This window comes from Anguilla anguilla, chromosome 16, assembly GCF_013347855.1.
Source record: "Anguilla anguilla isolate fAngAng1 chromosome 16, fAngAng1.pri, whole genome shotgun sequence".
NCBI classification, from domain to species: domain Eukaryota; kingdom Metazoa; phylum Chordata; class Actinopteri; order Anguilliformes; family Anguillidae; genus Anguilla; species Anguilla anguilla.
Genome location: NC_049216.1, coordinates 29218162 through 29340664, shown reverse-complemented (window position 1 = coordinate 29340664; position 122503 = coordinate 29218162). Strand labels below are relative to the sequence as shown.

The window sequence follows — 122503 nt, the reverse complement described above, 5'->3', positions numbered from 1 at the left end:
AGTAATGAATTACACTGTTTTTAAAACCTTCTCACAGACTTTAAAGCACATTCACTGAATGGGAAGAACTGACATCCACCGCGGCTGTCGCTAAGCACTTAGCTGGGGCAGGCAAGGAAGCCATTTTACCACGCTGCTCACCGCACGCCAACTGTTGTGGAGTTCCGGGGACCTAATTAACCAAATGAAATAGAGAGGCACGCTTATAAAAAGCCAAGTTGGAAATTTGGCAATAAAACTAGATTAGTGGATTGTGACGGGGCTCTGACCAAGCAGTTTGCAAGAGGAATTGAGGGCAATTGGAGGACCACGCCTCCTGGTTAAATAGGCACACACACCTGGATTGTGTTATGAATCAGTCCAGGATTTAAAAGTGCGCTTCGTTCCACAGTAGGCATCTCAGACCTCTAATTGCCATTAATTGCTTTTGCAAACTGAGCCCTAACCACAATTTATTTATTTATTTTGCATTGTACCAGGTGCTCTTATTCAGAACAACTTGCACAGCTTCCATTCTTTTACACACAATCCATTTCATTCAGTTGGATATTTACTGAAGCAATCCAGGTTACTGCAAAATACAATGGCAGTGCCCCACCCATGAATTAAATATACAGTTGTAAGCCTAGTTCCCTACCCATTAATCTATACCACCACCCATCCCATCTCTTTGCAATAACAGAGTAACTTAAGGTTCCCTTTTATCAATCTGACATTATCTAACGTAATCTAAGATAGTAGTGAGAAAGATAGTGTTGATGTTAATTGTATATAACATTCCAAAATACCCTTCTTTTTGAAGTGGATATATTTCAGTCTGAAGCCAGTGCTCATAAATTTCACATTTTGCAATGAAATTGGAAACACGTCAATGGATAAATGATTTAATACTTTATTTCGCCTGCTTCCCAAAAAAACCCATTAATTCATGACCAGGCACCGTCTCAGATGCACAGCATACTGTAGATGTCTCCTTGACCAGTCAACTGTATAACAAGCGACCCAGTGGTGTTCTACACACAATCAGTCATTTCTGCCACCGATGACGTAGATGACAGGTGAATCACCAGTAGTTTGATATATGACATCAAAGCAACATGTATAATGAAAGGGCACGTTAGTGTGGGGTCCTTACGACTTGACACTCCAAAGTCAGTGCAAAATGCAACTGCCACAAAACAATGCCCGTAGATCAAGGACAATGCATTGCATTTAATCCAACTGTATGTGGCCCGAAGAGCTATGGCTCCATAATAAGGATATATCTTCATATATTTTACTGCATGATCTAGACGATAAGGAGAATGAAACACAGGATGATTCTTTGATGAAATAAATTCAGGAGTATTATTGTAGCACTCTGCCTTTTCTTCTCTTCTGCTTACGCATTCAAAATGTTCTCAGACTGTGGCATCTGGCTTCCTCTTGAGGCAAAGCAGTATTGAGCGGAGAAAGTAAATATCAGAAGAAGAGCGTACTTCAAATATAATTCTTACCTTGTTATTTATTTATTTATTTTTTTAAAGGTTTTTGCCTTCTTTTTTCACCTAGTTTTGAAAGCCCTAGTGAGTTGGAAGGACCTTCCTACAGCTGTAATGCCATCTGTTTGTTTTGGAGAACAGGATTGACCAGGAGCGCTGCTCTTCTGTGGTCAGGCGAGAGGAACTGGCTGAAAACTGAAACCCGCTCTTCCTGCGCAAACTACGGAGAGTTCGGATCTGGCATGAAACAGACTTCCATTCAGGCCTTTGGGACGTGGTCCCTGAGCTACGGATGAAAGCTGGATGCCCCACCCGGTAGGTCCTGAATGTGTCTTTATTTTTCTCCCAGCTGTAGGGGCGACATAGCTCAAGCGGTAAGAGCGCTTGTCTGGTAGTTGGAGGGTTGCCGGTTCGATCCCCCGCCCTGGGCGTGTCGAAGTGTCCCTGAGCAAGACACCTAACCCCTAATTGCTCTGGTGAATGCGAGGCATCAATTGTAAAGCGCTTTTGGATAAAAGCGCTATATAAATGCAGTCCATTTACCGTTTGTATGGTTCATATGACGCAATTAATATTTTTACCCATCTGAGGCAGTGAGATCCATTACGTTACATTACAGGCATTTGGCAGACGCTCTTGTCCAGGGCGACGCGATCCAAATTGGTTTTGAAATATATGACGGTTTGGCTCTTGATGTACTGCTCGGATGCTGGTAACATCCTCCTCTGAAAGGTATTGTTTGAGGCAAAAGATTGTGTTTCCTTTGCTCGGTCAGAAAAAGTGGAGCCTGACAATATTTCAGAGCATTTATACTTTCTGTGACCAATTTAGATTTTCTCAAATTTTTAAAATAGGATTTTGACTGAAAAGTGTTGAGCTTTGTTTTATAATCAATAGGAAAGCCGCTGTTCTCATTCCAACTAGGGAATGTGGTTTATTTTGTCATGTGAGAGACCACAGAACCAAGGGATTAAGTACCTTTTTTATATCATAAACACTGAAACTTCCAGTGTGATGGTGGACATTGGCTGTAAAATTCAGGTGCAGCTGTAGTTTCTTGAGGTGAGGGTCGTAATAAGCAGAGCTCGCTTTCAATTGTGATGTGTTTGGTTACAAAGCAATGGCGCGTCAGACTGGCAGTTGAATAGATTTATCTTCTGTGGAAGGGTGGAATCTTGGAGCCATTATCTGTCACGGCCACTAGAGGGGGAAGGGTGCTTTAGAATTAGGACAAAGCAAGCATTAAAAACAGATTGTAGGCCAGAAGCCTGGGGTTTTCTCTTTCAAATTTTAGCCTGGGCTGACAGTTGTGAACAAGCACAAAATGACCTTGGAGCTTTCCAGTTTTCCTTGCTTGAAATGGCTTGTGTGTGCACTTTTGCAACATGCCACAAATTAACATGTTCAAAAAAGAAAAATGAATGAAATGGAAGTATGAAATCTACATTGTTACTAATTGCCTCTGATGGAGCAAAATATTTTCAGCCCATGCCTGAAGCCGATGTCTTGACGATGTCTATGTTCTAAATAAATTAATATGTAACTTAAGAATATGCACGGAGTGTAGCACAGTGGGTAAGGAACTGGGCTTGTAACCGAAAGGTCACAGGTTTGATTCCCAGGTAAGGACACTGCCGTTGTACCCTTGAGCAAGGTACTTAACTGGAATTGCTTCAGTATATATCCAGCTGTATAAATGGATACAATGTAAAATGCTGTGTAAAAGTTGTGGAAGTTGCTCTGGATAAGAGCGTCTGCCAAATGCATGTAATGTAATGTAAAATGCACAATACAAAAATTAACCAGTAGACATTCTCACTATAAGCTTCCTCACAGAAGCCTACCTGTATGTTTCATGTCCTTACCAGCTCTGACATTCTGGTAGTTTCTGAGTGAGCAGTAATCCCAGCCAGATGCTCACACCCTCTGCTCTATCCCTACTGTAAAAGTGCACGTGGTAAAATATACAGTGGTCACCAGATGGCGCTCTTGGTTCTCAGCTATTTGCGGTTGCTGGCGGTCCCTCAGGCTATTTAACATGGGACAGAGCAATGCACATCACCGTCTTGACCAGACAGACACTGGCTACCAGGCACTCACAGACTCAGTGTGGCTATCCAACGTGCCTGTGCAAATGTCCATTAGTCTAAAACACAGATGAAAAATGTATCTGAAATAGGAGGCTGCAATTAATTATTATTTATTATTTATGCAATTAATATATTGTATTAAAACTCTAAATATATATGTTTGTGTATATATTCTTTCCTTTTCCAGTTTCAAGGAAGATATTAAGAAAACCAGTTTCACAAAAGATTCTCTTGAATTATTTGGTACAAATGGATACAATGAATATGCTTGTGTCACTTAGACTAAGGATGTGCATATTGTACAGACATCCTGAGAAACATTGTTCATACATATGATGTTTTTAGGCTGAGGTCATTATATCCATGTAAAATGTTCAATAATAATAGAAACAACACATCAAATTCTTTTGACAGTTACAGTATGGTCTAAATTACCCATGTGCACTAAGGGGAACAGATTTTATTTTGATCATGCAGACTTCATTAATCTATTAATATTAACGCTGTGCTCTGTAGCTACTCCATTTCCATCAGTCACTCTGAATTTTACTTCTGTGCCCCCTTGAGCAGCCCAGTGCGAAAGGGGAGAAAAGCCTCAGGTGCAGATTTAATATCCGTGACCACTGTCTCTGAGTCTGCCATCTGCCAGTTGGGATCATTATTTGAGCGTCTTCCTGTAATCCATCTCTCTTTGTTAATGCACTTTACTACATCTGCTGAGCCACACGGTCATCCATGGAGCGCCGTGCTTCATGTTGAGTTGGCTACGCTAGTCTTGTCCCTGCCAACATAGAATGGTTACTGTCTTTACCTGGCTGCTGTTAAAAAAAACAAAACAAAACAATACTAAACAGCTGTATTAGTACAGTGCTTCTCATGCTAGCTTGTGAACTGAACTTTATGTCTTAGCGTTAATTATTGTTACTCACATTTGGATATACAAAAGGGGCGTGTTCTTGTCCACTAGGGTTGAAAGGCTGAATCTTCCAAAATGGCTGCCCCTTACAAGTGGATATGTGTGCTTCCTCTGAAAATCTGAATCAGCACATGATCTGGACAATTGTGCAGGCTTTAAGATGACAGAATAAATTTATATATATATATACATTAAACCAACTTTGGCCACAAAATGGGCCAGGCTGGATCATAATACTCAAATGTAAACACTCAAATAATTCTCTTTGTTTGGGCAAAATGAAAAATAATTTGTGAGTATATCTGAGTGTCCTAAAAAACATTTTAAAGGAATTTCCTGATTCTGGCAAAAAAAAAAATATTTTTTTGCTTACAATCTCAAATAAGAATACCCATTTAAAAACAGCACTACAGCATAAGCGTCATGTAAAGCTCATTTCTGAACGCTGCCTTTTGTGCTCAGGTGTTCAGAATGTGCCTGTGGCGATAAGCTGGTAATTAACAGCTGATCAGGAGGACAGATTCAGCCATGGCCATGAAACCAGATAAACTACATAGCTAGGAGGTTACAAAGTCAGTTAAGCACGTGACATAAAGTACTCTTCATATATTTGCAGTTTAAGATGTCTGATCACAACAAATTGCCATCCTATATGAAATCAAGCACTGTCTCTTACTCCCTTGTCATGGTTCTTTAAGCCCTTTGGTATTTAACAGTTAAACTTGCACAAATAAAACCACGATAAAACAAAAAGAAAACTGAAGTGATGACATAGGCTGTGTGCAATGGTAGAATGGGTGGTCAAATCAGCCTCTTTAAACCCACTAAACCCCTGCCACAGAGACTCACCCACCCTCACTCACCCATTCCCTTCCTGTTTTTATGATCCAATGGGAGGAACCATAGTGACTCAGGACATTTTTTCCCCCTACTCTTTGTTTAGGTTTCAATCTTCTAACATGCCCTATAATGCACCATCAACACAGCAATGATTGTGCCAAACACAATGTGCAGGGCTGGTGGTGTGGGGTGGGGTGGGGGTGGGGGGGGGGGGGGGGGGCAGGGCAGGCAGGGCAGATTGTTTCAGAAGACGGTTTGTAGGGGAGGGTTGTGCTGTTTGTGAGAGAGAATCACTGCTGGTCAAACACAAAGAAATAGCTGGGTCATGATGTGAGAGTTTCCTTTGTTCTTATGGAGTCACTGTCCAGTGGAGCCTCATATTTAATTCTAATTTCACATTATTATTGATAGTAATGAAATATATATTCATATTCCACCAGTAAACATAAACCTAAGCTATGTGGTATCTTATGTCCAAACTTTGTAAAGGGTCATAACATCATACACTGCTGTATCAACCCAGTTCCTCAATACTGTACTCAGAAGTGCCTGAAAAATGTAGCATCCTTTAATGGTTGTGTGTGTGATCACAAACATCTGAGTTTGAGGGACTGCCAGGTATTTTATTTGAAGACTGTTCAGTTTTAGTTTCCCTTGGTAAGAGAAAGAAAGAGCGTGAGATCATTTACTGCTTGAGTTGTTGCATATTTTGGTTAATGTTTTTCTTTTGCGCTTGTATTATTCTCTGCTTCTCCTGGTCCGCATGGTTTAAGCAATGATTCAACAAATTTAGAAACATGTGACCGACATGGGATTTGGAGGCATGCAAGCAGACTATGAAAGTTTTGAATGATCGCTAAATTAACTGCGTGTTGCAGTGGAATTAGATTATTACACGGTACAGCCGTTGCTAACGCATATGCATGCACACAATAAATCAAGAACGTATTTTTCGTTTCATGGTCACTTTTTGTTCTGATTGCATCGGTCACTTACGATCGTCACTGCTGTGGCCTCTTCGGTAACAGCTGCAGGGATGTTGCGGCGTCTCTCGCTCAGGTGTCTCTCTCATTGGCTGCCGCGTTGCTCCTCTACTGGGAAAGCGACGTCACCAGTTGGTGAAAATTAGCATCCCTCTTTGTGAGGCAGTACAGTGCTGCAGTGGCGACTTGGTATAAAACCCTCAGTTAGAACCGGCAGAGCCTTCTGTAGACGGCTTGGGTCGGACCTACATTTCTCACTCACGCTCGCAAGACACACACCACACAAAGGGAAGAATGCGAGAAATCGTTCATATTCAAGCTGGCCAATGTGGCAATCAAATTGGAGCAAAGGTAAAATATAATATTTATTTTATGAATAGCCTACTAATTTTACTTTAAACTGTGGAATATAATAGCCTAAGTAAGCGTAAGTGACTACCACATCGCAACTTTTTACAGCGAAGGTGGTTATCACTGCAATTGTATAACTTAGAATCACTTAAAAATGTTTACTCAGCTGAATGACTTGTACGACTTTAAGACAAAATTTTGTTTTCGAATTTATATTGTAAAATCGCGGGCAAATGTAGTGTCCTGCTTCAGACCTGAAGTGATGTGCGTGCGGCTATTATTACATTTACCGGTGTGCCGCAGAATGCGACCGCTTGATTTCCGTCTCTCTGCGCTTGAATTGGCTGACTAAAACCTTAAAACCACGCCCAACAATGTACGCCTTGACGGAAATATAACTTCCTAAAGTGTTAAAGTTCCAAAGTATCATAAACACAACCATCTGTCAGCAAAGCTTATTTAACAATTAATCTTTCCCATGCGGTGAAAGTGGCCGCGTCTGTTTTATTGGAAGCAGGGTTTGTTTAAACCCTCCCAATAGATAGTTTTGCATGACTAAAACTTATTTAAAGTCTACAGCAGAGGTCAGCAATACAGAAATATTCATATCTGACAATCCCTCCTTTTTTGTCACCTGCCACGCCCTCTGACTGCAGAGGACGTAACAAAGGCAGGGGCTCGGTTCTGCAGTGCAATGACTGTCGAACATTAGAGGGTGCAAAATATTCGCCTCACATCCCACAGGCTCGTCGCAGACGCAGTGGAACTGGCTGCGACACTGCGTATAAGAGAGGCCTTGAATTTAAGGACTGTGTGCTGATGGATAATGTTTGGTTATTCAAAGACTGCACGCGTTTCATTTATATATACCCTTGTAATCCCTGGAGGAATCCTTGTTTTTGACATTGATGACTTATTTGAATATAAACAACCATAACAGATATTGAGTGCTTTTTGAATTGTACAGTAGATTAGGAATCGATTATTTTGGCAAGCATGGCTACTTTTCTTGGATGACTCTTATGCCCTAGAGCTGTGATTTATGGCAAACAGTTGTACAGTATGGATCAGTAGGAGAGAAGGTTATGTCTTTGAACCCCCAACACAGCTTCTGTGAAACTCAGAGGGAGCCATTTCCTATTGAACAGTGAGGATTTACAACAGATTTTTTTTGTCCAGTCATTTGCCTTATTTTGCCGATGTGGCCTGTTACCCTCACAGCCTCCATGTTCTCAGCATCACTGGTGAAATCTGAGAGTGCAAGGCCTCCGTCATAAAGGGTGAGGCCAGATGCTGCTCTCCTAATTACTGCCAATGGGAAACAGGCAGTACTTGCAGTTTTCGTGGTTTCATAGCCAATTAAATTTGGAAACATTTTTATATTTTTTTGTCTTCAAATAAAGTAGATGGGGTAGTATGTGTAGTCTTTATTTACCCCACCCCTTGTGAACCTTAGGCCGTGAGACAGGGCCTTTAAAGCTTTTTGTAATCCCAGGGTATAGTAGACCGGGCTATCACAAGTGTGATGGATGCAGGCCAGCCCATACCATGCATGCTATTTGTCATTGTCTGCTCATCTTAAGAGAAACTCAGCAGGAGATGTTATCTTGGCTGGGGAGCTGAAATGCTTATTCATTCTGGACTTCCGTCAGTTTGATACAGATGTCTAATGGCTGTTTTCTGACCTTCAAGTGTTACTGTAGTAATTTCTGGCTTTTTTCATGTATTACCCTCAGTGGGGATCCAGTAAATGTTTCATCCTGTTACACCCTCCCTCCCCCCACCCAAAAAAAAAACATTTCCACGCAGAAAGTGTTAGATGTGGGCGTGTCTGAACAGATCATTTCATCATATCATACTTGTGAATGCAATCATATAACTGAGCTGTATTCATATTTCATTCTTCACTGATTCATCCCAATGGTGGTGAGACATCCACACTACAAGCAGCAGTGATAACATTTTTAATTCACGTCAAAAGCACATTTTAGCACTGCTCAAAAGCAGGAGGTTTTGTACTTCACTCAATAGCACATTTTTTATTCATTATTAAAATTTTGGATTTGAATTAATCTAAAAAGCATTTACTTTAAATGACAAGAAGCATTAAAAATATGTTTGGTTTACAGAATGAAGGTTAAAAACAATGAATTTTCCCAGTCTGGTTATAGATGTCCTATATTTATTTACTTTATACTGTAGTTAATACTAGAATACTAGAGCTAAGCTAAGTGTTTGTCATGTTAGATTTTCCTGTAGTTTTTTAAAACCCAAGAACATGCTGTTTTCAGTTCAGTATCTGCAGCCTGAAACCCAATTAGCTGATGATATATCTTAACGACCTTGCTTCTTTTTCAGTGAACAGAAGGGTATACTGCATTTATAATGCACCAAAGAGCTTTGATCTTCTTTCACAAAAAAAAAAAACTTAGTTATTTAGCTCTAACATAGTTTGTGATTTTGTGAAATGAGAACCTCCCCTTCATGGAAGTCTTGCAGAAATATGTATAGAAGACTGCAGCTGAACTCATTCTCTGGTTCTGCTGGCTGTCTTGCAGTGCACAGTGAATGACTCAGCTTTCATTGATCTCAGCTCAGGGAGGGACAGAGAGTGCTGGAGCTAAGAGGAGCTACAGCAGGCATAGAGAGAGAGAGATATCAGTCTCTTGATAGTTTTTCCACACAAGTCACAAATGTAGACCATAATCCACCACTCCAAGGTCATTTTATTGGCCATCTGATTGGAAAGGATTGCCACAATGGAACACTTTTATAACACTGTGATGAAGAGATTGTTAGAATGTTAATTGGCTATAAAACAATCTGAAGTGTTTTCAATTTATCTGTCTAATAGACCTCTGGACTTGTATGTGTGGAAGGCTTCCATTATGTCATCACTTTACCATGTCTTCTAATTTAAAGCAGAGGCTAGACAGGCCATTATGTCAGCCTCCCATAGCCACTAGAGAGTTGGGACAGGGGACTGACATAATCTGATGACATAATGCAATTTCTCTGGGGGTGGTGTGGCAGGCGGTGTTGTTCCACGTATTAACCGCATAAACAATTTATCAGCTCAATCTTGACTTCATCATCAAGGCCTCAAACACAGAAACAAACACCCCATGCAGGCCAAGTTTCCAGAAACAACTGGCAACTGTAAAAGCAGGGGAGCTAACTAGCAATGGGCTAATTACCAATTCAGATGGCCAGTTGACATCTGCTCTGTACAGGGGAGGCACAGAAATGATCATTAGCATGCTGGAGCCCACACTGCCATCTTCCTGTTGTGGATGGTGGTGGGTGGGACCTGGGGTGGGAGGGGTGTTGGCTGAAGGGGGTTGAAGAGAGGCCATTGTTCAGCGGTGCAGGAGGAAGACATGAACAAGGGAGTGGCCCTGGATCCATATAACGGAATCAAGAGGAAACATCCAGGATATTAATTTTATCCCACCTCTGGTGACAAATTTAGGGTAGCTTAATTATGGCTCATTATCAGAGGCATATTTAATGTCTTTTGCTTTACTGTTGATTGCTCTCTGAGGTCTGGCTTTCTGTGCTCATCTCCTAATATGATTCTCACACAAGATTTCTGTATTCCTGTACTGCTACAAAATCATAGAAGGCCAACCAAAGAGCATTCAAGATACAATTTTTAATAAGAAATTTAAATGTGCTCTGGTCATGTGATTTTCCTCAGCAGGTCAATCTTATCTTTTGGAAGTCTGTGATATGTTTGACCCCTAATTAATGCTGTCTACAGATTAACTACAGTGAATATGAAGATGTGGCAATGTTTTAGATCATTCCAGTGGAGCAGAGCATTTACCTCAGGCTTTTCTGAAGAGCAATACAAACATGCAATACTGATACACATGTGCTGGGATACGCACGCACACACACACACACACACATACACACACACACGGAAGTAATGCAGCGGACATCATTAAGACATGTCCATATTGTCCTGGGTGTGCCTGCTGTTACTTTTCCTGTTTGTCTGAAAGGGCTCTGTGGAGCTGAGGCAGACAGAGCATGCTCTCATTGTAAGCCCCTCCCAATGTGAGCATACAATCACTCACTGAAACGGGACAGAGCATTTGCGTGATTGTGGCTCACGGCCCAGTTCCAATCACCAGGCTCGTCCACCGTGTTGTCTGGATGGAGTACAAAACAAGCAAAATGAAAAAAAATAAACGGAAAAAAAAACAAAACTCGGGAACTGGTTTATCAAGCAGCAGACTCAGATAATCTGGGCTCAGATACAGAGCACTAGAGTGGACTTGAGGGAGTGCAGCTGGTGTGGGAAAAATACTAAGAGAAAACAAATAGAAAGGGCTCCTATCAGTCTTTTCAGTACAGAAAACATGAAACCAGTTAAGGTTTCTTGTTTTTTAATTGAACATTTGGGAGTGTGGGCACATTCTTATGAATGCCTAATGAATCTGCTTTGGCACAGAGCTCATCATCCAGTGAGCCACATCTCTGTTATTTGAGTAGTTATGGTTTTAATCTCCTTCTTTTTTTATCAGCATGTTTCTGTTTGGTGTGTCATGGAATTGACATGAAAGTGGGGTTATGACCTCTAGCGCTAATGTCGCCTCCTCGTTCAGTGAAAGCTGGCTCCAGCTGAGCTCGGCTGATTCTTGGGGACACGCTGGAGCTGTGAAAGTGCTGATCTTTGCGGATGTCACCCCAGTTGCTCTGTTCGGGACGGTGTCCTGACAGCACCTGCTCCCTCTCTTCCTCTGAAAGCTCCTCTGAGAGCAGCCTGGGCCTGCGCCCGCTGTGTGCCCCCCTCTTCCTCCTGCCCCCCCCCCCCCCTGCCCCCTGCTGCCTCTGCCCTGCCCCCTGCTCCCCCCCACTTCCCCCAACCCCCCTCTTCCCGCCTCTCTGCCACCATCTCTACCATCCTCCTGACTCTGCAGCTCCATTCAGCAGCACACACCGACAGAATCCACTGTGGATTACCGCCCACATAACAAATTATAGCGTTCTATATACAGGCGCTGCTGGTGCCTTCAGAAAAATCCACCTTACAGTAAATACTGCAGTGGTTCCCAACCCTGCTCCTGGAGATCTACCATCCTGTTGGCTTTCACTCCAACTCTAACAAAGCACAACTCATTCCACAGCTAGAGATCACGTTGAGCTGCCAATTAGTGGAATCACGTACAGTATGCCAAATTATGGCTGAAATGAAAACAGGTTGGTAGACTTCCAGGAACAGGGTTAGGAACCACCAAACTACTGTATCATGTGGCCTTACGCTGGCACTTACTGAGGTTTTTTTAAATTTTATTTTAGTAGGCAAATATGTTCCTTAGCCTTTTTTCATACTGGAAACTGAGAAAAGTAGAATTGAGACCATTGAGAGCAGAACTGACAGGTTAAATATTTCTTGCCACCCTATGCACATGCATATTCATACTGTATATAGTATACTTCCTGTGTATACAATTTCTGCCCTCATAATATATTTCTCTGTGTGTTGACATACTGTATGTGTACTTGCAGCCATTGAATTCAAGGCAAAGTTCTTGTACGGCTGCACACTCAGTTGGTCTGCTTTACTGTTGCAGTTCTGGGAAGTGATCAGTGATGAACACGGCATCGACCCCACCGGAAACTACGTAGGAGACTCTGACCTGCAGCTGGAGAGGATCAGCGTCTATTACAACGAGGCGTCCTGTGAGTGGCTCGTTACTAATGAAGTCCTGTACTGCTCAGAGCATAATAAGCAATAGTCAGACAGACAGAAATATGTTCCTCTTGCCATTTCATGTATTTAAAATTTTCTTCTTATAACAAATTGGGATGAAAGCAACAAAAAAAGTCTCTCTAATATGAAAGATCACTTGAAAATGTGAGTACATTCTCTCCAATATAGGAAATAGGGGTAAATGATGGAAATTGGTTTTGGTTCTGGGATGTGTGAGGTTAGCTGGTTGAAAGAATAATGGATTTTTAAAATGTATCCGTTGTCTTTTTTTTCTCACTTAGCCTCCAAGTATGTGCCCAGAGCCATCTTGGTGGACCTGGAGCCTGGGACCATGGACAGTGTTCGCTCTGGAGCCTTTGGCCATCTGTTCAGACCAGACAACTTCATCTTTGGTCAGTGCAGTCCCTGGGGGGAGGGGAGTGGGGGGGGGGGGGGGGGCGGTTTGGTCAGCGAAGACAAGGGCCTTGCTCCTTGACAAAGAAACTGATGATGCCCTGGAAAAAACAACCATCATATAATTCTGATGCATCTTTGAGTTTTAAACGGTGCACACTGTTCATTAGCAGTTAAACATTATTTCTACTAGTGACTGAAATAGCATGTGGATCTTTAATAGAGAAGAAATACTGCATGCAGGGCCGGTACCATGTTGTAAATTTAACAGTCTTCAGAAGCAGCTGTCCCCATTTCAGTCCGAGGTCATTCACCCTGAGGTGTAGGATGAGCGGCCTTATTGACAGCATATGTCCTTGGCTCTACCGACAAGGGTGTGGAGCTGCTCTAGTGTTGCATCCGTCAAGCCTGGAGAAATCAATGGCTTTTATTAGACCAGTCGGGGGGGGGGGGGGGTCTGCTGCCGTGGGTCTCTGAGAGATTCATCACTCAACTGACTGGAGTTAACTCTTTCACTCCCAAACAGTGCGGTTGATGAAAGGAGCCTTCATGGTAAAGGAGATTGCAAGAATTACGACAAATATAATAATATCACAAACACAGAGGACTGTGTAATTTCATATTGGATTCCTTTAGTGCTGTTTGAAAACACAAAATAATGCCGTTCCATGATATGTAAGGTCATAAGTTTTATTGCTGAATTTGAATATTTGGTGAGAATGAGGGACATGTAAAGAAAAGAAATGAATAGTTCTGTTGCTGTAACCCCACAGGCCAGAGTGGAGCAGGGAACAACTGGGCCAAGGGCCACTACACAGAAGGGGCGGAGCTGGTGGACTCTGTACTGGACGTGGTGAGGAAGGAGTGTGAGAACTGTGACTGCCTGCAGGGCTTCCAGCTCACCCACTCCCTGGGCGGGGGCACCGGCTCTGGCATGGGCACCCTGCTCATCAGCAAAGTGCGAGAGGAGTACCCCGACCGCATCATGAACACCTTCAGCGTGGTGCCTTCCCCGAAGGTGTCCGACACGGTGGTGGAGCCTTACAATGCCACCCTTTCCATCCACCAGCTGGTGGAAAACACAGATGAGACCTACTGCATCGACAACGAGGCGCTCTACGACATCTGCTTCCGCACCCTCAAGCTGGCCACGCCCACCTACGGGGACTTGAACCACCTGGTGTCGGCCACCATGAGCGGTGTGACCACCTCCCTCAGGTTCCCCGGGCAACTCAACGCCGACCTGCGCAAGCTGGCCGTCAACATGGTGCCCTTCCCCCGCCTGCACTTCTTCATGCCAGGCTTCGCCCCCCTTACAGCCCGCGGGAGCCAGCAGTACCGCGCCCTCACTGTGCCCGAGCTCACCCAGCAGATGTTCGACGCCAAGAACATGATGGCCGCCTGCGACCCCCGCCACGGCCGGTACCTCACCGTGGCAACAGTCTTCAGGGGACGCATGTCCATGAAGGAGGTGGACGAGCAGATGCTGGCCATCCAGAGCAAGAACAGCAGCTACTTTGTGGAATGGATCCCCAACAACGTGAAGGTGGCCGTGTGCGACATCCCTCCCCGCGGGCTCAAGATGTCCGCCACCTTCATCGGCAACAGCACCGCCATCCAGGAGCTCTTCAAGCGCATCTCGGAGCAGTTCACCGCCATGTTCAGGCGCAAGGCCTTCCTGCACTGGTACACGGGCGAGGGCATGGACGAGATGGAGTTCACCGAGGCCGAGAGCAACATGAACGACCTGGTGTCCGAGTATCAGCAGTACCAGGACGCCACCGCCGAGGAGGAAGGGGAGATGTACGAAGACGACGATGAGGAGTCGGAGATCCAGGGCCAAAAGTGAACATTCCAGAAGTAAATTACTCTCGAACCGTCCAAGTGTTCAGAAACCTCTCTGTGTTCTCCATGCAGACCAAAATGGGTCTCTTTGCCTCTCCTAGCTGCCCTAGGATTCTACCTCCCTTTCAGTGTTAGTTTTTCTCTGCTAACTGTTTAGCGCCAGTTCCTAGTTCACTGACTGTATCATTGCTTTTACTGGTAATACCTGACCTGCAAAAAAGTTTGCCAGTTCTATACAACTGACTATTCAGTTTAATTGTGCAAAAATAAAGTAGTTTCAAAACTGACCGATGAGTTCAAACAGCTCTCAGTTGTTATTTTGACCATTTCAACCCCCCCCCCCCCCCCCCCTTCAGATTGTTTTATTTTCTACTCAATTTGAATATGCCAGTTTTTACTTTTTGGGGAATTCTCAATAAATGTACTGCTGTCAAAGGAAGTGCTCTTGTTTTCACAACATGCTTTAAAAGTGCCTTTTTCGCCTTCACATTCAATTGGGAACACCCAGTTTTTCACAGAGGAAATTCATGAGAAGGGGTAAAGTAGCCCTGCTAATGTTAGACTAATAGTGTGACTGTCCCCTGTGTAAGTGACCTAGATGGTGGATAAAAATATCTGTGCTCCCAAGGTTTAAAGTATACCTTCAGCAATGTGCTGATAATAGGGGACTGCGTTGGCTGGATTGGAAGGAGATTTTTATGCTGTTGGATTTCTCCGCAGCCTTCAGAAAACAAGGCAAATCACATGGTAGCTGCACAGCCATTTGCAGAGCCAAAAGAAAATATCCCTGAACAAAGCAGGCTTTGTACCAGTGAAGACATTGACCCGGCTGTAGCTCTGAGTGCTGACTAATTTCAGATGATTTCCCACAAATGCCTTGGGGATGATGCCTCCAGCTCACCGTACAGTACCTCTCTTTGTGGTGCACAGAAGCATCTTTTCACTAGCTTCTAAAGATGGCTCAACAGTAGGTATTTATTCTTGCTATGAATATAAAAGTTGATCTGTTAGAATTTTCTGTAGCTGCAATATCATTTAGGATTCTTTTCTTCTTCTTTTTTTTGACTTGTTTTTTTGTTAGCTAATCCACATTGGGCATACTTACATACTGATGTCAGAAGACCGTTAATATGAAAAGCCAGTTTAAAGGATCATGCTGGCGGTATTATTATACATTATTCATTATTGCTCAGTGATATAAGCAGGCCAGACACTCAAAGTTAATTGTGCCTGGGATAGTGCAACACTCTGGACATAATTAATGGGGCAATATCTTATTGTAGAACATTCCGGTTTAATAATTTATTGCTCCGTAAGTGCAGGGAACTTTATGACTGCAGTATGAGATCAGCCCTGTAAGGGGCCAAGCTTCTGGTGATTATCCGGTAGCAGCAAACAAAAAAGGCCCAAACAGAGAAAACTGCTGAGGCAGACTGGGTGAGTAGTCTCCTTCTGGATCAAATGAATCTAGATGGACATAATGGTAGGACTGGTGTCTCGTGCGCTGATTCATGTCCAGGGCATTTGGAATCAACTGATTCAGTTGTCACAGTGCTGAGTCAGCACACAACGTCCAGAAGGGCCCAGATACCAGCTCAGGATTATTATTTCTCTGAATAAAACACACCAGCTGCACTTTTACTCAATTTTAGAATTTTCTCTAGCCATTCTGTTCACCAGAACTGAATAGGTTAATGTCCTGTGGGCCAAATGCAATCAGCTATCTTGTTCCCCAGAAACACAGGAAGAAGGAGAACAGGAAATGTTGCAATACCACTGTCCAACATAAAAAGGAAATGAATCAATGCGTGTGATGGATTTTTTTTTAACAAAAAATTTCCATGTTTAAGTGGAGGTGCATTTGAGAAAGAAATAGCTTCTCAACAATCCCACAAAGACAACCCAAATACTTGTTCAGTGGAGATTTTGGAGTATCTATGGCCAAAAGATAAAGTAAAAGACGAGGTTGATGCACAGCTGAGTTTGTATACACATTGCTCTGTAGTCAATCCTCAGGCTCCTATGTATTCAATGAGAGTTCCATGCTGCTAAACTATATATGCAGAGACAGAGCAAAAAAACATGTATTTTGCATTTGAACTTGTGACTCAAGCAAATATAAGTCAATCTGCCCCATATACTGTGTTCTAACAGATATACAACACACACACAAAAAAAAAAAAACATGTTCTGAGCAAACTCGTATGGATGCTTCAAGGCCTGATGTCCTAGTCTGAGACTGATAAGACTCTTTAATTACAACAAAGGGATGTCTGTGTTTTGTCACAAGATTAGATTTGGTCAACTGTAGCCAAAAGCTGTGTTCCTACTCCTTCAAAGACACTATAGTTAATTCATTCAAAGGTTAGGCATGCAAATTTTCCTTGCATTGCATATTCCCAGTATTGAGATTCACTTCCTTTCCACTCCCTCTACAAACTTTAATTAGAACTCTACACGAACACTGGAAGTATTAATAGTATTAAACCTAATGAACAGCTCAGTGCCTGCCCAGGGACTACAGTTGACACATGTCAGACACATGTACAGAAATGTTTATTAGAGTGCACTGTCCCTGTAAAAATAAACCGAATAAAGTAAAGTAAAGTTATACACGTGTTTACCAAGACACTGGGAAAATACTACATTCATTATTGCATGCTTTCCGTTCAGAATATTGGTTCAGAAAAGAAAACGAATGTCTATCCACTAAATAGACACTAGAGGCCAGCACTTACCACCAGTACAAGAAGGCTGATGTCCACCATAGACATGCACTTGCATAAATATGTAGGCTTTTATAGAATTTAGAATAGAAAACGACGAACGCGAGAATTGTATATTAATTCAGATCCATTGCAAAAGGATTGCACCTGAGGTGATCTGCAAATGTTTCACAGGGACATGGTGTTACTTGGCTGATTGTGACTGAAATGGGGGTAAGTAGCAAATTGTCACGGTTAACTATAGAGAGCTATATTGGATTGCTAACGCTAGGCAACCTCCTAACGTTTGTGGTGTTTCATCACCAGATGTTTGCGTAACGTCATGGTTTAATATTTTGCACAAACAAGAGTCGGCGAACGGTATGAAACTTACAGCTAGACATAGTTACACGATAACTGGTGAAATAAGTTTCAAAACGAGTGTCCAGCTAATGTTACATTGCCAAATGAATGTGGTGAATTTGACCAAACAACCCGTGACACAGCCAATAGCCATTTAGCTAGCCAGTGAGCTTGTTTGGCTAGTAGTAGTAGTAGTATTTGTTTGCCTTGTCTTAATATACGACCAGAAACGAACAAAATGCTTTGTCATGGAGCTAGGCGACGATAGCTTGTCTGAATTATCTGGCTGTTGGGCCCATTTATTTACAATACTTAGCGGACAAACGAGTTTATTTGATCTAGTTAGCTAGATAAATAGCATTGATAGGTTGGCTTCTGGGACGGTGGTTGCTTAAACGGTTCCCTCTTACAAATATCACTTTTCAATTCCCTGGTTTAGCTGGCTATAATGTCTGAACAGAAGTACTGAAAATGCCATTTTGATAACATTACAGTTTATTTTGGAAGAGTTGCAATGAAGCATGTCCCACTTGGGGGCAGTAACTGTTTCGTTTTGACTGAGTACGGCTGTGTTGTTTTTTGGATAAGTGCTGCACACATTAGGACAGGGCTGCCCAACCCTGTTCCTGGATATCTACCGTCCTGTAGGTTTTCACTCCAACGATAACAAAGCCCACCTCATTCAACAGTCAGATATATCGTTGTGCTGCTATTAGAAGAATCAGGGGTGCCAAATTAGTGTTGACATCAAAACCTGCAGGACCGTAGATCTCCAGGAACAGGGTTTGTCTAGGCAGTTCTACTTAAGACCATTCTCGCAACCGATCCGCTTAATAATATGCAGAGTTATCTGTAAATACACGCTTTTTTAGTTTATATTAAAGAAAAAACTTATAACTTTGCATCTTTAGTGTTCACCATCTTCAGTGTTTATTAGAATCCACAGGCAACCCTGAATTACGAATTCATATAGCCTAACCTTAGGAGCGAGCACATCTTATGTATTTTTAACGTAGTTCTGTGTTAAAAACAACTCAATTTACTCGGTGAAAGAAGTCGTCCATGCTCCATGATCAGTATCAAATTCCTTAACCTATGAATAGCTTTATCGATTGAATCAGAAATAAAATCCCAGCATCAGTTCTGCCCCTGTTAGACTGTGGGGGTCTTGAGTTGGAGCTCACTCTTTGCGTGGATGCTGTTACAGAGCCCGTGTTCGTAGCTAATGAGATGGAATACGATGAGAAACTTGCCCGTTTTCGCCAAGCCCACGTCAACCCCTTCAACAGAGGAGAGGAGGAAAGTGCCAGGGAGGACAAAAATGTCCCTGAACATGGTGAGTGGCGGTGTCAGACAAAATCAGCATTGTGAATAGTATATTATAGGGTACAAATCCGTTTACCCCAGGGCAGTGATAACTTTACTGCATAAGCCATTGCCGTGCCTTGTTAGCCAGAGATATGAGCAGACTGATGTCTAGAGCTTTCAAGTTGGGCTTTATAAAGCCAAATACAGTATGTGATTTGCTGTGCTGAAGAACTGCATTCGGTTTAATCCGAGCTTGTTTTTATCCAACCCTGGGCTGTGGCTGCTGCACGATCAAGTTTCAGTTGTTTGCTGGATGACTGTAGAAGTGGAATGGGCCGGCTTTAGGACTGCTACATTAAAGAATGACTCGAAGCTCATATAGAATTAGGTCGCATGCATTCTGCGACGATTCTGAAGTGAAAGAGGAAGGCTAGCTTGCGGTTTAACCACTTCCTTGATCATAAGACGTGTTATTTGGTTCAACCTCTCCTGTGGGTTTGTATATTGTGCTGAAACCTGAACAGAAAGGCACAGAGTGTGTAATTCTCTGGGGCACTGTATGCCAGTAGCAACAACAGGAGTACCTGCTTCTCTTCTCTTCTTATTATTTCTGCTGAGAGTTGCAACTTTCAACCATGCTGTGCTGCGAGGTGTATGCAGGTACCTAATTGACTTGTGTGTGTTTGCGGTCTCTGAGAAGTTTCTGCTGTTTTGAGCTTTGAGGGGAAATCGAGTGAGCACAGCAGTATCGTTTTGTGTTTTTAATGCCCGAGTGTACACGCTAGCCTAGCCTTTAATGCATCACATGTAAGCCTGTCAACCCAGAGCTGAAAACAAAGACTCTGCCGCTTTTAGTATTTCTACTTCCTGTACACACAGATTTTGTTTCATGTGATCCTTGAGAATGCAGTTCTTGTGCTTCTTTTCTACCAAGTGTTCCTAGTTCCTATTTATATTTTTTCCCCCAAGCAGTCCTTTTCTTCTGGCTTTTAGCATTCCATAATGTAATGTGCATTCAAGAATGTGTATTAAAAGAACTGAATGAAGGAACATGATTATGTCCTAGATGCACGGTACAGTGGTTGTTGAAACCGTAGCCATCATGTGTGGGTTTTCACGCACACACCTCCCGTCGTGTTGCTTTTAGTGTGGCTTGTCATTCATTATCAATGGCTCTGAAGTTACAGCCATTGTCCTGTATACTGCACTCCTCGACACTGAAAAAAAGCTGTAAAGTTGCAGCACACGGCATGGGGAAACGGCCAGTTAGTTCTGCGGGAAAGACTGAGCTGATTTGTCCATGTTACGAAGCACTGCTGACCTGTGCTAGCAGTGTGTGATCAGTGCCGACTGTACTTCTGCAGAGGTGAGGCCTGAGCTGTTCTCCGAAACCAAAGCACAGACTGTGGACCGGACCATGGACCTGGGGCTGGCTGAGGACCACTTCTCCAGGCCTGTGGTAGGAGCATTTGGCTGAAGAGCCATGTCCGTGTCATTTCATATGGTAGGCTAGACCACTGAATAATGACCACAATTCATGGGTAACGTTATCAGTATATTAGGGTACGTTTCAGTTTTAAACACTGTATGTCTGTCAGTATTTTTTGTTGTGTGGGCATTACAGAAATTGCACTCCGCTTTCTTTGGTCCACCAACTAAAACATTTATAAGGTACAGGACTGTATTTTGTACTATATTTCACTTTTTGTCATATATTTGAATCGGGGAATAAAATGCAAATGTTGTGGCATAGCTCTTTCTCTGTTCACACAGAGTTCCTCAGGTGCTCTGATATTTACCAACTTGCTGTCAAGGTTAACTGACATATGTTAATGATCTTCTGTATGTGTGTGTACCAGTGAACTCCGTGTCCTGTACTGGGGATTGCTGACTGCACCCTGTGATTTTTGGGTGTTCGACTAGCTTCCTGCTGGGAAGTGCATTTAATAAAGGCAGATAAATGCAAGTAATGCTTCCTATGTGAGCTGTGTTTAAAAGATTAAAGAATAGAGCTGAACAGGCGAACAAACCAACTATTTTAAATCAAAAGGTGCCCTTATGTGGTGTTACAGTTATTTCTGATTTAGGTCTTACAGTTGTATATTGTAACATGCAAAGGTGGTGGTATTTGAAGGTAAACACTGAATGCTTGACCCTGTTCAAGCATTCAGTGTTTCAGTAAATATCCACTGCACAATTGATGGTCGGTTCACAAGGCCCCTGTTTGCACAATAACTAGCAGAGTGAGTGATTAACTAGTCAGCAGAGTAAATCATATGACCCTGGATGTGCTTGTCAAACAAGTTTTCAGAAAAACAATGCAGAAAATGCCAACATTTGCAGTTTGTACAGAAATGGATTTGGATTGGAAAAATCAACCGGCGGTACCGTTATTAACTGAAGTCAGAGGTGAAAACGCCATCTTGTTTCTCATTCAGATAAATGTAGCCATAGCACTGGCGCCCTGATGAGAGATGTGTGCGTGCAGCGAGGCGGTTGGTTTCCCTTGCGCGGGTCCCGGCGCGTGAAATAACGCCGTGCGCGGGTGTGTGGTCGCAGGGCTCCTTCGTGGCCTCGGACATCGAGCAGCTGAAGCAGGCCATCGAGGAGTGCAAGCGGCTGATCCTGGAGCTGCCCGAGCACTCTGAGCGACAGAAGGACACCGTGGTCAAGCTCATCCACCTTCGGCTCAAGCTGCAGGAGCTGCAGGTGAGCTCGGGTGGAGGAGTAATCGGGGGGGAAGTCTCACAAGGGTACACCCAGCCGGGGCCAGAACAGACACTTTAAATCCTACTTTTCCAAACGGCTGCCTGAAGCTCTTTTTTGTGTGTGGAGAACTTTCGTGAAATAAATTATGGCCAGGGGGGAATTATTATTTATTTATTTTTGTCCACTTCCTCTGTCACATTGTTGTGGCTGTATCGCCTCGAGATGTTTCGACATATTGAAACTGACATCTGAAACTTGATGGGATGCACTACTGCTTCCCTAAACTAAACGCTGAAGGCCAGTTTTTATTGGTTACTGTGATTGTACCCATATGATTAAAAATACCTTGTGCTTTCAAAATGAGACATTTTTAAATGGTTAACACAACTCTCAAAGAACCAAGGGAAACAAAGATGATAGAAAGTCTGTTGTATTTAGTTGAGTTTAAATTAGTGTTTTCATGCTGAAAATAAGAGTTCTTATACAGCCTACAAGAAGATTTGGCATTGGTCATTTCTAGACCTTGTATTATACATTTTAACCAATCAATGGTGCAGCGGTCTGGTGGGCTGCCAATAAAAGGTGAACTTGAATTGAATATCCTTGTGCTGTGGCAGTTCTCGTATTTGTTAGCTACATGCTTCACGTCATTTTCCTGTTTATTAAGTTGAAAAGAGGAAATGTACATCTTTATCTTGTGACTTAAGAAGTGTGAACCTGGGGTGTCAAATTGCTTCTGTATTCGTCATATTGGAAGATGCACATATCACTGCTGGCCAATAAAGCCGGGTGCCAAAGTGTCTTTTCAAATAACCAAAGCGTTGTCCACAAATTGGAGCAAGTGGCTCTGTGACCAACACCACTGTGGTTTCCCTGTCTAGGACCCAGAGGAGGATGAGCCCAATCTGAGAGTCCTTCTGGAGCACCGCTTCTCCAAGGAGAAGAGCAAGAGCGTGAAGCAGACCTGTGACAAGTGCAGCACCATCATCTGGGGCCTCATTCAGACCTGGTACACCTGCACAGGTGATGTCCCACCACGGTTCATGTCTATGCAGCCCTGGCCTTCTCAGTCCTCAATCTGAGAATGCACAAAGAGGAAGAGTCATGCCTTGGCAAGCTTAGGAAAACCCCCAGTCTTTGCCCGATCGTTGTGTGAACCTGCCCCCGATGGTCCTTTAATGTGAGACCGTCAAAGACTCGATCGCAGCGCTCCCAATCCAGTTTTAAGCTGGTCTGTGACTCTTGCGAGAATATCAAACTGATTTGATTTCATCACAAGTCTTTAGGCTCGTGTAGTGTGTGACCCTCTGAGTGTAGCCTGTGACTATGCCAATAAGTGTGTGCATTCCTCTGATGGAAATGCCAGCGATTTTATTAAGACACAGTCATTAAATGTGAGATGCTGTCTGTTGTTAGGATTTTCAAAAAGTCAAATATATATGTACATATTTTGTGAGGCCCTGTGTCCTTCATGTAGTTCCCACATCCCACAGACTGAGGAATTTTCTGTCCTTTGTGGCTGAATCAGTGCGGCAATGAAAATGAATGAGGAAGAAAGTGTCACCAAGCAACAAGAACTGTATTTAACACAATCACCCAATTGGCTGATGTCTAATTCTCAGCCAAATCAGCTGTTGCTGGGCAATTCTAGCCTCCAGTGTCATTGCATTTGCACTCTGTTCTTGTATGGCTCAAAGGTTTAATCTTTGTTGGCCGTTTAATGAAAGAAAACCATCCCAAATTAGTAACTAATATGAATTATAAACTGTAGTGCTCTCAAAGACTGCATATGTATTTTGTATCTTGTATGGTTTCAGAACTTAAAAATATCAACTTTTTTTCCCTTCAAGGTTGTTACTACCGTTGTCATAGCAAATGCATGAACCTCATCACCAAGCCCTGTGTGAGGTCAAAGGTCAGCCATCAGTCTGAGTATGAACTGAGTATCTGCCCTGAGATCGGGCTGGACAGACAGGATTACAGGTGTGCAGAATGTCGGACACCTGTGTCACTGAGTGAGTGCTTATTTACCGCTGTCCTTCAACTGATCTGTTCCCTCTGCTAGTACTGGAATGCTGCTCTTCCTTTCCCCACAGTATCCCACAATGCACTGCGTTCCCTTCTCCTGTACTCCCCCCCCGAATTCTTCTTGTAGCTGACGTCCTTCTCTCTCAGGATTTGGGAGACTCATATGGAAAATGTGCTCCACTGCCAGAATATTGTTCCCTAAAAACAGGCCTGGTGCACAGAATAATAAATGAGGAATATTCAATAATTTATAGTTCCAGTTTTGTGATTTGAGTAAATGATGTAAAGGAGATGAGGATTCCTCATGTATCGCACTTGTATTCAATAAATTCAGCAGCAGGTACATTTACCAGTAGGCAGGGTTAGCTGTTTTGCCGGTGTGGCAAAAATGGCTGGTTCTGATGGATGTTTTTGTGGCAGAACTGGCTGGTTCTGATGGATGTTTTTGTGTGATTCTGGCTGGTTCTGATGGATGTTTTTGTGGCAGAACTGGCTGGATCTGACGGATGTTTCTGTGCTGTTCTGACTGATGTTTCTGTGCTGTTCTGACTGATGTTTCTGTGCTGTTCTGACCGATGTTTCTGTGCTGTTCTGACTGATGTTTCTGTGCTGTTCTGGGCCCAGGAGGCGTGCCCAGCGAGGCCCGGCAGTGTGACTACACTGGACAGTACTACTGCACCAGCTGCCACTGGAACGACACGGCCGTCGTCCCGGCGCGTGTCATACACAACTGGGAGTTTGAGCCGCGGAAGGTGAGGGAGCCCTCCTGCTCACTCGGAACGGCTCTCGGTTTGCGATGGTAAACGCGCGTGCGGCGTCAGCTGATTGGCTGTGGAAATCAGTCTGGGTGCTGTAACATGCTAACATCATGTGAGGAGGATGCACAGCGGTAGAAGAACTGTCCAGCAGTGGTGATGTACGGGCAGTGCCACTTTACTGTCTGTGATGGTTACGTTCATATGGAGAGATGTGTGTGTGTGTGTGTGTGTGTGTGTGTATATATGGAACACCAGGATGAGAATGTGTATGGACAGTGTCAGGTTTTTATAGGTGCACTTACTGAGGCAGGCAGTTATATTATGCGAGTGCACTGTACTTTATGATGCTGGGTGTACTGTATGTGCAGGGGCAGGCTGTGATGTATGTATGTATGCACAGTGGCAGGTGACTGACAGGTGACAGTGGCAGGTGACTGACTACCGTTCTTCCCCCAGGTGTGCCGCTCCTCCATGCGTTACCTGGCTCTTATGATGCCCAGACCTGTGCTGAAGCTCCGCGAGATCAACCCGCTGCTCTTCAACTTTGTGGAAGAGCTGGTGGAGATCCGGGTGAGTGCTGCTACTCCCCTGATACCTGCTAATGCACTATTCTCAGAGTGTCTGTATGGCTGTCTGTACATGGGCAGAAACAGGTATATTCTGAGGGTGATCTGTGTGACACAAAAGCAGTTCAACATTTTCAGTCTTCTGGGAGATTCCCGTTTCAGCTGTCCGGTTGATGATGGCCTGCTGCCTAATCATGTAGGATTAGGTGTACGTGAAATGCAGTGGGCTTCTACAGAGAGCAGAACGCTCAGGGGGAGGTAAGGGTGAATGTGATCTTTTTAAATGTGTTTAATAAGACTGCTTATCCTCTTTCAGAAACTGCGTCAGGACATCCTTCTGATGAAACCCTATTTCATCACCTGTAAGGAGGCCATGGAGGCCAGGCTACTGTTACAGGTCAGTGTTTGGACTCTAGGGACACTGGCTACAGCTACAGGTCAGTGTGTGGGCTCTAGGGAGGTAGGCTGCTGCTACAGGTCAGTGTGTGGGCTCTACGGACACTGGCTACTGCTACAGGTCAGTGTGTGGGCTCTACGGACACTGGCTACTGCTACAGGTCAGTGTGTGGGCTCTACGGACACTGGCTACTGCTACAGGTCAGTGTGTGGGCTCTACAGAGACAGGCTGCTGCTACAGGTCAGTGTGTGGGCTCTACGGACACTGGCTACAGTTACAGGTCAGTGTGTGGGCTCTAGGGAGACAGGCTACAGCTACAGGTCAGTGTGTGGGCTCTAGAGAGACAGCCTGCAGCTACAGGTCAGTGTGTGGGCTCTAGGGAGGTAGGCTGCTGCTACAGGTCAGTGTGTGGGCTCTACGGACACTGGCTACTGCTACAGGTCAGTGTGTGGGCTCTTGGGAGACATTTCCCTCCTTTTAGAATAAATCAGATTCAGCGCCAGTGCACTGTTTCTGTACTTATACTGGCCTGATCTCTGGCTTCATATAAGCCACAATGCCACTTACTCTGTTTACAGTGCTTTGTTTGTGATGAAGGGCTGTTTAAGATTCCAGTGACTCACTTTAATTGGCAAGAGAAATAAATCGCTCTACCATTTTAGATAACCCAAGGACTTCTGAGGGTCATGCTTGCTTTGTTCAGATTGTGTTAAATGAGTGCCACCTTCTGGTGATTTTCCATAGGGAAACTGATGAAAATGTGCAGCATATACTGCAGGGCATTATACAGGGGTTTGTTTACCCTATACAGTATGATGCTGTATGTGCATCAAAAATAACACAATGTTTTATAAGCAGCTGCGGTATACCAGTGATTCATGTAGTAACATGACCATGTAACTAGTTAAAAAAAAGAAAGAAGAGATTTCCTCTTATGAGTGGGTGATGGTGGTTTGCTCCAGTCATGCCATAACTCTCATTCTTCGATAGTGCTCAGTTTAACATTAATATTTAGGATGCTGGTCTCTAGTGCACAAGGACAGGTTAAGAGTGCTGTTCTTGCCGCTGGCCTGTGAGGTGGGCGGTGGGGGGGACAGACAACGGTTTCTTCCACCAACCTCTACCTTTCTGTATTCTCCCCCTGAACAGCTGCATGACCGGCAGCACTTTGTGGAGAACGACGACATGTACTCTCTCCAGGACCTGATTGACATCTCCAGCGGCCGCCTCAGCTGCTCCCTGACCGAGATCCACACCACCTTCGCCAAGCACATCAAACTGGACTGTGAGGTGAGCGCTCGGTGGTGTCGGCTGCGCCTGTCAGCTGGAGAGACCGTACGCGCAGCAGGAGGATACAGTGATGTGTAGCTCATCTGTAGTCCGTGATCTGTGTCCTCTCCCCTCAGAGGTGCCAAGCGAAAGGCTTTGTGTGTGAGCTGTGTAAGGAAGGAGACGTGCTCTTCCCCTTTGACAGCCACACCTCTGTGTGCCATGACTGCTCGGCTGTCTTCCACAGGTTAGTGCACGTGTCATCTCTAATTAGTGCATGTGTCCGCTCTCGTTAGTGCACGTGTCCTCTCTAGTTAGTGCACATCATCTATAATTAGTGCATGTGTCCTCTCTAGTTAGTGCACGTGTCATCTCTAATTAGTGCATGTGTCCTCTCTAGTTAGTGCACGTGTCCGCTCTAGTTAGTGCACATCATCTATAATTAGTGCACATGTCCTCTCTAGTTAGTGCATGTCATCTCTCGTTAGCGCACATCACCTCTAATTCGTGCTTGTGTCCTCTCTAGTCAGTGTACATCATCTCTAATTCGTGCTTGTGTCCTCTCTAGTTAATGCACGTCTTCTCTAGTTAGTGCATGTGTCATCTCTTGTCTCTATGGTGTTTCTCACCTGGGTCATCCTGTGACTGGAAAATAAAACCAAAACAACAGTGGACTACTAACCTTTTACTCATTTTGAATGATGTGGTGGGTCATTTTGAAGTTCTTAAAAAAAAAAAAAAAAATTAAAAAAAATTTGTTCACAAATAGTATTTCATACTTATCTTATTTCTTTAGGGACTGTTACTATGACAACTCCACTACGTGTCCACGGTGCACAAGGATGACTGAACGCAAACACGATCCAGGAAACCCCCAAGTGGCTTGACCTCCTTCCTCCCCACCCCCAATCACTGTGACAACAGGCAGAAGACAACAGTGCATTTTTGCTTTTAGTCTATGCTACATTACGATGAGTGTTTTCAGATGAACGTGGACAACTTTTCATCCACTGTAGTTTTGTTCACGAGCATATCGGCAGTTGATGACGTGCGCACTGCATATAAAGGAAGAAGCTTGTACCGGTGATCACAGGAAAGAGAAAACGGGTAATTATCACGTTAGGTAGTCTTCTGAGCTCTTCTATCGACAGAAACTAGTCCAACACTATTATGTTTCACTTGGTAGGTATGAATTGGAAAGTCACATGTGCAAACCAGGGCTTATAACCTGTTATACAACCTCACCTGCGAGCATTTACTGATATTTCGGTTGCTATGACTGAACTCAAGTCTGAAGATGAATGTGGCGAAAAAAAAACTCTTCCTTAACTGACTGACAGCAAAAACTTTTTACTGTGTAACTTGTGTATTGCATAAAGACTATTTCAAAGGAAGGCTGTATTGAATATTGCCATATTGTTAACATTTAGTGAGTGTTTTTTAAAAATGAAAACATTTAACAAATCAAGCATTGGCAGGCAATTTTGTTTAAAAATAATGTTTTTCTCACTCAAAATATTGGATGTATGGTCAAAACCAGTGCTCATAAGTAAGTGTATTTACAATATGCATGCCATTCCTTGGTTTATTGACTTTGGTTCCATTTGTCAGCTTAAATTTTGTGCAATATGCATTCTCCTGCTGTGGAAGCATTGCTAAATTAGTCGAGGACACAGATGACAAGGCAATCTTGTCATACAAGATGGGGATATTTTGATGTTATATTATTTGTTTTAAAATAATATTTGTGTTCGCTGTATTGTTTCAGCATGGACCTCTTTATTGAACCCCCCCCCCCCCCCCCGCCTTCCCCTCCCCCCAATTTTAATTGTAATTTACTATTTTTGTGATGTTTTATTTAGTGTATCAAAATGTAACTGCACTGTCGGAAATAAATGTAATCATGTGTAAGTAATGCATGAATAAAGTCCTGAAGAACCAACAAACCGAGTCGCTATGATTTGGGAAGGATTGGAAGGAAGTGTTTCGGGTTTCCATTTTACAACATTGCAAGCATTATCCTCACACCACTCAAGATACCCATCTACTGGCCAAGTAAAGTCATAACTAGCTAACTCCAGCACAAAGATAAAGTATATTGTTCGTATGTGCTAGATGCGACTTGAATTTAATTTTTGTGACCACAAATCGAGTATTGGGTCCTTTTCCTTGCTTAAAGATATCTTTCAGTTAAATTACTTTTTTTTTTTCAAAAATCTCCTTTACAGCAAGGTACCTAGACGAACGCTTTAGTTTGTGGTCCGTTCACTGGATAGCAGCTTGCTAAAAACAGTCACATATTTAATGTGGAAGTGCGCAACGGTAACATTTGTGATTAAATTCCCTCACAAATCGAAACGAAATCGTAAGTATCCGTGTACATTTCGGAGAAGATTATTTAAAAGCATGGTCAAAAGGTTTCATAAGAACCAATGCCTGATGTAAGAATGATACAGAACTCTATGGTGATTGGTGACCGCTGTGGTCCTAAATTAATGTAAGGACCCATAGTCATCTTGTGTGTGCTTGATCACAAAAATGCGTTCATAATAGATTATTTGAATAAATTCTTAATGTATCACAATATATACGTGGTACTCAAATGCCATGCACTTTCAAATTGATTGGCACGGTGGATAACGAATATATATTTAGATTTGTTTTGGTTTTTGTGTCAGGCATTACGCAGGTCTTCGTCATTACTTCTTTCTGAACTACAGTGACATTGTATTTGCAGCTGTTGGACGTGCAGATGGTTTCCACACTGCTAGCTAGTCATCTAGCTAGCCACTAACGACAGACTCGGGGGTGGTAGGGGCAAGTGGTGTTGGGACGATGGCTTACATAATGGGGTTGCTCTCCGCTTCTACTGGACCCTTCAGGGTTGGGTTGAGGGCATGGGGTACCAGATATTCCGTGATGGCAGCCCGGACATTTTTAATGACGGGCTATCGTGGCGCGGCTACAGGAGTAAGTTTGTTTAGCATGTAGCGTTTTTATACATGATGCTAGCTAATGATAGTTCGTTATTCATCTAGTTAGAACTTGATGGACAACAATTTCGCTGGATGGCTACCGAGTCGATATGGCGCTGAACTACTATAGCGTGTGTAAAAAGTACTTGGTCTAACTTAATGTTACTGCACTGTGCCAAAGTGTAGTAACATAACCTAAGATGGCTAGCTACAGCTAGCTGATGTAGGTATAGCTAGGTAGTCTAATCCAGTTAATTCAGCGAGTAGCCGAGTTAACGTTAGCTACTTGCTGTTGCACAACTGACAGGTTTGTAAATGGCACGATAGTAACTTCATTTGGTAACGTCAGTATGATGTTGGCTAAACTTTAGATACAGTAGTTAAGCTAAATTGGCATTGTGTTTGAGAGTTGGTGTTTGTGGTGTCCGATAATGAATCCGATTAGCATTAACGTTAATGATGGTTAGCTAAAGAATATAATTCACTTTGGTTGCTTCTAATATTGTTCTGTAGAATTACTGTACATGTGACTTGGTCTCAACTAAGAATCAAGTGATGCAATGCAATGACAGATCTTGTTCAGGAACAACCATGCTACCTAACTTGCCTTGAGTTTGTACTGCAAGATAGTGCCTAGCATCCGTTAAGGTAGCTTCAGCCCATGGAATTTAATAAAAGTAAGATTGGAGCTGGTATAATTAGCGACAAGTTTACACATTTCAGAACATATTTGCTATCAAGAATAAACTTTGGTTATAGCGCTAGTCAAAAGGTCCAGGATTTTAAACTTCATGGCTAGTCTACATAGTGGTACAATATGGCTGTCTAGCCAACTATCTATGTAGAGCATGTATGATAATTAAGTTAGAACTTGATAGCTAGAAAACCTGTGGGTAGCTGGCTAACTATAACATACCTGATTATGCGTCACAAGTTGCAGGGTCTTGATACCAACAACCTAAATGCATTTCTCCCACCAGGACTTTGCACTACATCGAATCAAGTATTTGGGATCACATGAAAACGTGCGCTTGACTCATCGTCTACTTTCCTCAAACAAGCCGCCTAAAGGTAATTGCTATTAACCGATAATATCACCGTCTTGTTGACTGGGGTCGTAACCGCTTCTTTGACGTGTGCATGTTTCATAGCATAGGATGAATGCAGCTGATTAGTGAAAGACTTTAACATTTATATGGCGGTTGTTTTTTGTATAATTTTATTTTGTATATTTATTTTATACCTGTAATTTGTGCCTGAATTGGTGTAGGGTTTGAAAAGTTTTTTCCAAAGAGTGAAAATGCGCCTGGGGTCAACAAATCAACTGGAGAGCCAAAAGGTAAGGGTTACCATGGCACTTTGGCACCACATACTATGATGAGGGCTTAGCCTATGTGTTTGATAGTTATCATTTCTCATTACTAACTTGTTTATGTTTGGCAGAGGTGAAGGCTGAGTCGCGTGGCAATGGAGGGGGGCCAGGTGGAGGAGGTGGAGGTGGAGGAGGAGGAGGAGGAGGAGGAGGGAAGAAAGGTGGGAAGAAGGAGGATGCAAACTGGTGGACACGACTGCAAAAGGTCTGTGCGATTGCACTGTGGCTTTGCCTGAACTCTAATATGCATTCTATAGAATTGAAGGCACATTATATGTTTTCTGTTGCTGAATGAGGTACTTTCCCCTTGTGTAATAATATTGCTTTCCCTTTCTCTTTTTGGAAATTAAAAAAAACTGGAAAGGTTAAAATAAATTGTTAGGAACAGGCTTAAGTCAGTGGAATGCACTTCTCATCGTAGTGCTGCAGGTAGTATTTATAACTTGGTTAACCTGAGAGGAATGACTGGGGCTTATCCAGTGAAACAGCTGCTTTGTTGTTGACAGGTAGAAGGAAAACCAAACAGATTCCATACCCACAGAACGTGAACGTTTGACTTATGGCTTATTTAAACTTTAAAATGTCAATGAAAGTGCATAGAAACTGATTTCCTACCTTGTGCGTCTCCTAGGGCGACCTTCCCTGGGATGAGAAGGATTTCCGGTACCTGGCAGTTGCAGCTGGGGGTCTGTTCTCTACGTTCATGTACTTCTACTTCAGAGACACTGGAAGAGAGATCACCTGGAAGGACTTTGTACATCACTACCTTGGTAGAGGACTGGTAAGAGCGGAGATGCATATATTGTTTAGTAGAAGTCTTTACTAGCAGCAGCAATATAAAAAATAAAAATAAAAAACTGTTGCATTTAAGGTCTTGTACTTGCTTTCTTTATTGAGATTACAAGAAACATGGCACCAAATAGTAGTCCAAGTAAAAGCTCTTGTTGCTTCAACTTCCGTTGCTGCCTGCTTTTAAAAAAATTATATAAACATGAGTAGTTCTGCTCCATAATCACCATTTTTGTTTAGATTTTAAAGTAATCACAAGAGATGGGTTTTTAAGTCTCATGTTTGATTAAAATGTCTGTCATTTCCTTTGTGTGGTCCCTGTCCAGGTCGACCGCCTTGAAGTTGTCAACAAACAGTTTGTGCGAGTCATTCCAGTGCGTGCAGCGAACACATCAGATGTGGTAAGAGATTATGTACCATTTAGACCTGACTTAGATAGACTTGGTGAAGTGCATTGTCTACATTTTTTACATGGTATGGTTGATCATGGTGTATTTCATATGGGTTTACCAGTGTCTCATTCCCATTAAGGAGTTGTACTCTTTCTGCTAGGAGCTAGGTGTAAGTCAGTGGTGGACTATACATGTGTGTAGGGAACTGCAAAGTTTACATGAAGTTTTTCTCCTTTTTATATAGGATGTACTGCTTGATCGTTAAAATGTATTTTTTTTGATGATCTTAGAGATTACATGAACTCTCGTTGGTACTGCCCATTTTATTTTGAGGGGTAGTGTAGAAATAGCACCCTAAACTGAAAAATAGTTGAATAGACTGAAAAATAGTAAAAGGCTGATATCTTGCCGACGTTGTGCTTGAGATACTCAGTGTCTGCTGTGTCTGTTTCAGAGCTGTGTGTGGTGCGCATACTCAGTGTCTGCTGTGTCTGTTTCAGAGCTGTGTATGGTTCTGAATTGTGCTAGAGATATACTCAGTGTCTGCTGTGTCTGTTTCAGAGCTGTGTATGGTTCTACATTGTGCTAGAGATATACTCAGTGTCTGCTGTGTCTGTTTCAGAGCTGTGTGTGGTGCGCATACTCAGTGTCTGCTGTGTCTGTTTCAGAGCTATGTCTGGTTCAACATCGGCAGCGTGGACACATTTGAGCGGAATCTGGAGGCTGCGCAGCAGGAGATGGGCATGGAGCCGTCTCACAGGGTGGCTGTGGTGTACAGCACTGAGAGCGATGGGTGAGCGCATAAGACAGGCATCTCCTCTGATTTAATTACCTCTGTCACTCAGTATGAGCTGCGTTTTTCAGGAGCTGTGGGCTGCTAGTTTATAAGAACTAAAAAACCATAAAGCAGCCATGTAAGACAAGTTTATGGCCCTACATCTTACACTCTGAACAAACCATCTGGAGAAAGAGCAGTGAAATGGTCCAGAGGCCAAAACTTGAGACCAGCTATTTCCCCCAATTTTCTTTCCGCAGGTCATTCATGATGAGCATGATTCCTACCCTGCTACTGATTGGCTTCTTGCTCTTCACACTGCGACGGGGACCAATGGCAGGAGGAGGTGGTGGAAGAGGGGGCGGGCTCTTCAGCATGAGTGAATCCACAGCCAAAATGATGAAGGACAACATTAGCGTCAAGTTCAAGGATGTGGCTGGATGTGAGGAGGCTAAGCTGGAGATCCTGGAGTTTGTCAATTTCCTGAAGAACCCCAAACAGTACCAGGACCTGGGTGCCAAAATTCCCAAGGTAATATCACCTGTATGAAATCAAGCTGTTCCGCGCAACATACACTGCTGGTTCTGTCATTGGGATTTTCCATGACTAGAAAATCATTCAGTGATTAGTGGTGTGAGTATTTGATGTCCTCCATCTGTGTATAAACCTGTATAAATGTCTGTGTGTGCACTCTAATGGCCACTTAGCATTGAATTTAGCGTCACATGTATGCGCAGAGTATGAGAGGGAAGTCGTAATTTGTATACGCGTTTGTAATCCTCTATGAACCTCCAGGGAGCCGTGCTGTCGGGGCCCCCCGGGACAGGAAAAACTCTGCTGGCGAAGGCCACCGCTGGGGAGGCCAACGTGCCCTTCATCACCGTCAACGGCTCCGAGTTCCTGGAAATGTTTGTGGGCGTGGGACCTGCCCGGGTGAGTGAGTCCTCTACCCCTCCGTGAGAATAATGGACGTGTTTATTACTGTTTTCTTCAGGGTACTGTATTACTTCAAGATCTTTCCTGGGTGTACAGATATAACTAGTCGTTTGTAAAACAGAATGGCAGTTTAACACACTTACGACCGTTAGAGAGCTGTGCTTGTAGCTCTGAAGTCGTAGGTTCTGTTCCCAGGTGAGCGAGGCACTTAACCTGAACTGCTTCAGTAAATATGCAGCTGTGTACATGTACTGTGTGTATGGAATGTATGCTCTGTGTCTGCTAAATGCCTGAGATCTGACTGTAAAATATAAAATGGGAGGTAATAATGACATTTCGTTTGGACAGAACCTGTACACATTCCTGAAGCTCAGTATGCAATTTTTACATCAGGGAATCTTTACAAATTGTGGTATTTATAACTTGGAAAAAATAGGAAATTACTTGCGTACACACCGTGTTCACTGCATCAGACATAAGGAAGGCATAATGGAAAAGATTATGCTTAAACAATGTTGTGTCCTTTTGAGCCTGTCCTTTGTATAGATATTAATACTTTTCTCAAGTACATAAATATATGTTGTACTTCCAGACATGTGAAGGGCTGTGGGGCAGCCATGTAAATAAATGCTCGGGAATAATGCTTAGTCAGGGTTGAATTGCAGTTCTTTTAAATGGAAAATTACATGCTTTTGACCACTAGATGGTGCTGCAGTAGAGAAAAAAAGACCACAAATCAAGTTAGTGGTTCTATTAGAAACAGAATTCTGTCTCATCTGTACCGCACAAATTAAATGCACTAATCGATTTAGAGCAGTTACCAGGCCAAGAGGCCTTTATATAATCTGCCTGAGCTGATCAGCATTATGCTGATGATAGGATTGTCGAGACGCTATAACCAGGTCCGGGAGATGATTCTTTGACAAATCTAGCAATTTTTATTCCAACGGCCGTCAAGGAACTGAACTTTTAACAAGGCAAGCTCACCAAACTCAGGTGACCACATCAGTTATATACCACTCCTAAGGGTGAAAGTTCTTGGCACTGAAAAATGACACAATACTGACCTTCAGAAGAGGAGAACCAGGATGAATTTTCTTTATTACATTACAGGCATTTAGCAGACGCTCTTATCCAGAGCGACTTACACAACTTTTTTTTTTTACATAGCACTTTACATTGTATCCATTTATACAGCTGGATATATACTGAAGCAATGCAGGTTAAGTACCTTGCTCAAGGGTACAACGGCAGTGTCCTAACCCGGGAATCGAACCTGCGACCTTTCGGTTACACAGGAACACAGGTTCCTTACCCACTGTGCCACACTCCGTCCTCATTAGTTTATCTCATTAGTTACAAGTTCCTCTTGCAAAAACACACCCAGAGTGGATGGAAACTCATGTATTTTAGCCTGTTACCATTTCTGACATATAAAAATTTGGAATAGCAGAAATTTAGCCCTTATGACTAGCCCTTTTAAAGAAGGCAGTCTTTAAAAGCAATTTCATCTTCCACACACATAATGGAATGGTGTGAATCTGCACACTGCATGCTGTGAACTAGCGGTCAGCCACTGGGGAATGTGATGGGGTTGAGGCCAGCCTGTGTCCTTTTGTGCTAACTGGCAGCAGGGAGCCCTTGTTTGAGCATGGTCTGTGAGTGCAGTTACTGCTCCCTCATTGCAGCTGTGCTGCCTGGTGGCTTCTGAGGCGGTGTGGATGCTGTACGGGCGTGGCTTCTGGGCAGGACCCAGCTAGGGTGTCAGTTGGTCTGTTCCCTGACTTGTGTTCCCTTGCAGGTGAGGGACATGTTTGCCATGGCTCGGAAGAACGCTCCCTGCATCCTCTTCATCGACGAGATCGACGCGGTGGGCAGAAAGCGGGGCAGGGGCAACTTCGGGGGTCAGAGCGAGCAGGAGAACACCCTCAACCAGCTGCTGGTGGAGATGGACGGTGCGTCCTGCTCAGGCCGAAAAAAGCAGTTCGGCTGTCAATCAATCAAAAATCAGTCTAAATTTATTTATATAGCGCATTCCACAAACAATTGTCGCAGTACGCTTCACAGACAAGCCTGACCTGAACCCCTACAGGAGCAAGCCTATGGCAACAATGGCAAGGAAAAACTCCCTGCTGCTGCTGCCATTTTTGACACTCAATATTTATTAGGAACCCCATATAAATGCTCAAAGTTGTGCACGTAGTGTGGCGATATACTCTGTATTTTAAAATACATTTCTAGAAAGCAAAATTGTACACGTAAGTAACAGTTCCACTGAATGCGCGGAAGGTGCTGACAGTGCGCATTGTCCTGTAATTGTTTCCCTTGACCCTGGAGCTGATTCCGGTTTTCTTCCAGGGTTCAACACCAGCACTAATGTGGTCGTCCTGGCTGGAACCAACAGGCCTGACATCCTGGACCCAGCCCTGATGAGGCCCGGCCGGTTTGACAGACAGATCTACATAGGTAAAAGCCACCTTGCAGTACTCAGGATTGGTGCTGTGATGGTCTTAGTGTGTTTTTGATATCCTCTCTGTGGCTCTGTAATCTCTCCTGTTCCTGAAAACGAGTGGAAGTGAGGGAATAAAATTAGATTCCCTGCTTAAGCACAGAGTGCCACTGTCTTCAGATAGAAATATTAAGGGATTACTGGGCTAGGTCATAACGTAGATGGTGTGTGAATGTTGCTGTTTCTGGTCTTCAGACGGGTATCAGGGTCATGTTTGTAATTTGCTTTTCTTAAAAGAGGGTTTAATATTGACCCACCTGGAAATTTATTGAAAGAAGATTAATTTCAGATGAAGTGAAAGTAGCAACCCCACTAGGCTATGACAGTCCCTCATTAAATTAATTTCTTCTCTATAAAGATTTCACTGGCATGAAATGTCTGAGTTTGCAGGTTGTATCTTGGCCACATGAATGTTGTTCAACCTTAGGAATTTTCTTTAACTAAATCTCTTTGTTGCTGACTGTGTTCCTCTGTCAGTCATGGAAGATGGATCATGAAGTGCTTCAATAAATACAAGGTTCATATTGTCAGAGTTAGTGGTGAGAGTGGGCGGTCTCTGCACATGCAGGAATTGTGTCCAAATTACCTCACACAGGCCCTCCGGACATCAAGGGCAGAGCCTCCATCTTCAAGGTCCACCTGCGTCCCCTGAAGCTGCATGCCAGTGTCGACGGAGACGCGCTCGCCCGAAAACTGGCAGCCCTCACCCCCGGCTTCACCGGTGAGTGGGGTTCCCTCGGGAGGGGAAAGCGGTGAGCCGCAGGCATCGGATTTAGTCATGTGATCGCATGTCCAGGAGACACCCCGGGGAGAATAAAAGACAGTTCGGTTAATATTTAAAGATATCCCCCTGTGCACACTGCGCAGGCCCCACCCATTCTCTCATGCGGAATTGATTGGCTGCTGCACCTCTGACCCTCACCGAGGCGTGGGATGATTGCTCATCGTTTCCCCCCCTTCGTTCCCCCCGCAGGAGCGGATATCGCTAACGTCTGCAACGAGGCCGCGCTCATCGCCGCCCGGCATCTCAACGCGAGCATTAACGCCAAGCACTTCGAGCAGGCCATCGAGCGAGTCATCGGAGGTAAGAGCCCGCCGTTCCCTGCGTCCCTGCTGCTGCAGATGCCGCCTTCATCTCGGCCGAACAGGGCGCTTCCTGTTCGCGTGGGGGTTGGGGGGGAGGAGGCGGGGCTCGGACCCAGGACCCTGCAGTATTCCGCTGCAATTGACCACGCCCTCAAAATGAAGAAGAAAAAAGCATCCCGAAAGAAATGTTTCGCTTTTTGGATTTATCTGTTTTTAAAAATTGATTTCGGTCTGCGGTGTATCTTAAAAACTCCAGCGCGAGGCAGGTCACTCAGAATGAAAAATCACGATCAAACTGTTCTACTGAATCTGCTAGGAGACTGGGACCCATCATGCCTCTGATCAGGGAAAAGAGACTTCACTCACTGCAATTAGTTACATTAGTTTAAAGGTCTGTGGACGTTTCTGTGATTAAGGAATAGTATTGAGCTAAATCCCATCTAATAATACTCAGTTCACGCTCTGCAGTTTAGGCCAATAGGGTTTGGCAGCTAAGGCGCACGCTTGTATGCTAATGTGTGCATTAACGTGTGTGGCGTCTGAATGAGACGTGCTAGTAGCGTGTTTTAATGAGCGTCGCTCTGCTGCATGTATCACCCTGTGTGGCCTTGGACTGACCTTTCTCCTTTGTCGTTGATGCTTCATTTATTCTCTGGAAAGCGCTGGTTAACTTTAATGTTGCTTCGTCAACACGTTAAATTATTGAAACGCCGCTGAAATATTAATGGCGGTAAAAGGTGGGTTTTTGTAAAAGAAGAGCGGAGAAAGTGAGCGGGGTGTAGTCTGGTCAGGTGAGCTCCCGCCGTTGGCATGGTGAGCACGCAGCGGCGCGGCGCGGCCTCGTGGCCTTGAGCCGAGCGGACGCGGCGGTTTCGCTCACGGCGCTCTCTGTCGCCGCCCCCAGGCTTGGAGAAGAAGACGCAGGTCCTCCAGCCCGCGGAGAAGAAGACGGTGGCGTACCACGAGGCCGGCCACGCCGTCACGGGCTGGTTCCTGGAGCACGCCGATCCCCTGCTCAAGGTGCAGCGCCCCCACCCACCCTCACCCATACCACCCACTGTGCCCCCACCCACACCACCCGCCATACGCCCACACCCCCACCCACACCTCCCACTGTACCCCTCACCCACACACCCACCCACACCTCCCACTGTACCCCCACCCCCCACACCTCCCACGGTCCCCCCAACCCCCCACCCACACCTCCCACTGTACGACCTGTACCCCCACCCCCCCACACCTCCCACTGTCCCCCCACCCACACACCCACCCACACCTCCCACTGTACCACCCACCCACACCTCCCACACCTCCCACTGTCCCCCCACCCGCACACCCACACCTCCTACTGTCCTAGCTTATCCTACTGCCTGGGATCCATGAGAGGAGCTAGCATTGGTCCGTCACGACGTCCGGTGAGGTCACGCCTGGCGCTGTCTGCAGTCCCCGTGGACATGTCATCGCTAGCCTCCCTTAAGGCATGAGTCAGAATACATGGCGGGGGGGGGGGGGGGGGGATGGATGATGGATGAGGTCTAGACTGAGGGAGCCTTCAGGGAGAGAGGGAAGTGTCCAGAAGCAGTGGCGTTATGATGGGAGCTCTGCTTCTCTTATGTGAGGGGCCGAGATGAAGATTCAGCGGTGTTGGCGGTAAGGACTGTCGTAACGCATGCTGGTTTACCCTCCTCGTGTTGCTGTCGTTGGGCTGCAGGTGTCCATCATTCCTCGGGGGAAGGGCCTGGGGTACGCGCAGTACCTGCCCAAGGAGCAGTACCTGTACAGCCGCGAGCAGCTCTTCGACCGCATGTGCATGATGCTCGGGGGCCGGGTGGCCGAGCAGGTCTTCTTCGGCCGCATCACCACGGGGGCCCAGGACGACCTGAAGAAGGTCACGCAGTCGGCCTACGCACAGGTACCGCCGAGCCCCCCGCTGACCCGCCCCCCTCCCTCGCCGTGTCTGTGCTGCTCCTCACACACCCTGTCTGAGGTCCCCCCCCCCCCCCCCCCCCCCGCGCAGTCCTTTAGCCAAGTCAGAAAGCGGGCGGTGAAAAATGAGCACTCCGATCTCAGTGCAAATTTCCTCCGATAATTCTCCAGAGGATGCTCCTTCAATCACGTCGGTTGGCGGTGTTGTACCTTTCCTGGAAAGGGCTTTTCAGTCCGGGCCTTTTAAATTTAGCACCTGTCAGCTGAAAAGGCAGGAGGGTGAGATACGGCCGTGTGCAGGATTGGCTGCTCAGGTAATGTTCTATATTTGGATGGTGGTTGTGCTTCCTCACGGCAGTTATAGATTTACTCTGCGGGGATCTCAGTCTGTGTCTGTAATGAATATTTAATGGCAGAAGCTTAAAAAAAGCAGGTAATTGAGGATGTTGCGTTTAAGCTGGTCTGGAGCGACCCTTTCGCCTGTGGTCATTAGGAGGGACTGGAGTACTGAAGGGTGCTGTTTGATCTTCTCTGACAGCCCTCCTCCCACATACTCCCCTCCACACAGGCAGAAATAGCACAGACAAAGTGAACCACAGACAGGTCCCTGTGTTTAAAATTCGATCTTAAGTCAGCCCTCCTCCTCCTCTGAGGTGCTTCATGGATGTGGCCCCCCCCCGGCCTCTGAACCCCTGTTGAGTAGCCCCGTCTCCTCCCCCTCCCAGATCGTGCAGTTCGGGATGAGCGACAAGGTGGGCCAGGTGTCCTTCGACCTGCCGAGGCAGGGCGAGATGGTGATGGAGAAGCCCTACAGCGAGGCCACGGCCCAGCTGATCGACGAGGAGGTGCGCTCGCTCATCAACCGCGCCTTCGAGAGGACGCTGGCGCTCGTCCTGGAGAAGAAGGACGTGGTGGAGCAGGTGAGCGGAGGAGTCTGAGCGTGCCCCCGCGCTTTACCGCGGGACGTTATTTAATTACTGTGTGGATTGTGTCACGCTGGACGCTTCTTATGCAGCACGTTAGCTTGCGTGGATGGATTAATCAAGCGCGACGGTGCGTTCGGCAAACACAATTGCCTTTTGACGCGTTCTCATCAAAACCCTTACCCTTGAAATCACGCACTGAAAAATTCATCAGATGAGCTTTATTGTGTTTTGCAGGATTGTGAGTAGGGCCAGCAGATTGTGTCTGGAACCACAGATCCACTGTGTGTTTAGTTTGTTGATTCTGTCCTCTACATAGATGGGCTAAGTATAGGGGAATGAAATATCTCTTACTGCCTCCTCTGTATACATAGTGTTATGAACACATGAGACTGTGCCTCCTCTGTGCTGATAGTGTGATGAACACATGAGACTGTGCCTCCTCTGTGCTGATAGTGTGATGAACACATGAGACTGTGCCTCCTCTGTGCTGATAGTGTGATGAACACATGAGACTGTGCCTCCTGTCTGCTGATAGTGTGATGAACACATGAGACTGTGCCTCCTGTCTGCTGATAGTGTGATGAACACATGAGACTGTGCCTCCTCTGTGCAGATAGTGTGATGAACACATGAGACTGTGCCTCCTCTGTGCTGATAGTGTGATGAACACGTGAGACTGTGCCTCCTCTGTGCTCAGGTGGGTAAAAGGCTCCTGGAGAAGGAGGTCCTGGACAAGGCGGACATGCTGGAGCTGCTGGGTCCGCGGCCCTTCGAGGAGAAGTCCACGTACGAGGACTTTGTGGAGGGCACCGGGAGCTTCGAGGAGGACACCAGCCTGCCGGAGGGCCTGAAAAACTGGAATGAGGAGGCGGGAGTCAGCCAGGAGGATGCTCCCCGCACGCAGGAGAAGCAAGCACTGTAGAGGGGGGGGCGGGGTGTGTCAGAACGAGAGAGAGACAGTGGAATGTTGTCTTCCTGAACCAGGCCTGCAGAGGCGAGAGTTTGCCCTGCAAATGGGACTGCAGCAGAGGTTTGGGTTTGAGAGCTCCCCACAACGCGGGAACAAGTGCAAGAGGGGACTTCTCTTTGTTTTCTCGTCCTTTATGGTTATGTAGCCGGAAATAGTCCCTCCTCATGACTGAAGTGAGCATCATTAAAACGGACGAATGTTCTGCATTGCCTTAACTTGGGAGCTGCCTTGTTCTGGCAGTTCTCTGAGGTGTCGTGAGCATCTGACTGTCCTGTACAAGAGCTTCGGCCCAGCAGTGCATCGAGCATATTGGGATGTTCCAGTTGTGTTTTGTTCCCCTTGTTGACCGCCCAATGAACATCTTCAGGAACAAATTTACTGGCTTTTTGTGTCATAGAGATGGATTTCTAGTGCCGTGTGGTGATTTTATTCCTAAATCACACTTTCTTTTTTTGCTGCTTTTAGCAATGGAGTTTTTGTATAAAAAGTGTATATATTTAAAATGGCCTGAAAGGATGAAATATGACTGATCCTTGTGACTGTTCTGAAAGACCAATTAAATTGTGGTACATTTCAACCAGAGCTTGGTGATCTCATTGTATTCTGGTTGAAGGGTACGCTCCAGACTTAGAACATGAATGTGACCACCTACGGCTGATAAAATAGATTGATTTTACAGAGCATCTAGGGCTTCACATTTTTTCTCTGAAGAATTATATTTATGTAAATTAATCCCAGGGAAAAAGCTTGGCTGGACATACCAAGCCCACACAAAATAACCTGTAAAATAAAACCAGCTGTTCTGTTATTAAAAAACATTGTCTTTACTTTACATAGTGCCTTGCAATGGTATTAAGACGCTTCATCAGTTTTCATATTTTGCTGGATTACAGATGGTAATTCTTATTTTTTATCTAATATTTTATTCAAAACTCAAATAGTCAAATAGGTATTTTTAGGGAAAATGAAACTGACATATTGCTTACATCAGTATTTTCTAGATGGGGTCTGGGTGGTGTGATGCAGCTTCCACTTCATTAGTAGCAAAGCGGTGCTTCCTGGGATCCTGAGTCCTTCACCAATGACCCTCCCGAAATGGGTGTTTTTGTCCTGAAACCATGCTTTTATGGTCGGACAGAAAGAGGCCAGTCAACTCGCTCTGCGATGTTTGGAGCTCCCGGAGCTCGGGGGTTGAATGCATTATGCAATCAACATGGCTCCATTTTTCATTTATTTTATGAAAGTACTGTTTTCACTTGTTTCTGTTTGCAGATGTGTGGAGTAGGTTGCATTAGTCTGTGAAGCAAAGGGTGATAAACGAAAGGTTGAAAAGCAATGGACTATGAAGATTGTGCAAGGATCTGAATACTTTTGCAAGGCGCTGTAGCTCCTAAAAATAACCAGCTCTCTGTCATCTGATCTGTCCCGATTGCTTTATTGTAATGTAAGAAAATAATGAAAATCACTTTATAGCACTGTGTTTTGTAGACCTGTCACTTAACTTTTGATTCCTTTTTTTTTTTTTTTTGTTACCTGAACTGCAGTAAATTCAGTGGTTACATTTAGATATTCTCCTGGATTCAAACGTTTGCAAAAAAAAAATCAGAACGGGATCACATAATCTCTCTGTTACTGAAGGGATTCTTACCGGCTTTTATATTCTGTTTTTATCTCTCTGTCTTTGGGTTTTCTGCTTGACTGTTTCCAATAATCCCAGCACTTTCGCAAAGGCGAACAGCCACCTCTGGGACATTTCGCGTTCACCCAGGTCTCTCGCTAACGGCGGCGGTGGCGTTTTGCTACAGCTTTGCGAGCGCTCAGCAGTGTTATATTGGATGATGTGAATACCGTCTCAAAAGCAGGTTTTGCGCAGAGTAGTCATGGTTCCCCGGTAGTTTCTTAAGGCAGCGTGGCAAGTGGGTCATCAGGTCCCCTCCCAGTCTTGTGCAGTCTGCGGTGTTTGCATCTCGTCAGAACTAGGGCACTGAGGGGTGTTGCAACCCGGGGAGATTCATCACCGTAGCTAACAGCCATCGCTAAGTAACTGCCGCACTTTTCCTTTTCCTGTTCCTGCGCTCCACTGGGATTCCGTGGAAGTTCTTATTTTAGCAGGTTTCTGTGGAAGTTCAGCTTCTTGAGTACAGAGCTGAGTGATCATGTGCTGCAGAGTAAAATTCCATATAAATGCAGGAAACGCAGGAACACCTGGAAGACGCTTTCAGTGCTGCGTAGAAGTTATTCCTTTTGGGTCAGTTTGGGTAGTAAGATGTCCTATTGTTTCTGCAATGTTTAAACCCCTTCAGGTGTTCAAAACCCCCCCACAGTCTCCATTTTCCATTCAGAAAGTAGCTGACTGAACAGGTGCTGTGAAGAACATCTAGAAGGATGGAGATGTTCTGGCTGTAATTCTACTCCATGCCTACCTGAAATTATTAGGTGTTCACTGGACTGTCCTGGGCCACGTTTGGTTTTGACCTCTCTTTGGGATCGAGCTTGAATGGATGTGGGTGTGGATGTGAATGTTAGCCTAGTTGCTGTTGGAAATGTGGCACCAGTGTTTAATGTTTTTTTGTTTGAAAAGCGATAGCAGACTGGTGCTATCGTGTGTTATGGTTATGCAGTGCAGGTATTGGAAAAAAATAAGGGAGAACAGTTCTGTAATGCAGTAATACAGATCTAAATTGGAGTATGTTTTTAAATCACTTTGCCAGAAAGAAGGATGTGACTACCTCACAAAATATTGCCTGACTCCAAATTTTTAAGGAATATAAAAAACAAAACAAAAAAAAAAAAACAATCATGCTTTGCACAGTTATTGGTTGTTTTCATTTAAAGCTTAGCGCTGTTGTCTGTTTTTTGCCATACTGCATTTCAACTTTCTTCCATCCCATATTAGTCACGTGGAGTAAAGTAAAAAATGTGGCTGCCCTGTTTGGATAAATGGCAATAAATGGGTAGAACATTCCAGATGAAGAGTATTTGTAACTACCTTTTTGACTTTTTTTTGCTTGCTTTTTTTGCTGAAGATAGGTCACCACTGTTGACACAGAACTACGGTTGACATGAGATTTTGTGAATATGTTGGCAGCCATATGTTAATGTGCACTGTACTGTATGCAATATTTTACTGACATATTCTCAAGCACAGCTTTATTAAGGTGACTGGAGAAAAATTAAGTTAAGGTGCACTGACATCCTCTGTGACTTTTTTTTAAAGCTGAGAACTGTCTGATTAGGATTCGAATACAATGATGATTTCAGCGTACATGTTAAAACTGTTAAAATTAATAAATGCACTTGAGAAAAATGTCCAGAATTCTGCTTCTTGTATGAATGGATGAAAATAGCTTTTTTTAGTGGACTCCCCCTGTTAATAAGATGCCTGGAAAAACACTGGTCAAAATGCCCCCCCCCCCCACCTTTACTGTAAACACATTCACGATGCTGCCTGGCTTTTTTATGCGATTCAGGAGTGTACCCTTTCTGAGGCAGAATCACTGCCTTCAGTATTTCGGCTGGAATGTCAGGTTTCAGACCCTGACTGAAAGCACCGCTTCGTCAGATGAATTTGGACAGGGGATTGTTCAGAGAGCGGAGTACTGTGCTGTCTGTCTGTCTGTCTGATGAAAACATCACTCTGGCAGATGGACACTTGGTTATCGGAGCCAGTGTAGTGCCATGGCTGTTTACTTTTAGTGTCAAATGCACGGCTGGCCCAGTGGCAATAATGCTTGTTCCTCCCGCTGTCTGCGTTGTGTCTCAGATGCTTTTGTTGTAGAAATTCTGTCGCCTTGCACAGAGCTTCATTTGCGGCCTTTGTTTTCTCCACGGACGACAGAGATTGACTTCAGATCCTGGATCTACACACTCGCTTACACTCCAATCAGAACAGACAGAATAAAGTGTTTGAACAGGTGGTACCGGACCACTGCTCCTTGGAGTTCCTCTCCTGCTCGTGAAGCGCTTGGCGGGGCGATTCTGTCGTTGATTGTACAAAGGTGAGGAATCCTCTTTCTCTGTTCTTTTGGTGAGTGGCTGCAGTTTACACACACACGCCTCTCCTAAGTGACCAATTATGGTCCCACACTTAGTGGAAGGTGACTTCAGGGGTGCCACATGACAAGTCGATGGGCTCAGTTGAATGTGCTGTAACTGTCATCATAACGGGATCATAGTGTGACCTCTCATTTGCACTTTCAGGCCTGTTGGAGACTGATGAAATGATCAAACATTTTTTTTTTTTTGGAAACTAAAACTGTTCTTATTCCCAGTCAGGGATACGCTGTAATTTCTCTGCACGGCCCTATCTCTTGTCCCTGTTTGAAATGCCCTGCAGTGTGAACCATTTTCCAGAAGTGGACGCCGCAGGGGTGAGTAAAGCTGTCTCACCCAGAGGTTGAAGCTGGTGTTTGCTCTCCGGTGGCTCTGTGGTACCCATCTGGACTCATGCTAATGCAGAAAATGTTTGCTTTGCTGCAGGGGTCAATGGGAGTGTGCAGAGGGTGGATATCGATCTCTGCAGGGCTGCCCTGAGCTGAGGCGGCCTGTGTGTGATGCTGGCTGCCAGGGCAATGAGGTAAGCCAGAGAGACCAGTGGACCAACACCTGCCTGTCTTTTACCCATATTGCACTGCTGCAGTAGTGGTCTGCACAACAACCGTTATTATCCTGCCCATATGTCACGGGGTCAGTGTTCACTGGACTGCTAAGGCAGTTACAGGTTCTGTTGCTACTTGCTACCTGAGTCGTACTGGGGACTTTTTCAGGCTGTACTCCTGACACAATGGGGACAGTGTTTGCAGAGCTGAGTGGAATACGTATGAGGCCAGAGTCCAGGAACATCACTCTTAAAACATGGACCCAGAGGTGCTCTGTGTTTAATTCTATTCTGTACTGATGTTTTCCCATTTTCCTCTTGATTTTGATCTAATGTTGGAAGTCTCCAAAGATAAATGCAAAACATTAAAGATGCTAAAATGAAATGTACTTAGTGGTGGGGATAATTGTCTGTGTGTAATTCCTGTGTACAGTAAGTACTGTTTACAACAATGAATGCAGAGCAGAAGGGTGTGTAATGTATTTTTAGAAACCTCTTTGTCTGTTCTACTAGCTATGTCATGTTACCTTGGCCATAGCACTAAACCAATTTTCATTTCTGCAAAGAACACTGAGTGCTCTACTCTATGTATATGTTGTGAATCACTTACCGCTTGTTTAAGACATCATGTTGTTCTGAAAGAAATCAAGCTGAAGGCAAAGTCTCCTCTGATTTCTTTATTTTTTTTATTGACTGTCAAATGCACAGTGTTTGATGAAATATCAGTGACAGATTTGACGTTTTTTTTTTCCGGAGTTGTCTCCTTGGGTTCTCTGGCCACTAGGTGTCCTGCACATCGGTCCATCGGTCGTATCAGATGAGGGCACAAACTGCTGGCTCACTGTACCACGGTCCACTGCTTTACATGTTACAGCGTTCAGCACATTACAGGGGCTGACGACTACCGCAGGTACTTCAAAAAAAGGCAGAAAATGATATATAGGCTTTGGGCTTTTTGTTGTTGTTGTTGTTTTTAAGTTTTAAGTTTTTAGAGAAGTTACAGTAAAATAAGTGCAGGTTATGGCCTGTCATGAGTGAGCGTTATGACCTGTGCTGTACCGTGAGTATTTGGCTGTAGTTCTGCTTTGACTGAGGGTGTTCTGTCGTAACCCCGCCTGATGGGCGGGGACTTCAGTTCAGTCTCTTTGCGCCAGTCCCGCCCCTCCTCCCCCACACAGCCGCTCATAGCGTTTTGTGGCTGGTGATGTTCCGAAGTCCCAGCATGCATCGTGGCTGGCTGTTTTTTTTTTTTGTTGCCAAATGGGGCCCCCCTCCCCAGCTGGCCTCCCTCCAGGATAAAATTCATGGTCCCCAGCAGCTTTTTTTTTGTGCTAACAGAATCCCTCGCGTGTAAAACAAGAGAAATGTATGTATTGAGAGTAATCAGTGCGTTTTTTTTATGGTACAGTGCGCAGCATTGGTGTGACAGGTCCTTTAGCACCATTGTGTCTCAGGGTGGAGGCGTCCGGTCCGGGCCGCCTCAGGTCCAGGCCCAGGCCCCGGCCCCGTCAGGTCCAGGCCCAGTCAGGTCCAGGGTGCTTCAGGTCCGGGACCCCGTCAGGTTCGGGACGCCTCAGGGCTGCTTGGGGCGCTCCATCTTCAGGTAGGGCTCCGTGGTGTCGGAGTCGCTGTGGTGCTTCCTGTCGCGCACGGGCTCTCCTTTGCTGCAGCGGGTCCAGGAGGGCGAGCGCATGTACCCGCCGCGCGGCAGGGGGGGCTGGTGATGGCCTGCGGAGAGGACACACAGCACCGCGGAGATCCTCTTGCATCAATTCAATTCAATTCAATTTTTATTTGTATAGCGCTTTTAACGAAGGAGCTTTGTCACAAAGCAGCTTCACAGAGAACCGTCCCCCAGAGAGTAAGCCTAGGGCAACAGTGGCAAGGAAAAACTCCCTGACTGATAGCAGGAAGAAACCTTGAGCAGAACCGGACTCAGAGGGGGAACCCATCTGCCGCGGGCAGGCACCGGTTTCATCCTGCCAGGGCTCTACAGTGCTCCCATTTTAGGAGCATTTGTTTCTGAGAGTAGATGTGTGCTAATTGGGCGGGGGGGGGGGATTATTTAGGAGCACAACTATGAAGTGGGATGTGTTAGCATGCTCCTAGATTGTTCAGCTTAGGAGCATGTGTTCCTTGGGGAAAAAAAATGCTAGAGTGTTGAGCCCTGAAGCCTTACACATCCGCCTAATCCCTCACTACGCCCTCACTTGTGTTAGAACATGCTTGCGATGCAGCGCCAGGCCTTTTGATGTAATTACACTTCCAGCCCACATGCCAGTCACAGCCTTGCAGTTCAAGCACTTTGGGCCCGTTCCGTATTGATCATCACAGGGAAGTGTCTGGTAGACAAAAAAATAATAGTATTATTTATGTAACTGTCAGTAGGAAGGGTATTTGTGTGAAAGAAGAAGGTGCGCCCTGCTGCTGCAGTCTGGCTTTTTGCAGCAAATTGCTTTCCCAAATCGTTAGCATCTCAGGGTTTGGTGTGTGTTGTGCAGACCTGGGCAGTGACATCACAGTGTATTAGGAGGCAGACGAGTATCGGGGGACTGGCTTTGTGCTGAAAGGAGGGAAACGCAGTTTAATAGCTACGCGTATTAGCCGGGAACTTTTCCTGAACATCTCATTTCTTCCCTTGCCATTACTGTCAGGGAAATGGGGATTTCTGTCTCATCTTTTTGCGGAAAAAAATCAGCATTTATGATTTTTTTGTTGTTAATTTTAGAGAATTATGTGGCTCACTGGTGGACAGAAAATGTTTTTCCTTTCACTAGGTAAGATATTTCTGCCTCGTTCAATAGATTCTGATAATGATCATTATTGCAGGGGAAGAAATGGCAGAGGACGAATGATTCTTGGTTCATTATCAATACAAAGCCAAGAAAATGCGTAAGTAAGCCATCCTCAAAGATATCTCCGTCACATCTTTTTGTCACTTTTCACATAGCTGGGAGGCAACAGTGTAATGGACTGTTGTCTTCAGAAAGTGGTTTTCACAGTCGGAACATCTCGCATAAGGGGCGACATAGCTCAGGAGGTAAGACCGATTGTCTGGCAGTCGGAGGGTTGCCGGTTCAAACCCCGCCCTGGGCATGTCGAAGTGTCCTTGAGCAAGACACCTAACCCCTAACCCCTAACCCCTAACTACTCTGGCGAATGAGAGGCATCAATTGTAAAGCGCTTTGGATAAAAGCGCTATATAAATGCAGTCCATTTATCATTTACCACTCCCAAAGGTCTTTGGTCTTCCAGTTAGCATGGTGACAGCGCTATGGAGGCGTGGCCCGATTGGCTCCCCTCGAGTCAGACTGACTGACTGCTCTCTCTCTGTTCCCGGAGGGATATTGATGGTGTCTAGCAGCAGGTCATCCATCACTGTGCAAACGCTGGCTGCTGGATGCTGCAGAAACTCATCTTTTGCATGTTAATGATTTCATAAGGCTTCCTTAACGCCAGACATCGGACGCAACGTCCTAATGTGGTGTCTTGTTTGGCAGTTGTCTCACAGCTTGTGTCATACCAACTGAGAATAAGACATGATGTGGTAATTCACCACATGCTGCTGCAGTGAAATAGCTGTGCTACAGATGTGTACTTCTACCGCATTGCCCTGTTGTGCTTCATAAGAATGCATTTTCAGCTTTAGAGGCTAAATATTCCTTAAACTGGAAATAATTGGTTCCATAGCGCGAAGAAGGTTGCTTGTGGAAAAAGAATAACCTCTCCTATTAGTAATCTGTTCTAAATTTAGAGCAGCACTGCCCATGTTCAGTATGCAAATCTTATGGATCTATTCAAATAAATGAGACAGAGGAATGTACTGAATAATTCATTAAAGAGTTCACCCATACAGGACTCCTACTCAAAGACTGTGTATATTCAGGCATGTGCTTTACGCCCCAAATATATCACCAACTATATGGAAAATTAAGTAAGTACTAAATTTTCGAAAGGCAGACGTATGTATAAAATTGTTCCCAGTCAGTAAACTATGTATGCTTTCCATTAGCCAGTGCAGCTGTATTAGTTGCTCTAGTCAAGACCATGTGGGGAATTTTTTTGATGAGTCATGATAGGGGTTGGTTGTACAGGGGCATTGTTCCATCACAACACAGCGCAACGCTGTTTACAGTAGACTCTGGTTCTCTCTTTATTGGGCTCCGAAAATGACATTCGAAAATTAGTCCTATGCGAAAACCCGCAGTCCAGTTGTGTACCCAGCCAATGACACACTGCATGTTTTATCAAGCTGACCTATGCTTTTATTGAAGTCAGTGGTGTTTATTTTCTTGTAGGGGAAAATTTGCTCTCAGATGGCGATTTGATTGTTATTACCTGACCATGGATAATATCACAGCAGGTGAACAATGCTCAATAGGTTGAGTATTGAGAGCTGAACTGTTTGTTTATTCAGTAATTTTTTCCCACTACAATTGTCTGCAGCTAAAGTAAAAAATAATCCCAAATTGAGATATTAATGAATACTATTAGAATTTTAGGCTGTTAAGCATCTCCCCTAATTGATCCAAAGTGGTGTGATTGATCTTTGGAAAATTTCACATGCAGATGCTGAATTTTCATTAACTGGTGCTATAATTTGTTTGACACCCTGAACTGTGCGTGTGTGTGCTTGTGTGTGTGTGTGTGTGTGTGTGTGTGTGAGTGCGGGTGTGTCTATGTGTGTGTGCTTGTGTGTGCTTGTGTGTGTGTGTGTGTGTTTGTGTGTGCGCTTGTGCGCGTGTGTTAATAGATGCACACTGACTGTGAACATGATATTTTGCTGTCCCTTGAGCTGTACTGTGACGGCTGATCAGAGGCTGTCTGAGGTAAATAATGGCTGAGCCGTCCCTGTCAGCAGCGCTGTCATAGCCCAGCGCTGTGATGCCTGATGGACCGCTCTATGAATATGGATGACCGAGGAGTGGCGCGGCTGCAGGACTCGGACAGGGAGATATCGGAGGCCTGTCCATCACGCGCATCAGCGTCCGACCATCCCAAATGGCCGCTGCTGACAGCTTCCTCTCACATAACTGAAGCTCACTGGCATCCTTCAGGGATGTTCGTTTGGGCTGGGATGGCTCCTGCAGGGCTCCCACGCACTGTGGCTGACCGTGAAACCAGACACCCCCCCCCCCCCCCCCCCGGCACGCGCTCTAAAAGGCTGAGCGATATCAAACCAGCGGCGAACGTAATTGACCGCTGACCACAGGCGACCGTTTGTGAAACCGTTACAGTCTTCAGAAGTCCTCTGGCCATTCCCCTCCACCTTTCAATCAGTGGTTAATAAGGTGATCCATTAAGTTAGGTGTAATTGATTCAAGTTGCCTGTCATATAAATCTACTTTTTCCGGACTCTGTCTCTCTTCTCTTCTCCTGGCTCTCGGAACTCTCTGACTCGAGTGTCCAGCACAACTTGTGTTTTTATTTTAGGCATTTAGCAGAGGCTTTTATCCACAGCAGCTTATATTCTCTGCACATAATATTGTCCATTTATAGGCTAGTATTTAGTTGAAGTAATTCATGTTTCTTGCTCAGGGGTGCAACAGCAGAGACCCACCTGGCAATGGAGTCTACACCCTTGGAGTTGCAGGCCCGATTCTCTAAACCATAATGCTACACTACTGTGCGGTGATGTCCTGGCACATTAATGATGGGGAAGACAGCAAACGGACCTGTACAGTGCACACACCTCTCCCAACGTGCCAGTATCGCTGACACCTCACAGCGAATGTGCATTTTCTTTCAAATCGAACAGTTTTTTTTTTTTTTTGTGGTGAGTGTGGGTCTCTTGCTTAGCGTCTGAGTGAATCCCCTTTGGGACATGGTTTTTGGTATACGAAATGTCATCATGCTGCAGATACTGTAACTGCTATGAGCATGACCAGGCGTGGCAGTTGGCTTGCTTATTTGGCATGCCATGCGTACATTATTCCTCCTGATCGCACACCGATCGTTTGATCACCACGGTGTTCCAAGGTCTGTTTGGCAAACTGCAGTGCATTTGCATTTTGTGTAAATAGAACGGGTGTCAGCAGTTCTTCATGCCAACAGACTATTCTTATCGGTTGTCTACCTTAACTTAGTAATCATCTATTTTTATTTTACAGGAGTGCGACCATATCCCTAATATCATGTGTTCATTGGCCCAAATTCGTTGAATTTGTTCATTAATCCCCAAAAAAGTGTGGGGGGAGTGGGGCTGGTGTACAGTACTACAGTATATTGCAACCTCGCCTTTCAATGGGTCAAGTCCCCCTATTTCAAGTCAGCATAACTATTAGAACAAAGTAAGTTTTGACTAATTTAATGACTCACTAGGTCAATTCCATTTGATGACTGCACCGAGTCTGCGACTGAAGAACTTTGTTAAGTTCATTATGTCTTATCCGTTGAGATGCTCTGCCATGCAGAATACAGTGGGTTAGAAAGAGAGCAAATAAGGAAATTTGGCTGCTGCTGCATGTCCAGTGGCTTGCACCCAATTCACCTCTCTTGTCAGTCAACCGTCGGTGGAAAATAATACGCTGCCCTGTCAGCATTTAATTAGAAGACGTTGTCTCTGTGTTTATCGGCATAATGGCCGTGTGTATTAATGGCCAGCATTCCAGCTGAGGGAATGTGTCTTTGTGCTTTATGTCCTTCCAGGTGGCCGTCCATCATTTTGTGTGGGCGTTTCTTTGAGAAGACAGCCACTGTAAATGGCTAACAACAGGCTGGGGAATGCACATTAAAATGAACAGAGGCAGTTCCAAAATATTATGGTCGAGTTCACGACTGATTGAATTTAATAGTCTTTGTCTGGGCTTAGCACACCGGGCCAGACTGCTTTTGGCCAGACACTGTCACCTGCACCTGGAATGGAGATGCAATTAGTGATCCCCCCCCCCCCCCCCCCCCCCCCAGTAATGACTGAAGGACTATTACAGGTCAAGAGAGCAGGAACTGTAATACCATTGTTTAAGCGGGGCTTGAAATATATTTCTTTTTAATCAAACTGTTTAGGGCTGCAATATTATAGTCAGCAAGGATTTTTTAAAAAATACATATGGCTTAAGGTTGTAATAACTCATTATCATAGGCAGGCCGGTCCTGCAGGCACGGGTAGATCTGTGTGATGCTATTGTCTGGGGAAGGGGTGGGGTGGAGTGGACTGCCGTGCTAACGAAAGCAGCTAGCAGAGACCGTGCTGCATTAGAGAGAAGTCTGAGGCTATTTAAGCTGCAGGAAGCACAAAGAAACTGGGGGACGCCTGAGGACAGGAGTGGAGATGCATATTGAGAAAGGAGATGAGTGGAGTGCTGAATCCCAGAGCATTATGGGGTATCTGGCAGGTGTGTGTGTGTGTGAGAGTCTGTGTGTGTGTCTGTGTGTAGATGTGTGTATGTGTCTATGTGTAGGTGTGTGTGTGTGTGTCTCTGTGTGTAGATGTGTGTGTGTGTGTGTGTGTGTGTGTCTGTGTGTAGGTGTGTGTGTGTATATGTGTCTGTGTGTGTGAGTCTGTGTGTGTCTCTGTGTGTAGATGTGTGTGTGTGTGTGTGTCTGTGTGTGTATGTGTGTGTGTGTGTGTAGGTGAGAGAATCTGTAAAGGGTAAGCAACAACAGCTGGTGCAAATTTCTTGCTTCACAGCCGATGAGCATCAGCTTGTTAGAGAACTCAGCAGACAGTGGCTTTGGCTGCTTGGCCACTGAGGAGATTACAGGTCCCACTCTCTCATTGTACCATGTCTGTCTCTAAAGAAATTGGCTTCATGAGAAGGAGTTCCAACCTCAGGCCGTTTGGAGATTTAAAGTTACAATGATACTTTTACTAATAATGTTAAATGACAGTGAGGACATTTTTTTTTACACCTGCTGAGATGATAATAAAATAGTCATCTCAGCATCTGTGACTGAGCAGGTAAATCCCAACCCTTCCTGCATTTATAGAAGATTTCCAAGGTGTTTAATTTAATCCTCCTTCATCCGAGATGCGCATTTTTGCTAAATATGTATTTCTTTGCACCACACTGCATGTCTGAGCAAATAATACCGCTGGTGTTTGGCTCTGAATGTGAAAACCCCTGTGGTTTACACTCAGATGTTCAGCTGAAAAAGATATTTTTTCATTGGAAGCGTTCACATTGCTTTTAAAATTCAGCCTACCTCCGTATTACAGTTTGCTACGGATCCTTCTACTGGAAACAAGCCAAATGCCTTTACCATTGTGACCGTTTTAATAAATGTGACTAATATTCTTTATCAAAATATAAACTGGAGTAGCTCAGAATGTCTGCGCAATCAATGCTACAAAAAAAAGATCAGATTGCTGAAGAACTGCTGTATTGAATCTTTTTGTGAACTTGTGTTGCAATCGGTGAAGCGGGTGTTCACACATTCATGTTTCAAGGTCATGTGCGGGTGAGAGAAATCATTCAGTCCTACTGCGTAACTACTGAATCACGGAGACAACTGAGCAGTTTCCCCATTTCCAGTGTTGTGACTGGGTTTGAGTTCTCCGTAAATCACTACAAGAGACTCTGCGTCTCTGCTTTCCTTCTCTCTCGTGTTCCTCGCCTGCGTTCCCGGACTCGGCCCTGTTTAAACTTCCCTTTCGTGAGTGTTTCCGTCGGTGCGGCTCTTGGAACTCCTGGATCCTCTTTCCCTGGAGAAAGTTGCGCTAAATCTCCTGGGAGCGTGCCACGTCCCGCGGGCGCCTTTCTTACCGCGATGCTTATCGTCGGGGCCCGTTCTGCGCCAGCTGTGGCGGTTCTTTAGTTGTGTTGTGGACCTGGCGTACGGCGAGTGTGTCCCGAGATTCATGGGCTTGTAGGGACACATTTGTCAGTGCCTTAGTGGAACGGTGCTTGGACCTCAATCAATCTCGTTTTCCAGCCTAATGTCGCTGCTGCGCACAGTTGCGACATCCCCTAGGTGTTCTATTTTGGGAGGAAATGAGAAGGGGGGGCGGGGGGGGGGGGGTGGATTTTGGTGGTTGTAACCTTCCTCAGACCTGTGTAAACCAGTTAATCAGTAGCTGAAGCCAGATTAGAGAGGCAGAGAGAGGCAGGTGGAGCCAACAGTGCTGTCGAATGAAATATTAAGGAGAGACACACTTATGCACTTTCTGGCTGCACCCAATCAAATAATCATGGGCTTTCCAGACCCAGAGGAACAGCTGAGAGAGAGGAAATGGGGGGGGGGGGCTTTTGAAACAGTGACCCTGCTCTCCACTGCCATATGTTCCCCCAAGATAGACAGTTGTACAATTCCTGCAGACACATGATTATTTAAAAAGATGAATTTGGGGTCTGGCTTTTCTGGTTAATGAATTGTTCTTGTGCATGTGTGAGCCCCATTGGCTGGGACCAAATCCAGACCATGCTAGTGCCTACTGCCGGGATCTGCAGCTCATCCCTCTCTAGCGACCCCTGCTGGTGGCTGCAAGTGTCTCTGTTAACCTGCCAATGACTTGCTGCTTCTGATCTCTGTGACAGATCTCTGTGCTAGCCCATCTTGTTACTGATCTCTGTGCTATCTCGTCGTGTGACTGATCTCTGCTAGCTCATCCTGCAGCTGATCTCTGCATTAGAAATCCTGTGACTGATCTTTGCTAGCACATCCTGTGACTGATCCTTGTTTCTAGTCCAGCTTGTGAGCTAGCCCAGAGAGGTTTTTACCATGAGCGCTAATGTATACAACTGGATCTTCCTAACTAGGGAGAAAGGGGAAGGGGCATGAAACAGAATTTTAAACGGAGTCAAAGTAAAATTATTCTTAAGATTAATTCTACTTTTTTATACATAACACGATTCGTTGAAAATTCTCTGAGATCTGCAGTTGGTGTTCAAGTTTTTGTGCTTACCTAGTGCCAGCTATTTCAAGTCTGTATTTCACCTAATGGGTTCACCAGCTATTCTGTGCACCTTTTCTGTTCTTTCAGTGAAACAGGTGCAAAGGTGGTTCTTGCTTTCTTTCGCAACTTTCTTTTTCCAAACATAATTACTTATGTGGAGAATATTCTTGTGTGAATTGACCGGTTTTTAAAAAAGGCGTTGAATTTAACTGTCCTTAAATGTGGATAAAGCACTTTAGGCTTCTTCCGCAGTCGCTCCTACTCTACAAGTCAAATCTTCAAGGCCCCTCCCCAAAGAAAGCTAAAATATTTTCTCCTCTTGCTTCTAGGCACCTTTCAATGAACCTTTTAAAGGATCTTTTTTAAAGTATTTTTTTTTTTTTATCTCCACACAACCGCCAGAATGGTTACTGTAAGAAGTCTGTCTCTGATGCCAATATGTCTGCTGGCCACACATTCCCTTGATCTTATCATTATCACAATAAAGTTGGTACAATGGTAGAATAGCGACCAGGAGTGAGAGATTGGGAACCATTCAAGTCAACAGACGTGCTAATTCAATCACAACAGGACGGCCAATACACTATGGCCTAATTGATAGGTGTTACAAGGACCGACTACATCCGTCTTGGTATGTGTATTCAACACTACTGATCAAAGCTTCGAAAACAAATAAGAAGCAGCCTCTGGAAAGGTTCGTGGTTCAGTCTGACTCTGCTGAATCCAAGGTGTCATTCGTGCGCTTTGTCACTGCCAGTATTGGAAATAAACTTTGTACTTTTTCATCACGTTCGAGAGACGTCCTTTTTTCCTTACATTACGTTCCTCACCCCTGGCACACACAAATGAACAGTGAGACCCATTAGCACCTGATAGCAAAGCCAAGACCATAGAAATGGGAAAGGAGCCGCAGCTTTCTCACTGAATCTCTGCAGTCTCTCTGGTCTTTCTAAATTTACATTTCAGCTAAAAACTGAGCGCACAAATCACAGCCACTCCGTACCCACGGAACACACAGTTGGTGCAAACTTCAATTACTTTCTGTAATGAGAAACCTGTCTCAGTGTGGAGCATGCTAACCTGTCTTAATGTGGAACAGCCCCCTGTGCTTTGGAGGTCAGGGAGAAGGATTAGGAATAATTTTGGTCTGCGGTACGCTGATGGTGAGGAGTACAGCAGATCCCAGGGTACTTACTTGCTGGGGACTCGTTTTGGTTTTCTTCGTCCGAATCGGCAAAGACTTCTGCAAGCTCCTGGTCAGACATGTCCGTGAGCTCGGTCAGGTCCAGGAGGTCAAAGTGCACCTCCAAAGAGGATACACTACTGAGGGGCTCTGAAGGAGAAAGGGGGGGGGGGGGGTGGAGTTGGTGGGGTTAATACCGAAGGCAAAGAGTCTCTCCCTCACAACATTTCACACTGACCCAACAATGTATTGTTTGTCTGAACATTTTTGTTGCAGCTCAATTTTCAGCAGCTTCTAAACTCTTCCTGCGTCTTCTTCCAACCTCTGTTAATGAACTCACCGTGGCCCCAATGCCGTTTCTCATGGTGTCCTGTAAGAAAGCGTGGACTGAGGCGTGATGGCAGCGTACTGCTGCGCTGTGAAAATAAGCGCTTGGCTTGGGTGGCTACTTGGGCTTCAGGGGGGTGTGTGTGCTGGTGAGGAGTCTGACAGATGGAGAAGATTCACAGATGGTGTTGAAGGATTGGGACAGGTCCAGAGCTGTGATTGGACGTTCCTGATTTGTAATGAGCAATGGAAGTGGGGGGCTGCTATTTTAATCTGCTGGTTTATGGCACTCAGGCTGAAGGTTTAAAATACTGTTTAAACCTGTTGATTTTGCTTTCATAGTGATATTAATGACTGACAATTGCGATTGATTACACATTTCATGGAGATTCTTGGGAAGAGATTTTACTAAATTATTACTTCCACTATGAGCGATTCCCCCCAGAAGTGAAGTGCATTATTGGCCTGTGTCTGCCCGCACTGAGGTAGGATTACATCCATCCTACATCCAAAACAGCTTTTCTTCGTCTTCTTTTTCAAGTCTGGTTGAAACCTGACTGTTAGCTGTGGACAACATAAAGCACTCATTTTTCTGCCGAACGCAGTATGAATGGAGCCTTGTGATCCCCACATCACCGGAGCTTAAATAAGATCTCCCTGCAGGCGGCGGGACGCTCGCTCGAGTGTGTAAGGAGGAGACGGTTCGGAGGTTGGCTCCGGGCAGCCGGTGCTAGCTTAGCCCCGGGGTCCTGGGAGGCTCGGCTGGATGCAGTGCTGTGGGTGCCTGTGGCTTTAAGGGCTAGCGTGCGTTTGCTACCCCACTGATCAGGAGGAATTCTGCTGTGCTTTTTAGGGGCAGGGCCTGCCCTGCACACACTCTGTATTCACGGGGCGACGGACGGCAGCCTCTCCGCACCTCCCCAAACTGACAGAACAAACGCGATGCTTCAGCTGCACACAAAACAGCCTGCGCTGGCAGGACATAATAGCTTGTGTGCGAGTGTGTGTGTGTGTGTGTGTGTGCATGTGTGCGTGCTTGCGTGCGCATGCATGCGTGTGTGTGTGTGGGCATGTGTAAGGGGGGTGTTTGTGTCCCTGATTTAGCTCCACTTAGTTTTGTAAATGTCACAGAGACTTCACATAACCTAATTGTCCCTATGCATATTTGATTAGAAAAAGCTAAGTCATGAGATGTGTGGGTGTACACACAGCACACACACACACACACACACACACATATATATATATATATACTGTAAATACACACGCACACACGGACGCACATACACACACACACTCACACACACACACACACACACACACCACAGTGTTTAATGTACTGCATTTTGGGTCCCCTCCCACCCTTTCCCTATTGCGCTCCTACCATTCATACTAATTCAGGTTACGGTATTTGTGTGGTTTTAGCTTATGTTTTAATGCACGTGTTTCTCCTCTTTGGGCTTATTGTGAACGTGGCCTGTATGTGTTTAGCATTGTACTCTGAATTAATTCAGGGTATTCAGCTGGGCGTGCTTGTTGTGTATGCTAAGCTGAGTAACTGACCTGTTATAGGAACCCAGGGAGTGCCTACAAAGGGAGTTTCAGAATGGACACAATACAGCCATTTGTTTGGCTCGATAGCGATAGTTTAATATTGTACTGATTGCTGAAAAGGCTTATTTATGAATTGTTTTGTATTTGTGTGCCCTTCAGCGAGGGCAATGTAAGGGAGGGGGGGGGGGGAGGATTATTCAAACAGTCAGCAGACTGATGCGAGTGAAATTTTCATCTCTGTAATGAGGAGCTCTCCCATTGCTGAGCTGCTGAGGGAGCCTTCGGGGAGAACAGAAGCATTATTTTAGCAGTAATTTGTTTTCGAGGATGCACGGAGCTTTGTTCTGCATACATATCGTTAAATGGAACATCTAACGTCTCATATTGTTGGGAAAAAAGGCAGACCGAAACAAAGCGAAATTATGCAAAGTCGAATAACCAAGGCTTTTAACAAGTCTAATCCTGACAGAGTGTCACGTGTGGCAGGAAAGGCGGTAGGTACGTGGTGCTTTTCCCACAGGGTTGGAAATGGGATCCGCCCTGCTTGACCGTGCCTCACGGTTCAGTGTGAAAAGCGGTGTAACGGCACTGAAGAGGCAGGGAAGTGCTCCTCTGTTGAGCGACAGCCCGCGTCCTTAGTGCGTCAGTGTGGGTGCGCTTGTTTACGGGACCGACAGCAGCGCGGCAGAAGGGCTGACTCATTAACTAGTTCTCTGTGATCTAAATTCTAACCGGGCCTTCTGTTCCCCCCTCCGCTCGTAACGTCCCCAGGTGTAATTTCCTGGAATGCCTGTTCGGCTGGGGGAAGTAAATCTCACCGCCCCAGGGCTGGATCTCGTTCAGAGCCAAAGCGGACACGAATGCGAGGGGCTCCACGTTTTCCAAACTTGATCCTGAAATTGTCATGCTGGCGCAATGGAATGTGCTTCACCTTGGGGTGAGGGCGAGGATGCGACCCTTTAAATTATCTTGACACGTTCAAGATCACGTTTCTGTCTGGCACGAGGGGGGTTTTTGATTGCTGTTTTCCCTCAGGGTGACTCTGGTAAGAGTCCATCCACTTGTAAAGCATCACACAGAATGATCTTGCACAGCATTTATTGTGAAACCACAATTTAATATGCCACAACAGCCTATAAAAATGGCACAGGCAATGTTACACCACTTGTAGTTTACGCATCCAGTGTGAATGCAGTATATAATTATAAAATCTATAATTAATAATAGGATATATAATTATAAGATTGCCTGTACCACCTCATTTTACACAAAGCTTTAACACATGCTGAATCTTTCCTATGTAATCTTATGAATTACAACCCTTCCGCCTCCACGCTTCTAGGCCTAACAGCGGAATCCATGGCCATTAAACAAAGCCATCCTCCTCTACGCAGTCAGGGGTATGTGTCTGGCACCTCTCTTTCATCTCTAGCTGCTCTTTTTCTTTGAGAAGAGTGAGAGAGGGGGTGTAAAATTAGCATGTGAGAATATCTTTTTCTTGGGAAAACGTGCGCCCGCTCTCTGCTCGTAAGCCCCCCCCCCAGTGAGAGGAGAGCGGGCGATAACTGCAGAACGCCCCCCCCCCACTCGCTCTCCGTTCCCGCCTGCTGTTCTCGTTCCTCTCCTACCTCTGTTTCCTTTTTAACTTACGCCCCCGCGCTCTGAATAATTGATTGGAAATGCACAGTGGCAATAGACAGACTGCAATAGTGATTTTTTTTTAAAACTTCCAGCTTTGAGATGACTGAGAAATGTTGGAAATGTAAGATATAAAGCGTTCCTCTAGCCGCTTCTGTTTGTGTTTTTTTTGAAACTGGTGTTTTGCTGACCATTATAAATGATGCTCAAGTAAGAAAAGACCTTCAAAAGACTTTTTCTGTGGCTTTTGGCCCAATATAAACTGTGGCTTGAGTCCCGCTCATTCATATCAGACTCCATCGGACCAGGCAGGATTTAAGTTCCTCAGTTCTGTTCCCCCATCTCTGCAGTCAGGACTCAGGACACTCCTCTTTTCCCTGTCCTTTGTTTGGTTTCCTTTGAGGGTGGATGAATCGAGGAAACGTGTATTAGTCGTTGTTCAGTCAAGCGTCAATTTGAGGCCACGTCATTTACATACGTGGCAGGTGGGGAGAGGTAGATCCGTGGGTCGATCATTTATACGTCACACGCTCCAAAAAAATACTTCCACAAGTATTTCCTGCACTCTTGTTTGCTTGCTCATGCGAGCCTCCAAGCTCCTCCCACCTAGCTCCTTCAAGGAGCCTTTAACGGATTGGAATGACCTTGAAGCTGGCGGACCTCAATCAACTTCCGGGTCAGACGAGGGCCGAGGAGACAAGGACGGATAAAATAAGCGATTGGAATGAGCCCTAGGTCTCCCTGTTTCTTGAGTGAGCTCCTCTTAAAAATCCTGTCTTCCCTGAGCCCAGATCAGCTCTGTGTGATTCCCCCTACTGCAGCCCTGTGAGCACCATGCCAGTCTCTGTCCTGTGGGGTCCAACCTTGCAAACCCTTCACAGGCAGCTTAGAGTGGGGGGTGGGTGGGTGGAGCGTGACTATCAAGTATGCAGACGTTGGAGCAGACTTTGGTTTGGGAGGGGGGATGGGGGCTGGAGCGTGACCATCATGTACGGTGACGTTGAAGCAGACTTTTGGGGGGGGGCGGGGGGGCATAGGAGGGAATCCTCGGCTCTTGTGATCACCGTGGCCCCTTTCGTGTTTTCCGCTGAGAAATAATGACCTTTTGCTTCAGCCTGTTGGTGGGCTGCCCTGCTCGTCTGTGCAAAGGGCCAGACTGGAGAAATTGGCTCCATCATTACAGAATGGCATCGGCAGCACAGGGAATGGATGCAGTCATTACCAGCGAGCTGCTGCTATTAGCAGTGAGTGTGCTTCAGGAATAAACAAGTGGCCCTGAAAGTGCCGGGGAAAACGGTATCCTGTCGGTAAGTGGCAGGCGTGCGGTGGGGCAGTCGCTCTGAGGTCAGTGTAGAGGGGCGGAGCTGTGGCCACAACAGAAACCCGGTTTAAAAAAAAAAAAAAGATTAATTAAAAATATCACACAGAAAACAGTGTGTGAGGAAATTTCCATTGTTTCTGCATGTCTGGTGTAAGCCAAAGCTTACATCAGCTGACCAGGCTACCTGTGCTGCGACTGCATACAGAGGTTGTTACGCGATTCACGTCCCAGAACTCATCCTTATAATGATCAGAGGTTACATCGCTGCTATCCTGGATCGCGTTCCTGTAGCACTTACTGTCACTGACTGTTTATATCCATATATTTTCCAGTGAATAATATTTATTGCAAAACCTTGTTTTGCAAAATATCTGCGATATGACAAGTACATGATGCCAAATCACTACAGATTCCTGTCACTGGAAAAATGCAGTACTAAAACACTGAAAACGTTATATTATTGACTCATTAAGCTGGTTGTCACAATTATTCTACAGTGGTGTAAGGTTCAATTGATACGTGTTTTGCATATTAGTACATACAGTACTCCCTATTGAGATGCTAACACAAATGTGGTATGTTCAAGTAACATACTGGTAACATTCAAGTACATAGGGGCGACATAGCTCAGGAGGATATACAAGATACCTAACCCCTAATTGCTCCCAATGAGCTGATTGGAACCTTGCATGGCAGCCTTTCACCGTTGGTGTGTGAGTGTGTGTGAATGGGTGAATGAGAGGGATCAATTGTAAAACGCTTTGGATAAAAGCGCTATGTAAATGCAGTCCATTTACCGTGTAACATTTGAGAGCAAGCCACGCACTGTAATAATGTACCTTTGACAGGTCTGAGAAAAGCCACCGTGGCCTTGTCTTTTTAATACTTTTCCCACATGTACTGTGATTGACGTAACTAATTCACACTGATGCGCTCTGGGATTGGTGCCCCGTGCTCTGCCTGTGTGGGGCCTCTGTCTCCCAGGTGTCAGTGCCTGGCGCTTCAAGGCTTCAGAGAGACCCGCTGGCCCTCGCGGGCTTCCTGTTCGATTGTGCATTGAGACGCGCGCGGACAGACGCTGTCTTGTGTGGCCGTGGCAGTGGCCCTCTTGTTCGATCTTGGAGCTCGTTCAACGCGAGAGAAGAAGGGAGAGGAAGCGCTTCTTCTGCCTGGGCCACATAATGGGGCATTTCAGTTAGTGCGCATACCAGAGACAATGCCAGCACACAGCAGCCTGTCAGCTTGAGATTCATCACTTTGGTCCCCTGATCTTCCTAAATATATCCGTGCATTCCTGCTTCTGGACTCCCAAGGGGCAATTTCTGGCTAAGGCGCATTGCTTGCCAAGTTTGTTCAAGACACAACAAGGCACCCTGGATGTAAGGTCATGCTTACAGGAACCGCGCCAAGTGCGAACTCCTTGAAAGGAGATGCCTGCTGTTTAACACTGAACATGTACATATGGAACAGTGATACCCTATCCAAATTAGGAAGCAGTCTGCAGCCCGGAGACCGTGCTGTGTGGTACTGCGGGAACACGCAGCAATGTTGGGAGATGCGACAGATCAGACTCACGCAGACACATTCTTTGTGTGAGAAGTACGGAGAATGCGTCTACGTGATTGGCTGAGGCAGTTGGCGCGACATCTTTGACCCTGCCAACTCTCCGGGGTCGCCTGCCCCCCCCTCCCACCCCCCACCCCCCAAGACACCCTGTACTCACGTCTCCTCTCTGCGACCTGCAGCAGCCCAGAGATGGGGACAGTTATTCCACTCTCCTCCTCTGCTGAAGGATTGTGGGAAGGCGCTGTGGGCAGATCCCCCGAGCTGGAGGACTTCAGCAGGTTCTGAATGTCTTTGCTGGGCTCCACTGTGGAGGACAGAGGAAAGGTCAGGCATTTCTCTTCAAATTTTTTTTAAAAGCTTTCCCCCCCCCCCCCCCATTTTCTCCTTCATTTGGAATAGCCCCTGCTGTAACCTCCGCTGTCAGCTGTCCTATTAATTCTAGAGAGCACAGGTAGGCGTGAGCCCTCTTCCAAAGCATGCAAATTCCAAGCTGTTTCTTATCACACCACAGTTCACAAGTCGGGTTAATACAAACATTGTCTGTGTGCAGAGAGTTTGTGTGCAGCTCAACAGATGGAATTGCAGGTGCTCCAGTGACCAGTGGCGGTCACTAGTGAGTGATGAGATGCTGTAATAACAGGTGATGCTAGGGCCATTATTGTGTCACTCTCTGGGACCATTGGCCTGCCAGTGCTGGCACAATCCGGATTCAGTATGCAAATGTGGGGTCTGTCTGCGCATTAAAATGGTGCCTTGGCCTGTCTGAACGTGGAGGCCATTGATGCATTGGAACAGTGCATTAACAGGACGACAAAACCAGAACCCCTTGCACATTTCTGTTCAGCCTGGAAATTCAGCGTCTATCGTTAGCTCGCCCTAAGAGCTGGATACCGGGCATAATTTGCATGCTTTTCTCCGTGTTAATGTCTTTCCATCCTCTGCAGAAAAGGTCTTGTGTGAAATGGTTTTCTCAACTTGCCTTGCAGTTTACAATGCTGTGCAGGCTAATGGCTTGCACACAGCGTGTGGGTAGCAAGCTAAACAAAGGTAGGCAACTGCAGAGAGAATCCCAAACGGAAACAATCATCAGTCATCACAACACACAAGGGACATGCTTGGCCAGTACATTTTCCTACTTTAATCTCGAATGTATTTTTATTTTCATCTAACAGTCCTTTCTCATGTTTTAAGGATAGGATTTTTAACTCGTGACTCAAGCTACCGCAACACTTACATACGCAATACAGAAGGAAATATACAAATTATTGCCACTTTCAGATTTTGCAATACACAGTATACTGTATATATTTTTATTGGATATTAGACAGTGTGTCCTCCTTATGCTTTTTCCTCCTTATATTTTATTCAGGGGGGAAATCAATGAGGCCGGCCGACAGAGATGACATCAGATCACAGAACGGAACGTGGTTGGCGTGGTGGAAAATCGCGAACAACCGATGATGACCGTGAGTATGTGTCGGGCTTCTTCTTCTTCTTCTTCCTGCCGCAGGTAAGGCGAGAGAAGACTCGGTTTGCCAGGGCTTCCTGGGTCTTGGGCTGCTGTTTCCCGAGCTGCTCGCGGCGAAGCAGCTGTGGGTTTGGCTGGTTGTCAGCAGTGAGAAATGTGCTCTGCGCTGCCCTGCTCTGTGGTGTGGAAAATAGGCAGTGGCCTGGAGGAGTGCGTGCACCTCCACGGCAGCGCTCTTTACCCGGGTACAGGCTGCGCGGGAGGGGGCCTGAGAGACACAGTCTGCGCGTCCAAATTGGGGAGAAACTGGGGGAGAATAAATAACAATTAAAGGGGAATTGCACTTTCAAACACATATGGGCTTTTTTTGTTTATATTGTCCTTCTAATGAATGTGTCAACCTTCATTTTTCGATTAGTTATTTTGTTTAAAATGTCTAACGTTAGAAACAAGGACCTTTTTTTTTTTTTAGCACAAGTCCACGTAGTAGTACGGTTTCTGGTTTTTTCTTCTTCGAGGAAAAGAATAGCGTTGAAGTCGCGCAATGATATGCTGCCTAGGTCTACTTCCTGAATTTGCAAAGGTAAACGACAAAACATCGTAAAATATTAACACAACGAAATAACTAATCGAAAAAATGAATGTCGACACATTCATTGGAAGAAAATTTGAAATAAAATAAGCCCATGTGTGATTTAAAGTGTAATTCCCCTTTAAACAATCTCCAGCGGAATCCACGCATCGATATGGATTGGCATCGTTTGCCTGCTATGAAGAAGGTGACCCAGGCCCCCTGCCATAAAAATGCACCAGTCCAAAGTCAAAGGGTTTGCTCGTAACCCCTGCATGAGCTGGGTTTATGTCTACGGAGGTGTGCGCAGAATATAATCGCTCGGTTAAACTCAAAATGGTGAAAATGTTCAGGCTGCTTGACAGCAGGCGAAAAAGGTATAAAACTCACTGAAAGGTTGACATGCTGTTTGTGTGAAGGTTATAAACGGTTTCCGCGTGTCCTTTCAATACGGTTTATACTATGCAAAAAGAAATCCCACGGTGCTGCCGGGTTCCTTTCAAAGACAATATTTCACATTAGCATATTTTCCATATGTCAGTCTTATTTCAAGAAGAGAAAAATAATGTAACAACGCGAAAGGAACCTGAGGGTGGTTGACAGCCGCACTTGGCTCTGTCATGGAAAGGAAAGGAATGTATTCCTGGCCTTGTGTGTGTGTGTGTCACTACGCTAGTGATGATCTCGTTTTGAGCAGGTAGGCCAGCATGAGCAGGTGGGCCTTTAGCCCCTCTGTCCTGCCCATTGCTATGGGGCTGTACCACTGGGGGGGAAGGGGGGGCTCATAAGTAATTATGGTAAAATTTCACATGCAACTTGTTAACAAGATTGAACTGAGTGGATACCTCACATTAAGAGTAGTAATACACAGCAAACAAACCTTGAACTGAGCAACATTTTGTGTTTGTGTGTACAGCATTATATGGCAATAAATTGCATTATATTGGCTTTTAACTTTGAATATTTTATTACCATGCGATTCTGAAATGTATCTCTCCTGGAGGGCTGCTGCTAACTTTGCTGATCCAGTAAATAGGTTTATTGAAACAAATTGTTCTCAACTTTAATCAGATAGGGCCTTGAAGAGTGAGAGTGGGGTGCTTCTGCAGCAGGATTGTAACAATAAGAATGTGCAAGCCTTGTTAAACCCAAAGCTCTTTCTAGGGAGTGCTGCTCCTGTGTTCACAAGTCTCACTGACTCTCAGAACTCTATGGTGCACTTTTAGCAGCTATACTGTGGTCTAGATGATCCTGCATTTTGAGGAGTCATCCTTTCTGAAAAGGGTGTCACAGCATTACCTTCCATCTTATTCTATAGTAGAGCTATGCCTCCTCAATGAAAGCATAATGCTGCTCCTAGATAAAGAGATTTATTCCCATAATTAATACGCTGCGAAATGATGCTTTAAATGTGAATGCCGCTGTGGAGAATGTTAATTATTTTTAATGATTTGAAGTCACAAGTCAAATTCTCCGTAATCCCGAGGATCTGCCTCTTACAACTGACCTTTAATATTTTCTTGTGACTAAACAGTATTTCAGAGTGGGAGCACAGTCACTCTGTTCTGTTAATAATAGCCTACCTGTTGTGTGTGTGTGCGCACGCATGTGCATGTATGTATTTGTGACAAAGAGTGAGAGAGAAAGAAAGAGATTGAAGAAAGAGAAGGAAAAATGTACAAGCACTCAAACTGCAGAAAAATGAGGCAGCTAGGACATCTCAGGGTCAACGTTTTTAGCAACATTCTAATCATTCTTATTATGAAGCAAGAAGCATTCCCTGTGACATTTAACCAGTGTCACGGACGTGACATCATTATCCCTCCGGGACTGTTTACAGTCTTTACAAAAATAGATATCCTCGGGCAAAGGCCCAGGCAGCCAGAGCTGTTAAAAGGCACACAAATAACAGGACTGTGTGTCAGTATGTGGGAACGGGGGGGCATCTTTAAGCCGTGTGGTTTCTTCTCCCAGTTTAAGGGTCTGTCGGAGCAGGGCGTACTTTATTGATTGCAGCTTATCCACCCTGTCACTGAGTCACGCAGCCGGGCGTGCTGACCCCCGCTCAGCGTCTCTGCAGCAGCAGCAGTAGCAGCAAGCGCTGGGGCAGGACAGGGAGGTCCGGAGGATTGGTGAGGCTTCTTCTCCGCCGCCACCCCCCTGTCAACCCAACAAATGGGGGGAGGCTGCGCCCGCTAATATTGTTCCCAGGCAGCGAGGCTGGAATGGTTAACGCCGCGCCCGCCCGTTTCATTTGGGGAGGAGGCCCACGGGCTCGGAGGCGAGGGCGCTGTGCCAGGAGGCTGGCAGCGCGGCGAATGCAGGCTGAACACCGCGGGCTCCGATTTCACAAAGGGGATACGCGAGCCCCTGTGGTCGGGCCATCGATTTCTCTCCGCTGCACGAACCAAAACAGACGGTGCATATATGATTTCATCCCGCGCTCGTAATAAAGTGCTTCATCGATCACGGGTTGCCGTTGAAGTGTTAGGCTTTCCGCGAGCGGTTTGTAAAACTTGCCATGGCTGCGTGGTATTAGCCAATAAAAGGATGCTTGGCTAGCATATTGACGGTGCGCGTTTCATGACAATGTGCAACTGAAATTCTGAATAAATGCCACTCCTGGCTCTGATTTAGCCAGTGCCTGACTGACAGTAGAACTCATTTTTTGGAAAATAAAAGGGCACAACCATTAAATAACAGTAAAAGCTCAAATAAATGTATTACTTTTATTTTTGTACTTGGTAGCTGTCTTTTTTTTTTTTTAACCTGCCATTCGATTCAGACTTTCCAAATATAAAATTAAATAAATCACAGCCACTTGTAAACCAGAACTGTCATCTGACACAACCAATGAAAAAAAAAAAAACTAAGAATGCCCTACTCACTATTCTAGATTAGTTCAGCAGCAGAGAGGTCCAGTGTAGGGCATGCTTGGTTCCCTAACTCTCGATGTAATGGCCTTAAATGGACATTTTAAATGATTTAGAGACACAGAAAAAAGTGCTTATTTAGATCCCTTCAATCCCACTTTCTATGTTGTCATGTATTCTAGCTATAAATGCTGAACGCTGCAAGAATACATATAAGAGAAAAGTGATTAAAACATATCTTTTAAAAGCAGATTATGAAAAAAAAACTTTTTTGCATGTTACATTAAGACATAATTCTAGGCCATCTCAGAATTAGAATTTCCAACTGAATCCGGATCTTTCCACTGCTCACATCTGTAATTCAGTCTCTTATCTCTTCGCCCATGTTTTATTAGTTTCTCTACAAATGTCCATCTCTCTATTTCGACCTGATGAATCCTTATTTCTACACGTTAGTCCAAAACAGCCGCGCACCCTGAACATCCCGAACACACACACCCCAGAACAAATGCGTCACCAACGGCCACCGGCATCACGGTCCACAGCCTGCACCTACCTGGGGTAGCTGCCCCTCCCTGCGCCTCCATCCAGTCGAGCGGAGTCGGTGGGGCTGTCTAGGGCAGCTGCATGAGCGTGCGAGAGCGATGGGAAGAGAGAGAGAGAGAGAGAGAGAGAGGTGCCGACTGCTCTCTCCACGGCATCAGACACCAGCGACGCCCTTTTTTTTTTTTCTTCCCCCAGCTATTTTCACTGTTCAAGCATCCCTACACACTCGCATTCGCCTGGCTGTCACTCGAGCCAGAATGCACTTCCATGAAAGCTAATGGAGAGAGAGAGAGAGAGAGAGATAGTTCAGTTTGCGAATTGCAGAACCACCCTGCACTGTAAGCATTGCATTGTGAATGAGCTCGGCAAAGGAGACTGCGGAACAGAGCGAACGAGCAAGCGAGCGAGAGGGGAGAGAGAGAGAGAGGGGGAGGGAGGAGGGAGAGAGAGAAAGAGAGCGAAAGAGAGAGCGAGAGCGTGCGAGACAGATTGGCAGACCGCCCAGGCTGGACATGTGGGTGTGGTGGTGGGGAGTTTGACCTGGCAAACGAAGGGACGTGAGTGTGAGTGCGTGTGCGTGTGTGTGTGCGTGTGTGTGAAAGAGAGAGATAGAACAAACAGGGGCCACACCTCAACTTGAATATTTGGGGACCATAGGCAGAAATATACTTTGTGGCAGGCATTTAGCAGACGCTGTTATGCACAGCAACTTACATGACTTTTTTTACATTGCATAGCATAACATTACATCCATTTATCCAGCTGGATATATACTGAAGCAATGCTGTTTAAGTATCTTGCTCAAGGGTACAACGACAAGTGTTCCTGGGAATCGAACCTGTGACCTTTAGGTTACAAGACCAGCTCCTTACCCTTTATGCTACTATACCTCCCTTATTTTTTTATGAGCTGTGACCTATCGCTAAATGTATTCTGTTCGATAAAAGTGCAGTGTGTTGGTAAGATGCATGCTCTTTTTAGTCTTTACAGCTTTCCAAGCTGTCTCTGTCATCTGCTGGTCCCGCCCCCCCATTCTCCTCAGGGAGGATAAGAGATGAGCCTGGGATGAGGTTCGCTAAGGCTGGTACTGATCCAATGCCTGGTGGCTTGTGTGTGTGTCTGCGTGCGTGTGAGCGTTTGTGTGTGTGTATTTGTGACAAAGAGTGAGAGAGAAAGAAACAGATTGAAGAAAGAAAAGGAAAAATGTACAAGCACTCAAACTGCAGAAAAGGGAAGCAGCTAGCTCATCTCAGGATCAGAGTGGGGGGGTGAGGGGGGGTAAACAAGTGAATGTGCGCATGCATGTGCGTGCGGGAGAGAGCAAACAAATGTGTATGCCTGAGTGTGTGTCTAGTATGTGTGAATACATGTTGTGTGTCTGTGTAAATGCCACGTGATGTTTCCTTTTAGGTTTCTCCCTTACCTGAGGGAAATCGTATATTAATAGTCCAGTTAGACCAGTTAGACCAACTGTAGAATTGGATAATATGCAAATATATATGACATAAGCTATCATGGTATCTGCAAAAAGACCAGTTTCACTATTCAGTGTTCATTTTTATTAGTTCAGTGTTTAAATCATTTGGACATGCATGTTATCACATTTGTTATAGTGCCTATAAAAGGCAATAAATTAGTTTCATGCAAAATAGCCTTTAGACATGATTGATTTTCAGAAATGTATGAAATTACATTGGATAACTATGGATTTCTTTAAAATTGAATGAATTATATTGACAACGCAGTTATTGGTTGCTGTTGCCCTCTTGTGGTAAAAGATTGCATTATTGGCTTAATCTGATAGTAGCTGGGATTCAATCAACACCTTATCACTTCAACAGTAGTGACACCATAAACCTATGTAAACCCACTTTAGCTGAAAACAGAGATGTTGTACAAGTACAGGCTGTACACCAACAAACCAATGAAACTGGAACAAATCATGAAATGTATTATTTGTATGCTGATGTCGTCTTACCTGTTCAGGCAGCCACATGAGAGATTAAAACTACTCAGGATGTTCTTTCTCTGTTTTGTCAGGAGAGAGTATGGCAAGAAAGGTGAATATGACCTGGCAAGTTTTTGGGACAGTCTACAACAGGTAATTTTCAGTTTCTCTGATAAACAACATTCCTGTCCACAATATTCCCAAACCATTCTGAAATATTAAATAGATTGTGTTCCATACATTTTATGTTCAATTGATATAAATGCATTATATAACATTACTGCTTATGTTTTGTGCTCTTTGCATTATTATACCACGCCAAACACAACCATATGCATCAGACCTCCTCTGCAACTGCAATTGTAGAAGGAAAGAAGGAAACATGCTTAGGTTTTTCTGCTGGGCCTACTAAAACATTTATTATACTATATAGTGGCTAAAACTTTGGATCAAACTGTCGCCAAAAACACTGACTCCTGAGACTGGGGCAGGAGGAGTAAATATCATTGTTGGGGAGTCTACCTGAGCTGCCGTTAGTACTGTGACATCACTGCATTCTATAACCGGAGCTTCTGATACAGAGTTTCCGTTTGTGTTGGCTGGCGGAGAGGAAGTTTCTAAACTGCCGTTATTCTTACTGTCGGTGTGTTCTTGAATAAAAAACCACACACGCACGCACACAAACACGCGACAGCGATAATCAAAGCCTTTAAACCGAAAATGCTCTCTAGTGATTATCTGACCGGAGTCACACACCTCCATATCGTCCCCTACTCAACCGGTGTCCTTCCCTGAGAGCGCCTATCCCTCTCGTACAACCCTTATCAATTGCAAAAGCACTGGGAATCGATGAGAGTTCCTTTCATGGCTGTGGAAAGTATAGCTGAAATATATGATACACACATATTAATGGCACTTTTAAATGCTCAGAGAATACATTAAAGGCAGCCAGTGATCTACAAACATGGAAGGCAGAGAATTTACCTTTAAATCAGTATGAAGATGATCACTCTCATAAATACCACTTAGCAATAAAAACCATCTAATCCATTTCCAGTAACAAGCTAGCCACTGGGAAATGATTAAAACAGGTTTATAACCATTGGTTCACTGTTTCTCTGTTTCTTACACGTCACATTCAGGCACGAAAGCTCTCTTCAACGGGAAAAGGAGACCTTGTCAAAATTAATGCCGTGATGAACTTGGACTCCTGTTTGAATGGAAGACATGAATATCCTGCATTGTCCAAAAACCAACCATAATGAAACCATAACTTATATTTTAATATTATTGTTATTTCATTGTATCCCTTTTAATATTCCAACATGTGTGACAGATTAATGTCCAACAGAATCATTGATCATAGGAGATTGTTCAAAATCAGGCAAGTGCAGAGACAGGATTCAACGGAGGCAGGCTCCTGCCCTTTTGACTCCAGCTTTATTTATTTATTTAAAATCTGACCTACAGTGTAATCTAGAATACTAGCTGTCAAGTCAGTTTCAAAATTTATTTCGCTCAATGGCTACTTTGTGGTGAAGCAGCTAAATGCCGTAATATTTATTTAATTACGTCACATCGTCGTGGTTCTTTTTCGTGTTACGTTCTTGCTCTTCGTTACGTAACAATGCCATTCTACAAATATAACAATTCTCTATTCGGTAGAGAATTTAGAACCAACGGACACACATCAAGCTGAGTAACTTAATTCGACTTTATCATTTTTTTAAAGTTTCGTATTTCTGTGCACAGAGCGTAACATGGTAAGTATGCAGTGTTGCCGTACTTCTAAAGATACGCATTGAAATTAAATGCACAGACACAGGCTGTATTCTTGCGTTGTGACATTACTGCTGTTTAGATTCAGGTAGACTATATTGCGCAGACTAGGCTACACAGTCTGTAGCATACGGCAGTGTAAGCAATCCAATGTTTTTGCAGAACTTAATGAGCAGGGCTGTTCTGGCCATGATGGACCAATGAACACAAAACGCTAGCATTTCAGGATCAGGTTCAGCAGTTTAGATATTCCCACCCTCGCAAGTTTGATACTATGACGTCACACACACAAAAAGCCATTGACATTTCAACTGGCATGGTAATTATCCTCTTATCCTTCGAATTATAGCGGTGTTCTTACTTCAAGTGTGATCACCTTCTGCTTGTGATTCTGAACAAGTGAACGACACGGGAATGCAGAATAGATTCATACAAATATTAAAAACATCTTAATTTCATGACTCCACCCTTAAGGTGGTATACTTGCAGTTCCAAATCAGGATCATCAATAAAACACAGAAGCTCATTGTCCTCAATCACTGAGCTGATCTCACTAAAGTGAACTGAGATGGGCAACGAGGGCCATGTCTATTTCTGGTTTACTTAATTAACCCTGACGTTTGCGCCATCTGACATGTTAGCTACAGTTCTTGATTGGCGCATGAATGAGTGCCAAAGACTGCTTATTGTGTCCCAACGTGAAGCCTTTTGCTGTGAGTCTTAATCTACGGAGTGAACCAGGGGCGTATACGACCGGGTCGCTCATTCAGCCAGGGTAAATTGGGGGAAACGATAACCTGCACACCCCCACCGGGCCCTCCAGGCCTGGAACCGCCCAGCCCTGACAGAGACAGTTTGTAGGCTGTGGAATGGCTCCGTTTTCTTGTTTCAGCCTCCGAAGAAGAAAGATAAGGGTGGGAAAGGAAAGACACCTGCGGCGGCGGACAGCTCCACAGCGGAAGTGTCAGTGGATCAGGTATGCTGCTGTGCGTTCCAGGATGGCCGATATTCACAGTGCATCTTGCCTCCATGCACAGTGAGGCAGGACGTTAGGGAGGCAAAGAGAAATTCAGGGGCCAGAGTTGGAGATCCAAACGACTTGGTTGCCTCTTGGGGACACAAATCATCTCCCATGATGGATGCCACCTCCATGCCATATGATTTTTGAGAAGGTTGGCAAGAGAAAGATTCTCATTTAGGGCCATGAACAGGAATACGTGTCAAGTTAACTGAATGGCATTGGGCGTTAATTAATTCCTGAAGCATTAATGCGTGGAGTTTGCTTACCAAGCGAATGTGGACCGGGTGGGTGGGTGGCGTGGATGACAGTACACTGCGATTGTGGACTGGCGACTGCAATCACGGTTTTATATGAAAATGATCAGATCTATTTTTGGTGGGGCTGGCTAGGTACTACCATAAGGTTAATTCATGTCAAAGTCACCAGTTAATGGCTTTTAGTTGGCACACTCCCACATTACCCAAGCTGGTGGGAGTAGGAGTGGCTGTGGTGGGCTGTGCTATTATTTCAGGCATTTGTTACTAAGTTAGTCCAGTTACTTTACCAAGCTCCCACAGTCTTTCTAATAAATGGTCTAGACATTCATTTATATGGCACGGCAGATGAGCTGCCGTATTTGTTTATAATTTAATTCTCTTCCAGTAAGAGGCAGAGCTAATGCTCATTTTATTACCCCTGACATCTACAGTCAGTGTGCATGTGCTTATTCATTTTGAACTTGGATTAGCAGTAAGAATAATTTACCTAGAGGTGTACAATTGATATATACACACGTCAGCAACTAATCAGATTATTTATCCAACTTTTATAGACCAATTAAATACTGCCTCACATTCTTCCATTTTTTCCCCCTATTCCATTCATTCAATTTCATTTCAGTTTTCTTTTTTAGTTTTTATTTTTATTAAGCGTAATCCTTTCAATGTAGGCACTCTCACAAGTTTCTCCTTTGGGACTGTGTTGCCATAGCTCCAGGAGCAGATTGAGCTCCTGAAGGATGAGCTGGACAAGGAGAGGGACGAGCGGAACTTCTTCCAGATGGAGGGAGACAAGATCCGGGCCTTCTGGGACATCACCAAGAGGCAGCTGCAGGAGAAGACCGCTGACCTCAGGAACAAGGACAGGGAGTTGGAGGAGGCCGAGGAGAATCATCAAGAAGAAGTCAAGGTTGTCTGATGTTAGGTGTTGTCATATCGGGCACAATTTTGGGACATTACTTGATATCGTTATCCTCATATCATCATATCGTTGATATCATCATAAGCAGGCTTATGATGGCCCTGAATGGCAAATGAATGTACACCTCAAATTCGTGTTTGTCTTAAACATATTTTACCCTTGTTTCTTTCTTCTGTTGTTCAGGATTATAAACAGAAGGTGAAGCACTTGCTGTACGAACACCAGAACAGTCTGTCAGAACAGAAAGCAGACAAGACTACTGCCAAAAAGGTGCTGCAGACTGAACACATTGAGAGGGAGTTTGAGCTGCGTAAAGAAATACGCAATCTGAAAAATGCTCTCAAGGCAATGGAACTATCCAGTGAAAATCTAGTGAAGAAGCTGAAACTGGTGGGTGGACCTTTAATTTTGTTACAGGGTTATTGTATTATAGATTATTGCAACATTTGTGTACGTCAAAGTCATGAATATCACAGCCACACTTTTTCCCCCAACAGAAAAATGATGAGGAAATGATCCAAAAGCAAAATGATTTTGAAAGACAATTGCAAGGTATACAATGTTGCTGTGATGTTGTGCATTTTCTTTTTATAGTTTGTGAAACATCCTGTTTAACCCACTTGAAGTTTACTTGAAAACCTTAATATCCCATTTCCCATTTCATTAAGGAAGCATATAATGTAATTATACATAACATTCTCTGAAGTATTTTTGTTTTGTTTTATTTTTATTTTTGCTAGTGTGGCAGTGTAGGTGAGAAAAGCACTGACCTGGACTTTTAACTATAAATATATAAACTAAATATACAAACTACAAATATATTTCGGAACCAAGATATATTCGCTCCCTCCAGAAAACAAAGCAAAGTACGAAAAGCGGATGCTGGTGATGCAAAGGGAGGTGGACTTGAGGTGGACAACGGAAGTTCACAAAATCGAGGAGAGGAAGAACAGTCAGATCAACACGCTGATGAAGGACCATGACAGGGCCATCTACAGCATGAAGAATTATTACAATGATACCATCATCAACAACATGTCCCTCATCAACTCACAGAGAGTATGAACATTGAAATTTTCTCTTGTCACATTTTAAGGTCGAATTTCTTTCGATTTATTTATTTTTTCCATAATTTATTTTTTTTTGCATTTGTTTTGGTAAAATGTTTCCTACCTGGTCAACAAGGGAGTCGACCTACTCATAACAGTTATCTTATATGCAATGTAAAACAAGACCAGGTCAAAACCTAGTATATGGCTGGACCTAACACACGTGATCCGGCTGACCAATGGTGTAACTTCATAACTCGGCCGACCAATGGTGTAACATCACTCACTCAGTCCACTCAGTCACTCGGTCACAGACATTCGCGTTTGTAGGGCTGGCCCCGCTGTTGCGGTCCAGCCAAAAATTATGTTGTATGTGTGTAGTCCCCTGTACGGGGTTGTTGGTTGGAAGCAGCTGTTGGATGCAGTGGTGAAGTGCTGGCTGCGTGTGCAGTGACGGGTCAGGGACCCATGTCTTCTTGCAGGTAGAGATAGATGCAACCTTGAAGAAGGTGGATGACCTGGAGAAGGAGAACGCAAAAGTGGTGCAACACAACAGGAGGCTGGCTGAGCCTCTGGAGAAGGCCAAGGAGGAAGTGGCAGAGCTGCAGAAAGTGATGGCAAGCTACAAGAAGGACAAGGCCTCACTGGTGGTGCGTACCAATGGACAAAGTGTGATTCGACTTAGCGATTAACTCAAGGATGGTCCAGTTAAAGATCCAATTCAGTTAATGCAATTAGATCAATCAGAAGCCTTTTTCATTCAGTGCACTAGTAAGATTTGCCTCTGGGGCTAATGTGCAAAAATACTCCCTGTTCACTTACACATCAATGGGGCTTGATTTTTGGATTCGACTCATCTGATGGCAAACTAGTGAATTTTTTTTGGAATTATTTTACAGTTGATTTCTGAGTATTCTTATGCATAGCGAAAGGTTCAGTGTCTGTGGGCACAGACGGTATAACGGTAAACACGATGGTGGTGTCTCCTGTCTCCACAGGAAGCCAGGAAACGTTTGAAGGCAGCTGACAAAGAGATGGAGGACATGAAATGGGAATGTGAGGTCCTGCAGCAGATGTTGCGAAAGGTGAGTTGCTATGTGTGTGCAGGATGAAAATCAATATGATTCAGTAAAACGGGTAATGGAGTGTGGTTATGTACGGTCTCTTTTTTTTTGGAGAATAGGTCCTTCACCACCCTCCAATACCAACAAGTAATACCCACTTGTATACTACAGCTATTTCACTTCAAAACATATGAGAAAGTTTACAAACAAAAGACAAATCCAAAATGGACCTTAGGCTTAACATATAAGTATTTTTATTTCCTAGCTGAGCATTCATAAAGGAAAAAAAAGGTACCTACTGGTTTTAAACTGCTTTCTCGGTTTTACTGCCTCCTTCCTCCCTCTCCTCCAGGTTCAGGAAGAAAAAGACAATTTGGCCCACCAGTTAACCAACACCATTCTGGAGGTGCAGCAGAAGAGCACTTTCAAGAACCACCTAGAAAATAAGATGAATTCCCTTTCAAAAACTGGAGAAAAAGCAGGGAGAGAATAGCAAGGTCAGTTGTATCTCTTATTCTAGAACCTTCAGTTGACCCACAGGCTGGAGGTATAACAGTCCTGCTTTCGCGTTCAAACTTATTTGGGGAGAACCTTTTCCATCTCTTATAGGGATGGTTTGATTGATGTGACTTGCAACCAATGTTGGGTGGCACCCACAAAACTGGGATTAGATACAAAATAATGATATGATTAAATTATCATTTTCAGTGATCATATTTTTCAACAGTAATGTCGGTTTAAAAAAATTTAGAATTTAAATATCTTAGAAAAGTAATACTGTTTTTTCAACCAAAGTAATGAATAGATTAGAGATTATTTGAAAAATGAAGTAGGTATGTTTTTCACCATCCTTGGTTTCAATCTGTCATTTTAATTTTTTTATAGGAAACTTCAGAGTCATTGTGGCCAAATATATCAAATTAGTTGTCTTGATCGTGTAGTAAAATAGAATTTTGTCAGATGACTTTTAATATTGCGATATCTAATATTGAAGTTTTTCTTTCTTAAACGTCAGTTTTGTATAAAGTGTATATATATTAGTGTGTGTGTGCGTGTGCGTGTGCGTGAGTGTATGAAAAGGGCTGTTCCCAAAGTGGTCCAGCTTGCTACAGTGACATATCCAGTATGTTTATCTCATTGGCAGGCCCATAATGACCTGCCTCTCATGTATATGCTGGATTATGAGGCCCTGATTGAAACAGCTGGAGATGCTCATGTGTGGACGTGGTCTGCACTGGAGGGCTGATGTCTGCCCCAACCATCACTCAATAAATGTGACACAATCTCTCGTCACAAAAAAATTACCGTGTTACTCTCCTTTCTCCCCTTGTCATTTATTAGCAGTATTTAGCTATTTTAGAAATAAATATTTCTAATTTTGCACTTTGTATTCATTTTAATTTGTGTTGCTTTCTATTATATGTACATTATTATTATCAACATTTTTAACGTCATCATAATTTGCGAAAGAGCATTCTTAGATTCAGGGTTATTGTACATTCTAAATTAAAAATAAACCAGTGAAAGTGATAAGACGGACATAAATATACAATGATGACAGAATTAGTCAGATCACCTGGGATGCTGTGCAACTTCTGGTTCAGTCTCCCAACTGGACAGCTGCAGCCCCCTCCTCACATAACACATAGTAGAAATTTAGTGACACATTGTTCCGGAATGAAATTAATTTTTTTTCCGGGATAGAAAACTAAAATCTAACATTCTGAACGAACCCGGAAACATACTTTTACCGGGGGTTCTTGTTGCCTATATCTCGATGGGGAACCGCAATGCACTCACAGGATTTAGCTTTCTTCCGTTGCCATAGCAGAGAGAAAAAAATGTTCGCTGTAGAAACACTAGATGAGCTTGTGGGTGTGAGTCCCTGAGGGAAACTGTGCTCACTAGCCCTATATAATTGGTTTCCTAAGGAGGAGCGTTTCAAAGGTTGTTTGCTGTGTGCAAGGTAGGCAATTCAATTTTAGACTTCTGACTCTTCCGTACGTCTAATGTAAATTTTGTGCATAATTCTGAGCTGCATGAAAACACTAGCAGTATATCATTGCAATATCTTACTACAGCAATGCTTTAACCACGTATGATTCATACTGTCGGCATGTACAGTGTCTAATAATAATAATAGTAAGAATAATAATAATAATAATGGAAATTCCATTTTAATTTAGGTGCGTGAAATGAATGTGCTTCTTCTGTGCTGTATATGACATATATTACAGAGTTGGTTTTGTCTTCAAATGGTATTCTGAACCTCCAGGCAAGTCCAAAGAGAAGATTGAAATCCCACGCCAGTGTCTAATTGCATGTTTTGGCGGTCAGCTGAGAGATTAAAACCACTCACGATGTTCTTTCATCCCCTTTAGAATGTATGCCGGTCATTACCTCAAAACAAACCAGTTCAACCTGAATTCAGTTTTGTAACTCCATCCAAGTGCTCAAAGTCTGAATGCATAATATCTAACATTTCGATTAACGTTCGACAATGCTGCGGAAAACTGGTGTATCCACAATGGTCCCGAACCTTTATGATTTCAGTACATACACGAAGTTCCACTAGGTTTCCTTGTTTGCTTGGGGACATTCATATCGGTGAAATCACTGCTGCTTTATTAGCTCAACTGCACATGTGTTCAATTTAGCATCATTTTGAATAGAAAGGAATTGTGCTCATATTTCAGCCTTTGGGTTGAAAACAGATGTGCTTAGAAGAAAAGAACTCAGTAACTGTATTAAATAAAAAAAATAAAATTAAATAAAAAAATTTAAAAAATCGGCACTAAACATTTTTCTGTTAAGATTCAAATATTTTGGAATATTTGCTATATTAGTTAAATGGTATTACATGCTGATGGAGGTTTTAATCAACTAACTTGAAAGTATCACCCCGGGAGTGTAGGTTAATTGACGCAATAGTAATCACAGCCTCTATATTCTTTAGGTTATCAATGAGTGTCAACTCATCAACTCATGGCAGCAAACTGAAAAGTAATCGTTTAATGTAGAATTGGATCATGTTTTTATTTCAGCCGTTTGGTTCAAAAGCAAAGGTGTGCAGATGAAGTTCAGTACCGACAAAATATCCAGACTCAATTTTCAGTTAAGAGCAATCATATTGAACTGTTGACAAAGTTTAGTCAAAGCCATATTATCTAGCCACACTGGGAAATACTGAACATGATTTTTTGATGTTTTGCAGATAAAAAAAAAAGAAAGAAATCCATCTGGCACCAAAATGTCTGATCAGTGCTCTTGGGTGTATTTGTGTCTGCTGTGCTTTGGTTTCAGTGAGACGATGGGTAAGACCAATGCTTCTCATTTATTCTGTGATTGATTGATTTGAATAAAAATGGAATTGCAACAAATGGAAGTACATCCATTGCACCATAGCAAGCTCAACATACTATATATGCTGACATATTCCATTATGTCTGTTTTCATTGTTAACGGCAAAGGAGGAAAGGAGACCAGTCGTTGACACATACAATTACAAGTGTGGTAATGGAGATGCTTCCACATTCAGAACACCTGCATGATTTGTAATGGGATCCCTTTCAAATTGGTTTTTCAGGGCATGAAGAAAGCCCTCCGAGGCTTACCTCGAAATATGGGCAGCTTTTGGGGAGGCGGATCCGGGTTAAAGACTCTCCCCAGACAGTGTTGGCCTACTTGGGGATCCCCTTTGCCGAGCCCCCTGTTGGAGTACTGAGATTTTCAGCCCCTCTGCCCCCGAGAAAGTGGCAGGGTCTGAGGGACGCCACGGTCTACCCTCCACTGTAATTGCTCCCTGAATTCTTCCCATTGTTAAGGGGAAAAAAACAGTCACTTTTTGGTGACCAAGTCTTTGTGAAACACGCCTGGTGTAGTCAGTGCAATGCTTGCGATGTGCGAATGCAGGTGCATTCGGGTGCATTCTGGGATCTGGACAGAAAGGAGAAGCACGGTCACTAAATTAACAGACTGTGGAATCCATGATCGACAACTAACTCAACTGTAGAAATGCCACTTCTGATTCATGAGACATATTATATGTGCTCTCAGATAATATAAAGTAAAACGACTTAACATTAATACATACTATGAAGAATTTTTGGCTGGACCGCAACAGCGGGGCCAGCCCTACAAACGCGAATGTCTGAGTGGCTGACTGACTGACTGACTGACTGAGTGATGAAGTTACACCATTGGTCAGCGGAGTTATGAAGTTACACCATTGGTCAGCCGGATCATGTGTGTTAGGTCCAGCCATATACTAAGTTTTAACCTGGTCTTGCTTTTCTTCACACAACTCTGTGTCTCTGTTCAGTCAGCTGAAAAATTGCTCCTGCTTATTTCATGTATTCTGTAAGGTGCCTTCAAAACATGAATGACACCAGACAGATGGCGGACATGTATGCTGGTAGATTCCCTCCTCTGAAGACTTCAGAAGATTGCCTTTACCTGAATGTGTACACCCCGGTCAGACCAGGGCAACCCAAGCACCTGCCGGTGAGCTAACCATAGCCTTGGACATCTATTTTAAGAATGGGCTGCAGAGAGGAATATATTGGAAAACAGGGAGGAATGTCAGTTGTATTCATGTGATTATGGGCCTGATGGAGTTGCGTCATATTTTAAAAGTCTTAACTACACAATGCATTTATTTATTGCTAATTATTTTCCTTGTTTGGAGCTGGTTATCAAGGTTGTATGTTTCACGAATCTGATTTCCCCTTTGGAAATTCATAAAGCATATTGCGTCTAATCTCATTCTACTCAAGGCCATTTCTCTTTGCGTTGCAGGTGATGGTGTGGATACATGGAGGAGGGTTTCTCATGGGTGGGGCAGCGCTGTATGATGGCTCCTCATTGGCTGCTTTCGGTGACGTGGTGGTTGTCATAATCCAGTACCGTCTGGGCATACCAGGCTTTCTGAGGTGTCTGACTTTCCGGCTGATGTTGGTGGTGGTGCTCACGTGTGTTTCGCCAGTATATTGGGGCTGTGAGTAGACCCTGCATAGACTCACTGTTATGTGTATGTTGACTGTACAGCATGGGTGATGGACAGACCCCTGAGAATTTGGGGCTGCTGGATCAGGTCTGTGCTTTGCGCTGGGTCCAGGAGACCATCCACAGCTTTGGGGGAGACCCTGGATCCGTTACCATCTTTGGGGAGTCGGCTGGAGGCACCAGTGTCTTTTTGCATGTGTGTAAACCCATGGCGGCAAATACACACAGTCTGCTTCATTCACTCGCTTGTGCAGTCCATCCAACCTGCTGCCATGTTTGTCCAGATGCTGTCGCCTGTGTCCTCCGGACTCTTCCACAGGGCCATCACTCAGAGTGGGGTAATCCTGCTTGCTCTGCTTATGCAAAGTGACACCAAAACATCAGCACTGGTAACGACTTTCAACATCTCTAGCATCCACGTACAGTATGTTGTTTGTACATCTAAGATTTTCGTGCACATTGTGAGTTTTTAATTGTGCATGTAAAAAAATAAAACCGCTTTGAAAAAGAGTATTTTGCATTTACAGTTGAAGTTTACCTGTCCTACTTACCTGTCCTTACATGACTGTCTGCTTATTGCCAACCCTTCTACCCAGCTAATAGGCCAGAAAGCTGGCTGTGCCAGTGCTGACTCAGCTGACATCATGCAATGTCTCAAGAACAAAACTGCACAGGAAATCGAAGCCATCACTCCCAGACTGGTGAGTGCCCTTTTCCTGGGCTTTCACCAGCACTTGAATTCTATCACAAAAAACACCAAAGGTTTATCATGGAACAGAGTGAGGATGCTCTGAACTTTCCAGATGTTAGATTAACATGAAAACAGGTACTGTGTCTAATACATCCCATCCATTTATACCTGCTTATCCTGGGCAGGGTCAGGGGAGCCTATACCAGCGGCCATTGAGCGAGAGGCAGGAATACAGCCTGGACAAGCCGCCAATCTATCGCAGGGCACACTCACCATTCACACACAAACTCATACCTATGGGCAATTTAGAGTCCCCATTTAGCCTACCTGCATGTCTTTGGGCTGTGGGGGAAAACGGGAGAACTTGGAGGAAACCCACTGGGACACAGGGAGAATATGCAAACTCCACACAGAAAGGCCCTATATTTAATACAGACTTTTCTTTAAAAATAATACAGGTAATTTACAGAATACAGGATACTTTCCTCCATGCACACACAGTAGCCATGCCCCTGCTCTCAAAAAATGTTTAAATGTCAGTCAGTTACACCAAGTTAAAATGATATGTTTGAGGGATTCTGACTATTTGAAAAGAGAAGATGAACTTTTAAGTAGATTAGAGAGAAGGGCTATCGAGAGACTTGGCTCGATGAAGCACAAGTCAGACTTCACTAAATGATTTATTACAAATCAAAGAGTGTCCAAAAAACTAGTTCCTAGTTCAGTTCAGTTCAGTTCATAACGAGTTGCACCAAATACTCCCGAGCTTCTCACTATTATTCCAAGACATTGGCATATTTACAGATTTACAGATACAGATCCTACCCATAGTGTTATATTTGTGAAGAAGTTTGTGTTTGTATATGCAGCCTATGTGCATATGTACATATTTGGTGATTTGTTAGTTTTTGCCATTTGCTTTTCTTTGATGCGGCCTGGCTTCAGCCTGGCCTTCCCGCCTTATTAAGTTCAGCTGCCTCCAAGTATACTTAATGATATGGAGACTGTCCTCTGTAGACCTTTCAGCACTCTGATGAAGGCCTGACAATAGCGCCGAAACGTCAATGGTTTTATAAAAACGGAGTAAATAAAATTAAAATATTTTATCTGAGAGCATGAGCCGCACCTGTTTAATGGCGAGTGCTCTTTTATGCCCAGTGAAATCTCAGCGTTGGCTTAAGGGTTCAGCAAGTGTATGACATGCGCGTTGTCTTCCTGCATTGCTAGGGGGACTCCGTGATGAGCGTATCCGCGGATGGGGTGTTTTTACCCAAAAACACAGAAGAGCACAGAAAACTGATCTTCAGAAGTGTCCCCTGGATTATAGGGACAAACTCCCATGAGTTTGGCTGGATACTCCCAAATGTATGTCCCTGGATGTTTGGATGAGTAAAAATGTCTTCTACTTATATTGAATGTATAGGGGAGTCTAGGTTATTTGTTGTGCCTTTTTATTTTTTTCGTTTTAGTTTTTAATGATTGTTATCTGAGGTGTCCTCTTTTTATAGCACACTTTGTTTTTTCCAGATGATTCTTTTTCCTGGGTGGGACCTTGGAATGACTCGCCAGGCAATGACAATGACCCTGGCGTTCATGCTTCAGAAAGCGGTAGGTTCATCTCTAACAGTCCAGTTGTACACCTATCGCCCTGAATGCAGTGTATGTAAATGGCCGGCACTTTGGTGCAGTGGGTAGCACTGTTACCTCACAGCAGGAAGGTCTTGGGTTTCGAATTCTGTGTGGAGTTTGCATGTTCTCCCCGTGTCTACTTGGGTTTCCTCCAAGTACTCTGGTTTCCTCCCGCAGTCCAAAGACATGCAGGTAGGCTAATTGTCCATAGGTGTGAGTGTGTAAGTGAATGGTGAGTGAATGCCCTGCGATAGACTGGCGACCTGTCCAGGGTGTATTCCTGCCTCTTGCCCAATGCATGCTGGGATAGGCTCCAGCACCCTGACCAGGAATAAGCGGGTTTAGATAATGGATGGATGAATGGATGGATGTACTGTAAATCCTTAGCATATCTGCCATCCCAGTGGACCCTCTGGTAGAAGATGACACTTAATGGTTGTAATAATGAGATGTGTCTGTAGTAATTAATGCTTAGCTGTAGAATTGGGGCTAGGGAGGAATGGAGAGATGAAGACCGTATCCTCACATCCCACTATTTTATAGGCCTTCCCTGAAAATGCCCAGAAGGTCATTGAGGATGAGTACTTTGGGGACACTGAGGATCCTGCCAAAATAAGAGATATCTTCTTGGACCTGATGGGAGATTTAGCATTCCTAAGCCCAGCTGTTGAAGCAGCAAGAAATCATAGAGGTAATCTTATAACCAATGAATGGGGTCATCCAGGAGACACTGCTCCCATGAGCTATTTATATCTGACACTTGAGAAGCTATGCCAAAAGCATACTGTGTATGATCTATGTCTTGATGTTGATGTATAATTCCGTGTTAGGACAGGGAGATGCTTACACAAGGCAAAAGATACGGACATGTTTCTGTAAATCGCATACCGTCACTGAAAGAGTTTCAAGATAAATGTTCATAAATGTACTGACCAACCTTTGTATGAGCATGTATTGACCATTTTCTCAAAGTTATTTTTGATTTGACTTTGATTTTGAAAGTTGAACATGTGTCTCGTGAAGATGCAGGCGCCCCGGTTTTTTTCTACGAGTTCCAGCAGCGCCCCTCCATGTATGGGCACAGCAGACCTGACTATGTGAAAGCAGATCACTTCGATGAAGTTGGCTTCGTGTTTGGTGCCCCCTTCTGGAGTGAAGAAATAGTGATGCTAGGTAATAAATAATAACATGAAAAGCTTCAAATCTGAAATTCTAATTTCTTTCTTGTCTGAATACACAAATCAAAGTGGTCCATTAACACTGAAACTGTAATGTATACATCCTGTAGAAATGTAGACATTTTTAAATGGAAATTTGTGGATTTCTGATGGTGATCCTAATTTATTTTCCTTGATATCTATTTTTATTGGAGAGCATATGTGTGCAAGAATGTAAGCCATCATAATCCACTGTCACATACACTATACACTGTAATGATCATATTGGAAGTGGATTAAATGCATCTTTCTGTCAGTGGAATGGTTCACTGTAGTCAGCCTCAGTGGTGTGGTTCACTGTGGTCAGCCTCAGTGGTATGGTTCACCGTGGTCAGCCTCAGTGGTGTGGTTCACTGTGGTCAGCCTCAGTGGTGTGGGTCACTGTGGTCAGCCTCAGTGGTGTGGGTCACTGTGGTCAGCCTCAGTGGTGTGGGTCACTGTGGTCAGCCTCAGTGGTGTGGGTCACTGTGGTCAGCCTCAGTGGTGTGGGTCACTGTGGTCAGCCTCAGTGGTGTGGTTCACTGTGGTCAACCTCAGTGGTGTGGGTCACTGTGGTCAGCCTCAGTGGTATGGGTCACTGTGGTCAGCCTCAGTGGTGTGGTTCACTGTGGTCAGCCTCAGTGGTATGGGTCAATGTGGTCAGCCTCAGTGGTGTGGTTCACTGTGGTCAGCCTCAGTGGTATGGGTCACTGTGGTCAGCCTCAGTGGTATGGGTCACTGTGGTCAGCCTCAGTGGTGTGGTTCAGTGTGGTCAGCCTCAGTGTGGTATGGTTCACTGTGGTCACCCTGTCATGCCTGTTATCTATGTGTGCTTCTGTGCTGTTGCTCTCTACTCTGTGAGAACCAAGCATATGAAGGAATGTGTGTGTGATCTTTAGATAACACTACTTGGGAGGAAAGGCAGCTGAGCAAGATTATGATGAAATACTGGAGCAACTTTGCCAAGACTGGGTAAGAGATCCACTTCTCTCAAGTTTATCATTCTCTGGTGTCGGCTGGTAACAAACATTACAGGAACAGTTACAGGAGGAACTACAATAACTTCATGGCAGGCGAAGGTTTTCCCATATCTCAAACTGTTATCCTTTATGATAAGTGAAGCTACTCTATATCTTGATTTGAAATGTGGATTGTGAAATTCTGGTTCATTTCAATTTTCTGGTTCATTTTCAAAAGTGCATTTACCCGTTATGTGCTTGCATAATCAATAATTGGGAGATCACTTGCAACATATTGTATTTGTATTTGTATACAGCTGTTTTTAGATTTGGAAAATAATTAACTTTTTTAGTTTATTATTTTTTAGAGTCAATTTAAAAGGATAATTGATTGTTTTAAAATCCAAATTTATATCTTGTAATTTGACAGTTAATGTCTGATACCTTGACGACACTGTTAATGTGCTGTATTTCTTAATGAAAATGTGCTATTAATACTTTTAAAAGTACAAATATAGCAGCTTATTATATTATCACAAATAAATATTTCAAACCATTCAAACTAAAAATATTCACATAATGCACAAATGACCAACCGCTTACAATTTAAAAATTCCCTCTGGTAAGCTGGGTAATGTTACAATATTATTGTGTCGGGTTTCTTATGATACCAACATGAACAAAATCTTCTTTGGGGTAAACAGTCTTTTATTGCCTGTGCAGGAACCCCAATGGACAGGAAATGTTTGAGTGGCCAGAATTCACCACAGATGAACAACACCTGCTGCTCAATTTAACTCGCAAGCTTGGAAACATAGAAGAGAAGAGCAAAATTGAATTCTGGACTGAGCGTTTACCCAACAGACTGAAATCAGGAAGTGACAACAGCAGTCGCGATGAGCTGTAAAACAGAAATCACATTAAATACAGGAGATATTTTCCTTTTTAGACAAATAGTGGAAAATGGTAGTCCGAATACCTTTTAATATTCATATACTGTATGCAATATGTATTAAAAACATGCTATTCTTAAAAGCCAATGCTGATAACTTCTGTGCCATTTTAAATGTTTTCCCATTATGCTTTTAGGCAATAGGCATTTGATGCACAAGCCATGGTTACTGAAACTGCCACCATTGCCTTATGCTCATTAATGTATTTATGAGACTTAGGGTAACCGAAAAATTGAATTTCATTGATTTTTGTTTTTTGGCTGGACTGCAACAGCGGGGCCAGCCCTACAAACATGAATGTCTGTGACTGACTGAGTGAATGAGTGACTGAGTGATGAAGTTACACCATTGGTCAGCCGAGTTATGAAGTTACACCATTGGTCGGCTGGATCACGTGTGTTAGGTCCAGCCATATACTAGGTTTCCTAGTCTTGTTTTCTGTTCAATTTGGAATCTCTTGAACACTATGCTTCTTGCACCCACACAAGTAGCACTGCAGTTGAAGCACGTGCACTAATCTGATGGACTCTAAGCCAAGATCCAATGACCATTTTGCGCCCTGCAGAGCACATGATATTTGCAGGAGAGATCAAGCACTAGTCAGACCGAAGGTGTGTCCTTCAATGGATGACAACTGTTAGCCTGTGAATGCTGTTAGGAGGAACTCATGTGAGTTGTATGCCAAGGAACCCAGGTCAACTTAATTAAACTCACCCTATGCTTGGTGGGACAAGCACAATCATGTCCCATCGTTTCTGACTGGCAGTAATATTCAGCTAATCACTGAGATGAGAATGTTCCATTCATGAATCGACATTTCACAAAGAATGATCACAAGTGTAAATCATAGAAACCTAGGAACCACAGATAATGCATTCCTTCAGTTGGTACCTGTAAATTCCTTGCAGCTTTGTCTCTCATGACATTGGTGTCATTTCTACAAGTAATTTCAGTTGATTGGATATGGTAGCTTTGTGCCAAAACATATAAAAAATGATTTGTTGATCATTTATTCATATTCAGTTATCATTGTGATGTGACCAGTTCGATCCATTTGAACAGTATATATATATCTGTGATTGTATGTTTATTGCAAGTTCGATCCAACATTATTATTTTGTGTTTCTTATGCTATGATGCATTAATTAAATCGTGGTAGTGGCCTTTTGTTGGATGTGAAATTTTTAAATACAACATACAAAAACAAAAAGGTGCAGCCCTGAGGTGCAGATGCAACATACAAAAACAAAAAGGAACAGCCCTGTTTTGCACCTCAGGGCCGAACGTTTTTGTTTTTGTGTTTTATTTTTGTTTTTGTGTTTTGCACTTCAGAGCCATTGTAATCCAATGAAAAAATCACCGTTATAGCTATTTTTTTGAGCGTTCATAGTTTTCTGTAATTTTGTCATTGGTCATCAAAAAATGCACTGCTTTCCTATTGGCCATTTTGAAGGTATGAGTGTGCTTAGTCAGTGCTGCTCCTTTACATTATCGCCAAACCACGACACTTCTTCACACATGGGGTACAGACATGATCAAGTGAAATGCAAAACCTGTTTGTAGCTAGCTGATCTCAGCAATCCAATTAAAACTTAATACCTTTGATTCTTGTTCATTCTTTTCTCTGGTTCTTATGTTATATTAGTAGTCTTATATAGTTTCACAGTTGAGTTTGCACGTTTTGCAAGCTGCATGTTTCTTTTAAGTCAGTGGTTCTCTAACTCGGTCCTGGGGGACCCCTATGTATGCTGGTTTTCATTCCAACCTCAACAGCAATCCCAGAATTTTAACAAGCTGTTAATTTTTCTTAATTAGGTGCTTTTCATGTTTTAGAGCTGGGGTCCCCAGTCTTATCCACAAAGGGCCAGTGTGGGTGCACACACCTGATCCTGATTCTACTAATCAAGGTGCTTAGCAATGACTCTAGTGATTGATTAGTAGAATCAGGTGTGTGCACCCACACTAGCCCTTTCTGGAACCCCAGCTCTAAAACATGAAAAGCATTATTATGAGACCAATCTGCCTCTCAGGCGGACCGACTGCCACACCATATTGTATAGCCACACTGGGAAATACTGAACATGATTTTTTTGATGTTTCGCAGATAAAAAAAAATATCCATCTGGCACCAAAATGTCTGATCAGTGCCCTTGGGTGTATTTGTGTCTGCTGTGCTTTGGTTTCAGTGAGACGATGGGTAAGACCAATGCTTCTCATTTATTCTGTGTTTGATTGATTTGAATAAAAATGGAATTGCAACAAATGGAAGTACGTGCATTGCACCATAGCAAGCTCAACATATATGCTGACATATTCCATTATGTCTGCTTTCGTTGTTAACGGGAAAGGAGGAAACGAGACCAGTCGTTGATACATAGTGTGGTAATGGAGATGCTTCCACATTCAGAACACCTGCATGATTTGTAATGGGATCCCTTTCAAATTGGTTTTTCAGGGCATGAAGAAAGCCCTCCGAGGCTTACCTCGAAATATGGCCAGCTTTTGGGGAGGCGGATCCGGGTTAAAGACTCAACCCAGACAGTGTTGGCCTACTTGGGGATCCCCTTTGCTGAGCCCCCTGTTGGAGTACTGAGATTTTCAGCCCCTCTGCCCCCGACAAAGTGGCAGGGTCTGAGGGACGCCACGGTCTACCCTCCACTGTAATTGCTCCCTGAATTCTTCCCATTGTTAAGGGGAAGAACAGTCACTTTTTGGTGACCAAGTCTTTGTGAAACATGTCAGGTGTAGCCATTGCGATGCTTGCGATTTGAGAACACAGGTGCATTCTGGGATCTGGGAAGAAAGGAGAAGCACGGTCACTAAATTAAGACTTGAATCCATGTTTGACAACTAACTCAACTCTAGAAATGCCACTTCTGATTCACGAGACACTATTATATGTGCTCTCAGATAATATAAAGTAAAATGGCTGAACATTAACACATACTACGAAGAATAGTTTTTTTTTTTTCCTTCTCACAACACTGTGTCTCTGTTCAGTCAGCTGAAAAATTGCTCCTGCTTATTTCATGTATTCTGCAAGGTGCCTTCAGAACATGAATGACACCAGACAGATGACGGACATGTATGCTGGTAGATTCCCTCCTCTGAGGACCTCAGAAGATTGCCTTTACCTGAATGTGTACACCCCGGTCAGACCAGGGCAACCCAAGCACCTGCCGGTGAGCTAACTGTAGCCTTGGACATTATCTGTGTTAAGAATGGGCTGAAGAGAGGTAATCTATTGGAAAACAGGAAGGGATGTCAGTTGTATTCATGTGATTATGAGCCTGATGGAGTTGCGTCATATTTTAAAAGTCTTAACTACACAATGCATTTATTTATTGCTAATTTTTTTTTCTTGTTTGGAGCTGGTTATCAAGGTTGTATGTTTCACAAATCTGATTTCCCCTTTGCATATTCATAAAGCATATCACTCTAATCTCATTCCACTCAAGGTTATTTCTCTTTGTGTTGCAGGTGATGGTGTGGATACACGGAGGAGGGTTTCTCATGGGTGGGGCAGCGCTGTATGACGGCTCCTCATTGGCTGCTTTCGGTGACGTGGTGGTTGTCATAATCCAGTACCGTCTGGGCATACCAGGCTTTCTGAGGTGTCTGACTTTCTGGCTGATGTTGGTGGTGGTGCTCACGTGTGTTTCGCCAGTATATTGGGGCTGTGAGTAGACTCACTGTTGTGTGTATGTTGATCATACAGCATGGGTGATGGACAGACCCCTGAGAATTTGGGGCTGCTGGATCAGGTCTGTGCTTTGCGCTGGGTCCAGGACACCATCCACAGCTTTGGGGGAGACCCTGGATCCGTTACCATCTTTGGGGAGTCGGCTGGAGGCACCAGTATCTTTTTGCATGTGTGTAAACCCATGGCAGCAAATACACACAGTCGGCTTCATTCACATGCTTGTGCAGTCCATCTAACCTGCTGCCATGTTTGTCCAGATGCTGTCGCCTGTGTCCTCCGGACTCTTCCACAGGGCCATCACTCAGAGTGGGGTATCCCTGCTCCCTTTGTTTATGCAAAGTGACACCAAAACATCAGCCCTGGTAACAACTTTCAAGATCTCTAGCATCCATGTGCAGTTTGTATGTCCATGTTGTTTGTACCCCTTAGATTTTCATGCACATCATGCGTGTGGGGGGAAAAAAACTCTTTGAAAAAGAGTTATGCATGGAAAAGAAATTCTTCAGTATTTTGCATTTACAGTTGAAGTTTACCTGTCCTACTTACCTGTCCTTACATGACTGTCTGCTTATTGCTAACCCCTCTACCCAGCTAATAGCCCAGAAAGCTGGCTGTGCCAGTGTTGACTCTGCTGATATCATGCAATGTTTCAAGAACAAAACCGCACAGGAAATCGAAGCCATCACTCCCAGACACGTGAGTGCCCTTTTCCTGGGCTTTCACCAGCACTTGAATTCTATCACAAAACATCAGAAGTTTATGATGGAACAGAGTGAGGATGCTCTGAACTTTCTGGATGTTAGATTAACTGAAACGGGTACTGCATTTAATGCATCCCATCCCTCCATTATCTATACCCACTTATCCTGGGCAGGGTCACGGGGGGTGATGGAGCCTATCCCAGCGTGCATAGGGCAAGAGGCGGGAATGTACCCTGGACAGGCTGCCAATCAATCGCAGGACACACTCACCATTCACACACACACACACACACACTCATACCTATGGGCAATTTAGAGTTACCAATTAGCCTACCTGCATGTCTTTGGACTGTGGGAGGAAACCCACATTGGCACGGGGAGAACATGCAAACTCCACACAGAAAGGCCGAAAAACGAAAGAGTCCAAAAAACTAGTTCCTAGTTCAGTTCAGTTCATAACGAGTTGCACACCAAATACTCCAGAGCTTCTCGCCATTATTCCAAGACGTTGGCATATTTTAAATACAGATCCTACCCTTAGTGTTTGTAGTTTGTGAAAAGGTTTGTGTTTGTATGTGCAGCCTACGTGTATATGTACATGTGGGGGAGGATTTGGTAGACATTATACAGGTGATTAGTTTTTGCCGTTTGATGCGGCCAGGCTTCAGCCCAGCCTTCCCTCCTAATTAAGTTCAGCTGCCTCCAAGTATGCTTAATGATATAGAAACTGTCCCCTGTAGACTTTTACGCACTCTGATGAAGGCCTGACAATAGGGCCGAAACGTCAATGGTTTCATAAAGACGGAATAAATAAAACAAAAGTATATTAATCTGAGAGCATGAGCCGCACCTGTTCAATGGCGAGTGCTCTTTTATGCCCAGTGAAATCTCAGCGTTGGCTTAAGGGTTCAGCAAGTGTATGACATACGCGTTGTCTTCCTGCATTGCTAGGGGGACTTCGTGTTGAGCGTATCTGCGGATGGGGTGTTTTTACCCAAAAACACAGAAGAGCACAGAAAAATGATCTTCAGAAGTGTCCCGTGGATTATAGGGACAAACTCCCATGAGTTTGGCTGGATGCTCCCTAATGTATGTCCCTGGATGTTTGGATAAGTAAAAACTTTTTTTTTACGTTTTATTTATATTGATTGTATAGGGGAATCTAGGTTATTTGTTGTGCCTTAATTTTTTTAAATCAATTTTTGTTTTTTAATGATGTCATCTGAGGTGTCCTCTTTTTATACCACACTTTGTTTTTTCCAGATGATTCTTTTTCCTGGGTGGGACCTTGGAATGACTCGCCAGGTAATGGCAATGACCCTGGCGTTCATGCTTCAGAAAGTGGTAGGTGCATCTCTAACAGCCCTCAAGCAGTTGTACATCTATCACCCTGAACACAGTATATTTTATATGGGGTATGTCCTGTGATAATGGGTGGCACGTTGGTGCTGTGGGTAGCACAGTCGCCTCACAGCAAGAAGGTCCTGGTTTCGAATTCTGTGTGGAGTTTGCATGTTCTCCCCATCTCTGCTTGGGTTTCCTCCGGGTAGCTCCGGTTTCCTCCCATAGTCCAAAGACATACTGGTAGGCTAATTGCACATAGGTGTGAGTGTGTAAGTGAATGGTGTGTGTGCCCTGCGATAGATTGGCAACCTGCCCTGGGTGTATTCCTGCCTCTTGTTCTGTGCATGCTGGGATAGGCTTCAGCACCCTTGCAACCCTGACCAGGAATAAGCGGGTATAGAGAATGGATGGATGTACTGTAAATCCCTAGCATATTTGCCATTCCAGTAGACCCTCTGGTAGAAGATGACACTTTGTGGTTGTAATAATGAGATGTGTCTGTAGTAATTAATGCTTAGCCATAATATTGGAGCTATGGAGGAATGGAGAGATGGGAACAGTATCCTCACATCCTAGTTCTCCACTATTTTATAGGCCTTTCCTGAAAATGCCCAGAAGATCATTGAGGATGAGTACTTTGGGGACACTGAGAATCCTGCCAAAATAAGAGACATCTTCTTGGACCTGATGGGAGATTTTGCATTCATAAGCCCAGCTGTTCAAGCAGCAAGAAAACATAGAGGTAACCTTAGAACCAATGAATGGGGTCATCCAGCTGACACTGCTCCCATGAGCTATTTATATCTGACATGTATGTATGAGAAGCTATGCCAGAAGCATACTGTGTATGATCTAAATGTTGATGTATAATTCTGTGTTAGGACAGGGAGATGCTTACACAAGGTAAAAGATATAGACATGTTTCTGTAAATCGCATACTGTCATTGAAAGAGTTTCAAGATAAATGTTCATGCATGTGCTGACCAACCTTTGTATGAGCATGTATTGACCATTTTCTCAAAGTAATTTTTGATTTGACTTTGACTTTGATTTTGAAAGTTGAACATGTGTCTCTTGAAGATGCAGGCTCCCCGGTTTTCTTCTACGAGTTCCAGCAGCGCCCCTCCATGTATGGGCACAGCAGACCTGACTATGTGAAAGCAGATCACTTCGATGAAGTTGGCTTCGTGCTTGGTGCCCCCTTCTGGACTGAAGAAATAGTGATGCTGGGTAATAAATAACAACATGAAAAGCTTCACATTTGATATATTCAGGCAAGAAAGAAAGGAAGAAATAAAAACTTATAAAACTGAATTTTTCATTTCTTTATTTCTTGCCTGAATACACAAATCAAAGTAGTCCTTTAACACTGGAACTGTAATATATACATCCTGTACAAATGTAGATTTTTAAATAGAAATTTGCGAATTTCTAATGGTGATCTTAATTTATTTCCCATGAGACCTATTTTGATTGGAGAACGTGTGTGTGCAAGAATGTCATCATAATCCACTGTTGCATACACTATACACTGTAATGATCATATTGGAAGTGGATTAAATGCATCCTGTCAGTGGTATGGTGTAGTGGTCAGGCTCAGTGGGATGGTCACTGTGGTCAGCCTCAGTGGTATGGTTCACTGTGGTCAGCCTGTCATGGCTGTTATCTATGTGTGCTTCTATGCTGTTGCTCTCTACTCTGTGAGAACCAAGCACATGAAGGAATTTGTGTGTGATCCATAGATAACACTACTTGGGAGGAAAGGCAGCTGAGCAAGATTATGATGAAATACTGGAGCAACTTTGCCAAGACTGGGTAAGAGATCCACCTCTCATGTTTATAATTCTCTGGTGTCGGCTGGTAACAAACATTACAGGAACAGTTACAGGAGGAACTACAATAACTTCACGGCAGGCGAAGGTTTTCCCATATCTCAAACTGTTATCCTTTACGATAAGTGAAGCTACTCTATCTTTATTTGAAATGTGGACTCCACATTTCTTATGAATAAATTGAGTTCTATAAACTTGAAATTCTGGTAAGTTAATTTGCCCATTGTGCTTGCATAATCAATAATGGGAGATCACTTGCAACATATTGCATTTGCTTTGATCATATACAGCTGTTTTTACAAAATGTGCTATTTGTACTGATAAAAGTACAAATATAGCAGATTATTAATTTATCATAGATTCATTCATATAAAATATATTGTGTACTCCTCTCCAATCAAACCAAAAATATTACATTGTTTTAATGCAAAAATGACCAACAGCTTACAATTTTACATTCCCTCTGGAAAAAGTAAGCTGGGCAATGTAACAGTATTATTTTGCTGGGTTTCTTATGATACCAACATGAACAAAATCTTCTTTGGGGTAAACAGTCTTTTGTTACCTGTGCAGGAATCCCAATGGACAGGAACTGCTCGAGTGGCCAGCATTCACTACAGATGAACAACACCTACTGCTCAATTTAACTCGCAAGCTTGGAAACACAAAAGAGAAGAACAAAATTGAATTCTGGACTGAGTGTTTACCCAACAGGCTGAAATCGGGAAGCGACAACAGCAGTCGCGATGAGCTGTAAAACAGAAATCACATTAAACACAGGAGATATTTTCCTTTTTAGACAAATAGTGGAAAACGGTAGTCCGAATACCTTTTAATATTCATATACTGTATGCAATATGTATTAAAAACATGCTATTCTTAAAAGCCAATGCTGTTCATTTCTGTGCCATTTTCAATGTTTTCCCATTATGCTTTTAGGCATTAGGCATTTGATGCACTGGCCACTGTTACTGGTTGATGTTTGAGACTTGGAGTAATTGTACTTCACTAGCTGTTTTTTTGTTTTTGTTTTCTATTCAATTTGGAATCTTTTGACCACTATGCTTCTTGCACACATACAAGAAGCACTGCGGTTGCACTACTCTGATTCTCTCAGCCAAGATCCAGTGACCATTTCGCATCTTTCAGACTACATGATATTTGCAGGAGAGAGCATTCACCGGCCAGACGGAAGGTGTGTCCTACACTGGATGACAACTGTTAGCCTGTGAATGCTGTTAGGAGGTAATGTCAGTTGATTGGATATGGTAGCTTTGTGCCAAAACATATAAAAAAATATCAGAATTTGGATTTGTTGACCATTTGTTCATTTTCAGTTATCATTGTGATGTGACTAGTTTCATTTGAACTTTACATATTTCTGTGATTGTATGTTTATCGCAAGTTTGATCCAACATTATTTTGTGTTTCTCATGTTATGATGTATTAAATGGTTGTAGTAACCTTTTGTTGGATGTGTGATTTTTAATTTTCATAGCTATTTAATAAAATGCATACACGCAATAGGCATGAAATTAACAGTGGTATGAAAGTCATTATTTCTTTGGTATTTAGCGTTTCTTGCTCAATGAATGCATAGTTTCAGTATTATACAATATTTAAATATGGTAAACACAGTAAGCAGGATGCATTTTGACAAAAATGTTCAAGTTGTATGGTTGTCATTAGTGCCTAATTTGCAAGATATAATTTATTTTAAGCCTCCTCATTCAGATATTTTGCTGAAATTCATACTTATTCATTCTGGTCAGGAATCTTAGAAGAAATCGTTATCCAAAAACTTGAGTTATACGAGAAACTAAATGAGTAAACGCTTTTTGAGACGAGTGTTTGATCTTTCAAGGCCACCATACTGCGTATGGCGCATGTGCCTCAAGAAGTACAATTAAAGTTTCTGATGTTGTATGTTCAGTGTAGGATGTTTTCATTGGAACTCTTGTGGCTATTTTAAAGGTTGTCTTGATAAACAAAATAATTTAAGATTGAAAGCTTCAAAATCAATGCCAAATGGAAGCTGTTATAAAGATACATGCAGGTACTAAGCATGTTAGCGAGCTAGCCACGTCCGATTTATTTGGTTATTTAAACCATGCGTTTTCTTGCATGTTTCTTGTACAGAACATGTCAACCTAACCTTAATCTCTCCTGACTATGGAGTAAAATTAATCACTGGTGTTGTGTTCTCATATGCTACATTACAGTTTTACTTTTTATGTCTAATCAGAAGCATCCAAATGGGAAATCCGCCAGAAAGTATGGGACTACATTGAAGCGAAGAATTTAGCCAACTTTCCACGACCTGTTCATAACAGAATTCCAAATTTTAAGGTATCGAATTAATGCTATTGCAGTTACTAATAAAAACTTAAATGATGTCAGCAGCACCTTTATATTTTATTACGACCAACTATTGGATTTTGTGTTGTATTCAGAATTTTGACATGCATGATCATTGTAGTTAATGAAATGGAGTTTAAGGTGCTATTTGTGGATTCATTTCGGCAGTGTATTCTGTTTGGAAAGTTCACCAAGCGAAAGTGTTTCCCCCTAGTTAGCAAAGTTAACGGTTTAAATGTGTATTCATTACCTTACACTGACGATTTTAGCTGTTTGTGCTTGCTGTAGGGGGCTGAGCGCGCCTGCGCTCATGTTTCGAATCTTGAGATATTCCACAGAACAAGTGAGATAAAGGTGGACCCAGATAAGCCGCTGGAAGGCGCTCGCCTCGCAGTCCTTCAGGTAACAATTATCCCTGCTCAGCAAGGAATTGTACAGTATATTGGCAGGTATGTTGTCGTCTTCTCGCCACGCCCCTGTCTTGTTCATATTAAAATAATTTAGATCACGTGACGGTGTGAATTCGACAGCCTACGAATTCTTAGAGCCAAAGCCCATGTGTTCGCCATGACAGCCGCACAATGTTCCTTTCTAAATCATGTACCCTGTTCTTAAAAAGAGAACACATTAGAAGTAATACGAGGTCATGATAATTTGCCTTTGGGGATTTGCCAAAACATTTTCATAGCCGTGCGAGTTTGCTATGTGTAGCATTAATTTTGTGTTTTGATTTCAGGCTGGAAAAACATTGCTGGTTCCAACTCCCCGTCTGCGAACTGGTCTACTCAATAAGATTGTTCCTCCCGAGGGAGCGAGCAGGGCGGACCTGCGTGTGTGCTCCACCTCCCAGGTGAACCCACACCCCATCCCTGAACAAGGTGTTCTTCCTATCAGTTGCATGGCTGGGTCCATTTTATTCTTTTCAATGAAAAACAGTTTAAATTTATTAAAATAGTTTGGGTTGGTGTATCTGAAGGCAACTGTCTATTTATTTTTTATTTATTTATTTTTATTTTTTTGCATTAACAGCCCTTCCAGGTAACACAATTTGGTTGATCCCTTATAGTACTGGCAAGAGTCAGCTTGGATGCCTCGCTCTAGTTCATTGGCCATACGGTCAAGAAAAGGTGGTTGCTGTAATAAATATAACTGTATTTCATTTACCCGGGTAAATTATAGTGGGGACTTTGTTGAGTAACATTGAATTATTCCTAGGCCCAGAAAATATTCCACTCACTATAAAACCAGCTTTTCTGAAAGAAAAAAAGGGCTTTTCAGTGTGGTAAGTCCAATTACCCATATTTTTAGATGTATAATTTCTTCTAGAATTTTATTTTTTCGAAGTAATGGAAAAATGTATTCCAGGCATGGCAAATATTTATTTTAGCTGGGTGAATGAGGTATTAATATAAAACCATAATGTGACAATTGTGCTCTGGGTATAGCAGTGATTGCAAAGACTGGGAATAACAAAAAACTATGTAGCAATAAATAACAATAGTATGACGTTTTCTCAGAGAAGTATGCAATGCAAAGTTATTTAATTGGCTATTTTAGTCATTGGAGAATAAAATGCAAAAATTAGTCACTGAAGAGAGATACTGACGTGAGTACTTTTATTAATGGCAAGATAAGATATCTCTGAGTCTTCACAGTCACATGATTGCCTGAAAGCCATCTCTCCAGTACTACAGTGCCCTAGCTTCTCAGAACAGTAAAAATGTGTGACTGTCTCAGACAAGCCAGTTCTTCACATTTGCCTAAATTAATTTTGCTTAAATCACAATATAAATGGAGTGATTATTACGCTCTCAATATAGTGTAAGAGCTTTGAAATAATTTGGTCAGGAAAACTGTCATTTTCTGGAGAATGTAGATCAGTCTTTGCAAGTGAATTATTTTGAGAACATTTATGCGATCATGGTCAGAGTAAGATGCCAAAGTACTTCTGCTTGAACTTTCATATGATGATGTCGCCTCCTGAAAACCTTTTGAATACAAATATGAACACATGGTTTTTTGGGTTAAAAACACAGATATTTAATTCTAATATTTCTTGCCTTGAATATTAAGTCCATGAAAGAAATGAGGTGACATCATTCAGATGCAAATAAATATGCTTTAATGTGCTCCATGGTTCCTAGCTAAAGGGTCATAACATAAGGGTGATCCCTTACACTTAAAGGTAAAGGGGTGACTTGCAGTGATGAGTAGCAATGCTGAAATAAGGTGCCACTGTTGACCTGTATAGTAAAAAGTGTGTTGATCTGTTTGGACAGGAAGTTTGAGGGTGTTCAGCATTTATACGGTCCTCATTCATGACTCCTGGACCGAATCCATTGGTCTCTGCTGACATATGATTCCGAACTACTCGATCAGATACCTTTGAAGGCATCTTAAGATGTGAAATTCTGGAAGACCTTCTTATGTGTTTAAGATGTACCATACTGAAGAATTAAATGTGTTAGGGATGAAACTAGTGTGGTCTTGATTTGTAAAATATGGCCTGGACTTATCTAAATTGTTTGATAACGGCGTTTCTTCAACCTTCAGATTGAATTAAGTATATACGCGATTGGGCAAAATGTCAAAATGAGAACAGATCGTGTTTAGAGAGTCCAACAAAAAGAGAACAGAGAAGAAAGGAAGATTAAAGGAAGCAGAGCATCTTTGATGAGAGAAAAAACATGTTGAACATTAAAGCTTAGAGATAAGAATCAAAGCCTCTACGGCTGTTTTGAAGAACTGGAGGTACCGTAGAAGCACAGACAAGCTGCATCACAAGTCCAGTTTGAGATCTGGAAGGACATTATGATAACTGCCTGTTCAGGAGAAAACACTGTATACATGTACCTTATTATGAGAAAATGGCAGCTGTCCTGAATTGGGGTCTTGGTTGTCTGGATTGTGCTGTGTTGCAGTGGGCTCTCAGGGGGAAGGGGCGAAGACCGGAGCAGCTGCACATCTGGGTGATGGCTGGTATTTGTTTGCATAAAAGTCATAGTAACAAATGTTGTAATGCATGTCTGTTGAATTCTTGTGTTTTATGAGCAGGGTGTGAAGGAATACAGTGTGCCCATTGGCTTGGACGCCAAAATCACCGTGGACTTGGTTGTGGTTGGATCAGTGGCCGTATCTGAAAAAGGTAACACACACTTGCACACACATGCACACACAGGCACACACACACACACGCACGCACGCACGCACACACAATCCTTGATTGGTGTTTTTCCTGTTTTAAGGACTCCTTCCATGGTTATTGCTTGTGTCTGTCTATTTTACATTATATTTATCTTAAATAGGATATCGCATTGGAAAAGGAGAAGGTTATTCAGATATGGAGTATGCCATGATGGTGTCTGTCGGAGCTGTGAAGGACCCACTGGTTGTTTCTGTAGTTCATGACTGTCAGGTTTGTGCAGGGAACCCTTCATTTCTTAATCTTGAAGCTTTTTTTTTAGTATTGTGTATTGTGCATGTGTTTTGTATTAATAGTGAGAAATAAATGTCACAAAACAGTATGGGCCAGTCCGGATTTAAGGATAAGTTAAGGATATTATATAACTTATTCCTTTGAATGTTCTGCAATCTTGGTTTTTCAGAAAGATTCTGCTACTACTTCAAGGTGTTTTACACAACTCCAGGCGCAACACTATGAAGTCATAAAATAGCTGAATGAAAATTAACAAATTTAAACAGTCAGTATTTACAAAGCCTACACCAAGTGAAAGCAAAAAAAATTCTGTCTAATGTTAACGTTTCTGCAAAAAGTAATTCATTATACTGTGCCTTGGTGTATCGCTCTCACTTGTGTAATTTTGATCGTTTTATACAGTAAATTAATTTATAAACTATCTGCTACTCAAGTCTCCAAGGTGACGTACCTGTGCATATACATGGTAACCTTACAGCGAAATTAAGTTTGTAAGATGTGTTATTGTGCTTGGGTGTTGCTGATGTTCATATGGCTTTAGTATAGTCTAGTATTAGTACAGAATGAACTCAATATCCAAGAGCTTGCTCCTTATAGATATATAGAAACTCAGTTTGGTTGACTGTAAAGGCGTTCTTATTTACTGCAGGTCATGGATATTCCAGAAGACCTTATTGAAAGTCATGACCTCACAGTCGATTATATCCTCACTCCAACGAGAGTCATCCGGACTGAATGTAAACAGCCAAAGCCTCAGGGCATCATCTGGGCGAAGGTATGGAAAGTATTTTATCTTCTGCGCTGTATTTGTGGGTAACTTGTACAATACATTATGTTATTTGAGAACATTCTCTGAATCCAGTGGGCATTCTCGTTCTAACCATGCTGCACATTTGCGGTCCATTTAAATGAATGCTTGAAGGCCTCTTTTGAAGGCCTTGTTTTTGCTTCCTAGATCGCATGATATTTTTCCATCGGTCTATATGAAGCCAGTGGCTGCCAGTATCGTCTTTTGCATAATGGAGTTAGGCCACCTTTTTGCTGGTCGCATTAAACAAACATTGCCGGTTCAAAGAAACATAGTTCATATACTGAACATGTGCAGGATGAATCCACATCGAAACCAGTGGTACAGAATACAGATGTGCTACTGTAAACATGCGATTTTCTGACTGTATTTCAACACAGGATTATGCCTTGTTTAATTATTTACTTGCAGTTTATGAATTTTGAGTGTATACCATTTTGCCCTATTCTCTAAAAATGTTTAATTATTTTTATATTTTTTTATATGCTTGAGAATCGTATTTTTTACAGCTGTCACCAGTGTCTGTACAGCGGTTAGAGGTTTTATAAAAAAAAAATAATAGCTTTGCAGAGGATTGAGTCAATAATGTTTCTCAGTCTTTCAGAATACCCTAGTGGTCAGCGTCTCTGATTAGATTTAGAAGTTCTCAACTGCTTTTATAAATCTGACCTAAAAGCTGTTTCTTATTTTAACATTACTTTGTTTTTCCCCAAGGATGTTCCGCATCATAATTGGTGCCATTTTTGGTTCTCAGTGCAATTGTTTGTCAGTTACTTCAGTGATTTTTTTTTTTTTGCGCATTGTACAACTGCAGTTGCAGTCAGCACTTTTACTGTATATTTAATTTCAACAAATAGTCTCTTGCATCAACTCCAGCCGAAGTACTCACCACCCCAGCGGCTTTGCCTTCCCCACTGCCTGGGCACGAGTGCAGGCTCCCTGTACCCAGTGATCCAGTGATGCGCATCTCTGCCCTTACACTTCCAGCTGAACGCAGACATGCTGGAGAAGATCCCGATTCTGAAGAAGCTGCGCACCTTGGAGAGGCAGGCCAGCAAAGACGTGACGCTGGGGAGGGCGTCGGCTGGGGGGGAGGCCGAGGCGGAGCGGGACGGGGCGGACGGCGAGGACCGCGCCCCCCAGGAGGAGCAGCAGCAGGAGCAGCAGCAGGCGATCAGCAGCGTGTACCTGGGGGGCATCCCCGCGGGGCTGCGGGTCAGCGAGCTGAAGTGTGCCCTGCGGGAGCGGGGGGCCGCACCGCTGCGGTTGAACTGGCAGGGGGCGCTGCACCGGGCCTTCCTGGACTACAGCGACGGCCCGGCGGCGGAGGCCGCCCTGCTGGCCCTGGGGGGGCTGTCCTTAAACGGGAAGGGCGTGCAGGTCGAGCTCGCCAAGAGTCGGAGGGGTGGCCGAAAAAAAGCTGGCCAGGCTCGCGGCCGAGCCGGGGCGACGGCGAGAGCCCAAACTGGGACCGGGACCGGGACTCGCACGGTTACATAAACACACTTTTTTACTGCCCGTCTGGTGCAGATGCCTCGGTTATGAAACACAGAAAAGGGGAGGGCTGGTCCTGAACACAAGCCTTCCTTTCCTTGAGATGATTTTTCAGTTTTTATTGTAAGCATTATTATTATTATTATTATTATTGACACGCAGTACTGTTCCTGACTAAGTACTTCTGGTGTCTGCGTCGCCAGTATATTTAGTTGTTTTGTTGCTGGTGTGCATTTCGTTTGGTGGATAATGTAGGGGGAGTTTAAAAAAAAAAAAAAAACAGTTTCACTTTACAACTGGATTCTGCCAAGCAAAAAGGCTGCAGGCTGAACTGTCCAAGTTGTGGTTACTATGTGTGGGCGCAGTAAATGTTTGGTATTAAATCAGCTCTGCTAAATAGGACCCCTGTTGGACTCATATGGTGTTTGGTAGAGCTGAATTAACACTGAACATTTTTAAAGTATAGTAAGTACATCAGGATTTATGTAATTACAAAGGCTTAAGTTATCCGTCACGTTAATGTGTTGTCATCATTTTGATTTATTCTTATGCATGGTCTTCATTTTGGAGTGGTTCTTGACATTGCACCAGTGTTCATCTTAGCAAGAAGCTGAAGTGGAAAATATAGTTAGCTATTTAATGGCAAGATACATAGTGTCATTTTTCTTTAACCTGTTTATTGCAGGCCTTGCCCTGTCAAAAGGGAGAATAAAACATTGCAATACAATATTTGACTTCTCTCCTTTCCCTTATGAACTTGTGTTGTGGCCTTACTACAATTGAAATCAAATTTAAATAATGTTAAGAATGTTTATATATGCAGTTCTTCAGTCTTTAGCGTGATATTCAGGGGACACAAGGAGCAAAGCCAAGCCAACTAGAAACAACTGAATGTTACCTTGTTCACAGAGCTATAGTAGATTTGGTCAATTTTAAATCCGTGTTGCTGATTATTTTTAGGACTGTATATTGGTTTGTACTCAATCCTAACAGAAAAGGTCAGTGGTTCTAGCACAGCTCCCCTCTACAACATACTGTATGTACAACAATTCCTTCAGGCTTGTGATACAGTACTCAGGTTTACTTCATAATGCTCTCTGCCCACAGCGAAGCCGTTGCGGTTTGATGAAGATTGCGTACGTCAGCAGCGGCCCTTGGAGTTGTCTGTGCAGCTGATGGACTTCGTACCTGCACCTCGCACGGCCAGTAAGTGGGCGTAGTTTAGACAGGGGCTGACGGATGGACGCAGTGCGTGTAGGCGTCACTAAACAACCCCGGCTTTTTATGGAGTTGTCATCCAGCTTCTCGTCAACAGCTGTGGGCTGCAAGCAGGAATTTCTTCCCTTGCCACGGCCAAGATGCTCTGCCTAATATCAGCAGCAGGCAAATGTGTGGTCTCCGCATCGCAGAGAAACTTGGACAGCCTCCCCTGTGTGCATGCAAAAGAATTTTCACCAAGTTCAGCAAGTGGTCACTGGTCTTATTGCTCAGTATGTAAGACAAGTGGCTGCTGGTGAAATAGTGAAATAGACTTTTTCAGCCCATGGGAGTTGGGACCTTCACATTATTAAGCAGAAACCAATAAGCATGTAATTCGATCAACGTCATAAAGTAATTAGATATAAATGGTTAATGCACATCAAACCCTTAATTAATTTTTGATGGTGTAAATGGGTCAGAGAATGTGGTAGATATTAGTTGGAGCGCTTCCCATTTGTGATGTTCTATTTAGAATATCTGAATTTTAAGAATATGTATTTCGTCATATAATAGCATATAATCTCAGTGTTATGCTGTAGTTTTAATTGTGTAATTTTCCAATATTAATCCATAGATGCTTTTGAAGAGTGTAATCTGTAAAGTAACCGAGTAGGCTAATCGGGGACCGTTTCACATATTCAGAGACCGTTTCGGCAGCATAGCATAATGGCAACGGAACGGGGCTTAAAAACTCGTCCTAGGTGCGGCAATGCTAGGTTTGTCGTCCTAGGTGCGGCAATGCCGTTGTACTTTTGAGGCTAGATCCTTCACCTGAATATCTTCAGTAAATATCAAGTTGTATAAATTGATTGTATGTAAAAAAAAAATTTAAAAAATCAATACGGTGTAAGAGTACAGTATTGGATTAGTGTGTGGCAAATGTAACACTGGTTGGCGAAATATTACCGATTGTTTTCTTGACTAAATTTCATTTAGCAACTCTAATCGATGCTTTCTATGATATCCTGGCCGCTTGTATGATGAGGTGAAATCGTTTTAAATTAGGCTCCTGGAACAGGAGAGGCATTACTGTACTCCCAATCCCGAATATATATGATTACTACTCCGTCATAAGTATAAATTTAAATTAGGTTATTGTGGCCGCGTGTTGTCAGTTTAGGTTGCCAGAAATATCAGTATATCCTATTGACTACTTTATTGCCAAATTAGCCTTGCAGACGACTTTGCGTGTTGTATAGATTTCAATAATTTTCATTTATGAAGTTAAATATGTTGTGTAAATATAAATAAGAATATTCTCAAATTTGTGCCGGTGAAATTCGATACACACTAAGAAATAGTGCAGCTATTAGACTTTTTACTGGAATTTTTTCCCTTGATTTTGATTTGAATGCTAAGTTCCAACTTTTAGATTTTGGTATTCGAATAGTAAGAAGAGCCCCAGAAGCGTCAGCAAGAACGTCAGAACGTCTCATTTCCTTATTAGATAGCATTTTAAGGAGGCCCCAGGGTTATGAAGTGAAATGCGACTCTACTTGGGTTGAATTTTCTCGGCGTATATTATTTTCAAATCTTCTTATATTTAAAAGGATCATGTAGTTTCATGGAAGATTGTATGAAAATGATACACAGTGCTAGGTTATAAATCAAATAAATCTGTCTGTTTACAGACTATAAGTACTGCACATTGAGGAAAAAAGAAACTGTACTAGTATTTTACCAGTAGATGCCGCTAACAGAAAACAAGCCATCGTGTCAGTCCAAAACATTTTTCCACACACGGAACGTTCTCATCTAGCCAAGCAAATATATAACTAACAACAAAGAAAGTTGGTGCAGAACTCCCAGTGACTAAACCATTCTGTTTGGGAAGGGGGGGGGGGGCATTCCTGCTAGGTTTTTTACACAATGCACACAAACTCACACGTGCGCACGATCATGAGAAGGAAATGAGTAACTATATATGGTATACATATAACCTTTTTCTATTGAGAGACTGGAGGCAGGGCCTTTATGTACACTACATCTTCATCAGAACGTCCAAATGCTATTTTTGCCATATTTTTTCAACGTAATAGGCCTGACCTGCGTATAATCTAAACCTGACCAATGTGTAACCTAGATATTATTTTGAAAAAAAAAGACAATATTTCTTAAAGCAGAAGTCGTTTTAAAATACAATATCGGACAATAGATGTGCAAGTAAAACAATGATGTTGTTTTTGTTCTAGTTCGGAAGGTATCACTCTGAAGTCGCTCCCGGAAAGTGACTTCAATTCTTCTTTTCTCTGAATGAATTTTGTATTTGGGTTAATTTATTTAATTGCTGCTATTATTATTTACTACTTTCATTGTTTAGTACTGTGTTTATGAATCTCCAAAGGAGGCTACGTTTTAAATATATTAGTCCTGTGAGTACATTATCAAAAGCTGTGGGCAAAGCTGTTATGTTGGACAGTTGAATGTTTTAGCACCGCCTGTGAGTAAGGAAAAAACACCTAACATATCTTAAATAAACATCGCGTCTAAAATGACATTTTGAAACTAAGCAGTTTCTGTTGAAGGCAAGGGAGCTGCATTGGCGGGCGTGCTTTCTCTCCTGTTTGCAGACCGTGTGTTTCTACTTTACACGATTTCTTATCTTCGGCAAAAAAGTATACTTTAAACTAGAGAGTAACCTACTTTTTATTTTTAATTAAGCCTTGGCAACTTTTAGTGACCTAATAGTTAATGTAGCCTATAGTATGCTGCTCCTCCAAATAAATTCCAACCGTAGCTATACATAACTCTAGTTCTGTAAAAAAAAAAAAGTGTAATAAGAGTTTAAGAGCAGTTGACGTGGCACCTGCAAGTAACTGAGAATCTTGGAGTTCAGTTATTTGAACTACTGAACATTAGGACTAGCCTACTTTTTACTGAAAATGAGTAACTCGATTTTCTCTTTTTTTTAAACGGATATTTCCAGTAAGAAACATAAAATAAAAAAGAAAGAAAAATAAATAAACATTGAATGCGTTGTAATAATAATACAATAATAATAATAATAATAACATCTCAGAAAAACAGTGGCGCCCTATTTGAAGAAGTAAGATGAGGTTGTTTTGGTGACCACCCTTTACGGTATTGGGGTTACCATGGAGAATGAATGAGCTTACTTTTATTTAAGCCTATGAAGTCGACTGTTTTTCCATTCTGCCTTTTCGAGCCAGAATAATAAATGTAACTACAATATAATTTTGCGACAAATGAAAGGACAACAACGAAATTTGATGAGAACAAAAACAAACAAAAAGGTTTATGAGGGTTTCTAATATAGTTTCACTCAAACTACATGCTGATACTTATAGTTCTATACAAATAGTGTGTTATTTATATACAGACTAGCCTAAGGAAATTTTAGCAGAAACATACACAAAAAGACATTATATCATGTACAATTTATACAGTGCAGGAAAAAAAAACGCGGGTGTCAATACGGATATATACACACAAAGAAACATAAACAATGTAACTGACAAAAGTTACATATATTCATGTTTTGTTTACATAAAATAGAAAAGGTTGCTTGGCAAATATTGCCAATAAGGTACACTTTAATACTGAGGTTATATTTTACAATTAAAAGTTGCCTATATGCAGAATAAATAAGGGGTCTCGGTTTACAGCTTTTTTTTTATTTTTAAAAAGTGCCTTAATTTGTCCGGAATTCATAATGGCGTTGTCGTGTGAAAGGGAAACAGAGGCAAGGTTTGATTTCAGAACAGATTCAATTTAAACGTTTTTCACTTGAGCCATTCAGGTTGAATATTTGAAATGAGTGCCATTTAAACTTGCATAACATGTATATTTAATTTGTACCAACAGTAAGCCTAACGAAAAAAGGAATTTGTGTAAATGCGTTTCTCAAAATTAAAGAATAAACGCAATATGGAAGAATCGGATAGCTCCCTGAATCTCGTGTGTTGTCCATTTATTCACGGCTTGTACTCTATTTAAAAAAAATAAAACATAAAATCATTACTTTGATATATCGATCGGGCCAAATACCCCAAGTAAAAAAGAAAATTCTACGCTATTCTGCACGTCTTGTCACTACTGAATTCATTATATCAACAATGAAATTGTGTGTTGCCTAAGCATCAAAAATTGTCAAGTTGAAGTCGTCCGCCAGCAGAGTAAGTACCTAGCTGTGCCGTTTTTGGTACTTAGGCCCTGATTCGGTCCAATCGTGGAGCAGTCTGTGCTCCATCTTGAATACACTGACGCAACAACGTAGAAAAATACTTGTATATATGTAATGGTGGATTCAATATCCTGTAAAATTAAGAGAGAGTATTATGTTGGTAGTAAATGGGAAAAAATGCGTAGCACAAAATCAGGCCCGAAGTTGCACTCTTACGTTTTCAAATGATCCACTGCATTACCCATTTCGAAAGCAGTTTCTTTAAATTAAGTTAAAGTCTCTCCATAATTCTTATTTTCTCCAGTTCCTTAACCGCGAGGAAAGAGAAGAGTTTCAGTACAACCGTACAAGTCGTTCAGTTTTAGGATCTCTGAACAGTTCGGGGGTCCTGGATCAATCCGTTCCTCTGTCTGCTGTGAAGTGAACTAGCCTGTTTATTCTGCAAGTCTACTTCGCCGGGGCGGGAAACATCCTCGCACCCCCGCAACCCTTGTGGGTTTAGTGGCTTTTTAAATCAGAGATGGACTGTAATTTATTTGTTGCAAGTGACGGTCAGCAGATTGTCACATCACGCAGGGCTTGATGTCTTGATAGGCGACTTGCTGGTGATGGTAGTAGGACCCACTGCCTGGGGAATGCATTGCTGATGATGTCATGGCGTTGAAAGAGAAGACGAACTCTTTCCTGTCACACATACTGGGGGACTGGGAATGATATCTGGGGATACCTGCCATAAAAAAAGAATAACAGTTGTCAATTTTTCATTGAAAGAGAATAGAGAACTTAAAAATGTGTGTACTTAAAAAGCGACTAGAATTCAGTTATTGAATTATTATCCAGGTAACAGGTAGGCCTAACAGATTTTTACAGGTTTTTCAGCCTACTGCAATTACATATCCCCCAGTTGTCTGTTGGCCAATCAGCTGCAATATAACAATATAACGGCATTTGTCTTTTATTTATTAAACATTGAATCATGAGAGCATCTTGAGATAAAATGTGAGACCGTAATAATTAACATAATTTCAGCGCTGAAGAGTGAAACACATCTTCCCATCGTCGTGTACGAACTGCAAATTGTTTTTAACTTGGTCAAGTCACCGTTTGATACCTATAAAATGTTTAGTGTTGTCTCTTAAGTTGGAGTTAATGTAACAGAACATTTTAATAATTAAAAGTTATCATGTAAACTGAGAATATATATATCCTATAAATACGTATATATGCGCGTGTGTGTGTGCAATGTATAAATACGAAAGTACATATTAGCCTCTATGCCTAGTTATAGGCGTATGTATACAATCCATTACATTTTTCACTGGTAAAATGCATACGATTCTAATTACTGAAGTTAAGGTTTTCAACTATTTTTTCAGCATGTTACCTCAAATTCAGTTGTATTTTATTAAGATGTGGGCCTAAGAATTCCATCCCACAGTGAAAGAAGACCTTAAAATGGCTCAATTAACTAAGGCATTCATTACTCGCTGATTATAGTGAAGCATTATGGGGAGTAGTAATGTCTGGCTAAGGCTGGGCTGGATTGTTTTAATTGACAGTGGACTGCCTGGTCTGCTTGCACGCTAATCCCACAGGACCCAGTGCTGCAGGGCGCGTTGACTGGCTCCGCTCGCGATTGTTGTTCTTGCCGCTGGATTGGCACCATTCTAAACATGTCTCCCAGAAGAGATGCCCTCCGCGTGCATTCTGTAACCACCTCCAGGAATTTATTAGAAAAATAGAGTGAGAGCTAAATTCTCTATTTGTTATTTAGTCGAGTCCTTGCCCAGTTAAAAGTCGACCATAGCAGGAAACGAAAGTACTTAGTTTTTGCTGTTTGGAAATTAAACATCCTCGCTCCGTTTTTGGGTTTACATTTTCGTTCTTTTAATCTTGCTATATTAACACCACATTCAGAAACGTATACTATAGTTTTAACCCAGAAATTAACGTGTAGTTCACAGTAGGCCTATATTTCATGGATATCAAGAAGCTGCATTAGGCATTAAATCACATCGGATTTTTAGTTGTGTGTGTGTAAATACCCTCGCACACATACACAATTGAAAATTGCTCATGTGGATGATATTTTTGTACTTTTTTCGTAAACTAATCTTTCTGTAGGAAAAATGACTTGCAATTTGTGTTAGAACGTACGCTGTTATTCAGTAGCCTATATTAGTAGTTTTGTTATAACACTCGCTGTAGTAGAATATGGATAGCATACCTTGGAGGTCGGCGGTACTGTGGCCATTCTGATGAAGATATGACTGGTCAAGAGAGTGTGTTGGTAAACTCGGCTGTAAGGGGTTTGCTCCAGGGTTGCAAGGTGAGAGAGGTTGTTGTTTTATATAAGAAGCTCCGTTATTCAGCGAGGCGGAGGCCGTGGGAGCCCAGGCAGATGCTGTGCTGGAGTAGACTGGATGAGGCTCCATAACTCCTCCACTGGTGAGCAGTGGCGACGCAGAGTTGTCATGATGGGGGTACTCGCCCCCCGTGGATCCTGTACAACTCCCCATGTAGGAATGTCCGCCGTTGGATGACAAATGCGATACAGAATGTCCCGCCAAACCCATCCCTTCCATATTGCTTGCCAAGTGTCCGTTCATCATCCCAATTCCACTGTCCAAAGATAAACCGTTCGGAGGGCAAGACAGGGCTCCGCCGGTCCCCTGGAAGTTGTAGGACTCGGGTAGGTGATTGAATCCAAGGCCGTTCATCATGCTATACATCGGCTTCAGCGCCTGACATTTACGCCTGAACCCCCTTGGCCTCCTGCGAAAAGATCCCTCCTCAAACATAAACTCACTGGCAGGGTCGATAGTCCAGTAATGACCCTTTCCCGGTCTACCAAGACCCTTTGGCAACTTGATGAAACATTCATTAAGAGACAAGTTGTGACGCACAGAATTTTTCCATCCTTGGTATGAGCCTCTGAAAAACGGAAATCGGCTTTGGAGAAACTGGTAAATTTCACTCAGCGTCAAGCGTTTTGTTGGAGAGCTTTGAATGGCCATGACTATCAAAGCTATATAGGAGTAAGGCGGTTTCTCCGGCCGGCGGATTCCGGCGTTGGTCTTTTTAGTTTTAGTAGTTGAAGAAGCAGTCTCCATCACTGCGGTCTGACCGTTCGGCTTTTCCGGTGCAGCAGACATCGGACTGCTTTGTGCTGGCGTCTGTGCCGAGGGTTGTTGAATCTCTGCCGTCATTAGTTCTTAGCGCGGTGTTAAAACACTTAAATTCCCAAAGTGAAAGCTAGCTAAATAAATGCCGTTAGAACTACTCAATGGCGTTGTATTATTAGACTGGTAAATGCCGAAATGTAGCTCAAAAGAAGCAATAGGAATATACCCGAAACTAAGAAAAATAACTATTTCTTAATGCATGCGTAATCGTGCTCTCCTTAGTTGAATCTTAAATTCCCGTGCTGGAGTCCAAATACGGAATGGGAACCGCTTTCAACGTAGTCGGACTGTTCTCTTCCTTCCTTATGAGATCGCCTTTTACTTATCTGTTTTCATCAACGTCTGTTGTCATCGTGTGCAGACTCTTGACCGTCAGGAAAGTCAGAAGCGGAGAAAATCCCGCCCAGTCTCCGCCCACTTACCAGCGATGCTCTGGTGGGCTGGAGAAAGGCAAAGATCCCCCCGCCTTTATTTTCTATGTGGAAAAAAATCACATATTTTCGACTGAGATCCTCACCAGGCTTTCTTGAAAAGTCAAACGTGTATCTGAAAATAAAGATGAATTAAACAATGTAATAAATAAATAGGTCTTCAGGTGAAGTAACAACGAATTCATAATATCTTTTTAGTGACTGATATTTGCACATTTGGTCTCTAACTTATTTGGTCTAATGTCCCACGATTCACCGATGTTCATCACTATAATTTTAGCGTTCTTTTATAAAATAAAATATAAACTGGATTTTATTTTAGCCAATATTTATTTTTAGTCAATGTAATGATTATCGTTGCCATTTAAATTATGATTACGAAAACCATCCTAACATTCCCAGAAGCTTATACAAAGTGCATGTTGCTGAAGTTATTTAAATATAAAAATGTTTAAATGTTGATACACGAAACAGTTATTTAATTGGGACTGTGTATCCATTTAAAACGCGTTTCTGATTTCTTTTTAAGATAGACAGGAACAAGGGCAGGATGTTTATAGAGCGAAATGTAAACATTTTCGCTGGGCTTCTTTAAATAAAAAATCAAGCAAAAAGTCCCGCTAGATCAGCTAATGCCGCTTTCTGATACTTTCAAAATTTGCGTTTTAGCGAACAAAATGCAGGATATTCTAATGTGACTTTTGGAAATTATTACAGAAATCTCTTGATACGCTATTGTATATGATACGTTAATTGTACTTTTTTTTAAAAACGGAATTTCCCCTTGCATTTCTGCACCGAATAACTCGAACGGGACAAAGCACCGGCGCCTGAGAACTATCCCCAAAAACTGGATTAATGTCCTCAAATTAAGGCAAGTAGTCGCTTACAAACTTTGTCGCAGCTTCTTTATCAGGTCCCAGGTCTATTACAGATCGTAAACTTGCGCAGTTTATCTCAAAACAACGTGTCGAATAACATTTGAATATAAGGTTCAAGCTTATGTATGCTATTTGAAACCGAAAACGTGACATAATGGGAGACCTAAAGTTTTTAGTAAAATGAAGAAAAATCAATGATGTTAGACTATCCTAAAATGCAGGTGAACATCATTAGACAGCAGTGTGTTGGTTTCATAATAGTCACCAGTTAATGGTATTCTGTGCCATTTCTCGTCACGTTATCCTGCAAATAGCCTATTGATATCTTAATAAGCTACAATATTCTTTTATATGCATGCACTGGATTAGTTGTCGTACCAATCAATACATCACATCGGATTCATTGCGAAATTTTTCATATTTTTTTTTGGTACGCTTTTTGTGCCTAAAAAGTTATCCCCTTAGATATCTGCTTAATGCCGTCTGTCGAAAGTAATAATGCGCTCATTATTCCCCAGAGAACAGATCCCTTCGTAGCCCTCTGCCCTCGTAGACATACGGTTTCACGCAGGGTGCTCTTGGGTCATTGACCTTAACTGTGAAAGCCGGTGCTGGGTGAACACAATTTTTTGATTTGGTTATTGTCAGGTTTAAAATATTGGCAGTTTAATCAGTGCTAGTCATCTGTGAATACACGCCACCTTCCTGATATTGCTGTGCTGGAAGAATGGAAAAATATCGATCGTTAGTTTATTACCAGGCTAAAATCAGTAGGATAATTATTAGGCTAATCACAAGTGTGCATAACCTGTGCTAATTCGTGTGCTTAACCTAGAAATACACCAGGAACCGCGATCTCCCCGCTGGAATGCTTGAGATGGAATGCGTTAGAAATCGTTTTAGAAATCTCTGTATAATATAAAGGCTATTCAAATATTAAAATGCAGCACTCGTCCAATATTGTGAAATGATTCAGAATATAGAAATGGATTATTTTATGCCCATTCATATATTTGTGGAAGGCATTTTGAATGTAATTTGTTATAGTTCAGTTAAATACACGCAAAATAGTAATATGATAATAATAATCTAATATCTGCGAACATAAATAGCAATTAATTGATTGACAGAGGGCAGTTGCGTTTCTTTATTTCGGATAATTGTGCATTTTAGGATAAATTGTATGTTGTTGTTTATGGTTTCCAAAGGCTGCTGGGTGACGTTTTGCCACAACGATACAAATATATACATCTCAGTGGTCGACAGTATGCGTTTAAGAGGTAACTGCACAAGCGAAGTAAGTTCAGTAGGGGTTGAATTTGTAACCCAAGCGAAGAAATGTGTAGGCCTATAGGTAGTATTGTTTTAACCATTCTGTACAGCGGGCGCTCGGTTGGAAGGGGGCCCACGCATTTATCAGAGGAACAGACCACCCAGAGTGCAAGGACAAGGGGTAGGCGCGCGCCCGTCTACCCTCCCCTGTTTTTAATTAACGTTGATGACTTCATTCTAAGGAGAACCTCGCCTCCACACACTTTACCGTTCTAACACCGAAGCTCTCTCTCCCACTCCTCCGCCCTCACCTCTCTTGTCGACCTACACTCTAAAATCCAAAAGTCTTCGGCAAATTGATCCCTGAACGTTTACACTAACCAGAAGGGGGAGTGACGGGAGGAATTCCACCAGTTTACAAAGAGGAGAATGGAGACATGGACTGGCGTTTTGTTGGCCAGTAAATGTTCCAGTTCAATGGTGTTGACAGGGTAACGTAATATTTTATATCCACGCTGGACAGTAGCTCGGTGTAGTTGCGGTACCAACAAATGATACTTTGCTCAGTCCGATCTTTGTATGCAACATTTAAATGCTATGTAGGAATGTATTATTTGAACATAGTCAACAATGGCAGAGGAATACATGTTATTTAAAGGTATTTTAATTTTAAAATGAATTTGGAACATACCAAACACGACCATTTTACGCAATGTAAAATGTTTGTTTTTGCAGCGCTTTTATGCTGAATATTGATATGAGCAATGGAATATATTGTAGGCCGTCGCGCAAGATTTAATATAGCCTATAAACTGCAGGCGTAAGTTGGAATGTGGAAAACGTCGTCGTTGAAAAGAACACAATGCAACTAATGGTAGCATATTTTGGAGTGTCATTTTATGGTCATAAGTAAGTACGATTTTTTTTTTCCTGTTGCGTCCAGAGGTCACTCCTTTCCAGTTGGCCCTAACAGCTCGGTGCGCGCACATTTTCCATGACGTGAGTTAATGAAATATTTGACAGCACAGCATCCATTGGAATTCATGACCAGTGAGCTGGGAGAATTCAAAATGTTGGCTTTTGCAGTTGGGAAATACTTACTGGTCATGACGCAGATTGACGTTCCAAATAGGACCTTAAATTGCTTTTGGTATGTTTTAAGACGAAATTACTAATACATTGATCTGAATCTTTCCTCGTTATGGAGATATAAGCCGAAACTATCATCTGTTAAAATATTGCTTTCGCGTTTTATATTTTGTCCTTCACTAAAATTCTTATACGAGTAGCCTTATTTGTTGAATAGGCTACATCCGTTTGTAAATGTTATACTTTCTTACATCAGCATGACATCACTATGTAAATCTGAGCACAGCCCCCCCCCCCCCCCCCCCCCAACACACACCCCCCAACACACACACACACGCATATTTTTAACTCATTCCAATTATTTGACCCTTCAAAATCCACCTGTCCGACCCATAAGTTTGTTTCAAATAGTCTCATATTTTGATAAACGTGACTGCTCGCTGCTAGTAGGCCTACTGTTGTGCATTCTGTTGTTGCTGCTAGCCTATTGCTAGCCAACGAATGCCGCTGCCGCTGCCGCTGCCGCTGTTACGACAGATGCTGTTGCTATTCACGATTTGTAAAATGGATTAACCTGGCAACTTTTTTATGACGTGCATTCCAATTGGAACGCCCATCAGTTGTTGTTTTGCTAAAATGTTGTTCTTAAATGTACAATACTACGTTCATATTTATACTGAGGTCTTACTATACTCCATGCTTCTGATTATTATATTATTTTTTCATATTTCTCTTGGATAAATAAAATATGTACAGTATTCACAGCCTTCGGTGCGCAGGCCAGTTGCTATTTGAACTCATCGTTTTGTCCCTGAGATTTTAATGAATGTTTTTTTTACTTCACGTGTACGGTGAAGTAAAATGTTCCTCTGTGTTCCCATTTAGTTTATTTTCCTTTCTGCGCCAGTCTACTCCTTAGGAAATCCCATAATTCTATCTGGTAGCCAATTAACTAAAATGAGAAAAGAGTTCTCAACACACACCAAAACTGAGTTTTAATGACAATAATAGGGGTCTCATTTCTCTATGAGTAGATAGAAAGTAAATTACAATCGGTTTAAAGTAGATTACAGTTGAGAATACCTATATTTTGTCACAGCTATTTTGGTTTGGCAAAGGTTCATTAAATTATAACCTTGCCTATAACCTTCCACAACTGTTCGTATTTTCTTTGATTATTGTTAGAGTTGAACCCTCTTCCTTAACAATGAGTTAGACTCAACATATAATCATTCCAGGATCTCATTTAGCTTGCAGCATCTTATTTAGGAAATTGATCCTCTAATTTTGCATTTTATGTGCAAGTCCTGATTTCTATTGTGAAGGCCAAAACAGCTAAACAGTCAGACACATCCTGGTACTTCTTATGTCAGGTAAACTATAAAATATGCAATACTATTTAGGTACAAATGACATTCCTGCAACCAATTTGTAACTGTTGAAACAAAATAAGTGTTTTCATCTATTAAGATAGAAATGACAGCGTTATGTTCATGATAAATTTCCAGAAATTGCACATTACTGTAAAACACCACTGCAGTTTGTTCCGCAAAGCCTTTGGCCTTATAGTTTTCGAACAACGTGAAAAAATATTTTCTTGAAACGAGGGGATATCGATCTCAATTTCTGCAGTAGCATATTGAGATTCCGGATAATTATTTACACTAGGCCATATATTATATTTTGTGTTACTTTAATTGTGTTCAACCTGAAAAGCAATACCTTCCTGATTGAACAGTCTCTTCCTCAGCGTCTTCAGGCCTCTAGACCAACTAGAAACCTTTTAGAACAGGTCTGATTCTAATAATAAAAAATAATGATATTCACAGACAAAAGAGTTGTATAACTCGCATCAGTGTGCAAATGTGAAATTTGAAAGGAAATCAGGCAGTGTTATAATATGAATTACAATTAAACATCCAAGATAGTCTAACGACAAAGCAGCCACGGCTTCATACGTTTGATGAGCGTTTCAGATTTACAAGTAACCAACATGCATACGTAAATCACTCTGAATTAATGATAAATAAAACGTTAAAGGGATGGATAGCGGAATTTCTACTACTTCTGACTTTGTTATAAGATGATCGACTATGATTAGTAATTTAAGACAATAAATTATATGCTTGCCATGAAGTTATATGCATATATTTCAGAGCAATTACACTTATTTTAATTAAGAACTCGCTATCTAAATGTTCCATATGAATGATATAATTAAAAATTGAAAATAGCTAGTCACTTAATTTTTTTTTAAACGAGTATTTATACTGAGTATTTTCATAAAGAAAGCTGAATGCACCTTTGTTGACTAAATGTTGCGAGTTGTATACATTTTAACACACGTACAAGTACTGTACGCGCGCGCGCGCACACACACACACACATATACATTCACACGCGCACACACACACACACACACACACACACATGCACGTTAGGTGACTAGAGGTCTAAGAATCACCGTAAACGAACAGTTAAACGGAACACAGTTGAAACATTCGTATGACTCAGAGCATGCACTATGACCCATAAACAAAAACAGCAACGTTTTAATTTTGTTAATGATAAACGTTCACCTTGTTGAAACTCAGTAGCAGACTGCTTCAAATATGTTATGTATTTTGTTTGGTGTTTTTAAATGGAGTATGTTCTTATAGTAAAATTTTAATTATAAAAATATTTTGTTCATAAATACATTTACGAATATAAGGTAAGCTGTTTGTCATGGAATACAAAGAATGCAGAGAAAGTTATTTGATTAGAACTAAAAAGTTTGTTCCAGCGATTAAAAAATGATGACGCCGTTACCACCTAATTTTCGAACCCAATGTAATTAACCCACAGCAACCGAAGCACTGCGCAAAAAGTTGATTTCACGACAGCTATGTAACATTTCTATTTCACTTTGTGTGCGCTGGCATATTCTGCCTTTGAAACATAAATGAGCACATAAAATAATGTCAATTACTAATAATATGAAATACAACACGTGTATTTACTGCATGCATCGCTGGGGCTCCAACATTGTCGTATAATTGAAAACAGTATAAAATACAAGTGGTGGGTACTCCCTCATCACTTTCACTTACTTAGTAGGTGGCCATGTATATTTTTGTTCAAGTGGTGTTTATGTTAATGAAAAAGGATGGGATTACAAACAGACCACTGATTGCACTCGTTTGACTGCTAGATTGAATCGAACTGTGTAGTTGTGGGCCCCACCCTTTCATGTAATCAACAGCGCCAGAATCACACTGTATGGCTTTTTAATTTTCCCGGCGCTGTTGGACCTCCAAGGCGAATTTGTTGTTCGAACGGACTGGGGAGAACGATCATTTAGTGTACCATAACCCAATTAAAGGCATAACATTTATCGAGCATGGATGTAAATTTTAATTATGAATCGCCCAGCATAACATATTGGTTATTTTGCGCACATTGGCTTTTAACAGTACACAAATGACATGTATACAGTTAAATGAATAAGGATGCGTTTTATATCATCTAACCACTCAACAAAATAAGCTAATTCAATTGAATTTCGGAAACATGCTACAGCTTCCATCTTTAGCCAACTCTTCCCACAGGAAACCACAGTATATTTTTACCCTTAAAAATCACTGGAGAAACTAACCTCACATTGTTTGTCTTTTGCGTGTAGAGCCATTATATATTTTTTTGTAATCCTATTTAAGATTTATCTTAAATTGAAGCGAGAATGAATAGCAAATGCACAAGTTTCATAAAGGATTTGTCTTTTTTTGTTAGCAAACCATTGATAATTGAACAATTGAACTTCTCGTGCATTCAACTCAAAATGTATCACGTGTCTTCATAAACGGTGAAACCCATTCTGAACCGCAATATAATTTCTTGGGGAGTGTATCATCCCATCTCAGAGATAGAGCACTTCAGCTGTCTTCCTGGTTTGCTTGTCATTGCTTTGAAAAAAAAAAAACCTCTCGATAAAAATGACTGAATCAGACAACGAGAATGCTTTAGAGTGGCATTGCTTGTGTCTTATATGCCATGTTGTTGCTTTCAAAAAATATTTTTCACAAGTTTTGAAACTGAAGAGTTATCGGTAGCATATCTTATATATTTAAAAAAATGCATTTTATAGACTACATTGTTTTCTCTTTGACCTCACAGGGTATAAATCATACAGGTGCCAGTACATTCAGATTGACTTAAATCAGAAACCTAACTCTTATCATTGAACTTAGCAAGTACAAGAGATGGCGCACCTGACAGTCTGAATTGACTTTAACAGGTATTATCTTCGTCCATTTTGCATGACTAAGCTATTTTAAGTGGTACGTTTGTATGTCAACGCGGGGAATGGGAAAGTTTCAAACATCTCTGCGTCCCAGGTTGATGTCCCCCCTGCCCTCTTCTCTTCCACCATAAGCCGATTTGATCGCACCACACTTATAGAAACTTATGATGGCACAATAATTATGTTTCTTTTTGATGTAAAGTTAATATTTTACAATATAACATTACACGATTTTAGATGGTCATAAAGACTCAAGCCAGACTTTCGTAGAATTCGCTGTTCAGTGCTGAAAGCATTTTCCACGAGACAAATTAGGATACAGTGGTATATGGTCTCCAAAGGAGTTCGATCTTGTTTTATTGGATATTGTTCAATTGCATAGCGTGAAGGAGATCATAAATACACTATTATTTTTCAGATAGAATCACCCAACCCTAGTTGGTTCTTTTTTAGTCTTTTTCACGTGTAGCATATATTCGTTGAAGGCTACATTGTAGCCTATGGCCCGGGCTAAATCTCACTTCAGTGCGCTTTTCCCTTACATTGGAATTTGGAAATAAAATAATGTGAATTTGCTTCATCACACACGTTTAACACTTTTAAAGATTTGTACAGGCTATGCAAAGTTTCGTCAATAGTTGACGAATCAAAAATGTGCGTACATGAACGTGAACAATAAGAACATTCGTGACTAGTTTTCTACAAAATATGAAAGATGTAAATACCCACAGTTCCCTCGTTAATTCTAACAGTTGATTAAATGCATGTGTATGTGCGAAAAGCGTTTCTAGCCATCTCAAAAAGATAAGCGCACAAACATGCGTATTCACATTCGGCAATTGATATTTAGTTATGGAAATAGCAATTGTGTTAATTTTAACATCGCATGCACTCTTAACGTTACTGTATCTACGATATTGTTGCATATTATTGGTCCACCTCAATACCTAAGACCTGTGTCATGAAAATGACTGCACCTTGAACGAAACACCAGACATTTTCCTGGCGCAGCTTTGATAATTCTGTCATTCTGTGGTGTACTCTGTGCTGTTTCCTGAAAATAAGCACCAACACTATATCACCGTCCGCATCGTTAAAGGGAAACACATTCTTAAGGCCTGCTGTGCTTCATAAACTCCTGGAACAGCACTAAATGCAATGTTTTGAAAAGTACACACATGCCACAGAAAAATGAAAATTGCTGCTGCAGTGCAAAGAAAATGTAAATAATAAAGAGCTGTCAACTTCCACTGTGCGTATAGTAGCATATCAATATTGTACGATTATCTGCAAACACACTGACACGTCCATGCATGGCGAAAGACGTGTTGCGGCACAGGGTGACTATGTGTGTTCAACGGACAAAACATGGCAAGAGACAGTGATGCAGAGATTGCATCCAAACAGTCAGGAACCCAGTCACTTAAAGCTCTTTGGCCATGTTACCTTTTGTGACATTTTTTTTTTGTTATTGTTGCAAATTTCAGCACGTTGCAAATTAGACATGACTTAATGCAAAGTGGTTTTTGTTTAATTAAACTCTGACGGCAGATGCAGATTTACGGTCCAAGATTTCAGAGGTGTGTGCACAGTCTTGTGTCACAACTTTATCACAAGCTTCCCAAGAGTGTGGCTAACTCTATTGCCCTTTACAGTGCAGGCAGTCTGCATTCATGTTAAGTCTTTTTTGATATGTTACTGATGCATGACACTGATAGCGTATTTGGTCATTGTTATTGCAACGAGGCTGTCTATAGATTCCCCCAATTTGAACGAACATTTTTTTGAACCTACAGTCCTTCGTGTAAATAGGAAAAACAAGTTCTGTTCCCTTCTGACTGGATCCCAGGGTCCCTTCATGCTGTCAGTATTCTTTGCAGGCACTGCTAATGATAATTGAGAGCTATGGACTGAAAAGACTGAATAGGGTATAATTTCTCCTTCTGCAAAATACCAGCAAAACCGCTATAAAATTGCCATTTTCCTTCTCACGCACTGTGCGCAGGCTCTGTAGTTCAACACATGGCCACAGAGTGTTGGCTGAAGGAAATCGTGGTGATTTCTGTTTGTTTCTCCCCTTCAACTACAAAAAGGCTTATTCGTGTCAACTCATTATTTCTCTGAAGTGAAATATCACAAGCATGAATTTGACCTGAACATATAAAACCACCACTTCTGGCGCAGGTTGGTTGGCAGATTTCATTTTGCAAAGAAAACCATGCACACACACACATGGACGCACGCATGCACAAATGCTCACACACACACACGCACACACACACACACACACACTAGGAAACACATTTATATACATATTTACATATTCCACTTTCCCTCATTTCTGATGGGGTTTCCTGTGGAGAGCATTCAAGAAGAAAAACTAAAACTGTTTCGAATTCCCCAACTGCAAACAACAGCACAACAATGTCATTGTGCAACTTGTTCTTTAAGCCCCTTGGGCTTTTTTTCCTGAAATGTTTGTACTATTTTAATTCGCAGAGATCCCACCTAGTGAAATGAAAAGCGTTAACCGAGTTTGACGGAGGTGGCTGGAGGGAGGCATGGTTTCTGAAGCGAGTTTCCATCTGCGGTGCCTGACAAATGTTATTTTCCGTTTTCAAATATGACATGCATCTCTTCGCATGCCCACAACCGTGATTGCTGTTTGGGGTTTTTTGTTTTCACCGAACATCCGATTGTGTTTTTTGTTTGGGGGGGGGGGGGGGGGGGGGGGGCTCCTCTCTTCCTCGTAACTGATAGCAAAACACTGGGGTTAGAAACAGGAATGCCTCTGAAATGTAACATGGTTTATGTGCAATTTTTCCTCTATACAGCACCGGGGCAAGGGTGGAGATGCTTCCATGCCCAGTTCATGCACATGAGAGGGTCCCAGTGACTCAGTATGCCAAACTGGCATTATGTGCCTTGAATCCTCTTCCAGTGGGAGAG

At 43.0% G+C, this 122503-nt stretch overlaps 9 protein-coding genes across 17 annotated transcripts; 7 read left to right on the top strand and 2 right to left on the bottom strand.

Moving 5' to 3' along the window:
- The first annotated feature begins 6469 nt into the window (after nt 1-6469).
- On the top strand, nt 6470-14925 carry LOC118215741 (tubulin beta-3 chain). The gene is made up of 4 exons (XM_035396707.1): nt 6470-6661; nt 12247-12355; nt 12668-12778; nt 13553-14925. Exons 1-4 carry the CDS (start codon nt 6605-6607, stop codon nt 14626-14628), a joined length of 1353 nt encoding a protein of 450 aa, XP_035252598.1. The 5' UTR covers nt 6470-6604; the 3' UTR covers nt 14629-14925.
- Nucleotides 14926-17360: 2435 nt separating this feature from the next.
- Nucleotides 17361-28673, top strand: def8 (differentially expressed in FDCP 8 homolog). 7 transcript variants are annotated; one of them, XM_035396359.1, is made up of 12 exons: nt 17361-17563; nt 18900-19028; nt 20365-20459; nt 21560-21709; nt 22591-22732; nt 23560-23724; nt 24362-24489; nt 24952-25065; nt 25378-25458; nt 26608-26748; nt 26865-26974; nt 27524-28673. In XM_035396359.1, exons 2-12 carry the CDS (start codon nt 18923-18925, stop codon nt 27612-27614), a joined length of 1323 nt encoding a protein of 440 aa, XP_035252250.1. In that variant the 5' UTR covers nt 17361-17563; nt 18900-18922; the 3' UTR covers nt 27615-28673. The 7 variants fall into 7 exon arrangements, with proteins under 7 accessions (XP_035252250.1, XP_035252254.1, XP_035252255.1 ...); XM_035396360.1 differs by lacking the exon at nt 17361-17563 and adding an exon at nt 17601-17710 and having other exon boundaries at nt 27524-27614; XM_035396363.1 differs by lacking the exon at nt 18900-19028.
- Nucleotides 28674-29442: 769 nt separating this feature from the next.
- si:ch1073-174d20.2 (AFG3-like protein 1) lies at nt 29443-44187 on the top strand. Its single transcript, XM_035396103.1, has 17 exons — nt 29443-29697; nt 30683-30773; nt 30973-31041; nt 31146-31279; nt 31706-31855; nt 32190-32264; nt 32924-33048; nt 33291-33561; nt 33826-33963; nt 35768-35921; nt 36325-36432; nt 37071-37196; nt 37449-37559; nt 38466-38581; nt 39273-39473; nt 40213-40407; nt 41111-44187. The coding sequence occupies exons 1-17, from the start codon at nt 29563-29565 to the stop codon at nt 41333-41335; spliced, it is 2424 nt and encodes an 807-aa protein (XP_035251994.1). The 5' UTR covers nt 29443-29562; the 3' UTR covers nt 41336-44187.
- Nucleotides 44188-46642: 2455 nt separating this feature from the next.
- On the bottom strand, nt 46643-69254 carry dbndd1 (dysbindin domain containing 1). Its single transcript, XM_035395482.1, has 4 exons — nt 68873-69254; nt 63562-63708; nt 57011-57148; nt 46643-47708 (listed from the first exon to the last, which is right to left on the bottom strand). Exons 1-4 carry the CDS (start codon nt 68901-68903, stop codon nt 47554-47556), a joined length of 471 nt encoding a protein of 156 aa, XP_035251373.1. The 5' UTR covers nt 68904-69254; the 3' UTR covers nt 46643-47553.
- On the top strand, nt 64698-78871 carry gas8 (growth arrest-specific 8). Of its 3 annotated transcripts, XM_035395476.1 has the most exons (12): nt 64698-64870; nt 69844-69932; nt 70903-70963; nt 73482-73565; nt 74580-74777; nt 74973-75179; nt 75287-75341; nt 75643-75848; nt 76321-76488; nt 76837-76923; nt 77255-77399; nt 78047-78871. In XM_035395476.1, the coding sequence occupies exons 1-11, from the start codon at nt 64862-64864 to the stop codon at nt 77393-77395; spliced, it is 1305 nt and encodes a 434-aa protein (XP_035251367.1). In that variant the 5' UTR covers nt 64698-64861; the 3' UTR covers nt 77396-77399; nt 78047-78871. The 3 variants fall into 3 exon arrangements, with proteins under 3 accessions (XP_035251367.1, XP_035251368.1, XP_035251369.1); XM_035395477.1 differs by lacking the exons at nt 64698-64870; nt 69844-69932 and adding an exon at nt 69352-69376 and having other exon boundaries at nt 78047-78868; XM_035395478.1 differs by lacking the exons at nt 64698-64870; nt 69844-69932; nt 70903-70963 and adding an exon at nt 72435-72573 and having other exon boundaries at nt 78047-78868.
- Nucleotides 78872-79098: 227 nt separating this feature from the next.
- Nucleotides 79099-87578, top strand: LOC118215061 (fatty acyl-CoA hydrolase precursor, medium chain-like). The gene is made up of 14 exons (XM_035395474.1): nt 79099-79294; nt 80117-80216; nt 80489-80693; nt 81267-81405; nt 81700-81833; nt 81949-82102; nt 82191-82295; nt 82503-82607; nt 83825-83962; nt 84125-84205; nt 84770-84917; nt 85250-85399; nt 86322-86394; nt 87105-87578. Exons 1-14 carry the CDS (start codon nt 79289-79291, stop codon nt 87286-87288), a joined length of 1722 nt encoding a protein of 573 aa, XP_035251365.1. The 5' UTR covers nt 79099-79288; the 3' UTR covers nt 87289-87578.
- Nucleotides 87579-89323: 1745 nt separating this feature from the next.
- Nucleotides 89324-96225, top strand: LOC118215062 (fatty acyl-CoA hydrolase precursor, medium chain-like). Its single transcript, XM_035395475.1, has 13 exons — nt 89324-89531; nt 89790-89994; nt 90378-90516; nt 90815-90948; nt 91053-91206; nt 91295-91399; nt 91629-91733; nt 92690-92827; nt 93002-93082; nt 93677-93824; nt 94163-94312; nt 94825-94897; nt 95488-96225. Exons 1-13 carry the CDS (start codon nt 89468-89470, stop codon nt 95669-95671), a joined length of 1680 nt encoding a protein of 559 aa, XP_035251366.1. The 5' UTR covers nt 89324-89467; the 3' UTR covers nt 95672-96225.
- Nucleotides 96226-96234: 9 nt separating this feature from the next.
- Nucleotides 96235-103737, top strand: mthfsd (methenyltetrahydrofolate synthetase domain containing). The gene is made up of 8 exons (XM_035395480.1): nt 96235-96970; nt 97160-97263; nt 97561-97674; nt 98009-98122; nt 100327-100417; nt 100578-100687; nt 101358-101483; nt 102504-103737. Exons 1-8 carry the CDS (start codon nt 96943-96945, stop codon nt 103014-103016), a joined length of 1200 nt encoding a protein of 399 aa, XP_035251371.1. The 5' UTR covers nt 96235-96942; the 3' UTR covers nt 103017-103737.
- A 3759-nt stretch (nt 103738-107496) lies between these two features.
- On the bottom strand, nt 107497-111940 carry foxf1 (forkhead box F1). Its single transcript, XM_035395481.1, has 2 exons — nt 110642-111940; nt 107497-109141 (listed from the first exon to the last, which is right to left on the bottom strand). The coding sequence occupies exons 1-2, from the start codon at nt 111621-111623 to the stop codon at nt 108978-108980; spliced, it is 1146 nt and encodes a 381-aa protein (XP_035251372.1). The 5' UTR covers nt 111624-111940; the 3' UTR covers nt 107497-108977.
- Nucleotides 111941-122503: the final 10563 nt, after the last annotated feature.

What these genes read in the sequence shown, in the direction of transcription:
- mthfsd (XM_035395480.1), top strand. Translation starts at nt 96,943, where the DNA reads ATGGAAGCTGTTATAAAGATACATGCAG. An exon ending in CTCGCCTCGCAGTCCTTCAG is followed by an intron (nt 97,675 to 98,008) that starts GTAACAATTATC and finishes TTTTGATTTCAG; the next exon opens with GCTGGAAAAACATTGCTGGT. An exon ending in AGTGGCCGTATCTGAAAAAG is followed by an intron (nt 100,418 to 100,577) that starts GTAACACACACT and finishes TATCTTAAATAG; the next exon opens with GATATCGCATTGGAAAAGGA.
- si:ch1073-174d20.2 (XM_035396103.1), top strand. Translation starts at nt 29,563, where the DNA reads ATGGCTTACATAATGGGGTTGCTCTCCGCTTCTACTGGACCCTTCAGG. An exon ending in TGGGCGTGGGACCTGCCCGG is followed by an intron (nt 33,964 to 35,767) that starts GTGAGTGAGTCC and finishes GTTCCCTTGCAG; the next exon opens with GTGAGGGACATGTTTGCCAT. An exon ending in GCTGCTGGTGGAGATGGACG is followed by an intron (nt 35,922 to 36,324) that starts GTGCGTCCTGCT and finishes GTTTTCTTCCAG; the next exon opens with GGTTCAACACCAGCACTAAT.
- dbndd1 (XM_035395482.1), bottom strand. Translation starts at nt 68,903, where the DNA reads ATGGAGGCGCAGGGAGGGGCAGCTACCCCAG. An exon ending in GGGAGGGGCAGCTACCCCAG is followed by an intron (nt 63,709 to 68,872) that starts GTAGGTGCAGGC and finishes TGTCCTCCACAG; the next exon opens with TGGAGCCCAGCAAAGACATT. An exon ending in GCAGGTCGCAGAGAGGAGAC is followed by an intron (nt 57,149 to 63,561) that starts GTGAGTACAGGG and finishes TTTCTCCTTCAG; the next exon opens with AGCCCCTCAGTAGTGTATCC.
- LOC118215062 (XM_035395475.1), top strand. Translation starts at nt 89,468, where the DNA reads ATGTCTGATCAGTGCCCTTGGGTGTATTTGTGTCTGCTGTGCTTTGGT. An exon ending in GGCAACCCAAGCACCTGCCG is followed by an intron (nt 90,517 to 90,814) that starts GTGAGCTAACTG and finishes TTTGTGTTGCAG; the next exon opens with GTGATGGTGTGGATACACGG. An exon ending in AGCAGCAAGAAAACATAGAG is followed by an intron (nt 93,825 to 94,162) that starts GTAACCTTAGAA and finishes TGTCTCTTGAAG; the next exon opens with ATGCAGGCTCCCCGGTTTTC.
- def8 (XM_035396359.1), top strand. Translation starts at nt 18,923, where the DNA reads ATGGAATACGATGAGAAACTTGCCCGTTTTCGCCAAGCCCACGTCAAC. An exon ending in TCAAGCTGCAGGAGCTGCAG is followed by an intron (nt 21,710 to 22,590) that starts GTGAGCTCGGGT and finishes TTCCCTGTCTAG; the next exon opens with GACCCAGAGGAGGATGAGCC. An exon ending in GGGAGTTTGAGCCGCGGAAG is followed by an intron (nt 24,490 to 24,951) that starts GTGAGGGAGCCC and finishes TTCTTCCCCCAG; the next exon opens with GTGTGCCGCTCCTCCATGCG.
- foxf1 (XM_035395481.1), bottom strand. Translation starts at nt 111,623, where the DNA reads ATGACGGCAGAGATTCAACAACCCTCGGCACAGACGCCAGCACAAAGC. An exon ending in CAGTACCGCCGACCTCCAAG is followed by an intron (nt 109,142 to 110,641) that starts GTATGCTATCCA and finishes TTTTTATGGCAG; the next exon opens with GTATCCCCAGATATCATTCC.
- LOC118215741 (XM_035396707.1), top strand. Translation starts at nt 6,605, where the DNA reads ATGCGAGAAATCGTTCATATTCAAGCTGGCCAATGTGGCAATCAAATT. An exon ending in GCAATCAAATTGGAGCAAAG is followed by an intron (nt 6,662 to 12,246) that starts GTAAAATATAAT and finishes TTACTGTTGCAG; the next exon opens with TTCTGGGAAGTGATCAGTGA. An exon ending in ACCAGACAACTTCATCTTTG is followed by an intron (nt 12,779 to 13,552) that starts GTCAGTGCAGTC and finishes GTAACCCCACAG; the next exon opens with GCCAGAGTGGAGCAGGGAAC.
- LOC118215061 (XM_035395474.1), top strand. An exon ending in ACACCAAAACATCAGCACTG is followed by an intron (nt 82,296 to 82,502) that starts GTAACGACTTTC and finishes CCTTCTACCCAG; the next exon opens with CTAATAGGCCAGAAAGCTGG. An exon ending in TGAAGAAATAGTGATGCTAG is followed by an intron (nt 85,400 to 86,321) that starts GTAATAAATAAT and finishes TGTGATCTTTAG; the next exon opens with ATAACACTACTTGGGAGGAA.
- gas8 (XM_035395476.1), top strand. An exon ending in CCCTCATCAACTCACAGAGA is followed by an intron (nt 75,849 to 76,320) that starts GTATGAACATTG and finishes GTCTTCTTGCAG; the next exon opens with GTAGAGATAGATGCAACCTT. An exon ending in TGCAGCAGATGTTGCGAAAG is followed by an intron (nt 76,924 to 77,254) that starts GTGAGTTGCTAT and finishes CCTCTCCTCCAG; the next exon opens with GTTCAGGAAGAAAAAGACAA.